Source organism: Rhinoraja longicauda, chromosome 2 (assembly GCF_053455715.1).
Source record: "Rhinoraja longicauda isolate Sanriku21f chromosome 2, sRhiLon1.1, whole genome shotgun sequence".
NCBI lineage: Eukaryota > Metazoa > Chordata > Chondrichthyes > Rajiformes > Arhynchobatidae > Rhinoraja > Rhinoraja longicauda.
In genome coordinates, this window is record NC_135954.1 from 93607620 (window position 1) to 93741608 (window position 133989).

General features: G+C 45.9%; 4 protein-coding genes across 4 annotated transcripts; 3 read left to right on the forward strand and 1 right to left on the reverse strand.

The window, feature by feature from the left end:
• Window positions 1-7425: 7425 nt before the first annotated feature.
• LOC144607474 (uncharacterized) lies at window positions 7426-24086 on the forward strand. Its single transcript, XM_078424338.1, has 2 exons — window positions 7426-7508; window positions 23385-24086. The coding sequence occupies exons 1-2, from the start codon at window positions 7427-7429 to the stop codon at window positions 23975-23977; spliced, it is 675 nt and encodes a 224-aa protein (XP_078280464.1). The 5' UTR covers window position 7426; the 3' UTR covers window positions 23978-24086.
• A 9875-nt stretch (window positions 24087-33961) lies between these two features.
• nub1 (negative regulator of ubiquitin-like proteins 1) lies at window positions 33962-72566 on the forward strand. The gene is made up of 15 exons (XM_078424364.1): window positions 33962-34000; window positions 45870-46002; window positions 47656-47814; window positions 51898-51965; window positions 53331-53401; window positions 53896-54078; window positions 56153-56232; window positions 58345-58451; window positions 61372-61558; window positions 62627-62734; window positions 64837-64989; window positions 65510-65659; window positions 67011-67100; window positions 68540-68708; window positions 70789-72566. Exons 2-15 carry the CDS (start codon window positions 45874-45876, stop codon window positions 70950-70952), a joined length of 1818 nt encoding a protein of 605 aa, XP_078280490.1. The 5' UTR covers window positions 33962-34000; window positions 45870-45873; the 3' UTR covers window positions 70953-72566.
• A 1875-nt stretch (window positions 72567-74441) lies between these two features.
• On the forward strand, window positions 74442-92263 carry LOC144607046 (uncharacterized). Its single transcript, XM_078423611.1, has 11 exons — window positions 74442-74486; window positions 77573-77668; window positions 77903-78011; window positions 78655-78734; window positions 81860-81966; window positions 84385-84503; window positions 85358-85425; window positions 88869-88982; window positions 90255-90352; window positions 91395-92032; window positions 92124-92263. The coding sequence occupies exons 1-11, from the start codon at window positions 74442-74444 to the stop codon at window positions 92261-92263; spliced, it is 1614 nt and encodes a 537-aa protein (XP_078279737.1).
• Window positions 92264-97948: 5685 nt separating this feature from the next.
• On the reverse strand, window positions 97949-111943 carry crygn2 (crystallin, gamma N2). Its single transcript, XM_078429303.1, has 4 exons — window positions 111733-111943; window positions 106069-106317; window positions 105118-105263; window positions 97949-98084 (listed from the first exon to the last, which is right to left on the reverse strand). Exons 1-4 carry the CDS (start codon window positions 111751-111753, stop codon window positions 97949-97951), a joined length of 552 nt encoding a protein of 183 aa, XP_078285429.1. The 5' UTR covers window positions 111754-111943.
• Between the last annotated feature and the right edge of the window lie 22046 nt (window positions 111944-133989).

A 133989-nucleotide genomic window follows, 5' to 3' on the forward strand; every position in this document is an offset into this window, starting at 1 on the left:
TACACTGTACAGAGTTTGTACGTTCTCCCTGTGACCATGTGGATTTTCTCCCTGTGCTCCGGTTTCCTCCCACACTCGAAAGACGTACAGATTTGTAAGTTGATTGGCTTCGGTAAAATGGACATTGTCCCTAATGTGTAGGAAATTGTTTGTGTACAGGGTGATTGCTGGATGGTGTGGATTCGGTGGGCCGAAGGGCCGGTTTCCACTCTATATCTCCTAAAATCTAAACAAAGTCTAAAGAGTGTAACTTAAACTCTGCATTCTTGTCTACCCATGGTAACCGTTCACCACTTTGCTTATTAAGTAGCTACCTCAGCCTTAAAAATATTCAGACTGCTTCCACCACACAATGAGGAAGTGAGTTCCTCAGACTCCCAACATTCTGAGAAAAGAATATTTGCCTACTCACTGTCTTAAATATGTGGCTCCTTATTTTTAAACGGTGACCCATAGATCTAGAGTCTTGCACACCCACCTGTCAAGACTCCTCAAGGTGTCCAATCCTTCAATCAAGTCACCTCTCACTCCACAAAATTGCAGCCAATATAAAGCTGTCTGTCATATGACTATGTTTCAATTACAGATACTCGTGAACCTCTGGATTACTTCCAACTGATTTGCATACATCTTTGAGAATAAATTTACACAATACTTTTTGATGTACTCACATCAATACTCTATATAGCTGAAACAAAACCTCCCTACTTTTGCCTTTGGTGATTAGTAAACAATGATATTTCCTTACCTTTCCTAAATGCTTCCTATACCTGCGTGCTCGCCTTTTTCAAGTCATGCATTAGTCTTTCCTCCAGCTTCACAATTTGCAACTTTTCGATCCTCAAATTTCACAATTCTCAATTCTTTATCCTTTTGGCTCACACTTTAGACTTGAGAGATACAGTGCGGAAACAGCCCCATTGGCCAACCGAGTCCACAACATACCAAAGCAAATTAATCTCCTAATCTGTACATCTTTGGGGTGTGGGAGGAAACCTGAGCACCAGAAAACCCACGCGGCCACAGGAAGAGCGTACAAACTCCATACAGTCAGGATCGAACCCGGGTCACTGGCACTGTAAGGCAGTAACTCTACTGCTGCGCCACTCAACTTACCTATAGCACTTTTTCAACAGTGGGAGGCACAGTGCTGAGTGGTAGAGTTGCTGCCTTACAGTGCCAGAGACACAGGTTCGATCCTGACCACAGGTACTGTCTGTACGGAGTATGCACGTTCTCCCTGTGACAGCGTGGGTTTTCTCTGGTGCTTTGGTTTCCTTCCACATTCCAAAAATATGCAGATTTGTAGGGTAATTGGCTTCTGTAAATCTAAATCTAGAGTGTTGGATAGAACTAGTGTACGGGGTGATTGGTGGTCGGCGCAGACTCAGTGGGTCGACAAGCCCGGGTTCTACGCAGTATCTAAACTAAACTCATTATGTCCATTTCACAACTTTTTTCTACCTGCGAGATGTAAGGTTCTAAGTATTCTTAAATAATGTCTTTGGTAATAATGTGTAACATTTTCCCTGCGGCTACCGTTAAACTAAGTGGTCTATGATTACCTGCTTCCTTATCCCTCCATGTCAAAAAGTGAGTTATATTTGTCATTTTCCAATCTAATGACACCTTCGCAAAATCCAGGGTCTTTTGGAAAATTCACCTTCCCATCAACTATCTTTGTATATATATATATATATATATATATATATATATATAGATATGTACATTTTTGACCTTTTTTAGTTATTTATTGTGGTGTTTACATATCTGTTGTGCTGTTGCAAGTAAGAATTTCATTGATCCAGTTTGGAACATACGACAATAAAACATTCTCGCCTCTGAAGAAAAGTCCTGACCCGAAATGGTGTCTGTCCATTTTGTCTCTGGATGATCTGCTGAGTTCCTCCAGAACTTTGTGTTTTGATCAAGATTGCAGCATCTGCAGTTTGTTGTGTCGACAATCTCACAAGCCCCATTTTAAGTCTCAAGTATGAGGTCTCTCAGGATCGGGAGATGACAGCTTCAAGCTCCCACAATTTTCTCAGCACCATGCCCAGGTGATTGCAGCTTACCTAGGTTTGCCACTCTTTAGATTTTAGAGACACAGCTTAGAGATGGGCCCTTGGGCCCATCGAGTCAGTGTCGACCAGCGATCACCCCATACACAAGCAGTATCCTACACACTAGGGACAATTTACAACTTACAGAAGCCAATTAACCTGCAAACCTGTAAGTCTTTTTGAGAAAAGAGTCATAGCTTTATCTCATACTCAGTTTTTCATTCCTTGTGAATCATGTAGTCTGTGGCATTTTCTACTCCAAAGGAGGGTGGATGCTAGATAATTGGGGGGGTGGGGGGGTATGTGAAGAGTAAATCGATAATTTTTTGAAAGATTAGGGAGCCGAGAGCTGTACGGAACTCGTGGAAGAGGACGTGAGGCCTGGTCATTTCTTTCTCTCCCCACTCCCATTGGGCTGAAGACACAGTAGCTTAAAAGCACACATCACCAGACTCAGGAACAGCTTCTTCCCCTCTATCAGGCTCCTGAACGGTCGTTCCATAAACTAGGGTACTGTCTGATTCACCTCTACCCCATTGCGGACATTAGACTTTGTCTCTGGAACTGGTGCATTACAATGCTGAGAAGTATATTCAGCACTCTGTATCTTCCTCTTTGCTCTACCTATTGTACTTGAGTTTGCCTTGATTGTATTGATGTACAGTATTATCTGATCTGATTGGATAGCTTGCAAAACAAAGCTTTTCACTGTACCTCGGTACACATGACAATAATAAACCAAATCTAAATCTTCTATAATAATATTGAATGTCAGGGCAGGCTTGAGGGGCCAAGTGGCCTATTCTTGCTCCCATTTTCTTATGTTCTTCCAGAAGGAAGCAGAGGAGGTACAAGCATCTTAAAGAGATTTGCCTTGCAACCAAATGTAAGAGGGCCTCTCTGTAAACCTAGAGTTCCCATTTTCATGCACTATGAATATGCCTCCAGCAATCCAGATCTTATCCCTGCTATGTTTGCAGCATTGATTCATTCAGAAGCATCATGCTCCATGTAGTTAGAACTCGTGTATTGTGCCATTAGGACGAGCTGTTAGTGACTGTCATTTTTTTTGTAGTCTAACCTGCTAGGCATGTCAAAGGTAGACACAAAATGCTGGAGTAACGGGTCAGGCAGCATCTATGGAGAAAAGGAATAGGTGACGTTTCTGGTTGAGTCTTCTTCAGACTCGTGCTGGGCATATCCCACAGCCTAACCAAGAGAGATGACCATAGCATATTAGAGTGCACAGATAGGTTACGAGGATTTTGCCAGGACTTGAGGGGCTGAGCCATAGGGAGAGATTCGGCAGGCTTGGACTTGATTAGTTGGAGTGCAGGAGAATGAAGGGTGATCTTATGGAGGTGTCTAAGATAATGAGGGGATTAGAAAGGAATGCGCAGTCTTTTACCCAGTCGGGCTGATGACGAGCTCGGGTTGGAGCCACAAACGGAGTCGGAGCCTCGGGGTCGTGATGAACCGAGGTCGTGGTCGAGCTGAGGTGGACGGGCCGCGCCGCTGAGAACTAAGAGGGACCCAGTTGGTGTTGAGATATTAAATGAAAATAGGGGATTTGGAGTTAGTGCAAGGAAATGGAGCTGCAGTAAAAGATCTGCCATGATCTTACTGCAGGGCAGAGCCTGCATGTGGGGTGAAAAACCTGCTCCTGCTATTTCTACAGCATGTCTTTACAATCTCAGCATAAATCAGAATCTCACTAAATTACTGATTTGCACAAAAAATGACTGGGTGAGATGGAGGGACAAGACAAATAGAAGACCCAGGAGACTGCAGATGCTGGATATTTGAGCAAAACACAAAGTGCTGGAGGAAATCAGCGGGTCAGGCAGCACTGTGGAAGAATGGACGGGGAACATTTTGGATCAAAACCCTTCTTCAGCCTGAAGTAGGGCCCTGACCCAAAACATAGTCTGTCCATTCCTCTGACAAATTAAACTTTGTTGTCATGCTCTCCTGAAAGTTTAAGCAGTGAATTATTGATGGTGATCCTTGAGGCACGATGCCAGGAAGATGAAAGCACATACAACTAAAACAAAGGAACACAACAATGCTTCCTGCACTTCCATCCGTCCAATGCCACCCCCTCATCAAACACACCTGGCTTATTCAATGTTCCAATTCAAAGATTCAGATCAATAGGACTAAAGAACTAAAAGCCACAGAAGAATGATCAATGATAATCCTTAATCCTTCAAGTGAACTCTCCCTTCAGAATGTGCGTGGAGTAAACAAGGATATTGCACACAAGGTGTTTTAGAGTCAATTAGCACAAAAACATATGCTGTGGCCCAACTTGCCCATGCCGACCAAGATGCCCCATCCACGCTACGTCTCCCTTCCCATGTTTGGCCCATAATCCTCTAAACCTTTCCTATCCATGTTCCTGTCCAAATGTCTTTTAAATGTTGTTATTGTACTTGCCTCAACGACCTCCACTGGGAGCTCATTCCGTATACCACCACCCTCTGTGCGGAAAAGCTGCCCCTCAGGTTCTTAATAAAACTTTCCCCTCTCACCTTAAACCGATGTCCTCTGATTCTTGATTCCCTCTACTTTGGGTAAAAGACAGAGCATATACCCTCTCTATTCCCCTAATGATTTTATACACCTCAATGAAAAGTCATCCTTCTGCCTCCTGCGCTCCAAGGAATAAAGCCTTAGACTGCCCAACCTCTCCCCATAGCCCAGCCCCTCGAATTCTGGTACCATCCTCGTAAATCTTTTTGCACACTTTTTCCAGCTTAATGACATCCTACCTTTTGCAGGGTGAATAAAACAGAACCCAATACTCCAAATGCAGATGTACAACATGCTTCCTTACAACCACCTGCCTTGCCCTTCACTCTAAGAGGAATATGCATGCACTGAACGCTCGTCATTACAGCATTAAAAGCATCCCACTTACCAGATATCCCTTTTCCCCACAAACATCCTACTCCAATCAACCTTAACAGTCATGACTAATACCATCAAATTTGGCCTTGCCCCAATTCAGAATATTTACTTAGAAACAGGCGCTTCAGCCCACCGTCCGTGCTGACCAGCGCGCGCGCTATCCTACACACTAGGGACAATTTACAATGGTTTTTTTACTGAAGCCAATTAACCTATAAACCTGTACATCTTTGGAGTGTGGGAGGAAACTGGAGCACCCAGAGAAAACCCTCCTGGTTACGGGGAGAGCGTACAAACTCCACAGGTAGCACCCGTGGTCAGGTTCGAACCCGGGTCTCTGGCGGTGTATGGCAGTATCCCTATGCCACTGTGCAGCCCAAAACATCTATGGACTGTCTTTGGCTGCACCAAGGAGTATGGTTTAAAAAAAAAAGATTATTGTGGTTATAAATCTATTGTTTTTTTTGTTATCTGTGTTTATTGTGTTTGCAGGCTTATTATGCCGCTGCATGCAAGTATTTCATCGTTCTGTTCTCGGTACATATGACAATTAAACACTTGAATCTTGATGTGGCTGCACAAATTTCATTGTACCTATCCCTTACCACACTCGTGCATGTGACAATAGACTCCACTTGACGTCCTCTTTCTGCAATGTACAATAGCAGTCATGGTAGAAACAAGGAACTGCAAATGCTAGTTAATACAGAAAAGGACACAAAGTGCTGAAGTAACTCAGCCGGCCAGGCAGTATCTCTGGACAACATGGAAAGTAGAGATATTTTGGGCCATGAACCTTCTTCAGATCGATTGTGGGGGGGGGGGGAAGCTGAAAGAAGGGAGAAAGCATGGCAGGTAATAGATGAGGGGGGTGGGTGATAGGCAGATGGTTGGAACAAAGCCCAGGGATAAAAACAGAAGGTGTGAAAGAGAATTGAAGAATTGCGAATCGTGAAGCCAGAAGGAGGAAACTAGTGAAGGTGAGGTGAGGGGTCTAATAGGTGTGAGTCTACGTGGGTCACAGGGGAGGGGGGTTAGTTAGAGGTAACCTGCAATTGGAGAATTCAATGTTCATACTGTTGGGTTGTAAACGTCCAACATCAGTCACTGTTTCCTTTGCCCCCCGACCTGAACTGATTACTGAAGAAGGGTCTCCACCCGAAACGTCACCTATTCCTTTTCTCCTGACCCGTTGAGTTACTCCAGCGTTTTGTCTCCATCTTCGGTGTAAACCAGCATGTGCAGTTCCTACACCAAAGATATGCTCCTGATTTTATTTAGTACGGACTTTGATTATGGGCGCCTCAATAGACAATAGGTGCAGCAGGAGGCCATTCGGCCCTTCGAGCCAGCACCGCCATACAATGTGATCATGGCTGATCATTCTCAATCAGTACCCCGTTCCTGCCTTCTCCCCATACCCCCTGACTCCGCTATCCTTAAGAGCTCTATCTAGCTCGCTCTTGAATGCATTCAGAGAATTGGCCTCCACTACCCTCTGAGGCAGAGAATTCCACAGATTCACAACTCTCTGACTGAAAAAGTTTTTCCTCATCTCAGTTCTAAATGGCCTATCCCTTATTCTTAAACTGTGGCCCCTTGTTCTGGACTCCCCCAACATTGGGAACGTGTTTCCTGCCTCTAACGTGTCCAACCCCTTAATAATCTTGTACGTTTCGATAAGATCTCCTCTCATCCTTCTCGTTCGCTGGAAACAACCCTTGCCGACATAGTCTGGTGTAAGCAAAAAAAGACACAGTAGAAACAAGAAACTACAGGTGCTGGTTGACACGAAAGTACACAAAGTGCTGGAGTAACTCAGCGGGTCTGGCATCATCTCTGGAGAACATGGACAGGCGACATTTCGTGTCGGGACCTTTCTTCAGACTACACAATGGTACACAAATAGTACACAAAGCGGGCCAGGCAGCATGTCAGCAAGTTGTTCAGCCTCGCTTTGTAACATGTTACACCACACAGACACACATTGATGGAATCGAAGGGATTAATTTCCTTCCTACCTCTCCCTCTCGCTCCCCTCCCTCCTCTTCCCTGTCCCCAGCTGATTTGGCATCGGTTCATCTTTTTTTTTTCAAATGTAAACTATGTAACGTGTTCCCTGGGTAAACAAGACACTGCTCGGCGTTCGCGAAGCCGGTTTACATTCGGGTGTGTGAGAGCTCTCTCTCCATTCAGTCAAGGGGAGGGGGAGCAGTGGCCAGCGACTGGACAATGTGTGCGGACTCTCTCGGTGTGGCATCCGCGTGTTTTTGTTAACTTCCAAACCCCCCAGGATGTTCTTGTCTCACTGCTGCCCAAACTTAAAATGCATGTGTTGGGAGCCACAGACGGACCGCTCTGAAATCTGTCTGACTCACGGATGCGACGGGCGTGGCCACGCCGCAGGTAAATATTGGAGGAGAAGCAGGTCGAGGGATAGCACTGTGCTGATGGACATTAACCAGCTTGAAGAGCAGTATCACTCCATGAGGCAGAGACAGCGGCAACAGACCCAGGTTGTCTTCAGACCAGGTGAGCAGCGGACTTATGCGGACGTGTCCAACTTTTCTTAGGGTTTGTGTTCTGCTCAAGATCCCAGCAATCTGCACATCCTTGTGTTTCAGAACAAGATCCTGCCCTGGCGATGTGGCGCGGCTTTCACTCGCTGGCGCGTTGCAACTCGTTTTTTTTAATTTGTTGGACTGATAGATCCTTTCGCCTAAGTCGACGACATTGCACAGAAAAGTTGATTTCCCCCATCGAAATGTTTTTTCCCACAACCAAACTTTTTTTTTTTTTCAAGACACAAGGTAGTTGAGGCAGGCATCATTACGCGCCTGTAACAAACATTGACAGGTACATGGATAGGATATATGTAGAAAGGAACTGCAGATGCTGGTATATACCGAAGATAGACACAAAGTGCTGGAGTAACTCAGCGAGTCAGGAGTGTCTCTGGAGAACATGGATAGTCGATGTTTTAGGTCGGGACCCTTCTTTAAGCTGATTATGATGGGGAGGGGGATGGAGAAAGCTGGCGAGTGATAGGTGGGTACAGGTGAGGGGAGGGGGCTGATGGGCACAACATGGTCAAAGAGCAGGAAAGCAGCAGGAATCACAGTGGGATGGGGGGAGCAGTGCGAGAAGATCTCACAGAACATCCCTGGAGTCTGAAGAAGGGTCCCGACCCAAAATGTCACCTGTCCATGTTCTCCAGAAATGCCTTTCTTCGTTTCAAACCGTTAGCTTTCATGGGATTGGGGAGCATTTCTTCAGAGTTAAGGCTCATCCATTCAGGGTGGAAGTTCTCCTTGATACGACTCCCTTCGAATCTTTGAAATTCTCAACACATTTAACTGTGTAGTTAAATATAACATTTAATATAACCAGCGCCTACATTTCTCCTTTGGATCAAACTTGGCTTATCCAGGAAATCTGGCCTTCTCTATCTTATCTTTCAGTCTGATGAAGGGTTCGACCCAAAACGTCACCTATCCCTTTTCTTCAGAAATGCTGCCTTTTTTGCCGAGTTACTCCAGCATTTTGTGTCCACCTCTACAGATGCTGCCTAACCCACTGAGTTACTCCAGCATTTTGTGTCCACCTCTACAGATGCTGCCTAACCCACTGAGTTACTCCAGAACTCAAGATTCCAGCATCTGCCGTTTCTTTGGCCTCACCCACAATGTTATTGACAATCGGAACTGGTTTAAGTGTCAGCATGACCTATCCTTGCTCTTATACACCGATGAGCCAAAACATTATGACCACTGACAGGTGAAGTGAATGACATTGAATATCCTGTTACAATTGAACCTGTCAAGGGGTGGGATATATTAGGCAGCAAGTGAAGTCAGTTCTTGAAGCTGATGTATTGGATGCAGGGGAAATGGGCAGGAGTAAAGACCTGAGCGACTTTGACGAGGGCCAAATTGTTATGGCCAGACGACTAGGTCAGAGCATCTCTGAAACGGCAAGGCTTGTGGGGTGCTGCTAAAGGATCTGCTGCTAATGTTTTGGTGCCAGATACCACAGGACACCTTCAGGGATCTTGGAGAGTCCATGCCTCGGCAGGTCGGCGCTGTTTTGACAGCACACGGAGGAGCAACACCATATTAGGCAGGTGGTCATAATGTTTTGTCTTACTTATTCAATTCCAGATTTTATCTTATTGAATCTGATCCCACACTCTTTCAGAAAATGCGCATCAGATTATAAATACATGAGCAAATAAAATATTCCTTTGTGGTCATTTGCCAGTTGGCATATATCTTTTGTCCTCGAGTTATGACACTGGTAATCTGACACTGGAAGAGTTTAAAGATACAGCGTGGAAACAGGGCCTTCGGCCCACTGAGTCCATGCCAGCCATGATCACCCGTATGCTAGTTCTATCCTACTAATTAAGGACAATTTACAATTTACCAAAGCCTACAAACTTACAAACCTACAAACCTATCAAAACCTACAAACCTGCACATCTTTGGGATGTGGGAGGAAACCAGAGCACCCAGAGAAAACCCACGCTGTCATAAAGAGAACGTAGAAACTCCGTGTAGACAGCACCCGTCGTCAGAATTGAACACAGTTCCCGCCTATTTACTCTTTTCAAGGTGAGGGCAAGGTTACCGAAGAGAATATAACTGAAATACAGAGCCACATCCAATCCTCAAGACAACAGGTAGAGAGGGGAGCAAAAGTTTGTGAATGGCAAAATTTAAAAAAGTATCCTGGAAACGCTGATCAGGGCAAGGAATATCTACGCCTGACCCAAAGGCTTGGGCTGGAGGAGGTTAAGGGATAAACAACCTGATGGATATGTAGAAAATTATGAGATACATAGATTAGGTGGAGAGTAAAAATCTTTTCCCAGAGCAGTGATGTCTAAAATTAGACCTTACAGGTTTAGGGTGAGAGGTTCAGAGATCATTGATTGATCGATTGATTGATTGAAAGAAACAGCATGAAAACAGGCCATTAGGCCCATCAAGTCCGCCCAACATCTACCACCAGTTCAGAACTATTTCTGTGTTATAACAAGGAACTGCAGACGCTAGTTTATATCAAAGATAAAGGCAAAGTGCTGGAGTAACTCAGCCAGTCAGGCAGCATCCCTGGAGAACATGGATAGGTGACATTTTGGGTCGGGACTCCTCTTCAGACTGTGATAGTTCTATGCTATCTCACGTTTGCGTACACTTGCTGCACATTAGGGGCAATTTACAGAGACCAATCACGCACGTCTTTGGCATGTGGGAGGAAACTGAGGAGGGCTTTGTTTTACCCAGAGGATGGTTGGAATCTGGAGTGTCTTCTAAATGCTTTTATAGTACCTGCCTCAACTGCCTCCTCTGGCTGCTTATTTCATGTACCCATCACCCTCTGAGTGAAAATCACCTCAGGTTCCAATTAAATCTTTCCCCTCTCACCTTAAACCTATTCCCTCTAGTTCTTGATTCCCCAGCCCTGGGTAAAACATTCTGTGCATTTATCCAGCCTGAGCTTGCATGGTGCAGACAGAATGGTCTGTAAATGTCTGAATGTCTTCCAATGAATATAAGCTTGAAGAAAATTCGAGGTATTCAGCGGTTTTGTTCTGCTATGACCCTGAAGATTGTGCTTCATGTTCAAGTAGAAATGCAAAAATAATAACAGTCTTGGAACAGTTCTGGATGTCAAGAGTCAAGTCACGAGTGCAAAGTTGTCATATGTACCGGCAAAGGAACAATTAAATTCTTACTTGCTGCAGCTACACAAGTACATTAGACACAAAAGCCCAACAAATAAATAAAATGATAAAAAATATTCATAAACTACTAACCGTACTGTTAGTTTTATTTTGCTATTGCAAAATAAAACAAAGTTCACAGTGCAACCAGACTTTAGACTTTAGAGATACAGTGCAGAAACAGGCCCTTCAGCCCACTGAGTTCATGCCGACCAATGAGAACCCGTACACTAATCTACACACACTAGGGACTATTTTACAACTTACCAAAGCTAAATAACCTACAAACCTGTACGTCTTTGGATGTGAGAGGAAACAGCAGCACCCAGAGAAAACCCATACGTTCACAGGGAGAACGTACAAACTCCATACAGAGAGCGCCCACAGTCAGGAGCGAACCCAGATCTCTGCCGCTGTAAGGAAACCCGGATGGCTTATTGTTGCCATTACACCACCGTGCCACCTTAAAAGTCCATAGAAATTCGTAGTTAAAGGGGTTAATGTTGTGTCATATATACAAGAACCTGATGGTAAATTCAAAATGGGTTGATCATGCTAATTAACATGGAAATCGTTAGCATCACAACCTCAGACATCTCGGTATCCACACCCACCCAACAGAGTCAATGAGCATTGATTAGGTGTAGAAATTCACAGAGGTTTCCTCCTCTCTCTAACCTGGAAGTACCAAGACCAACTGTGGTACCCTGGGAGCTGCCGTGAGCTTAGCTGTCTCTGGGTAGATCAGAGACCAGTGTAAGGAATGTCTATGTAAAAACACGGAACTGCAGATGCTGGTTTACAAAAAAAGACACAAAGTGCTAGAGTAGCTCAGCGGGTCAGGCAGCACCTCTGGAGAACATGGATAGGTGACTTCTTGGGTTGGGACCGTTCTTCAGACTGATTTCAGTAGGGGAGGAGAAAGCTGGGAGAGAGGTGGGGTAGGACAAAGTCTAGGTGGACCCCTGTTTTAGTTTGGTGCCGTGTTATACAACAATAAGCCATCCGGGTTTCCAGTTTCCTCCCAAATCCCAAAGATGTGTGACGCCTTTCACGCATCTACCAATCAAAACCCTTCTCGCCTGTATCCACCTATCACTCGCCCGGTGTTGTCCTTCCCCACCTCTCTTCAAGCTTTCTCCCCACCACAATCAGTCTGAAGAAGGATTCCGACCCAAAATGTCACTTATCCATGTTCTCCGAAGATGCTGCCTGACCCGCTGAGTAACCCCAGCATTTTGTGCCTATCTAAAGTTTCAGATTAGGTGGAATCTGTAAGGGGTGAAAATAGAGCGGAAATAGAGAGAAAATTGAGGGAAATGTTGTAAAAATAATGTAACGATCGTGAACGTGTGGATGAGTGAGAAAAGACTAGTTCCAGGGGTGGGAAGCAGTGGTCACTGTGACTGACCCAATGCAGAGTAGAAAGCCTTCTTGATCAAAACGATCTCTTAAGATTATTTCCATTTCCTACACGGTTTTAAAATATTACCTCCGGTTCCACTGACTTCCAATTTTTTGTACAAGGCCCTTTGTCTTTCATTTGGGTTTTCCAAGAAAAGCTCACTACTTATGGGGCTGGATCTTAATCCAGAACAGGTGGAAGGCAGAACTATTCGCTTTACGTCAACCAACAACGGAACTCCGTCAACCATGATGCACTGGTGAATCCATTCTCGACTATTTCGGTGTCACCAATCCTCCAACTAAAAGTGAAGTCATGGTCATCTTCGAACCCGAAGGACGAACAACAACAACATTTCGGTGTAGTCTTGGGTGGCATCCCAAACTCCATACACTTGAGGTCATTGAAAATTCTATGGTCTGTGGCAAACCTCCCCCAAAGTATTACTCAGCCATTCTCCTGCATGCATTGAGGAAAGAAGTGGATGGGTAACTCCAGCCACTGGGTAACCCTCCTACATTTGATCAACTGCTGGCTTGGGATCAGATTAATGAGTCACCACAGTGATCATTCTTGCATTAAGGTTTTAAGCACTACTTTGGGGCAAGGCTTCAATTTTTAAATTTTCACCTATTTCATTATTTCTCAAAAACCTTAAAAGTTCTGCAACATTCCCAGAATTTCCTCCTACTCTGACCACTTGCTTATCCCCAGCTTTCCTTACCTCACTATGGGTGAGTGTTGCAAGCTCTAAAACTCCCTCTCTAATTCATTTGCATGCTATCTGTATGGAACACGTGCAACATTGGCAAAGCCAGCAACTATTGCCCTTTCTAACTGCCCTTGAAAGTTAGCAGTGAACCTCCGTACTGAACTGCAGCAGTCCATCTGGTGAAGGTTCGACCAAAGAACATGGAGCATAGAACAGTACAGCACAGAGTAAGGCCCTTCGGCCCACTGCAGATGCTGCATATTACTGACGATAGGCACAAAGTGCTGGAGTAACGGAATGAATCAGGCAGCATCTCTGGAGATAAAGGATGGGTGACGTTTCGGGTCGGGACCCTTCTTCAGACTGGAGCACTTGCACTGACCTGAAACGTCTCTCATTCTTTTTATCCAGAGATGCTGCCTGACCCGCTGAGTTACTCCAGTACTTGGATCCAATTCATACACCTGTACAAAATCCATAGCCCTCCATTCCCTGCATATCTTGATCGGGAGCTTGATCGGCCCAACTTGGAGGGCTTGACCGCCAGCTGCGGGAGCCAAGATCGCCCCGACAACGGATGGTTCGAATGCCCCGACCGCGGGAGAACAAAGAAGGGAAAAGAAGATTTAACCTTTTTTACCTTCCATCACAGTGAGGAATGTAGAGGTGTGGTGGATGTTCATGTTAAACATTTATTTGAGTGTCTTGTTGCTCTTTACTGGTATGACTGCTTTTGCAAATCAAATTCCTCGCATGTTGTAAAACATGCATGGCTAATAAAGTACTATTATGATTATGATCTTTAGACTTTAGAGATACAGCAGGGAAATAGGCCTTTCGGCCCACTGTGTCTGTGCTGGCCAGCGATCACCCTCGACACTAACACTATCCTACACACTAGGGATAATTTACAATTTTATCAAAATCCAATTAACAAGCCCAAATCCAATTAACACACCTTTGGAGTGTGGGGGGAAACCGGAGCACCTGGAGAAAACTCATGCAGTCACAGGGAGAACATACAAACACCATACAGGCGGCACCTGTGGTCAGGATAGAACCCTGGTATCTGGCACTGTAAGACCGCAACTCCACCGTTGCACCACTGTGCCGTCCTGTATCCACGTGCCTATTCAAAAGCCTCCTAAATCCCACTATCGTATCTGCCTCAACCACCACCCAAGCACTCACCATCCTCTGAGTAAAAAACTTGCCTCACACATCTCCTGTAAACATTGCCCCTCTCACCTTAGTGCCCCCTAGTGTTTGACATTTCCATCCTGGGAAAAAGGTTCTGACTGTCTACCCCATCTATGCATTTCATAATTTTATGTTCTTCTATCAGGTCTCCTCTCAACCTCTGTTGTTCCAGAGAAAACAATCCAAATATGTCCAACATCTCACTGTAGATAATATCCCCTAATCTGGGCAGCATCCTTGCAAATCCCCCTCTGCACCCTCTCCAAAGCCTCCCCATCCTTCCTGTAACGGGATGACCAGAACTGCATGCAGTACTCCAAAGAACTATTGTAAAGGTTGTTACAGACTCAGACACGAGTCAGAATCCATCTTAATTCAGTGCCCAGACACTTGGCTGCCAGGAAGTTTCCGTTTTACTAGTTGGCATAGAGACAGTTGGTAGGTTACCATCATAAAATGATATATCCCGAATAACAGCTGGTCTTCTGAGCTCTCAGGCTGTACAAACACATCAAAGATTAACTTGCTTACACTTTAGCTGTCTTTACATTAGGACACTCACATGACTGGCAAAAGCCCTCTTAAACTGGTTTTCACGGTGTAATTCCCTAGCCCCAAATCTGTTTTCTATTCCAGAAGGAAGGGTGGGGAGGTCAAAAACAATACATGCAAGGAGATTTGTAAGAAGATAACATGAAAAATGTAAATGAATGTTAATAAAACTCTTACAATTAGGTTGACAGAGACGCAGAGTGCTGGAGTAACTCAGTGGGTCAGGCAGTATCTCTGGAGAACATGGAGGGTGACGTTTCGGGTGGCAACCCTTCTTTATACTGATTGTGGGGGGTGGGAGGGGGGGGGGGGGGGGGGAGGTAGAAGAGAGGACAAAGCCTGGCAGGTAATAGTCCAACACATGTTTTGTTTAGTTTAGTTTAGAGATACAGTGTGGAAACAGGCCTTTTTGCCCACCAAGCCCATGCTGACCAACAATCATCCGTGCACATCCTATCCTACACACTAGGGCCAATTTTTACAGAAGCCAATTAACCTACAAACCTGCACGTCTTTGGAATGTGAGAGGAAACCGGAGCACCTGGAGAAAACCCATGGGGTCACATGGAGAACGTCCAAACTCCATACAGAAAGCACCCCTAATCAGGATCAAACTCGGGTCACTGGCGCTGTAAGGCAGCAACTCCACCTCTGCGCCACTGTGCCGCCTAAAGATGAAGAAGGTTATTTGATAGGCAGGTGGCTGGACAAAGGCCAGAGATGAAAAGACAGAAAGTGTCAGACAACAGGATTGAAGAATTGTGAACTGTGAAGCCAGAGGAAGGAATGTAAGTGGAGGGGGAGGGGAAAAATATAGAAACAAGAGAAACAAGTCAGTAGTGCCAATTTATTTCTGTTTCTTTGCATCTTACAACACCCGTTCAAGAAAACTGCTAGGAAATGCCATTCCATGTTGTTTCCAAGTTGTGATTGCACAGTCTTTTTGAATGCATAGAGTCTTGCACCCAGGGCAGGAGAATCAAGAACCAGAGGGCATAGGTTTAAGATGAGAGGGGAGAGATATAATAGGAAGGAGCTGCAGATGCTGGTTTACACCAACGATAGACACAAAGTGCTGGAGGAACTCAGTGGGACAGGCAGCATCTCTAGAGAAAAGGAATGGGTGATGTTTCTGGTCTTCTTCGTCTGAAGAAGAGACTCGACCTGAAATACCACCCATTCCTTCTCTCCATAAATCCTGCCTGTCCCGCTGAGTTACTCCAACATATTGTGTCTAAGGTATAGGAGGAACCTGGGGGGCAATGTTTTCACTCAGAGGGTTGTGGCTGTATGGAACAAGCTGCTGGAAGATGTAGTTGAGGCCGGTACTACACAGCATTTAAAAGACACTTGGACAGGAACATGGATAGGAAAGGTTTCGAGGGGTATGGATCAAACGCAGGCAAACAGGACTAGCTTAGATGGGGCATCTTGGTTGCCATGGATGGATTGGGCCTAAGGGTCTGTTTCCATGACGTTTAACTCTATGACTTTAGGTTGTTTCTTTTTTCAGTTCACTTTGGAGTGAACATAAAACACTCGGTAGACACAAAAAGCTGGAGTAACTCAGTGGGTCAGGCAGCATCATCTGCAGTTCCTTCCTACACATAAAACAGTAAAATTACCTTATGCAAGAGAGTGATGTCGTAAAGCAGTTTAAAACTAAAACTCTCACGCCCTCTAGTCTTTTACATTTCCAACCTGGGTAAAAGGGGTTCTGACTGTCCACCCTATTTATGCCACTAATATTTCCTTCAGGCACAGTAGCGCAGCAGTAGAGTTACTGCCTTACAGCCTGAGACCCGGATTCAATCCTGACTACGGGTGCTGTCTGTACAGAGTTTGTATGTTCTCCCGGTGACCTGCGTGGGTTTTCACCGGGTGCTGTGGTTTCCTCCCACACTAGGTTAGAAACAAAAAGCTGGAGTAGGTCAGACAGCATCTCTGGAGAAAAGGAATAGGTGACATCACCTATTCTTACTCCAACTTTTTGTGTCTATCGTCGGTTTAAACCAACATCTGCAGTTCCTTCCTACAGGTTTCTAGGTTAATTGGGTTCGGTAAAAATTGTTAATTGTCACTCGTGTGTGCGATAGTGTCAGTGTATGGGATGATAGCTGGGCGGCGCGGACTCGGTGGCCGAATGGCCAGTTTCTGCGTTGTGTCTCTAAAGTCTAAAGTCGAAAGGTTTAAAGGTCACCATCAACTTCTAGCATTCAAAACAATCTCCGTTTGCCCAACTTCCTGTAGCTAATATCACCTAATCCAGGCAGCATTGTGGTAAGCATCTTCCGCACCCCCTCCAAAGCCTCCACAAACTTTCTATGGTGGGGCAAGCAGTACTGCAAATGCAGCGCAACCAAGGTCTTAATGCATTCAAGAGAGAGCTAGAAAGAGCTCTTAAGGATAGGGGGTATGGGGAGAAGGCAGGAACGGGGTACTGATTGAGAATGATCAGCCATGATCACATTGAATGGCGGTGCTGGCTCGAAGGGCCAAATGGCCTCCTCCTGCACCTATTGTCTATTGTCTATTATAGAGCTGCATATAGATATCCTGACTCTTACATTCAATGTCCTGACCAATAGAGGCAAACATATCAAATGCTTGCTAACTTTCTGGAAATTCCCAGCATTTTCAGATTGCACTGTTAAAATAAAACAGTGACGGGATTTTCTGGGTCATTAAAATGAACTACAGAACCAGGTCTACATTCCCTGCGAATGTAGTGTTTCACATTTGAAGTATCTTTGAAGCATACATGCCAAATGCTTGCTAACTTTCCGAGTATTCACAATATTTTCAGGCTTTACTTTAAAAAGAATCACATCGGCCATAAAGTGACTGGGGACATTTGTGGTCATAAAAAAGAACTATGGAACTAAATCTATATTCCCCGTACCTATAGTGTCTCACCGTTGAGATATTTTTGAAGCATAGTCACTGTTGGTAATTTCCTGGTTCTAATGTCCTTCACTTAGATGAGCACAACTGTGGTTTTGTAAAGTTAATCATTTTTTTAAAGTGCTTGACATTGAAAATAAATTACTGATGGTGTGATTATTTCTTCAGAGTAGAATCAATATTAAACACCCAGATTAAAGCCATTGTTTTGGTGTCTCCTTGTGATAGTGTAACAATGAAAGAGAAGTACTGCCTGGATTTGACCTCCAGGATTTGCAAATGGGCTCTAACTTGAAGTCACAAGTTTAATTCAGAGGGTGTGGTTATTCATCAATGTTTAATGTTACTGGGAAGTGTTTTGCATGGCACTCCAGCTGATGGTGCATGCAATTTGATTATTTTTCAAAATCTGTAATCATACACTTGTGCTCCTTGACTCTCCTCCATGTCCTGGGAATCTTGAAGGGATTGCCCAGGCACATGTAACACACATGGAATTAACATGTAACACACATGGTATTGACATAGAGTCATAGAGAGTCATTCAGTGAGGAAACGTCCTTTGGCCCAATTTGCCCCAATTTGCCCACACTTACCAACATGCACCACCTACACTAATCCCACCTGCCTGCTTTTGGTTAATATCCTCTAAACCGATCCTATCCATGTAACTGTTCAAATGTTTCTTAAACGTTGAGATAGTGAGCATACTACGTAGCGCACATGAAATTAGCAAGTAACACACATGTAATTAACGTAAGGAGCATGTAATTAACATGTACCATGCAAGGACAACACACAATGCACATGGAATTGACGTGTAATGTAAATGGAATTATTGTGTAATGCACATACAATTAACAATCCAGGACGTTAATCCAGGACGTCACCCAAACAAAACCCAAAATGTCACCCATCCACTTTCCCCAGCGATGTTGCCTGACCTGCTGAGTTATTCCGGCACTCTGTATCTTTTTTGTGAACCCAGCATCTGCAGTTCCTTCTGTCTAAATTGGTGCAGAATTCCAAGCTGGTTGGGAAATCTAGATCAGAAGCACACAGCACACATATAAAGAGCCTCTTCCATTGCCAGAGTGAGGCCACATGCAAGATGGAGGAACAGCACCTCATATTCCGCTTGGGTAGCTTATAACCCAGTGGTATGAACATTGAATTCTCCAATTTTAGGTAACCTCTAACAACCCCAACCCCCCCCCCCCCCCCCCACTCCCCCCACTCCCCCCACTCCCTCCCCATTTCTTCACCACATCTACCTTTATCCCCCACCCCCTCCTGTGCCCCACTTGGACTCTCACTTATTTCTCCCCTCCACCTCCCCTTTCATTCCTTCCTGACTTTACATTTGCAATTCTTCAATCCTTTTGCCTTATGCCTTTTTTTCTCATCTCTATCCTTTGTCCAACCATTTGCCAATCAACCCCCCTCTCCCCACCCCGCCTGTGTTCACCTATTACCTGCCACACTTTTTCCTGCCCCTCCCCTCTTCTAGCTTCCTTCCTCCTCCCCACTGCCCCCTCCCCCACTACAATCAGTCTGAAGAAGGGTCCTGATGCGAAATAGCACCTATCTCTGTTCTCTAGAGAAGCCGCCTGACCCATTGAGTTACTCCAGCACTTTGTATCTAAAAGTTAAAATTACATACTGGCTCCTTCAGTCCCGAATGGTTGAGAGGGAGGATCATATGGAGTGGTGACTTACTCCAAAGGTAAAAATGATGGTTAGTGTTGTAGTCTGTTATTGAAATGGCCCCATTTCACTGTACAAAATGTTCCTCTCTGATCAAGGGGAGTGCTCTGGTGTTATTGGAACATGGCTTGGCCAGATATGCCAAGCGAATGATGTGTGACTCGTGTGGTCATTGTGAAAAAACACATTCAATTGTTTTTTTGGGGGGGAAAGGAACACACACACTGTGGTCTTTTGGACAAGATGAATTGATTGATTAGCATTGTATTCAAGAAATAGACACGTTGTCCTTACTCTTAGAATATTGTGGTCTGTTCTAGGTTCCAAAATACAAAAGATAGTAAAGTCACTGGAGAAGATACAAAAATATATTCGCAAGAACAGTGCTGGAATTTTAATTACCAGGATGTACTCAACAGGCAGCGACTATTTTCCATGGAATAAAATCACTAGATGATTACAGCACAGAGAGGCCATTTAGTCCATCGAGTCAATGGTGGCTCCCTGAAGAACAATCATTTCAATCCCATTCTTTCCTCTTAACCTTGAAAGTTATTAATCCTCAAAAGTCAAGTCAAGGGTGTTTAATTGTCATATATGTTGATATTCACTCAAAATGTGGTAGGGAAATGGAATGAGCTGCCAAGGAAAGTAGTTGAGGCAGGTACTATTGAGGCGGGACACGAGGGTCAAGCAAAGCCAATGAAGCGGGACACGTGTCAAGCGAAGTTTTCTTTATTCCTCAAGCCCCCGACCAGTTCAACTCCTCCACTACCAACTGCCACTCCTCCCCATTCCAAGTTCCGTGACCCCACCCCCCGAGCCGAGGGTTCGCACCACGCATGGCTCACCGCCAGGGACCACCACACTAGAACAATATTCAAAAGGCATTTGGACAAGTACATGGATAGCAAAAATTTAGAAGGACATGGGCCACACCTGGGCAGGTGGGACTCGTGCAGATACGGGGCATCTTGGTCAGCATGGGCAAGTTGGACCAATGGGCCTGTTTCCGTGTTGTATGACTCTATGTACTGACAACAGAACAATAAAATTCTTACTTGCAGAGGCATAACAGACCTATAACCACAATGCACAGATTATATATAATAAACAAAAATTCAATACTCAACTCAATTACCTCAGTAAATAAATAACCTCAACATTAGTGTTAAAAAAAAAGTCCTTAGTACATGCAAAGACTATCCATAGTTAACAGTTGATATAAGTGTGTTGTGTTCAAGAGCCTGATGGTTGTTGGGCAGAAGCTTATTCTTGAACCTGGAGCTCACGGATTCCAGACTCCTATACCTTCTTCCCGAGGTCATAAGCGATAGAAACATTGAAAATAGGTGCAGGAGGAGGCCATTCGACTGCCATTCATTGCGATCATGGCTGATCATCCACAATCAGTAACCCGTGCCTGCCTCCTCCCCAAATCCCTTGATTCCACTAGCCCCTAGAGCTCTATCTAACTCTCTTTTAAATTCATCCAGTGAATTGGCCACTGCCTTCTGTGGCAGAGAATTCCACAGCACAAATTAGGCCATTCGGCCCATCAAGTCTACTCTGTCATTCAATCATGGTTGATCTATCTCTCCCTCCTAACCCCATTCTCCTGCCTTCTCCCCTTAACCCCTGACACCTATACTAATCATATGATTAAAGAATGGGTCAACTGGGCTTGTATTCACTGGAATTTAGAAGGATGAGAGGGGATCTTATAGAAACATATAAAATTCTTAAAGGATTGGACAGGCGAGATGCAGGAAAAAAATTCCCGATGTTGGAGGAGTCCAGAACCAGGGGTGACAGTTTATGAATAAGGGATAGGCCATTTAGGACTGAGATGAGGAAAAACATTTTCACCCAGAGAGTTGTGAATCTGTGGAATTATCTGCCACAGAAGGTAGTGGAGACCAATTCACTGGATGTTTTCAAGAGAGAGTTAGAATTTGCTCTTAGGGCTAAAGGAATCAAGGGATATGGGGAAAAAGCAGGAACCAGGTACTGATTTTAAATGATCAGCCATGATCATATTGAATGGCGGTGCTGGCTCAAAGGGCCGAATGGCCTACTCCTGCTCCTATGTTTCTATGTTCTATGTTTCTAATCAAAAGTAGCATGTGGCCAGGGTTGTGTGGGTCCTTGATGATGCTGGCTGACCTTTTAAGGCAGCGCCACCTATAGATCCCTGTTTTAAAAATTCATATCGCCAGTCTGCATTAAAAAAAATAGTTTCTCATACTTATTACCCTTCACCTTAAACCTGTGAACTTCCTCTATCGGGAACAACTACCCTCCACCTCCATACTGATCATGCCCTTGTGGGCTTTCCTTGATTCAAAAACAATCCCAGCTTCTTCACTGTGACTCACAGCAGAAACCCTTCTTTATGAGAAACCACCTGCATCCTATCCAGTCATCTCCCTTCCTAAAGTGTGATGACTGAAGAGCAACAAGCACAACCTTCAACCTGTTAGTAAAATTATTTTTGTTTTTGGCACACTTCAGTTGATTATCACTGTGCCCAGGGAAGAAGGGGGGGGGGCGGGGGTTGGGGGTGAAAGTGGAAGAGCGGGTTGTTAGAGGTTACCTAATATTAGAGAATGCAATGTTTCATACCATTGGGTTGCAAGCTGCCCAAGCGGAATATGAGGTACACTTAAACAGAAAAGACATACAAAGATGTGGGCCTATTGTGGGCACATGGGAGTGGTGTAGATGGGTAAAAGCCATTTATTTGCTGTACGATACTATGACTCTAGAACGATTCTCAGCCGAATTAGCAATTGTTTTAAGATGTGTTATTTTCCCCCACTGTGTTTATCACTGAACATTCTCACCCCCTCTGTTATTAGACTTCTGAATGGTTCTCCAATAAGCTGGAGCCTAGTCCCATTCTTCCAACCCTGTTATTGCAGGCATTGTACCTTTTCCTTGGAACTGCAATGCTACAGTGCCGGAAACTATATCCTCCACTCTGGTGGACCTTTGGCCCACTCTGGTGGATACTTTTATCATGTATCTGTAGACTGTGGATGGCTCGATTGTAATCATGTATTGTCTTTCCGCTGACTGGTTAGCACGCAACAAAAGCTTTTCGCTGTACCTCGGTGCAATGTGACAATAACGTAAACTAAACTGGTATTTTTCTCCTTGTGCTACCCGTTGTACTGGCGCGTGGTCTGATTGCACTCAGTGTAGTATTATCTGATTTAATTGGATAGCATGCAAACAAAGGCTTTTCACTGTACACGTGGCAATAATAAACCAAAACAAACTAAACTGATGAGACTGTGACTGCTGTGAGATAGGAAGTCTGACTGTTGGCTGTACCAGTGCCAGCATCGGCGGGACCAGCGCTGCCGTGAGCGAGGAGGGACCCGCTAGCGAGGTGGACCATCGAGTGCGTAGGGGGACTGTTGAGAGCGAGGAAGACCCTCCGCTGAGCTACTTGCCGTTTGACCACCGAGAACAGCGGGGGTGGGGGGGGGTGGGAATGGGGGACAGCGTCGAGAACGAAGGGGGAGATTAGTTTAACCTGGTATTATGATTTAGAATGGTCATTATGGGCTGAAGGGCCCATTCCTGTGCTATACTGTTTTCTGTTAACCTGGTCCCTGTGCTGATGCAGTGATGCAGGAGCGTAACTTTGGTATTTGGTGCTTTAGTCTGTAGAATGAAAGGCTTTATGCTATTCTCATACAAACATCTACCGAGCAACACAAGGAACTGGTTTATATTTTTTTAAATACACAAAGTGTTGGAATAACTCAGCAGGTCAGGCAGCATCTCTGGAGGATATGGATAGATGACGTTTCAGGTTGGGACCCTTCTTCAGACTCATCCTACTAATAAACGACACATAGTGCTGGAGTAACTCAGCAGGTCAGGCAGTATCTCTGACGAACATGGATAGATAATGTTTTGGGTCGAGACCCTTCTTCAGACTGCAGAAGGATCTTGACCCGAGAAGGTCTCGACCCAAAACATCAACTGTCCATGTTCTCCAGAGATGCTGCATGACCCGCTGAGGTACTCCAGCATTTTGTGTCCTTTAGTGTATTAACCAGCGTCTGTAGTTCTTACTCTCTCCATCCTACTGATATATGTTTCTTGTTTCTTACGCCTAATTGTTTTTTCATGAAGATAAAACCTGTGCACGAAAACGTGGCTCAAATGTTCTTTAAATTACAGGTGAGAATAAACAAGCCAGAGGAGAATGCCTCGACCTGCCGATCAAAACTGTGTCAGTCAACTGCACAGTGGGAAAAGCACTGGCGTTTGAAGAAGACCTTCCCTTCAACAGCATTGTGCTTGACTTTCCAAACAAGGAGTACATCCAGGGTGGCGAAACTCCATGGCGCACTCACCTCGATATCCACCGCGTGATGCTGGCTCAGAACCCAGGTGCCAAGAGTCTGGTGCAGAAAGGCAAGGAGTCGGATAACCAAATGCCCCAAGACGTTTCGGTGAGCATTCCGTCAAGCAAAGGTGGAACCTCTCATAGCCACAATAAACCCAACGGGGAGACTACCACCCATTTGGCCTGGAAAACCGATGACCTGGAGAAGAGGTTCCACTCATTCAACGTTCATAATCACTGCATCCCTCAGATCAACAAAAGATTTTCATTCCCAAATGAGAGATCATACATATGGGCGAGCAAAAATGGCCACCTGACCAGAGTAGGTCCAATCGCAACCAAAGGAGATTATTACCCATTCCCACACATGAAAACTCCGAGGAAATCTGCCACTGCCAAGAGTCTTGGTTTATACAAGTGTTAAGGCATCCCCAGCAGCAGCAGTCCACAATTCCAATTCTGGCTCCACAGAAACACAAATGTGTCTGGTCCACTCTGAGAATTTTATTTTTTTCTTTAAGAACCTCATGGAAGAAGCTTTTTTAAAAAAAGAAGACAGTTCTTTAAGATAGACTGGCAAGTAAACCAAATCCAAGTTGGTGTTTCAGTGGTATTAGGTTAGATGGTACATTGCCAGTTCGCTTCCCTTGATCTTAAACCGTATAAATCAGATGTGCGTGTTAGCTAGGTTGAAAGCCCACAAATGTTGACAGCAGATTTTTTTTTAAAGTCAATATAATGTAAATTATGTAATAAAGTAAACAAATCAATTGTTGTGTTGTTCAAAAATTAACTCTACCATTCGTGGTTATGTTTCCTACCGCTTTAATTGAGCCACAAGTCCTAGAATTTTAAAGGAGGAAGTTTAAAGGAGATGTGTGGGGCAAACTTTTTCTTACAGAGGGTGATGGGTGCCTGGAACATGCTGCCAGGAATGGTGGTGGAAATCGATACGACAGTGGTATTTAAGAGATTTTTTATAAAGGCACATGGATATGCAGGGAGTGGAGGGATATGGATCACGTGCAGGCAGAAGAGATTGACAGCATCATGTTCGGCACAGACATCGGGTCAAACGGCTATTGGTGTGCTGTACTGTTCTACATTCGGTGTTAATTAAGGTTTTTATCTTCCTTCCTATTGATGTGAACCACAAGGCTACTGTGAAACACTATAATGCATCCAGTCAAAGATGTTAATTAGTTCAGAGTATGTGATCGTATGTTTGTTTTGCATTTCATTTGCTGTAATGTAGGTTTTGAAATTGTTCTTTTCTCATCTGCTCATTAAGGGTTGGCCATTAATAGGCAATTAGTGTGCCACCTAGTTAACTGTTATATCCAAGTACTGAAGAGAAAGTTGATTTAGAGGAGCCTGTTGACGATGCATGTTGAATGTTGCATATGTCTGTCCTTGCTAACTAAGAAATGGCATGCATGTGACAAGAGGGAGTGCAACAGAGGCCAATTGGGCTGAGGGGAATTTGTTCTATGAAGAAAGATTAGGCAGAGGGAGTTTAAAAAGAATAAAAGATGGTTGTAATGATTTGTATAAGATTCTTGCTAGTCTTTTAAGGGTAGGTGCAAGGATGATGTCTAGCTAGGCTGGGGAGTCTAAAACTGGTCAGTGTTTAAATGAGCCATTTGGCCAGCAGCACTGTAAGGAGTTTGTACGTTCTCCCCGTGACCTGCGTGGGTTTTCTCCGAGATCTTCGGTTTCCTCCCACACTCCAAAGACGTACAGGTATGTAGGTTAATTGGCTGGGTAAATGTAAAAATTGTCCCTAGTGGGTGTAGGATAGTGTTAATGTACGGGGATCACTGGGCGGCACGGACTTGGTGGGCCGAATGGCCTGTTTCCGGCTGTATATATATGATGATATGATATGATGATGATGTTCAAATGAAATGTTCAAGTAATGCAATTTTAAGGTCAGTTTTTTTTTAGAGATACAGCGCAGAAACAGGCCCTTCGGCCCACCGGGTCCGCACCGCCCAGCGATCCCTGCACATTAACACTATCCTACACCCACTAGGGACAATTTTTACATTTGCCCAGCCAAATAACCTACAAACCTGTACGTCTTTGGTCAGAGGGGAAAGATTTAATAGGAGCCTGAGGGGTAATCTTTTCACACAGAGGGTGGTGGGTATACGGAATGAACTGCCCAAGGAGGTAGTTGAGCCAGGTACTATAACAATATTTAAAATACTTTTGGACAGGTAGGTGGATAGGAAAGGCTTAGAGGGAAATGGGCCAAATGCGGGCAGGTGGGACGAGTGTAGATGGGGTATGTTGGCTGACATTGGCAAGTTAGGCTGATGGGCCTGTTTCCATGCTGTATGACTCTATGACTAGTAATTAGAGATATAATAGTGGTGTTTAACAGCTTTTAGATAGAGATCTTTATATAAGGGAATGGAGCAACATGGATCAGAGGAAATGTGTTTAACTTGGGATCATGTTCGGCACTGACGTTGTGGGCTGAAGGGCCTGTACCTGTGCAGTACAGTTCCATGTTCTATGGAAGATTGGATTAAAACCTGCAGGCCTAATAAATTATTCCACAGGATCTCCTCATGTCAATTTAGTTTGTGTAGGAAAGAGGAAAACGTACAAACTCTGTACAGACTGCACCTGTAGTCAGGATCGAACCCAGGTCTCTGGCGCTGTAAAGGAGCAACTCAACCACTGCACCATTATGCCACCCCTTTCCAAAGGATCAAATAGTCCCTTGTCCAAAGGATCTTCAAATAGTCCCTTGTCCAAAGGATCTTCAAATAGTCCCTTGTCCAAAGGATGTTCAAATAGTCCCAAATGCCCTTCAAATAGTCCATTTTCCAAAGGATCTTCAAATTTCCTATTCACCCTCTTCCTGATGCATCTCTCTTTGTAAGCATTATTGAATCTTTGAGTAGAATTTAAACCAAACAAGTGTGAGATGTTGCACTTTGGCAGGTCATACGTAACAGGAAACTTTATAGTTAATAGCTGGGCTCTTAACAGCTTGACGTTCAGAACCATTGAACCATTCTTCCTACACAGGGATCTTGGGGTCAAAGGTTATAGCTCCCTTTTGAAACAGCAACACAAGTAGATAGAATGGTGAAGAAGGCGGATTTGGTATGCTTGCCTTTATCGATCGGGTCGTTGAGTACAAGAGTCACAAAGTCATGTTGCAACTTTATAACGTGTAGTAGGAAAGAACTGCAGATGCTGGTTTAAACTGAAGGTGGACACAAAGTGCTTGAAGTGGGTCGAGCAACATCTCTGGAGAAAAGAAATAGGTGACATTTTGGGTCAGAACCCTTCTTCAGAGCCTTCTTTAGAGTTTGAAGAAAGCTTCCAACCTGAAATGTCGAAGTGATTTTGCACATAATACGACTGTTTTTGTATAATATTGTTATTATTATTCTAGTGTTGCTTCGTTTCTTGAAATAATGTTCATTGCTTATTCTACTGGCGAATCATTAAAATGGTAGCTCAAGACAGCGAGTTGTGCAGTACACTATATTTCACAATGTAAAACCGAGTGGCTATCACTTAAAACGGGGATAGCAATGTAAATTATGTTAAATCAATACAAGTGAAGAACAACATTCCACCTGTTGGCGACAAGGCAAGGTAAGAAGGGTCACCCATTCCTTCTCTTCAGAGATGCTGCATGTCCCGCTGAGTTACTCCAGCTTTTTGTGTCTACCTTCGATTTAAACTAGCATCTGCAGTTCTTTCCTACAAAAGGTACAGTTGCTGCCTTACATGCCAGAGACTCGGGTTCAATCCTGACTATGGGTGCTGTCTGTACGGAGTTTGTACGTTCTCCTCGTGACCTGTGTGAGTTTTCTCCGAACGCTCCGGTTTTGCTCCCATAGTTCAAAGACATAAAGGTTTGTAGGTTAATTGGCTTGGTATAATTGTAAATTGTCCCTAGTGTATGTAGGATAGTGTAAGTGTGCGGGGATCGCTGGTCGGTGTGGACTCGGTGGGCTGAAGGGCCTGTTTCTGCGCTATATCTCTAAACTAAACCAAACTAAAGACTTACAATTTTCTGGCAGGTGTCTGACCTGAACTGTACCTAGACTGCAACAACCTTTGTAGCGTAGTTGACTGTGGAAGGAGTTGGTTTACCAGACAATTGCATTGCTGCAATTAAGAAATAGGCACCCACCCATTCTCTCCATGAGGAAGACTTCAATTAATGAAGCTGTAATCATGTTAGAAGGATTCCTTAAAGAGAATACATGCTCCAAACACGAACAGGACAGCGCAGGAATGGGCCCTTCGGCCCACAGTTTGTGCCGAACATGATGCCTAATTAAAATGATCTCATCTGCATGCACATAATCCATATCCTTCTATTCTCTGTACATCCATGTGCCTATATAAAAGCCTCAAACACCACTATTGTATCGGCCTCCACCACCACCCCTGGCAATGCATTCCAGGCCCCTATCATTCTGTGTAAAATAAATTGCCCTGCACATCTCCATTGGGTTTTCTGCGGGAGCTATGGTTTCCTCCCACACTCCAAAGAAGTACAGGTGTAGGTTAATTGGCTTTGTAAAATTGTAAATTGTTCCTAGTATGTGTAGGATAGAGTTAGTGTCCGGGGATCGTTCGTTGGAGTGGACTCGGAGGGCCTGTTTCCACACTGCATCTCTGAACTAAACTGAGCTAAACGCCTCAAGAGTCACGAGTGTTTAATTGTTATATATACTGAAATGGAACAATTTAGATGCATGCATTAGATTCTAAATTAAATCCCAATGGAATATTATTGAGAAACTCTAAACAAATATGGTTGCTCACATTGGATTTAACTTTGGTAAGATTGGTACATAAAAGGTAACCAACGGGAATACACAGAGCTGAGAGCATGTTTATAATGCAGAATGATAAGGGTGCTATGAACATTTGCAAGGACAGGAATAATATATATATTTAGATAGGGCACATAATCCAAGGGGAGAACAAAATACTGCAGATGCTGGAAATCTGAAGTAAAATCAGAAAAGAGTTAACCGCAGGTCAGACAGCATCTGCGGAGAGTTAAAAGGTAGAATGTTGAGTATGATATGCAATTTTGATCGCCTCTTTACAGGAATGCTTTGGAGAAGGTGCAGAAGAGTTACCGGAATGCTACCTGGATTACAGGGCATTAGTTATAAGGAGAGGTTAGAAAAACTTAGAGGTTAGAAAACAGTAGAGGGCAGCATCTACTGATACAGAAGTATATCAAGTTATGATAGACATAAATAGGATAGGCAGTCAGAATGTCCCAGGGTGAAAATGTCAAAGACTAGAGGGGATAGCTTAAGGTCAGAGGGGCAAAGTTTAAAGGAGATGTGGGGGGGGGGGGGCGGACATTTTTTTTTAACACAGACAGATTGGACAGCATTTGTGGAAAGAGAAATTGAGCTACAGCTTCAACTCAAAGACATTTTGTAAGGTGCTGACTGACGTGACGAACATTTCTGATATTTTCTATTTTTATCTCAGCTTTTAAGCATCTGCAGCCTTCTGATTTTTCCTTAACCTACCAGCACGTCTAGGGAAGTGGGAGGAAAATGGAGCATCTGGACAAAGCTTTGCCATCACATGCCAGCTCCACACAGACAGCACCCGATGTCCCTATCAAATTCATGTGGATGAGTTGTGAGTTGGCAGCACCATCTGCTGCCCTAATGTGCCTCACTCCCAACACTCCTGGTCCTTTACACCACCCGCCTCACCCGCAAAGCATTGAGCATTGTGGGTGACCCCTCCCACCCCTCCAACAGCCTCTTCACCCTCCTGCCTTCAGGGAGAAGGTTTCGCAGCCTGAGGTCAAGCACCACCCGACTAAAGAACAGTTTTTTCCACCAGGCTGTCAGGATGCTGAACTCTCTCCCCTCCCTTCCTCCTCTCTCCCCTGCCCCTATTGGACCTGGACTTTAACACCCCACACACACGCACATCCAGCACCAGACACTTTAAAAAAAAAATTTTTAACGCATTTGAAGTGACTATATTTTATATTTTATGTTGATTGTTGTTTGCTGTGCCTTTTTAATTTTAACTTAGTTTTATGCACTTTGTTCCTCGGGATTGTGGGAAACGGTATTTCGATTTTCTGTCTGTGTAAACTGGCTGAGGATTGACAATAAAATTGACTTTGACTTTGACTTTGAACTATCGTTAATTTTAATCTAAAATAATTGTCTAGGGTCTCTGCCATTTTCCCTAATTAATTTCCTGTTTCATCTTCTCAGGGACCAAACTTACATTGGCAACACATGTTTTTGTTTACTAAGATATGCAGGTTCACATTTTTGATCCACAAACCCCTTTAGTCCTCAGAATCTAACTATCAAGCGATGCAGATTTGAAAGTGCTCGTCAACTGAGTACTGGCTGATTTCCGGGAACTGACTCTCTGAGGGAGAAATTTCTCTTCATTATTCCTGCACTATCCCTTCTCACCCTCCCCCACCCAGTTTCCAACTGGTGGTAAATGTGTAGAGTCATAGTCATACAGTGTGGCCCCTTCGGCCCAACTTGCCCACACCGACCAGCATGCCCCATCTACGCTAGTCCCACCTGCCTGCGTTTGTCCCATATCCCTCCAAACTATCCCACTAAATCTGTCCTATTCAAGTACCTGTCTAAATGTGTCACAATTATTATTGTGTCAAACTTGGAATCATACATTCAGGTCACCTCTCATTCTTCTGAGTATAGGTCATTTGTTTCTAGTCGGGAGGCACAGTGGTAGAGTTGCTACCTTGCAACGCCTAAGATCCGGGTTCGATCCTGACCAAAGGGTGATGTCTGTGCAGTTTGTATGTTCTTCCTGTGACCACATGGGTTTTCTCCCGGTGCTCCGGTTTTCTCCAAAGATATACAGTTTATTAAATTAATTGGCTTCTGTAAATTGTCCCTAGAGTGTAGGATAGAACTTTTGTATGGGATCATCGTTGGACGGCGCAGACTCGCTGTATCTCTAAAGAATGAAGTCTAAAGTCATTCTTCAGAATACTAGAGTCAAGAGTCAAAGTAAGTGAATAATCGCCATATGTACCCACAACGGGGGGCCGGGACCCTCCCAGCAAGCAGTCCCATCGTGCCCGCCAGGGACCGATCTCGGAGGATCCGCCCGGTAGGCCCAGCTCGCCCACCGCAGTCTCCGCCGGGAACGGGAGCCCACCCGAAGGTTTGGAACGGCAGGATCGGGAACCCGCCCGAAGGCTCGGCAGACGGCATAACCGGGAGGGAACTGGAGAAGTCTGACTCGAGGAGCAAGGTAGGAGCAAGGTAGGAGGGTGAACCAGAGTAATGCCTTCAGCGCTTTCAGGTAGACTGCAGGAGGTTCCCCAGCAGCACAAAGACGGTCAGATGAGGAGAGGAGAGGAGAGGGACATTGGTTCACAGGAACTGCTCCAATACACTGAACGTGTGAGCTGACCGGACTTTGGATAATGGTGCCAATAATGGCGGTGCCTGCACGTGTAATATATTAAAATAATTTCACTCTGACCAATAAAGAACTATTGTGTGTTGATATTCTTACTTGGACATAAGACATAGGGACAGAATAAGGCCATTGGTCTGCTCTGCCATTCGATCATGGCTGATCTATTTTTCCCTCTGAACCCCATTCTCCTGCCTTCTGCCCGTAACCATTGACACCCACATTAATCAAGTTTCAGTTTAGTTTATTGCCACGTGTACCGAGGTATCGAGGTAACAAAAGCTTTTTGTTGCGTGCTAACCAGTCAGCAGAAAAGCAATACATGATTGCAATCAATCCATTTACAGTGTATAGATACATGATAATGGAATAACGTTTAGTGCAAGGTAAAGCCAGCAAAGTTCGGTCAAGGATAGTGCGTGAGACATCAGAGGTAGATAGTAGTTCAGCACTACTTTCTGGTTGCGGTAGGATGATTCAGTTGCATGATAACAGCTGGGAAGAAACTGTCCCAGAATCTGGTGGTGTGCATCAGCAATCTCTTGCAGCAGCATTACAGGTCTCAAACACAATACACGTAGATAGCATAGGATAAACAAAATTCAATAAATAAATTAATAACAATCTGCAATCTCTTTAACAGAAGAAGCCAATCTAAAGCAACTTTATCTTCCTTTAAATAAACAGACCAAGGCTAGATAAAGGTATAGACTCAACATATACTGTAGCCCTCCCAATTGCAGCCCTACTTCCTTGTTCTTGTACTCAGATAGCAACATAAGTTTCTCGTCCCTGTGGTTTATTGTCCCAGCATGTTAACTTTCTGTTACTTGTACAAGGACAGCCAAATCAACTTGAATATCAACCTTGCTGGAGAAAAGGAATAAATGAAGAAACACAAAATGCTGGAGTAATTCAGCGGGACAGGCAGCATCTCTGGAGAGAAGGAGTCGAGCTCGACCCGAAACGACACCCATTCCTTCTCTCCTGAGATGCTGCCCGTCCCGCTGAGTTACTCCAGCATTTTGTGTCCACCTTCGATTTGCAGTTCTTTCCTACACATAGGTGAAGAAACATCTGACTCGCTGAGTTACTTTTTGTGTCCATCTGCAATTCTTTCCTACACATGAATATCAGCCTTTATATGCTTCCTGACACTTACTTGGTATCTCAGTCATAGAATCTTACATCTCGGAAACAGGCTCTTCGGCCCAACTCATCCATACCAACCAACATGCCACATCCAAGTGTCCCACTTACCTGTATTTGGCCCATATCCCTCTAAACCTTAGAGGTGGGTACAGTATTTGTAAAGGCCTTTAGTGCTGGGCACTTGGGAATGAGGTTTGGCAAAAGGGGTCAGGACTGGGCCCCTGTAAACGAGATGGGTACAGGATTGGCAGAAATGGGGTGGTGGGACAGACACCTACAAACACCGCTGGGTACAGGGTTGGCAGAGGGGGCAGGGCTGGGTACAGGGTTGCAGAGGGGGCAGGGCTGGGTACAGGGTTGGCAGAGGGGGCAGGGCTGGGAGGTGAGGAGAGGTGTCGCAGAGGGTGGAGGCCTGGGTATAGGGTTGGCAGAGAGGGGGGAGGGCTGGGCTCCTGGGGATAAGGTGTGTACAGGGTTGGCAGAGGGGGCAGGGCTGGGTACAGGGTTAGCAGAGAGGGAAGGGCTGGGTATGGGGTTGGCAGAGGGGGGAGGGCTGGGTATGGGGGTGGCAGAGGGGGAGGGCTGGGTACAGGGTTGACAGAGGGCAGGGCTGGGCACGGGGGTTGGCAGAGGGGGTAGGGCTGGGTATGGGGTTGGCAGAGGGGGCAGGGCTGGGTATGGGGTTGGCAGAGGGGGCAGGGCTGGGTATGGGGTTGGCAAAGGGGGCAGGGCTGGGTACAGGGTTGGGAGAGGGGGGAGGGCTGGGTACAGGGTTGGCAGAGGGGGCAGGGCTGGGTACAGGGTTGGCAGAGGGGGCAGGGCTGGGTACAGGGTTGGCAGAGGGGGCAGGCTGGGGGGTGAGGTGAGGTGTCGCAGAGGGTGCGAAACCTGGGTATAGGGTTGGCAGAGAGGGGGGAGGGCTGGGCTCCTAGGGATAAGGTGTGTACAGGTTGGCAGAGGGGGCAGGCCTGGCTATGGGGTTGCAGAGGGGGGAGGGCTGGGTATGGGGTTGGCAGAGGGGGCAGGGCTGGGTATGGGGTTGGCAGAGGGGACAGGGCTGGGTATGGGGTTGACAGAGGGGGCAGGGCCGGGTATGGGGTTGGCAGAGGGGGCAGGGCTCGGTATGGGGTTGGCAGAGGGGGCAGGGCATGGGGTTGGCAGAGTGGGAGGGCTGGGTACGGGGTTGGCAGAGGGAGAGGGCTGGGTACGGGGTTGGCAGAGGGGGCAGGGCTGGGGGGTGAGGTGTCGCAGAGGGGAGAGGGCTGGGTATAGGGTTGGTAGAGGGGGCAGGGCTGGGTATGGGGTTGACAGAGGGGGCAGAACTTGGTATGGGGTTGGCAGAGGGGGCAGGGCATGGGGTTGGCAGAAGGGCAGGGCTGGTTATGGGGTTGGCAGAGGGGGGTATGGCGTTGGCAGAGGGGCAGGGCTGGGTATGGGTTGGCAGAGGGGGGTATGGCGTTGGTAGAGAGGATATGGGGTTGTCAGAGGGGGTGGGCCGGGTATGGGGTTGGCAGAGGGGGGTATGGGGTTGGCAGAGGGGGGTATGGGGTTGGCAGAGGGGGGGCTGGGTATGGGGTTGGCAGAGGGGGGGCTGGGTATCGGGTTGGCAGAGGGGGGGTATGGGGCTGGCAGAGGGGGGGTATGGGGCTGGCAGAGGGGGGTTGCTGGGTACAGGCGGCGCCGTCACCGGGCCCGCGTCACGTGACGCGGCGTCGCGCGGGTTTGCGGCGTCCGCAGCTTCAGACCACGCAGGGGACGTCGTGACGTCACGGCGCGTCTATCGGCCTCCGCACTCGGGTCACGTGGGCAGGGCAGTCAGACCAACGGCGCGGACGGACGGGAGTGGGTGAGTGGTGATGATGGGGGAGGGGTGGTGAGGGGATGGGGGGGTGAGGGGTGGTGAGGTGAGGGGAGGGGAGGGGAGGGGGGGTGGTGAGGGGAGGGGGAGGGGAGGGGAGGGGGGAGGGGGGAGGGGAGGGGAGGGGGGAGGGGAGGGGGGGGGGTGAGGGGAGGGGAGGGGGGGTGGTGAGGGGAGGGGAGGGGAGGGGAGGGGGGGGGGTGAGGGGAGGGGAGGGGGGGGTGGTGAGGGGAGGGGAGGGGAGGGGAGGGGGGGTGGTGAGGGGAGGGGAGGGGGGTGAGGGGAGGGGAGGGGGGTGAGGGGGAGGTGGTGGTGAGGGGTGGTGGTGAGGAGGAGGGGGGGGTGAGGAGGGGGGGTGAGGGGGGTGAGTGGTGGTGAGGAGGAGGGGGGGTGAGGAGGGTGAGTGGTGGTGATGAGGGTGAGTGGTGGTGAGGGGTGAGTGCTGAGGGGGGTAAATGGTGAGGGGCTGAGGGGGGTGAATGGTGAGGGGCGGAGGGGGCAGAGGGGTGAGAGAGGGGAGGGGGCAGAGGGGTGAGAGGGGAGGGAGAGGAGGAGTGAGGGGAGGGGGCAATGGTGTGAGGGAGTGAGGCAAGGGTAGAGGGGGAGTGAGGGAGTGAGGGGAGGGGGCAGTGGGGTGAGGGAGAGAGGCAGGCAGGTGCTGAGGGAGGGGAACCAGGGGCTGAGAGAGACAGACAGGGATGGGTACTGGGGCAGAGAGGTAAGGGCTGAGGGAGGGAGGTAGGCAGCAGGGGTGAGGAAGGGGGACTGTGGCTGAGGGAGGGGGACAGGGGCAGAAGGAGGGGGACAGGGGCAGAAGGAGGGGGACGGGGGCTGAGGGAGGGAATGGGTGCAGAGGCTTAGGGAGTGAGGGGCTGAGGGAACACCCCAACCGATTCTTCACAATCTTATACCAGGAACTTTTAAGTTTTGAACTTCACTTTCAGTTTACCAGTATGTGTCATTTGTGTGTATTGTAAGTTTTTTGAAAATTGATTTTTCAAACCTTTTATTGCATTTAGATGTCAACCTCTGTCAATTGAATCTGCACCATCAAATATCCATCTGCACTAATCCCATTTTACCCTCCCATAAACTACTTCACACCACTCCCCACCCCTTTCTACAGGCAGAGGGTGGTAGAAGTTCAGATCTTGATACTTAAATGATAATCAATGCTGTTTTGGTTATGAATGTTAAAATCCTGAGATTGGATTTTTGTTAACCCATGATATTAATCGGCGGCACGGTGGCGCAGCAGTAGAGCTGCTGCCTTACAGTGCCTGAGACTCGGGTTCGATCCTGAGTACGGATGCTGACTGTACGGAGTTTGCACGTTCTCCCTGTGACTGTGTGGATTTTCTCCAGATTCCACAGCACTCCAAAGATGTACAGGTTTGTAGGTTGATTGGCTTTGGTAAAATTGTAAATTTTCTCCAGAGTGTAGGATAGTTTTAGTGTACAGGGTGACCATGGTCTGTGTGGACTTGGTGGGCTAAGGGCCTGTTTCCATGCTGAATATCTAAAGTTTAATGGATGGAAACACTTGGAACTGCAAATGCTGGATTCTTGCGTAAAACACATAGCGCTGAAGTAACTCATTGGGGTCAGGTAGTATCTGTGGAGGTAATGCATAGGCGGCGCTTCGGATCAGGTCCTTTGGATGAAGGGAGAGGAGGCCACTTACAGTATAACAATAATCCACTGCCCAGCTATTCATAAATCAATGATTTGCCATAGGGATACCAGGTGACTGTCTTTTGCTGTTGTCCATTCTGATTCATTGACATAGTAAAGTTTAGTTTAATTTCATTTATTATCACGTGTAATGATACAGTGAAAGTTTTTTTGCATACTATCCAGTCAGCGATTACAATCAAGCTGTCAACAATGTACATTTACAGAATAAAAGGAATAACATGTAAGAAGAAACATAGAAACATAGAAAATAGGTGCAGTAGTAGGCCATTCGAGCCTACATCGCCATTCAATATGATCATGGCTGATCATCCAACTCAGTATCCTGTACCTGCCTTCTCTCCATACCCCCTGATCCCTTTAGCCACAAGGGACACATCTAACTCCCTCTTAAATATAGCCAATGAACTGGCAGAGAATTCCACAGATTCACCACTTTAAGGACTTCCCCCTTATCCTTAAACTGTGACCCCTTGTTCTGGACTTCCCCAACATTGGGAACAATCTTCCTGCATCTAGCCTGTCCAACCCCTTAAGAATTTTGTAAGTTTCTATAAGATCCCCCCTCAATCTTCTAAATTCCAGCGAGTACAAGCCGAGTCTATCCAGTCTTTCTTCATATGAAAGTCCTGCCATCCCAGGAATCAATCTGGTGAACCTTCTCTGTACTCCCTCTATGGCAAGAATGTCTTTCCTCAGATTAGGAGACCAAAACTGTACGCAATACTCCAGGTGTGGTCTCACCAATGCCCTGTACAACTGCAGCAGAACCTCCCTGCTCTTATACTCAAATCCCCTCGCTATGAATGCCAACATACCATTCGCTTTCTTCACTGCCTGCTGTACCTGCATGCCTACTTTCAATGACTGGTGTCTCCCAGGTCTCGTTGCATCTCCCCTTTTCCTAATCGGCCACCATTCAGATAATAGTCTGCTTTCCTGTTCTTGCCACCAAAGTGGATAACATCACATTTATCCACATTATACTGCATCTGCCATGCATTTGCCCACTCACCTAACCTATCCAAGTCGCCTTGCACCCACCTAGCATCCTCCTCACAGCTAACACTGCCCCCCAGCTTCGTGTCATCTGCAAACTTGGAGATGTTCCATTCAATTCCCTCGTCCAAATCATTAATATATATTGTAAATAGTTGGGGTCCCAGCACTGAGCCTTGCGGTACCCCACTAGTCACTGCCATTCTGAAAAGGACCCGTTTATTCCTACTCTTTGCTTCCTGTCTGCCAGCCAGTTCTCTATCCACATCAATACTGAACCCACAATACCGTGTGCTTTAAGTTTGCATACTAATCTCTTATGTGGGACCTTGTCGAAAGCCTTCTGGAAGTCCAGATATAACACATCCACTGGTTCTCCCTTATCCACTCTACTAGTTACATCCTCGAAAAATTCTATAAGATTCGTCAGACATGATTTACCTTTCATAAATCCATGCTGACTTTGTCCAATGATTTCACCACTTTCCAAATGTGCTGCTATCCCATCTTTAATAACTGATTCTAGCATTTTCCCCACTACCGATGTTAGACTAACTGGTCTGTAATTCCCTGTTTTCTCTCTCCCTCCCTTTTTGAAAAGTGGGGTTACATTAGCTACCCTCCAATCCTCAGGAACTACTCCAGAATCTAAAGAATTTTGAAAAATTATCACTAATGCATCCACTATTTCTGGGGCTACCTCCTTCAGCAATCTGGGATGCAGCCTATCTGGCCCTGGGCATTTATCGGCCTTTAATCCATTCAATTTACTTAACACCACTTCCAGACTAACCTGGATTTCACTCAGTTCCTCCATCTCATTTGACCCCCGGTCCCCTGCTATTTCCGGCAGATTATTTATGTCTTCCTTAGTGAAGACAGAACCAAAGTAGTTATTCAATTGGTCTGCCATTGTAGATGTTGGTTTAAATCAAAGATAGACACAAAAATGCTGGAGTAACTCAGCGGGACAGGTAGCATCTCTAGAGAGATGGAATGGGTGATGTTTGACATCGATACCCTTCTTCAGACTAAAAGGAATAATGTTTAGTGCAAGATAAAGTCCGATTAAAGATAGTCTGAGGGTCTCCATTGAGGTAGATGGTAGATTGGGATTGCTCTCTAGTTGGTGATTGGATGGTTCAATTGCCTGATATCAGCTGGGAAGAAACTATCCCTGAATCAGTCTGAAGAAGGGTCTCGACCCGAAACATCACCCATTCCTTTTCTCCAGAGATGCTGCCTGACCCGCTGAGTTACTCCAGCTTTTTGTGATACCTGAATCTAGAGTGTGCTTTTTCACATTTCTGTACCACGTGCCTGATGGGAGAGGGGAGTAGAGGGAGTGACCAGGGTAAAATTCATCCTTGATGATGCTAGTGGCCTTGCCGAGGCAGCATGAAGTGTAGATGGAGTCAATGGAAGGGAGGTTGGTTTGCATGATGGTCTGGGATGCATCCACAACCCAGGTATGAATTTGTTTTAAAACGCACAATTGAAAGTTAGCCATAAACCACTTTCAATCATGTGATATGTGTAGCCCTGAATGAAAATCAGTTCATACAAGCTTATTTTAAAATATAGATTTATTTTTATTGGATTTTGCCAATTATTTAGTTTGGTCATCATTCTTTACTGATTCGAGTTGTCTTTACAACAATATTAACAATAGTGCTAAAATGGAAACTAGCTTGAATGTGAAAATGTTTTGCAATTCGTGGCCAGAGGATTAGATAATGCTTTGAACCTTTAGAAAACCTCACGGTTCTGTATTAAATATACAGCTTGCTCTAAACTTGATCTCATCCAAAACTCTGGGCCCTGCCCCCTTTGTTACAGGCTTTGCTGATCCACACTGCAATAGTTTGTAGTTAAGCAATACCCAAGTTTATTTTAAACTCTCATTCAATTTTTCCAGATACCACTGCTGTTTTGCCACACCCTCTGCAAACCCTCTACATTCCTCCAGTTCTGGACTCTTGTCATTCCAATTTAATCTCTGTGCCATTGGCAGTTATACCTGTATCTAACAGCCAAGGCACTAAGCTGTGGAGTCTTTATTTTTCACCAAAAATAATTTTTTATTGAGAATAAAAAATATATACAAAAACAAGAACACAGCCAAAACTCTTCTGACATTCTCACGGTCTCTACATTCATTAGTGTTATATTCGGTAGTGTTAGCTAACTATCCTTATACCAAGCATCCTTGCCACTCATGTGGTCTCCTGGGGTGATATCCTTTCACTTGTTTGAGGGGTGTCTCCGCCAGCCCCTGCCCAGCCCCCTCAATGTCCAACAGTGGAAGGACCCTAGACTGTGGTCCTCCCCCACTGAGCTTTGGTGTTGGATGCCCTCAGCATGTACTCCTGCAGTCTGGAACGGGCCAGTCGGCAACATTCTCTGACGGTGAAGGATCCTGTGAAGCACACATTGCCTCTGTGTCTGTTTTACCCTCCTGTTAAAGTATATCTTAAAGCAGAGGTGTCAAACTCGTATTAGGTCACGGGCCGGTATGGGCAAAATGTGACTTGATGCGGGCCGGATCAGTTGTGCACTCGCGAACACACGCGCACCTGCTCCCACAGCTTTCATTGCCTTCGTTTTTTCAACCTGCTCTCATGTGTCTCAGTCTCTGCTATAACTACAAAGTGTTTCACTTTACGAATTTCGTTTCTTATGAAGAAGATGGCCTAGCAAGCATTACTTTTATGATTGGTATCTCGGCCCTAGATAGAATGGATGTGGAAATAATGTTTCCAGTAATAGGAGAGTCTAGGACCAGAGGTCACAGCATCAGAATAAAAGGTCATATATTCAAAATGGAGATGAGAAGGAATGGTTGGTGAATCTATGGAATTCATTGCTGCAGACAGCGGTGAATTTTTCAGACATTGGGTATTTTTGAGGCAGAGATTGATAGGTCTTGGTTAGGTTACGAGGAAAAAGAAGAAAATAGAATGTGGTTAAGAGAGAAAATAGATCATCCATGGTAGAATGGCAAAGTAGCCTTGATGGGCTAAATGGCCTAATTCTGTTCCCCTGTCTTAGTCTTCCTACAGTGTTTATGTTTTGCCCACAATGGGCTGGTTGGGTGGTGAACAGCCAAACAGCAGCAACTGGCATGGTGAAAGATGGTCTGTCCATCATCTCACCTGAAGGCCCTGCTCCCCATCCTTCTCCTTATGTCCTTCCCCTCACATCCTCTCCCTTCACCTCTCATGTCCTTCTTTACCCTCACCTTCTCCCTCACCTGCCCTCTTCCTTTCCTCAGCCTATCCCATCTCCCATCCCCACTACCTTCCTTCCAACTACTCCCCCACTCCCCTCCCTTACTTCATCCTCTCTCTTTCCTTAACTCGCCCCTCCCTCCCCTCATCCCTAAACACCATTCCTTCTCTCATCTGCTCCCTTCTTCACCCCCTCCCTCCCTACTTCCTTTCTTTACCACCTACTCCCCCACTCCCCTCCCTCGACACCCTCTCTTCCCTTCCTCATCCCTAAAAACCTTCCCTTCCCTCATCTACTCCCCTCCCCTTTACCACCACCTTCTCCCTTCTCTTCCCTATTCCCGCATAACTACCAGCACGTCTTCACATCCCACTTAACCTTAACCCAAACCCAGAGGCCCCACCCTGGAGAGCAGCTGAGATTTTGGATAACTGGCTGCGGCCCCATTCACAGTGTGGCGACTTCCCACCAGCCTCTATCCACGCACTCACTGGGTCTCAGGTACATGGTGGCGGTCTCTGTGGCAGCAGCCCAGGCACTTCTCGGTGTCCACAACAACGCTGAGACTCCCCACCTTTCCCAACGCCGGCCCCTTCCCGCCCACGTCACCCTCGGGAGCCGGGGAGTGGGGAGGTGACAGCTGTAGATCGGACTTGCATTTTCCTTCTGCGCAAAATGCATATTTCCTGCGAGTTTAAGCGGTGATGTAGCTCACTTTCTGTGTATAATCTAGCAGCGCTGGCTTTTCCCCAATCATCCCGCCGGCCGGATTGGACCTCTTCGCTGGCCGCATCCGGCCCGCTGGCCGGTAGTTTGACACCCCTGTCTTAAAGCTTGTGACTTCGATCCAAGCATTTGTCCACCTGCCTTATTGTTTCCATATGTGTCTCAAAGAACATGAGAGACAGTATATGCACAGAAATGATTGTAATTGAGGTGTTTTATTTATATGTTCTTGGGTGTATTAATCAAAATGACAGTGCATGATTTTGAAGAGCCGCTTAGAAATACCTCCATGTTTCAGTACAGTTTAGTTTATGTGTACTGAAGTTGAGATGTACCGAGGTACAGTGAAAAGCTTTTGTTGCGTGCTCACCAGTCAGCAGAAAGACAAAACATGATTACAATTGAGCCATCCACGGTGTACAGATACATGATAAAGGAAATAATGTTTTGTGCAAGATAAACAATAGACAATAGACAATAGACAATAGGTGCAGGAGTAGGCCATTCAGCCCTTCGAGCCAGCACCGCCATTCAATGCGATCATGGCTGATCACTCTCAATCAGTACCCCGTTCCTGCCTTCTCCCCATACCCCCTCACTCCGCTATCCTTAAGAGCTCTATCCAGCTCTCTCTTGAAAGCATCCAACGAACTGGCCTCCACTGCCTTCTGAGGCAGAGAATTCCACACCTTCACCACCCTCTGACTGAAAAAGTTCTTCCTCATCTCCGTTCTAAATGGCCTACCCCTTATTCTCAAACTGTGGCCCCTTGTTCTGGACTCCCCCAACATTGGGAACATGTTATCTGCCTCTAATGTGTCCAATCCCCTAATTATCTTATATGTTTCAATAAGATCCCCCCTCATCCTTCTAAATTCCAGTGTATACAAGCCCAATCGCTCCAGCCTTTCAACATACGACAGTCCCGCCATTCCGGGAATTAACCTAGTGAACCTACGCTGCACGCCCTCCATAGCAAGAATATCCTTCCTCAAATTTGGAGACCAAAACTGCACACAGTACTCCAGGTGCGGTCTCACCAGGGCCCGGTACAACTGTAGAAGGACCTCTTTGCTCCTATACTCAACTCCTCTTGTTACGAAGGCCAACATTCCATTGGCTTTCTTCACTGCCTGCTGAACCTGCATGCTTCCTTTCATTGACTGATGCACTAGGACACCCAGATCTCGTTGAACTCCCCCTCCTCCTAACTTGACACCATTCAGATAATAATCTGCCTTTCTATTCTTACTTCCAAAGTGAATAACCTCACACTTACCTACATTAAACTGCATCTGCCATGTATCCGCCCACTCACACAACCTGTCCAAGTCACCCTGCAGCGTTATTGCATCTTCCTCACAATTCACACTACCCCCCAACTTAGTATCATCTGCAAATTTGCTAATGGTACTTTTAATCCCTTCGTCTAAGTCATTAATGTATATCGTAAATAGCTGGGGTCCCAGCACCGAACCTTGCGGTACCCCACTGGTCACTGCCTGCCATTCCGAAAGGGACCCATTTATCCCCACTCTTTGCTTTCTGTCTGTCAACCAATTTTCTATCCATGTCAGTACCCTACCCCCAATACCATGTGCCCTAATTTTGCCCACTAATCTCCTATGTGGGACCTTGTCGAAGGCTTTCTGAAAGTCGAGGTACACCACATCCACTGACTCTCCCTTGTCAATTTTCCTAGTTACATCCTCAAAAAATTCCAGTAGATTTGTCAAGCATGATTTCCCCTTCGTAAATCCATGCTGACTCGGAATGATCCCGTTACTGCTATCCAAATGCTCAGCAATTTTGTCTTTTATAATTGACTCCAGCATCTTCCCCACCACTGATGTCAGACTAACTGGTCTATAATTACCCGTTTTCTCTCTCCCTCCTTTCTTAAAAAGTGGGATAACATTTGCTATCCTCCAATCCACAGGAACTGATCCTGAATCTATAGAACATTGAAAAATGATCTCCAATGCTTCCACTATTTCTAGAGCCACCTCCTTAAGTACTCTGGGATGCAGACCATCAGGCCCTGGGGATTTATCAGCCTTCAGTCCCATCAGTCTACCCAAAACCATTTCCTGCCTAATGTGGATTTCCTTCAGTTCCTCCATCACCCTAGGTTCTCCGGCCCCTAAAACATTTGGGAGATTGTGTGTATCTTCCTCAGTGAAGACAGATCCAAAGTAACGGTTTAACTCGTCTGCCATTTCTTTGTTCCCCATAATAAATTCCCCTGCTTCTGTCTTCAAGGGACCCACATTTGCCTTGACTATTTTTTTCCTCTTCACGTACCTAAAAAAACTTTTGCTATCCTCCTTTATATTATTGGCTAGTTTACCCTCGTACCTCATCTTTTCTCCCCGTATTGCCTTTTTAGTTAACTTTTGTTGCTCTTTAAAAGAGTCCCAATCCTCTGTCTTCCCACTCTTCTTTGCTATGTTATACTTCCTCTCCTTAATTTTTATGCTGTCCCTGACTTCCCTCGTCAGCCACAGGTGTCTCTTACTCCCCTTAGAGTCTTTCCACCTCTTTGGAATAAATTGATCCTGCAACCTCTGCATTATTCCCAGGAATACCTGCCATTGCTGTTCTACCGTCTTCCCTGCTAGGGCCTCCTTCCAATCAATTTTGGCCAGCTCCCGCCTCATGCCTCTGTAATCCCCTTTGCTATACTGTAATACCGACACTTCCGATTTTCCCTTCTGCCTTTCCATTTGCAGAGTAAAACTTATCATGTTGTGATCACTGCCTCCTAATGGCTCTTTTACCTCTAGTCCCCTTATCAGATCAGGATCATTACACAACACTAAATCCAGAATTGCCTTCTCCCTGGTAGGCTCCAGTACAAGCTGTTCTAAGAATCCATCTCGAAGGCACTCTACAAACTCTCTTTCCTGGGGTCCATTTCCAACCTGATTTTCCCAGTCTACCTGCATGTTGAAATCTCCCATAACCACCGTAGCATTACATTTTTGACACGCCAATTTTATCTCCTGATTCAACTTGCACCCTATGTCGAGGCTACTGTTTGGGGGCCTATAGATAACTCCCATTAGGGTCTTTTTACCCTTACAATTTCTCATTTCTATCCATACTGATTCAACATCTCCTGATTCTATGTCACCCCTTGCAAGGGAATGAATATCATTCCTTACCATCAGAGCAACCCCACCCCCTCTGCCCACCTGTCTGTCTTTTCTATACGTTGTGTACCCCTGAATATTCAGTTCCCAGCCCTGGTCCTCTTGTAACCATGTCTCAGTGATCCCTACAACATCATACTTGCCCATGACTAACTGAGCCTCAAGCTCATCCACTTTATTTTTTATACTACGCGCATTTAAGTACAACACTTTAACTTCTGTATTTACCTCCTCTCTCAGTCCAGTAAAGTCCGATAAAGTCCAGTAAAGTCCGATTAAAGATAGGCCGAGTGTCTCCAATGTGATAGATAGTAGCTCAGGGCTGCTCTCTAGTTGGTGGTACGATGGTTCAATTGCCTGATAGCAGCTGGGAAGCTGTTGACATGTTGAAATGACAGTACTGAGTTGACATACTGTGGTATGTTAATTGATAAGATGTAACATAGAACCTATCAATCTATTTTTCATCTAATTCTGACCATTCGTAACAAATGGTTTTCAAAGCATTTGATTAGTAATTGGAAGGGGAAAGAAAGTGTATTCAGAATAGCCAGCAATTAATTGATTGATTGAAAGATACAGCATGGACGCAGGCCCTTCGGCCCACGGAGACCACACCGACATCGATCACCCGTTCACACTAGTTCTATGTTATACCAGTTTCGCATCCCTACACACTAGAGGCAATTAACATACAATGTTAATACTTGCACGTCTTCGAGATGTGGCATGAAACTGGGTCATACAGAGGAAACCCACAAAGTAACGGAGAGATCGTGCAGACTCCACCCAGAGCACACCAGGTCGGGTTTGAACCCGGGTCTCTGGCACTGTGAGACATCAGCTCTACCATCTGTGCACTGAACAACTTTGAGTAAAGTGAACAAATATCATAAATTGTAAACCTTTAGTAATCGTAAATGGTGAGCCCCAACATATCATCTCTTTTAAAAGTGCACAGTGTTTTACATTGATGAGGCTAATTGAATGTTGTCACTTTAGCCACCTAAATTGCTACGTTTTGCAGTTCTAATATTTGTGGTTAAGTCTTCGGAATGGAAACAGCTTATCCTTGCATAGATTACTTTGCCCAACAATAATAGATCTTTAGCTAAATAAGCATTCCATCACATTATACTCAAACAAATTTATTCGCTTAACCTTTTTTTTCATATGTTTAGATCCACCATACACAGAATGTTAGAGACAAGGAACGGCAGGTGCTGGCTTTCACAAACAGTCACAGAAAGCTGGTGTAATTCAGTGGGTCAGGCAGCACCTCTGAAGAAGGGTCCCGACCCGAAACGCCACCTAGCAAATTTTTCCAGAGATGTTGCCTGACCCGCTGAGGTACTCCAGCACTTTGTGTCCTACACTGAACATTACTAAGTTCCCTTCCTAAAGACAATAGTTGCAGGAGGAGGCCATTTGGCCCTTCGAGCCAGCACCGCCATTCAATGTGATCATGGCTGATAAAGTTTGCATCTTAACGGTGGACTGCATAGCTGTTTCAATAAAATCAACAAAAATCTCAATGTATGGCTAGTGCAGATTATAAAATGATGCTAGACACAAAGTGCTTCAGTGGGTTAGGCAGCATTTCTGGAGAAAAAGGGTAGTTGCTTTTTTGGGTCGGGACCTTTCTTCAAACTTCTGACCTGAAACATCACCATCCTTTTTCTTCAGAGATGCTGCCTGACCCGCTGAGTTACTCCAGCACTTTGTGTATATCTTCAGTATAAACCAGCATCTGCAGTTCCTTTCTACACGTAAAATTATTCATGGCTAACATTAAATAAAACGTACAAACAATTAAGCCATAACGTTAAACAACATATCCTTACAACAATTGTGAATAGAACAGATTTCATTGTTGGCCCTGTAAAAAATATTTTTTTGCAACGTAATCTAGGATTCAATAATCTTCCCCTTGCCCTCTTTATCTCCGACCTTTATTTTGGGGTTTACTGCTACTAGCAAGTATTGGTTATCAAATTCTCCTTATGTTTGGGTTTTTATTTTGAAACCTCCTCCGCCTCCTCCTCCTCCAGAAGCATGACGTCCGACGGCCCACCGGAGAACGTAGTCCAGGACCAGGTCAGGTCTCTGCTGGAAAACGAAATGATCAGACTCTGGGAGCCCCCTTACACCACTGAAAATAAAGATGCCACGCCAGAACTAAAAGTACGGTACAAGATCAATTCATGCCATTTGAGAGGACTGTTCTCTTTTTCAATGTTTCCAGGTTTATTTAGTTTAGAGATAGAGGGTGAAAATAGGCCCTACAGCCCACTGTGTTCGCGCCGACCAGTGATCCCCGTCCACTAGCACTTACCCTACACACTAGGGACAATTTACAATTTTTGCCAAAGCCAATTAACTTGCAAATCTGTACATCTTTAGAGTGTGGGAGGAAACCGGAGCACCCAAAGAAAACCCACGCACAGGGATAACATACAATCTCCATACAGATGGCACCCGTAGTCAGGATTGAAACCGGGTCAGTGGCACCATATGGCAGCAACTCTACGGCTGTGCCACTGTGCTGCCCTTTGTGGTCTGGGCATCAACATTTATTTTGCAACCATCAATTGCCCTTGATAGTCACCTTCATGAAACTGATTGAATTCTTAGGGTAAAGGCACTCCTGTAGTGCAGGTGGGTGAGGAGATACACAGTTTAAGATTGAACAATGATGTAGGAGCCAAGATGGAAGGTGCGCCCGGCGGGGGGGCACCTGCTGCCACGTACAGCGGCAGGGCCTGGCTCACTCTATGCCAACAAAGATAAGTCTGTTCGATGAACTTTGTGTAACTTTGTCGGTGCCAGAAATGTGGTGACTCTTGTGTACTACCTAGGTGAGATCTTCTGTATGATTTTACCAGATTGTAAGTAGATCAAATCATTTCACTGTACCGAGGTCGGTGTGACATTAAAGTATAATTGAATTATTAAGGAACATTGATAGATTTCCATATCAGGGCGACACGGTGGCGCAGTGGTAGAGTTGCTGGCTTACAGCGCAGAGACCCAGGTTCGATCCTGTCTATGGGTGCTGCCCTGACTGTATGGGTTTTCCCCGGGTGCTCCGGTTTCCTCCCACACTCCAAAGACATAGGTTTGTAGGTTATTTGGCTTCAGTAAAAATTGTAAATTGCCCCCTGTGTGTGGTGTGTACTAGTGTAATGCGGACTTGGTTGGCCGAAGGGCATGTTTCCACACTGTTTCTCTAAACTAAACTAAAAACTAAACGCACCTCTAAGGAAAATCTATAGGGGCGGCGTTCTCATAACCCTACTGCCTTCTTTGACAGTGAGGGTTTGAAAGGTACTATTGGAGTAACCTAGGTGAATAACTGGTATATTTTGGGTGGTCACAGGTTGGGGAAGTATTGGAGTAGACAGGGTGAGTAACGGCAGTATATTTTGTGGTCACTGCAGTAAATGTACAGCCACTGGGGCAGCATGGTGGCGCAGTGGTAGAGTTGCTGCCTCACAGCGCCAGAGACCTGGGTTTAAGCTTGACTATGGGCTAAACACAGACTGGTGGGACTAGTGTAGATGGGACATGTTGGTCGGCAGGGGCAAGTTGGGCCAAAGGGCTTGTTTCCACGTTGTAGGGCTCACTCCTATTTGTTATACAACTTGGGTTAATGATCTCTTCATTTGGCCCAATTTTGTTAAAGCTCTTTAATCCATGCTGTTTGGCTTGTTTAGTTGATATTGACCCAACATTACTTAGTTGTATATTTATTTTTAAGTATTGATTTGAACAATCAAATTGTTACAGAATAAAAAGTTGTTTAAAAATGATCTACGTTTTCTTTTCCCAAATAAGATTTTGGCTGAGAAATATGCATTACAATTGTGCATCGACTTAAGGAATGTGGAAAGTGTTCTTGAAAGTTTGAGATGTACTTCACTGCAAGGCCTGTGTGCAAAAAAGACATTTGAAGATACGGGACTTGCAACAATACGAATTAATTACACAAACAATGTAAGTAGCTATAATATTTTCACTAAGTCAGCAACTTATTAATGTAGATGCAAGGAATTGTTGATGCTGGAATCTTAGGAAAACATAACGTTCTGGAGTAACTCAGCGGGTGTGAGGGAATGGCTAGATGACATTTCGGGTTTGCACCCTTCAATCAGTCTGAGGAAAGGCCTCGATCCAAACTTATTAATTTAACTTGACCTGAAAAATATTATCTACTTTGATTGCTAATTGATCAAAGTGCTAAAATCCAAGCCAAGAATGTTTGCTAAGTTAGAATCCTTTTATAAAAGAACATTTTGGGGGTCTTTTGTTAAAATAGTTACACTGGAATAGCTGTGATGTTAAATGGACTCCATTGATATGAACATAACATCTAAATGCGTCAGGGATACACTAAGAACCTGTGTCAATCACACAATTTGACTACTGTTTGCAGAAGGCTGAGAAATGTTACAAAACAATGGATGTCTAAATTAAGGTTGTACTGTTTTATCGGAATTGTTTTCTCTTTGAAAGGAGTTGAAAGAATGCACATTAGGCTTCTAAGTTCATTAGTCAAAGGAGCAGAAATAGGCATTTGGCCCATCAAGTTTATTCTGCCGTTCAATCGTGGTCGACCTATTTTTCCTTCTCAACCCCATTCTCCTGCCTTCTCCCTGTAAATGTTGACATCCTTACTAATCAAGAACCTGTCAATCTCAGCTTTAAAAATACCCAATTAATTACCCAATGAAAGGCAAATACCCTTGCCCTCCACAGCTGTCTGTGGCAATGAATTTCACAGCTTCACCACCCTCTGACTAAAGACATTTCTCCTCATCACCTTTCTAAAGGTATGTCCTTTTATCCTGAGACTGTGTCCCCTGGTCCTAGGCTTTCCCACTAGTGGAAACATCTTCACCACATTCACGCTATCCAGGCCTTTCACTATTCGATAGGTTTCAATGTCCTCCCTCATCCTTTTGAACTCCAGCGAGTACGGGCCCAGCGCCATCCCTTGCTGGAGTTTAGAAGGATGAAAGGGGACTTCATTAGAAGAAAGGTTGAGTGTCCCACTCTTGGTCTATGGGAGATGATTTGTAGTTTCCTCAGAAATATTATAATTTTATTTAAGGCAAGACTGAGGCCGGCATTTATTAGCTATTGCAATAACGGCCCTCAAACAGGGAAGGGATATCATCCCAGGGGCCAGCATAAGTGGCAAGGATGGTTTGTTTAAAGATATGTGCGAATACTACTGACAATTACATTATTGAATGTATGGACATTGAGAATGTATGATGACTGTGGCACAATTTTTGTTTTGTACATGTTTTTATTACAAATAAAGTATATTTTTGGAAAGTTGATAGTGAATTGGTTTTAAATTACTGCAGTCTTTCCAACACGGGTATTTGCATGATGCTGCTGGTTGGAAGATATGAGGGGAATAGATAGGGCAGATGCACAGTCTTTTCACAGAGCAGGGGAATCAAGAACCAGAGGACATGGGTTTAAGGTGAGAGGGAAAGGATTTAATAGGAACCCTTTTCACACAGCGGATGGTGGGTATATGGAACGAGCTGCCTGAGAGGGTAGATGAGGCAGGTACTATAAGAACATTTAAAAGACATTTGGACAGGTACATGGAAAGGAAAGGTTTAGAGTGATATGAGCCAAATGGGAATAGCTTAGATGGAACATCTTGGTCGGCATGGACGAGTTGGGCCGAAGGTTTCCATGCTGTGTGGCCATTCTGCATTCCTCTCTGTATTGCAGTTGATCCCCCTGCTTGATTTAAACATAAAGCGAGAGAGATGCCTTGCCGCACGCACGTTCAGTTTGCTGTTGATAATCCTCTACGCCCCATGAATGTCCATTTGTTAGCTGCCAGTTCCATCCTACCTTAGTCAGCACCATTGTCGTGCCATACAACACGACCAAGGGTGGCCTCGGTGTAAAACTGTATCTTTGGCTCCATGAGGACGCGCAAATGCCACACCTAATGCATCCGTCAACAGCTTTTGATAGATTGAAGGCAGGTCACATGGGGTTATCCCTCCTGTCGGCTCACTTACTCCTGCAAGATATTTGAGTAGGACAAGCATTTTGGCTTAAGTTGCACAATGAGTTTAAAACTTCCTTTTGCTGTTTTGTTTAAAGTGATTCAGAGATGTGCCATGCAATCTTCTGCACCCCCCCCCCCCCCCCCCCAATACATCCCTTGTGTAGACACAAGGAACTGCAAATGCCGGTTTGCAAAACAGACACAGATTGTTGGAGTAACTCATCAAGTCAGGCAGCATCTTTGGAGAACATGGATAGGTGATGATTAGGGTCAGGATCCTTCTTCAGGCTGTAATAGAAAGCTGGTAGAGGGGGCAGGGGCGGGACAAAGCCTGGCAAGTGATGCGGTTACTGGTGATGGGCGGGGGTTGATTGGCAAATGGTTAATTAAAGGCAGGAGATTTTTTTTAAATGTGTGAGATAGAGATAAAGATAGAAGAGCTGAAAAATGTGAAGCCAGAAGAAGGAATATAGGTGAAAGGGGGAATGGAGAAAGGGATGCGCATCCAGGTGGGGCACAGGGAATTAAGGGGAGGGAGAGAGAGGAAAGGAAAAGATGAAGTCTGAAGAAGGGTCTCAACCCGAAACATCACCTATTCCTTTTCTCCCGAGATGCTGACTGACCTGCTGAGTTACTCCAGCATTTTGTGTCGATCCTTTATAAGTTAGTTCAGTTTAGTTCATTGTCACGTGCACCGAGATACAGTGAAAAGCTTTTGTGGCGTGTTATCCAGTCAGTGGAAAGACAATACATGATTACAATCGAGCCATTTACAGTGTATTTACAGTTGTTGGATCGTAATGGTAGTTGGTGATAGTGTTCAGAGAATTCCAGTAAATCTGGAGGAAAAGACCTTCAAATTGTAATTCTATGCAAGGCATACCAAATGAGCCTGGTCCCAGGTGTCTAAATTGATAACACTTCAAATATAATCGACTAAACCACTGTGCTGAGGTACAGTGAAATCCAGCCTTGGAGCAAATCAGCTGATCCTGGGAGATTATCAAATGTAATCAGATAGTTTTGTGCCAGTGCAGCTTTTATAATTGGGTTCAACTACCCATCCTGGAGTCAGAAGCTTGTCTACAGATTTGAGAACATAAATATTGCCAATTCCTGTTGATGCACATCGAGTGCTTTGAGTAAGACTAGACTGAGTCCTCATCAATTCTCGCAGTGAACCTAATTATCTGTTCTGGCTAGTTACTGTTACAAAAATCAACCTGTCATTTATCAATTGCTGTTTAAGGACACCACTGTATACAAACTGCTTGTCCACTTTCTTACATTCCTCCAGTGCATTTTGTAAATGTATTTCATTAACATAGAACAGCATAGGGACAGACTCTTCGGCCCACAATGTCCTTGCTGAACATGATAACCAGCGGACACACTTGGTCAGACCGACCTTGCAACGCCGCTAAGACAACAAGCCTTCATGGGCAGGTTAAGAACTCTACACCTATAACAACTGGGACTTGAAAATAGCGCCAAACCTGGCGACTCTGTTTACTGTCTCAGTGTACTACTATTATACACTTGTACTGTATCTGAGATGCTTATATAAGATGTATCTGAGTGCTTATGTAAAGAGATACTTGCACTGAAGTGCATACAAAAATGAATTTCACTGTATCTCAGTACATGTAACAAATAAACTAAGTTGACTAAGTTAAACTGATATACAATACCTGTACATGATGCATATCCCTCCATTCCCTGCATATCCATGTACTTGGTTGCAAATGTGTTGGCGTGATGTGAGACTGTGATCTCACAGTCACACCTCGCATGTAATCCAATGCAATTAGAGGATACAATTTTCTTCCCGTCAGTCTCAATGGATACAGAGATGTTTGGGAGGGGGTGATGGTGAAGAGGAGGGGAGGAGATGATCGGCTAGTCTTGTAAACCTCTTTCAGAAAAGTGTGGATGGTTTCTTTCAAAAGTAATTGTGGTGAGCTCCTTGGTGAATAATCAGTGATTGCAATGTACCTTTCAACTAAAAAGCTGGGTTATCTTTAATATTGCAGGGAAAGAGAAAAGAAAAGACACGGCTGACAACAAAACTGAACATTTCAGCCGGTGCTTTAAGAGCTGAGTAAGTTTCGCATTTATGTGGAGTTATATTCAGAATATTCAGAATTTCAACACTTTATCATAATAGAAATAAGAAAAATCATTCTGGTGGCCAATGCCAAAAAGGCTAACATTTACTAGTTGTTACTTCTGCTCGTATTACACATCACATTTGGGGTGGCACGGTGGCGCAGCGGTAGAGTTGCTGGTATTCTGCTCGTATTAAACAACACGGTGGCGCAGCGGTAGAGTTGCTGTCTTGCAGCGGCAGAGACCGGGTTCGAACTGTCTGTACAGAGTTTCTACACTCTCCCCGTGTCCGTATGGGATTTATCCTGGTGTTCCGATTTCCTCCCACACTCCAAGGACGTGCAGATTTGTAGATTAATTGGCTTCAGTAAAGATTGTAAATTGTCCCTAGTGTGTAGCGCTAGAGTACAGGGATCGCTGGTCGACACAGACTCGGTGGGCCAAAGGGCCAGTTTCCATGCTGTATCTCTATCTCTAAAAACGAAAACAATTCACTAATTAGGCCGGCACAGTGACGCAGTTGATAAAGCCGCTGCCTCAATGTGCCAGAGACAAAGGTTCAATCCTAACCTCTGATGCTGTCTGTAGGGTGTTTGCACGTTCTCGCCGTGACTGCATGGGTCCCCACTGGCTGCTCCGGTTTGCCCCCACAACCCAAAGACATGCATAGGTTAATTGGCATCTATAAATTCCCCCTTAGTGTGTAGGTGAGTGGTGGAATTCGGGGTGGATAACAATACAGAAAGTCGGATTAGAAATGTGTAGAAAGGAACTACAGATGCTGGTATTTACCGAAGATAGACACAAAGGTGTCTCACAGACGCTGGAGTAACTCAGCGGGTCTGGCAGCATCTGTGGAAAAAAAGGATGAATGGCGTTTCGGGTTAGGGCCCTTCTTCAGACAGTCCCAAGTTATTCCAGCATTCTGTCTATTTTTGGATTAGCCTGGTGTCGGATTAGTGTAAATTGTTGGTTAATGGACAGCATAGACTCAGTGGGCCAAAGGACCTGCTTCCAGGCTCTATCTACCTAAATCTATAAGTGGATTTAAACTGGGCAATGGAGGAAACAACTTTTTACTACTAGTGCTTGGGAAGAGATGCGTACCAGAATAGCATCTGATTGGAGTTTTGGGAATTTCGAGATTGATAGTGCAACGCATCATCCTCAGGATACCAAAGTAATTTGGATGCTTTAGTATGCCCATTTTTCACGCATCTGGTGTTGGCCTGTAATTCCTCACGTCGGGATTTATATGGGAGGACACTCTTACATTTGAAAAAATGATTGTTTTATTTTGTGGTACTTGTATCTAATGTTCGTGAGGAAAATCACAATTGCATGTTCTTTTGCACAGAATTGCACAATTAACAGGAATGAATGAAGAACATGTAAAGCTTATCATGAACTCCAAAGTTCTTAAAATGGGTAAGTTAATTTCCATAATAATGTTATTGGACACAAGGATCCGTAGATGCACAAAAATACAGAATACGGTGCTGGAGTAACTCAGCAGTTCAGGCAGCATTGCTGGGGAACATGGATAAGCATGTAATAATATTATTGTTTTGTTATAGGAAATCTGGCGAATGTTGCTACCCAGGTTCGATCCTGACCTCGGGTGCTGTCTGTGTGGAGTGTGCACGTTTTCCCTGTGACCATGTGGGTTTTCTCCCGGTGCTCTGGTTTCCTCCCAATTCCCAAAGACGTCTGTGTTTGTAGTATTGGCCTCTGTAAAATGCCCCTAGTGTGTAGGGAGTGGTTGTAAATGTGCGATGACATAGAACCAGCGTGAACAGGAGGTCGGTGTGGACTAGGTGGACAGAAGGGCCTGTTTCCACACTGTATCTTTCAATGCGATAAAACAGGATGGGAAAAGTGATTTACTAATCCTCGTTTAGCAAATAACCGTCATTTTTCAGATCGATCTCTTGCTGAACAGAGTGTGAAAAATAATTCGTTAATTATGGTTATGCAAATAACCGTCACTGAGGAAGAAGCTAAAGAGCAGGAGATGGTTTTCCAAGAGGAGATGAAAGAACAAGATGAGTGCAAAGCCAAAATATCCAGGACCAGGAAGGGTGCTGAAATTTTAGCACAACATGGTAAGGTTACCTGAAGAATATTGGAATAGCTTTTTTTTTTTTGTCCATTAAAAAGTCATATAATGTGGAAGCAGGCTTTTTGACCCAACTTGACCACACCGACCAACATGCCCCATCTACACTAGTCCCACCTGCCTGCATTTGGCCCATTTCCCTCCAAACCTATTCTATGCATGTACCTGTCGAAATCTTTTGTTAAACGTTGTGATAGTACCTGCCTCAAATAGGTCCTCCGGCAGTTAATTCCATATACCTACCACCCTTCATGTGTAAAAACAAAAGTTGCCCCCCAGGTTCCTATTAAATCTTTTCCACTTCACCTTCAGCCTATATCCTCTGGTTTTTGATTCCCACACTCGGGGTTAAAGCACATTCCCTATCCCTCTCATGATCTTATACACCACTAAAATCACTCCTCATCCTACGGTACTCCAAGGACTAGAGTCCTAGCCTGTTCAACCTCTCCCTATAGCTCAGGGTCTCAAGTCCTGGCAACATCCTCGTAAATCTTATCTGCACCCTTTCCAGCTTAGCAGCATCTTGTTCTCATGGGATCTCCAAGAATCTTAGCCAGAAACAGGAGTCCATTTCACCATGTGTAGGAAAAAACTGCAGATGCTGGTGTAAATCGAAGGTAGACACAAAATTCTGGAGTAACTCAGCGGGTCAGGCAGCATCTCGGGAGAGAAGGAATGGGTGACGTTTCGGGTCGAGACCCTTCTACATTTCACCATGTTCTGCATTCACTTACCTTGCTTTAAATTCTTCGTTTTTTTTCTCTCCAGAGTAGATTAGATAAATCTCAAATTCCCAGACAGACTGCAGTTTGGAGGTTGCAACCCAATTGCTCTGCTCATCTTTGCGTGCATCATTTTGAATGTTAAGAAACAAAATCTGCCATGCTGACCTTGGGTGGGAAAGTGGATAACATTTCATTCTTTTCTATGCCCCCAGTATTCCCAGCCATGCGTTAAATACGTTTGGTATATGATCCTGATATCTGGCTAGTAAACACAAGTGTTTTATTGTCATATGTCCCAAAATGGAACAATGAAATTCTTACTTGCAGCAGCACAAAAGATATGTAAATAGACAAAAACAATGCCTCCAAGTCTATGTAGTTCGACACTATTTGGAGGTGGTTGTGTTTAATAGCCTGATGGTTGTAGGGAAGAAGCTGCTCCTGAACCTGGACGATACAGCTGGATATATCGGCACCTTGAGTTTTAAGCGGGATTTACATGCTTGAAATGCAGCGCGTAAATCAAAAAGCAAATAAATCAAATATATACCAGACGTCACACGTGACTACGCTGCCAATTGAAATAAATGTGGGCAAAGCACATCATACAACATTATAAAGCTTTTCCTTCCATCTGTACAATGCTTTACCTGAAATGCATGATGCTAAGTCCGTCAGAGCATAAAACAGAGAAAATTACCTGTTTATGCTCCGTAATTGCAAAAATATATCCCAAGGAAGATACATTCAAACATAACCTAATCGCTGCAGGCAATCATTTAAGTTTTCTTTGTAAAGATAGACACATAGTGTTTGAGTAACTCAGTGGGTCGAGAAGCGTCTCTGGAAAAAAATGAACGGGTGACATTTCGGGTCGAGTCTGAAGAAGGTTCCCGACCCGAGACGTCACCTATCCTTTTTCTCCAGAGATGCTGCTCGACCCACTGAGTTACTCCAGAACTTTGTGTCTATCTTTGTTATAAACCAGCATCTGCAGTTCTTTGTTTTAACATTCTAAGTTTTTCTTTCTTTTTAGCAAAACTGAACTTACATGCTAACTTTGAAAGCTGATGTGCAGGTTTGCCAAGCATAAAATTGAGCGCATTATTACAAAAATAGGAGCCCAAAAATTAAACTTTTGGTAATAATTATTTATATGTGTGTTATTCTAAAAAACACATGCATCACACACATGCAAAATATGAGGTGCCTGTATTAGGAATGAATTTGAAATGGTCACTGAGGATTCCCCAGTATTTGGTGCTCCTACAGCATCTTATTTCCACAATTCTTTTGGACTAAATGGATTTTAACATCATTTTTCTCTCCTAGGTGAGAACAGTAATGTTCCATATCTCGAAATTGCGGATCAAAAAGGACGACCCATCCCTATTCCAGCTGTGGAGAAAAAGGTACAATGCTTACACTGATGAGTTTCTAACAATCATTCAAGAGGGCCCTAATCTTATAGGGAAAAAAATCTGCAGATGCTGGTTTAAATTGAAGGTAGACACAAAATGCTGGAGTAACTCAGCGGGTCAGGCAGCATCTCGGGAGAGAAGGAATGGGTAACGTTTCGGGTCATTTTGAAGAAGGGTCTCGACCCGAAATGTCACCCATTCCTTCTATCCCGAGATGCTGTCCGGACCTAATCTTATGCCTTGTTGGTTAAAATTAACATTTGAGTCCACAGTAGAGAATTTAATTTAGAAGGGTGATCTAAAGATGCTGTTGGATACTTTCTGCTGTATCCATAGCACCCCCATGAAATTGCCACTTACCTTCCCAAATTGATAACTGTGTTTAATAATGCGTGAGGGGAAATTGTGAATTCAACATTGATCCCAGTTAGTTCTATATAACAAATTATAATAGCTTGGAATATAATAAAATACTTTCCTATGGAAGGAAAGGTTTAAAGCAAACCATTCCAGTCCATAGGTATGATTTAACCCCATGCACCGCTCCACCCACCTCTCCCAGTGGCCAAACAGTTGTAAAGATGATTCACAAGGAACTGCAAATACTGGAATCTTTAGCAAAACCCAGTGCTGGAGGAACTCGGCGGGTCAGGCAGCATCTGTGGAGGAAATGGACAGATGATGCTTCAGGTTCTAAAGAGCACAGTGGCGCAGCTGGTATAGCATGCTGCCACACAGTGCCAGAGACCCGGGTTCAAACCTGACTTTAGACTTCAGAGATACAGCATGGAAACAGGCCCTTCAGCCCACCGAGTCCGCGCCGACCAGCAATCACCCCATACACTAGCACTATTCTACACATTAGGGACAATTTACAATTTATAGAAGCCAACTAACGTACAAACCTGTACGTCTTTGGAGTGTGGGAGGAAACGAGAGCACCTGGACAAAACTCACGGAGAACGTACAAACTCCATACAGACAGCACCCGTTGTGAGGATTGAACCACGGTCTCAGGTGCTGTAAGGCAGCATCTCTGCCACTGCTCCGCACCACACCGCGCCAATGTGTGCTGTCTGCGGGGGTGCTGTCTGTGGAGTTTGCACGTTCTCCGTATAATCGCACTGTTTTCCTCCGGGTGTTCTGCTTTTCTCTCACACATCAAAGACAGATAGATTTCTAGGTTAATTGGCCTCTTTAAACAAAAAAGAATCCCTCAATATTTAGGGTACAAATGAGAAAGTGCGATAACAGAACTAGAAGCTCAATGGAACAGGATAAGGTTCATCTCTCCTCTTGTTGGAAAGCAAAAACACAGAGGATTAGTTGTTAGTTATCTAATTTCATTATTGCTCATAAGCACTTGATTAGATATTACAAGGTTCATTGGTCTACTGTTAACTGATTGCCTGTAACTTTAACCATTAGATAAATAAAATGCTTGCATTTTGAAGCATTTTTCACATTCTTAGGAGTTAAAACTAGTAATGTCCTTTTGAAGTCGTTACTAAAGTAACGTGGGATGCAAGATATCTGGATTATGCACAGCAAACTCTTCCACGGGACACTGTGATGATAGATGTAAGGAACTGCAGATGCTGGAGTGTTGAGCAAAAGACAGAAAAGTACTGGAGTAACTCAATGGTATCTCTGGAGAACGTGGATAGGGTGACATTTTGAGTCGGGATCGGGATCCTTTTTTAGACTGATTGTAACAAGAAAGAGAAAGCTGAAATGATTATGGAGGTAATCCCCCGTAGCAATGTTGATATGAGTGATAGACAGTCTGAAGAAGGGTTCCGACCCGGAACATCACCTATTCCTTTTCCCCAGAGATGCTGCCTGACCCGCTGAGTTACTCCAGCATTGATGTCCATCTTTGGTGTAAACCAACATCTGAGGTTCCTTCCTACACATTTTGATATGAGTGATTACTGGCGAGGGCTGCTCATCAAATAATGCAATGGGTACTTTTATTGGGTTCAAAATTAGATCAGGGAGGTGAGAAAGAGATTCAGTGGAAATTGCCAGTCACAAAATGTCCCATATTGCCCAATCTTACATTAATCATTTTCAATAAAACAATGTTTCATTTCTTGCCAGGCACTTTTGTTAGCCATGACGTTACATGAAAAAGGCAGAGCATTTATGAAGAAGAGAGATTATGCATCGGCGCTGTTATATCTGTTGGATGCTGATGAAGAATTTGGGTGATTTAAAAAAATTAAATTTCTTTATCGTTTTTGACATTAAAAAACATTGTGGATGTTCAGTGACCATGTGTTCCAGAGCTTTTTGCCTGCACAGATGATTAGAACTATCTTTCTTTCCACATAATTCTTGATCTGCCAGAATTTTTAAACTTACTTTCTTCAACTGCAGAAAATGGTGTTGCAGTATTTTATCTAATCTTTTGCAGTTAACAGTGAGAGATTTTTAATCCGGTGAGTGAAACCTATGAGTAAACCCAGAGTCAGCAAGTTGACATTTTTGAGCAAGTTAATATTTTGGAACCATATAAAATTATTTGACTGGGTTTCTTTTTCCTTGATCTCATAGTCCTTCCCACCCATAGTTAACTAAGTCCAACCCATCATATAAACAGAACTCTCTTCCCATGGCTAAAACATTGAAACACCTGTCTTTAATTGTTATCCAATAAATTGGATTATCCAATACATCCAATGCTAATTGGTTTTAATTTCAACCTTTAATTTGTTTCTAAAGTAGAGTCACCATATGTTCCATTGATGGGATACAAAAATAATAATATTATTCTACCCAATGCGGCAAGTATGTTTATTAAAGACCATCCAAGTCAAAAGTTGTCTTTATTCCCCCAATTTCTAATTCCACCCACCAAGTTTTAGTTTGGTTTAGATATATGCAGCATGGAAACAGACCTTCAGCCCACCGAGTCCGTGTCTACCAACGATGACCCATACACTAGTTTTATGTTATCCCAGTTTTGCACCCCATACACCAGGCACAATATGCAGAAGCCAATTAACCTTCAAATCTGCACATCTTTGGAATGTGGGAGGAAACCAAAGCACCCGGAGAAGCCTCGCGGGATCACAGGGAGAAAGAACAAACTCCGTACAGACAGCACAGAGTAGTCACGATTGAATCCAGGTCTCTGGCGCTGTAAGGCAGCAACTCTACGCTTGCCACTATGCAGCTCCTCTTAATACAAAACATATTTTTTGCATATTGGTCTTCATCTTCTTAAACAATGGCTATATGTTTAATTCGAAGGTATCACAAAAAGCTGGAGTAACTCAGCGGATCAAGCAGCAACTCAGGAGAGAAGGAATGGATGATATTTTGGGTCGAGACCCTTCTTCAGACTGATGTCAGGGGGGGCGGGACAAAGAAAGGATATAGTTGGAGACAGGAAGACAGTGGGAGAACTGGGAAGGGGGAGGGGAAGAGAGGGACAGAGGAGCTATCTAAAGTTAGAGAAGTCAATGTTCATACCGCTGGGGTGTAAGCTGCCCAAGCGAAATATGAGGTGCTGTTCCTCCAAGTTGCGGTAGGCCTCACTATGACACTGGAGGAGGCCCATGACAGAAATGTCAGACTGGGAGTGGGACGGGGAGTTGAAGTGCTGAGCCACTATATGTTTAATTATTAGATGTAGAGTCATTCATCTGGAAACAGGCCAAAGGGCCTAACTCATCCATCACGGCCAAGATGCCCCATCTAAGCTAGTTTGACCCATATGCCTCTAAAGCTTTCCTATCCATTTACCTGTCCAAGTGTTCTGGCTAAAACCTGGCTCAAGGGCGGCACGGTAGCGCAGCGGTAGAGTTGCTGCTTTACAGCGAATGCAGCGCCGTCGACTCAGGTTCGATCCTGACTACGGGTGCTGCACTGTAAGGAGTTTATACGTTCTCCCCGTGACCTGCGTGGGTTTTCTCCGAGATCTTCGGTTTCCTCCCACACTCCAAAGACGTACAGGTATGTAGGTTAATTGGCTGGGTAAAATGTAAAAATTGTCCCTAGTGGGTGTAGGATAGTGTTAATGTGCGGGGATCATTGGGCGGCACGGACTTGGTGGGCCGAAAAGGCCTGTTTCCGGCTGTATATATATGATATGATATGATGAATAACCTCCTCTGGCAGCTTGTTCCATATACCCACCAGAGTGAAAATAATTTGACCCTCAGATTCATATTAAGTCTTGCTTAAGTACCTTAGACCTATGTCCTCTGGTTCTTGATTCCGCTACCCATTCACCAGTTGTTTTCATTTGATAGTTTTGTCACTAAATGAATGAATGAATAAATGAATACGTTTATTGGCCAAGTATGTACACATACAAGATATGTGCCTAGTCACCTGCACCTTTTGTGATTTTTCCCTTTTTTAATTGACTGATTTGCAACACAGTGTTTAAACTCGCTTTCCCAGCTGTAACATTCCTGATCTTGGTGGGAATAAAGTTGGTAATGTCATGGACAAAAAATAAAAGGATAAAATGAGAATGCAATTTGTGCTGTGCATCTGATCTAGATCTGAAATGGTACTGGATCCCTAATACAGGAAGTGTTTCATTTTTACTGAAAAAAATGGAATAGTGCTGGTTGTCACTTCAGGACATGCTAAAATGCACCCCTTTTGAAATATAGTTACTACTGAAATGTTAAATATCCCTCTCATGGTGAGCATGTAATTCAGAAAACAACGTAAGCATTTACTGTTATCCATTGATGCTGTGGCACGGTGATGCAGCAAGTAGAGCTGCTTCCTCACAATGCCAGAGACCTGGGTTCGATGCTGACCTCGGGTGCTGTCTGCATGGAATTTGCATGTTCTCCCTGTTACTGCATGGGTTTCCTCTGGGTGCTCCGTTTTATTCTCACTTTCCCAAAGACTTGTAGGTTAATTGGCTTCTGTACAATTGCCCCCAGTGTGTATGGGATGCATGAGAAAGTGGGATAACATAAAACGAGTGTGAACGAGTGAATGATGGTGGATGTGGACTCGCTGAGCCGAAAGGCCTGTTTTCATGTCGCACCTTTCCTTCAATTCAATCAATCAATAGAACAATGCTGTGGCGTTCAATCAATCAAAACTTTTATTTTTTTCTTAATTTGAAGTATTGATATTGAATTGGCATCTTAGAAAGTGTGGGTCTGAGCTCCTGAACACCGTGGATAACCATGCAGTTCTACAACTAGAAGTCGTGTGGTGTTTTCTTCAACTGGAACAGCTTGATTGTCTTCGCGATGCGGAAGAGAGACTAAGACGAGCCCAAACCCGGCTGAATAACTGCTATGGAGAGAACCTGGAGCGACTCTATAACCTGAAGGTTCATTTTGTTCATTCATTCTTAAAACTTAGTGGATAATCTTGCTTTACTGTGAGAGAATTCATCTAGTTGCCTCATATGCCCGGCCCTAATTTACAGCTGAAGGAATAAGCCAGCAGAGTAAAATCACAATTATTAACTCGTTGCCTGAGGGAGACTTTCTCCCAGCTTGCTTAAACTTGCCCAAAACACACCGTGCTGGAGGAACTCAGCAGGTCAAGCAACATCTGTGGTGGGAATGGATGGATGACGTTTCTGGCCGGGATCTTTTCTTCAAGGCAGCACTTGTGGAGGGAATGGACAGATGACATTTTGGGTCTGAAGATGGGTCTTGAGCCGAAATGTGTTTGTCCATTTCCCTCCTCAGGTTGGCTAACCCACTAGGTTTCTCCAGCACTTTGTGCTTTGGGCATGATTCCAGCACTTGCAGTCTCTTGTACTCCCTCTTTCTTTGAGTCATACAGCGTGGAAACGGACCCTTTGGCCTAACTTGCACACACGGACCACATGTCCCATCTACACTAGTCCCACCTGCCTGCGTTTGGCCCATATCCCTCTAAACCTGTCCTATCCATGTACCTGTCTAATTGTTTCTTAAATGTTGCATTAGTCCCTGCCTCAGCTACCTCCCCTGGCAGCTCATTACATACACCCACTACCCTTTGTGTGAAAAAGTTACCCTTCAGATTACTATTAAATCTTTTCACCTTAAACCTGTCCTCTGGTTCTCGATTCCCCTACTCTGGGCAAAAGATTCTGTGCACCTACCCGATCTATTCCTCTCATGATTTTTTATATAAGATGGATGGCCTCTCGTCTTCCTGCGCTCCGAATAGAGCCCCAGCCTGCTCAACCTCTCCCGAGAGCACAGACCCTCGAGTCCTGGCACCATCTTAGTAAAAATCTTCTCTGCACCTTTTTCCAACTTGACATCTTTCCTAATAACATGGTGCCCAGAACAGAACACAATACTCTAAATGCAGCCTTACCAATGTCTTGTACAATTGCGACATGACCTCTCAACTTGTATACTCAGGCAAACTTACTTTCCCGTTCTGCTTTCCACAGGGCAGCACTGCCAATGAGCAGGTGCTGTACTTACGGCTCAAGCTACTTCAGGGAGTGGTGCTGTATCACAAAGGAAAACTGCAGCAGGCAAGGAAACATCTGAATGAGGTGTGGAGTTGATCTGTTTACACTTGTTTGTAATCGGTAACTTTCCGCTTAATACCATGATGATGTTTGCTTTCTTTAGCAGTAAAGTACAATGGATTAGAAAACCCCGTAAATGTGCATGTGTGATGGTATTTGTGTATTGTACTATTGAGTTCCGTTGTAATGGTCCAATGGTACTTTATTGTCACACGTGCCCAAGAGCAGTGAAATTCCCAGGCGAGTCCAGCAGCATCTGTGGAACAAAATCGACATGTTACTTCTTCAGACATCACCAAACCAAACGCCATCTGACATTTCCTTCCACAGATGCAGCCTGACCCACTGAGTGCCTCCAGCTGTTTGTTTTTTTTGGCTCAACATTCCCTCATCTTTTTCGGTTTCTGCCTGAGTCAAGAGTTAATGATAAGGAAAATGTTTTGTGAAAGAATTATTAAAGTTAGCAGAAATATTACAATCGGACACTATTGTTTTGTATTTAGAATAGGGTCATTGTCTTTCGTTCTTCCTGACAAAACACGTCCTGATGCTGCATTAACTGGAAACTTCAATACCGTTTATCAACTAGGATTTAATACCGTCTATCACAACTGTTACGGGTTTTTCAACGCTCCTGAATGAAGCATTCAAGATCTATTAAAAATGTAGGCGGATAATAAAGAGGCGGGGGAGTGGGAGAAATGGGTGCGCGTCCCAGTGGGGCATAGGGAAGGGGGTAGTTGGTTGAAGATTTGAATGTTCGTACAGTTGGATGGTAAATTTTATTTTAGCCTTCCTTCTCAGTTGTAAAACCTTTATTGAACTGATAAAGGTTCAGTGGACCTGGTGCAGACGTCGAGACCAGATGCCCCAGCCTTATTGTTGAGGAATTACAGCAATTGTCTAGTCCACATAAGATCTCCTAAAGTCCAGCAACAGGTGTCGAGCGCAGCCAGAAAATTCACTGAGTTCCAGGCAGCCATATTTGTGTGGCATTCCAAATTTGTTGTTAACCGCACAAACTCCATCAAAACAGAGCTTTTCCGTGGGTTTCAAACACAGAACAAAAGACAAGATAAAATTAGTGAGAAGGTTTGACAGGCAAAAGATGCAGCTCTGCGGGACTTTAGTTAGGTCGCATTTGGAATATTGCATGTGGTTCTGGTCGTCCCATGACAGGAAGGATGTAGAGGCTTCGAACAGGGTGCAGAGGAGGTTTACTAGAATACTGCCTGGATTAGAGGGTTTCAACTACAGGGAGAGGCGGGATAGACTTGCATTATTTTCCCTGGAACATTAGAGGTTGTGGGGAGACTTGATAGAAGTAAATAAAATTATGAGTGGTATAGATAGAGTGGACAGTTAGAACCTTGTTCCCAGGGTAGAAATGTCTATAACACTAGAGGGTATAGTTTTAAGGTGAGAGGAGGAAATGTTGAATGGGGATGTGCGGGGCTAATTTTTTTACACAATGAGTGGTGGGGTCCTGAAATGCACTGCCTGGGGTGGTGGTGGATGCAGATACAATAGTGGTGTTTAAGAGTCTTTAAGAAGGTATGTGGAAGTGCAGAGGGATGTCAATAATGTACAGGGAGATGAAATCAGTTTAACAGGCATCATGTAAAGCACAAACATTGTGTGCTGAAGAGTCCTGTGCTGTTCTGTGCTATGGCCTATGTTAAAATACAAGCTGTTGCATTTTTCTTTTGATATCCGTAATAACTCTGATAATCCACCATGCTCGGGACTTTCGATAGCGGCAGAATTTACAGCTGAACTTCATGATTTTCTGAGAAGGATGGCAGATTATTGGAGTTTTACTGCACTTGACTGTACTACATTAATCCTCTTAATATGCAATCTCTGTGAAGTGGTTTGGCTAGGCTTCAAATCCTCCCTCGTAGGTAGTAAAATGAAAAAAATAGACCACTTTAAAAGAAAAATATAAATCACTGTGTGGGTAATTGTTAAGGATTTCAATTAAATGCCAATGTTTTCACGATTAATGCGTTACCTCGTAACTGATACTATTTGAACTGTCAGTGAGATTGGTTTCTAAGGTATCAATCTCATCCTAATTTTAAAAATGCTCATTGGTAATTGTGCTGGTGGTTTTGTTTCTTCAGGCAGAAATATTATTGGGGAAACTTTCCGTGGATGATAAAAAGGTGGTGCAACTCATGAGCCTTGGATTCACAGCGCAGGAGGCACGGTTAGGATTGCGAGCATGTGACGATGACATTAACTTTGCCGCATCGCATATCTACCAGAGGAGAGAGGTAATTATATTGAGACTTACTGTGGGGCACAGTGGCGCAGCGGTAGACCTGCTGCCTTACAGCGCCAGAGACCCGGGTTCAATCCTGACTACAGGTGCTGTCTGAACAGAGTTTGTATGTTCTCTCTTTGGCAGGTTTGTACAGGTTTGTAGGTTAATCGGCTTCAGAAAAATTGTAAATTGTTCCTAGTGTGTAGGGTAATGTTAGCGTACGGGGTGATCATTGGTCGACGCTGACTCGGTGGACCGAAATGCCTGTTTCCGTGCTGTATCTCTAAAGTCTAAAGAATGGGAAAGTAAAGACATAGTGATGTCTGTGGGTGTTATGAGACCAAATTGAATTCATTGATTTTGTTTATAAGGACAGCAATTGGAGATACAGGGCAACAGTCGCAATTCAGACTGGCTCTCAGCTACTTACGCTGCCAACCCCTCGACTGGCAATAACAAACTTAGTTAGAAGCCTTAAGGAAGCCTTATGGAAGGTGGGCAAAGACACTGATTCAAAAACACTCTTGCAGGAGAAAGCTGAAATAAGGAGAAAAGAGAGAGCAGAAAGGAAGAGGAAAAAGCAAGAAGCGATAAATTCCTTAGTGGCGATGGGATATTTGGAGAAGGCTGCTGCCAAAGCATTCCGATCTGCCAACAACAACTTGGAACGTGCAATAGAGGTCAGTAATTCCACCGCTTAGTGGCACAGCACTTGCATCCTTAGTGGGAAAGAGAAATCCCTAACTAGAGCCGAAGGCTTAAACTAATACCCCTAGGACAAAACTGTTATAGGCGCATGGATATGCTGGAAATGGAGGAGTATGGATCATGTGTAGGCAGATGGGATCAATTGATCTTGGTATAATGGTCAGTACATATTTTGTGGACTAAAGAGTCTGTAGCTGTACTTTTCTATGTTCTATGACTCCTAGCAAGGTGATAATCACCTTGCACTCCCTTTGCGGATGACACAAAGCTGGGTGGCAGTGTGAGCTGCGAGGGGGATGCTATGAGGCTGCAGGGTGACTTGGATAGGTTGGGTGAGTGTGCAGATGCATGGCAAATGCAGTATAATGGGGATAAATGTGAGGTTATCCACTTTGGTGGCAAGGACAAGAAGGCAGATTATTATCTGAATGATGTTTGTTTAGGAAAAGGGGAGAAGCAATGAAACCTGGGTGTGCTTGTACATCAGTCACTGAAAGTAAGCATGCAGGTACAGCAGTGAAGAAAGCAAATGGCATGTTGGCCTTCATAGCGAGAGGATTTGAGTATAGGAACAAGGAGGTCCAACTGCAGTTGTACAGTGCCCTGGTGAGACCACACCTGGAGTATTGTGTGCAGTTTTGGTCTCCTAATTTGAGGAAGGACATTTTTGCTATTGAGGGAGTGCAGCGTAGGTTCACCAGCTTAATTCCCAGGATGGCAAGACTGACATGATGAAAGAATGGATCAATTGGGCTTGTATTCACTGGAATTTAGAAAGATGAGAGTGGATGTTCTAGAAACGTATACAATTCTTAAGGTATTGGACAGGCTAGATGCAGGAAAAATATTCCCGATGTTGGTGGAGTCCAGAACCAGGGGTGACAGTTTAAGAATAAGGGGTATGGCATTTAGGACTGAGACGAGAAAAAACTTTTTCACCCAAAGAGTTGTGAATCTGTGGAATTCTCTGCCACAGAAGGCAGTGGAGGCCAATTCACTGGATGTTTTCATGAGAGAGTAAGATATAGCTCATAGGGCTAACGGAATCAAGGGATAGGGAGAAAAAGCATGACCATGGTACTGATTTTGGATGATCAGCCATGATCATATTGAATGGCGGTGCTGACTCGAAAGGCCGATGGCCTACTCCTGCACCTATTTTCTATGTTTCTCCTAGTGCTTCGCCAAAGATGAAGCAGCACTCTTGTGGGCAGATTTATAAATAATAGGTTGCATGCAGTTTGAAAGCTTTGCTAGCGGCTGAGGTGTGCTGTGCTGTAATTTTAGACAAGGCCCTGACAAATGACCCTTGTATTTGATTAGATACTGCAGTACAGCTCTGAGCTCTTCTACCAAGATAATGAAGCTGGCCCAAGTACTCGTATCGAAATCTCTGAAGAAACTATTAATCAGGTATGTGCTTCTGTTTTCAAGTCTAGCACAATTTGCACAAACAAGTGGAATTTCTGTTTTATAGAGTTATAGAGTCATACAGCGTGGAAACAGGTCCTTAAACCAACTTGCCCACACTGACCGACAGATCAGAACTAGGCTGATCTGCCTCCGTTTGGCCCATATCCCCCTAAACGTGTCCTTTCCATGTACCTGTCCAAATGGTTCTTCAAAGTTGTGATAGTACCTGCCTCAACTACCTCCTCCGGACTTTAAACCCGCCGTTTTCTTGCAAATTTAAAGACGACATCAACCAGCATGCAGACTGCAAAGGTTTCCGTGCAATGTGCTGCGATCTTGAGATGGATCTGCCGTTTACCACATCTGTGCCAATACTGGCACAGGCAGTCAGATTGGTCAGGGGCCATTGGGATAAGGACCAAAAGCAGGCAAATGCCACACGCATAGATGGGGCACCTTGGTCGGCACGGATGAGTTGGGCCAAAGGGCCTGTTTCTGTGTTGTATGACTATGACTTTAACTCTTTATTGGTGTAAGCTGGAGCTCCAGGGGGAAACCCTCACGGTGTGAGAGAGAAAGTGCACACTTAAGCGGCACGGTGGCGCAGCGGTAGAGTTGCGGCCTTACAGCGGGCGCCGTCTGTACAGAGTTTGTACGTTCTCCCCGTGACCTGTGTGGGTTTTCTCCGAGATCTTCGGTTTCCACCCACACTCCAAAGACGTACAGGTGTGTAGGTTAATTGGCTGGGCAAATGTAAAAATTGTCCCTAGTGGGTGGAGGATAGTGTTAGTGTACGGGGATCGCTGGGCGGCGCGGACCCAGTGGGCCGAAGGGCCTGTTTCTGCGCTGTATCTCTAAATCTAAAAAAAAAATCTTAACACCAAGGGTCAGGGTCATTTGTCTTTGAAAACCTTGTAGATTGGGCAGCACAGTGGCACAGTGGTGGAGTTGCTGACTTACAGTGCCAGAGACCCGAGTTCGATCCTGACTAGGTGCTGTGTGTACGTTCTCCCTGTGACTGCGTGGGTTTTCTCCGGGCGCTCCGGTTTCCGCCCATACTCCCAGACATCCAGGTTTGTAGGTTAATTGGCTTGGTAAAATTTTAGATTGCCCCTAGTGTATGTAGGATAGTGTTAATTTAGGGGGATTGCTAGTTGGCACAGACTCGGTGGGCTGAAGGGCTAGTTTCCACACTGTATCTCTAAATTAAACTAAACTAAACAGAAATTGGGCTAAAGTGTCCCTTTTAGTGCCCTACTGTTCTGATTCTAATGCCGTTTCATGAAGATGCTAACCAAATATGGAAATACAAATGGGGGAAATAAAAACAAATTCTAAGTTATTTTCATTCGGGATACAGCCAAAATTAATCAATATGTATAATTGCAACTAATCCATTTGATAACGTCTTCTGTTTTTGTTTTCAAAAATATGTGCAGGTGTCATTCTTGGGCTTCGACCCTTCTGCTGCTGAGGTTGCCCTGAGGAGATTTAACGGCAACATTGAGCGTGCTGTCCAGGCATTGATGGATCACGGTGGCTTCCTTCCTTCAAGTCTGCTTAACTCACCCCCTTCCTCATCTTCGCCCGAGGACATGGACGTGGAAGGTGATTAGAATACATTGGCTGACAAAGCAGAGCCGCCTGTGGCAGAGGGTGAATGTGTGAAAAGTATTGAAGGGGAGATCAATATGCGTAATGATTTTTCTGACCTCCAAAGCCCTTCACTAAACACTGAATCATTTTTCATTGAACTACACTTGTAATATGGGAAACAAACAACAAAAATGTCTTTCGGTCAGATGCAGAGAAGATTTCCATGCCATAGCTATGACTGCCTATTCCCAGTTCTAATATAGGTCCACTTTGTCCTACCTGTTGTTGAAATCCCTGTCCAACGCCTCCACAAACTCACTACAAGCTCTGCTGTCTATGTTCCAATGCACACCCGTTCCCTCACATCAGCCTCATGCTTGTTAGTGTACGGAGTCTCTCAAGTTAGGCAATGCCAAGTTTTTATTGTTTCTGATCAGTTTTTAAATCCGTGTTTTCAACTCACCATGACCTCGTACTGCCCCTTTCCATTCTCTGCAGTCTTCCAATTCTGTCCTTGTAATTGCCCTCAAATTAAATCTCTCTACATCAGCACTGTGTTAAAATACTGATTTCATCATGGATTCTAACGAATGGGAACGGTCATTGACCGGAATCATTAACTGTTTCTCACTGCCTCAGATTCTGTATGACCTCATAAGGATTTTCAGCAATTTTCTATTTAAATTGATTTTTTCCAGCATCTGCAGTTTATAGTTTAGTTTAGAGATGCCGCAGGAGAACAGGCCCTTCTGTCCACCGAGTCCACATCGACCATCGATCACCCGTACACACTAGTTCTATGTTATCCCAAAGATAGACACAATGGACCATTGTGGGCGCCACCTTTCCTTGGCCATCGGTGCCGGCTCTGATCTGTTCTATACCTTTTCATAACTCTAGTTTCCCTCTCCCCGACTCTCAGTCTGCAGAAGGGTCTCGACCTCAAACGTCACCTACTCCTTTTCACCAGGGTTGCTGCCTGACCCACTGAGTTACTTCAACATTTTGTGTCTATCTTCGCTGGATTAATTAAGCGGGTCAGGCAGCATCTCTGGAGAAAAAAGATAGATGGTGTTTCGGGTCGAGACTGAAAGTAGGGAATGGGGGGGGGGGGGGGGGGGGGTTGCGACGAGCTGGATGCGAAAAAAGACCAGGGCCAAGTAGGGCTGGCAACAAATGACCTCGGGCAGGGAGGTGCCCTGGTAGCCCCATTAATGACTAGGAAAGGTGTGATCTCAAGAGGGATACAATGTAATGAACTGTGGAAGTGGCTAAATGAATAGGGTGGAGGAAGGGGGGAGGGGTGAGTGTTAGTAGAAGTTACTTAAAATTAGAGAATTCAACGTTCATACTGCTGGGTTGTAAGCTACACAAGCAAAATATGAGGCGCTGTTTTTCCAATAGGGAAAGGATTCTAACTGTCTGTGAGCAAATAGTTTTAATCCATATCTCAGAGTTTTAAGTGGTGATTGGTAAATTCCACTGTAATGCAGGGATTGTTGGTATCCTGCAGTGTGGCAGCCTCTCCCCCAAGAGTGCAGATGGCATCATTGCACCAAAGACCATTGTTGGTCCTTTAACACAATCTTTTAAATCCATTGTGCATGTATGTGGGAAATGTAGAAACAAAGACCCGTACATGCTGGTTTATACCAAAGATAGACACAAAGTGCTGTTATAACTCAGCGGGTCAGGCAGCATCTCCGGAGAGAAAGTTGTTTGAGTGACATTTCATGTCGGGATTGTTCTTCACACTGAAGTGGGGGGTGGGGGGAAGAGAGGTGAAGAACTGGAGGCGAGAAGAGACCAGCACCAATCGGAGCCGGCCACAAATGACTCCAGACAGGTTGGTCCATTGATGGCTCGGGAATGTCTGGTCTCAAGAGAAACAATGTGGAGAGCAGAGGAACTGGTAAAAAGGACTAGGGAGGAGGAGGAGGACAAGGAGGGGAGTATAAGAAAAAGTTATTTAAAATGAGAGAATTCAGTGTTCATACTGCTGGGTTGTAAGCTACCCAAGACTTTGTGTCCTTTTGCTGTTGTAATACTCTGCTTTCAAGTATCTTTCGCTCTTCACTTGCATCTTTGACAGAGCCATCAGAAGAGAAACGAAAAGAGCGTGAAATTGTGGAAGAGGTTTTGGCCGACATCCCTGAACATGAAGAGGACTACCTCGACATGACCCTGGAGGAGGAAAGGGAGGTCGTTATCAAGTACAAGACCTGGCTACAAGGTTCACAGCAATCTACCTCATAATTGTCAAGCATCGAAGCAACCAGTGCTGGAACCTGGTCCCTGAATCGTGCCTCATGCCTTTTTCAGAATGTCTGCCTTTTTGGGGTGATTCATCAACTTTAGTTTTTAACGGTCAATGATTTGACTGCCAAAATCACTTTTATAAAATGCACCAAAACCCTCTGCTATTCCTTCAATCTTTTCGAGTTACTATCAGTAAAATTTAACTCTTTATTCTTGTACCTTAGCAGTAAATGCAGACATTTGCTTTGGCAGCAATGTTTGTACTCAAACTTGGTGCTGATGTGTAAAGCAAACATTGGTCTGGCTGTTCATGTGTACTGGGCGATCGTCTTTGGCAATTGAGTTACCGTTTATTTGGTTTCTCTTGGCTTTTGGTTTCATGTATACTGAACTGTGGACCTGTTAAGAACAGTGGCTTGCGAAACCAGTGCATTGTCTATCCCATGAATTAGAGAATACTACCATTAAAGGTACTAAATTGCTGCAGATAGATTTGGATCAGTGCTAAAGGTTGTTTACCCATTCCTCTAGTCACATAATTTTTATGACGTGCAATCTTGCTCTGGTTTCGTGAGTCAGCCAGTGTTTTAAGTTTGACTCTACAGAGCATCTTACTAATGAAGGGTGGTGTTTTACAAATTAAGTATTTACAATGAATGCTACCCAAGTTAGATATAAATGCAGAAGTCAGCCCATATATACATGCCAAGGATTATCCATACCTCGACCTGAAGCTTTACCTGAGTTTATCTGAGGGATTTCGCTCCCAGACCTGTATTTGTTCAAGTAGCGTTTTGCCATGCACAAGAAGCGCTGAGACCTCCATGTCTCTTCTGCTTTCTTCAGTAGCCAGAGTGTGACTGCCGTCCCAAAATGACTTTGAAATTTTGTGCTGCGTTTCCTGTCGTTGCCTTCAGGCCTAAGCTCCACAGCGATTTTGCTCCAGAAACAGGACAAACACTGACAACTGGGGGCGTTTGGTGTGGTTTTTGCCACCTGAATGCGCTTGATCAAACATAATTTTTACGGATCTTCAAAGGCACTGCTGCAAATCGTTTGACGTTTCAAAATGTAAAAGTAGGAATTTTTCTTTCAATTCAGCAGGAGAATTTAAATAGAAATTGTTGCAATGTTATTTTTGAACAAAATGTATTTTGTATTACTGGAATGCAACTTTGTGTACAATGCCAAATTTTCAGCAATAACTCTGATGATTTTATAGAGAAATGCTTTGTTAGCACTTAACTGGATTGAACTGCAAAACTCAGCTGATTTATCCTTCTCTTTCACCGCCCATGTTCTCAAGTGCTGCTTGTGAAACTAAGGCAGTCCTTTTGAGAGGTCTTGGACATGGATCCCATCCATTTATTTGTAAAATCAATTATTGTTTTGGAAATTATTTCTTCAAAAGACCAGGTTTTGAATTTATCAGCCTGGCTGCATTGGTCACTTTTTTGGTTATTTCCAAGTCCATTTCTGATTTATATATTTTTATTTTAAAGTTTTCATCTGTCTCCCTTTTGCTTGTGTTGTTTTTATTAACTTTTGTTTTAGTGACAACAATCTTGTCATTTTACTAAATTAAATAGTATCCTATTCTTAAATCCAATTTCCTGGGCATAATTCTTTGAGTTTAAAATTATCAAATAAAATATATTGAGTAATAAATGCTTTGATTCTGAGTTAATGGCTGTCTGGATAAAATATCATTTGACAATGCTTTTGAGGATGCGAGTCCCAAGAGAAAACTTCTTAAAATTTACTGTCTCTCCACGTTTTCCAGCAACCCGTGTAATCTCACCAGACATTTTGTACTTGCAACAAAAACACAAAGAACTGGAGTAACTCAGCGGGTTAGACAGTATCTCTGGAGATTATAGATAGGTGATATTTTGGTTGAGGCTGTGATTTTATACTTTAACTCATAATGGAACTTGCCCAGAACCATGTCCCTCTCACTTTAAATATCCGTGTCCTTGAAATGCTACTATTGCATTATTTATCTTGGGTAGGTGTAAGTTTATTATTGTCATATGTACTGAGTGAGGTACATTGAAAAGCATGCTATCCAACAGATTAGATGCACCATACATAAATGAAATCAAGTCAAACTCGGGTATAATAGATAGAGAAAAGGGGAAGATACAGAGTGCAGAATATAATTCTCTGCATTATAGTGCATCAGTTCCATAGACAAAGTCTATTGTATGCAATGGGGTACCCTATTTGTCGGGTAACTTTGTGCCTACGTCCTACATGATGTTTTGTACCAGGTGAGTGCCATGTATTAATGACCCTCACATTACAGTTCCCAGAAAACCACCGATATTGTGATTTTCCAAATTGCAAAACACTTCATCTGCGAATGTGTTCAGAAATATGAACTGAAAAGAATTGAATAATTATAGAACTTAGAGCAGTACAGTACAAGAACAAGCCCTTTGGCCCACTATGTCTGTGCCGACGCATGATGCCAAGACGAACTTGTACCTGCCTGCACATAATCCATATCTCTCCATTCCCTGCATACCCCTGTGCCTATCAGAACGTGTCTTAAATGGAACTATCATGTCTGCCTCAACTACTGCCCCCAGTAACGCATTCCACGCACTCGCCACCCTCTGTGTAAAAAGAAAACTTGCCCCGCACATCTCCTTTAAATGTTGCTCCCTCACCTTTAAACACCTCTAGTGTTGAATTTTTCTGTTCTGGGAAAAAGGATCTAACTGTCTCAGCAAATTATTTTTATTTCCAATCACAGGTTTCTTTTAGCAATGTGTCATGGAGTTATACAGCGTGGAAACAGGCCCGTCGACCCAACTTGCCCACGCCGACCATCAAGCCCTATCTACACTAGTCCCACGTGCCTGTTTGGCCCATATCCCTGCAAACCTAAGACAGATACAAAAGGCTGGAGTAACTCAGCGGGTCAGGCAGCATCTATGGAGAAAAGGAATAGGTGACGATTCGGGTCGAGACCCTTCTTCAGACTGAGAAGGGAAAGGCGAAGGAGAGAGATAGGCAGTACTTAGGAGAAATGAATAGAAGACATGCAAAAGCAATATTCATACCACTGGGTTGTAAGCTACCCATGGTAGTGCACCACACATTTACTTGATTATTGTTATGTTTTGCATATCTTGCGTTAATTTCTCTGTAGTACTGTCTATATTTCTTGTTCCCCTGACTCTCAATCGGAAGAAGGGTCTCGACCCGAAACGTCACCTAGATGCTGGGGAGTGGCAACTGCAAAACGTTCGTAAAGGAAAAGAAGAACAACTTCTTAAGCAAAAGAAGGGCACAAAGTGTTGAAGTAACTCAAATGATCAGGCAGCATCTCTGGAGATAAAGGATAGGTGATGTTTCGGGTTGGGGCCCTTCTTTAGACTGGGGAGCTGAGAAGCAGTCGATGGACTGTCGGTACCTGAAATCTGGGTTGGGTGGGAACTGGGAGGACAGGAACCGGAGTTGGAAGCCCCGAGGCACATGATGGAGGCACAGGCAAACACCGAGAAAACACACATGGCTATGGTAGCTAGTACGGTTTAAAACATGTTTGGAGAGCAGGAGGAATCACAGGAGAGAGAAAATCTTGTAGAGCTCCCATCTGAGAGAGGAAGAGAACTTCTTCAAAGTTGGCATTCCTTGAGGAGGTTCTTAAGCTGATCCCTCTGTAACGTGTTTTTGCACATTATTCAAATAGTGGTTCATTCCAAAACTAAAAGCAAGTGGATTAAAAACCTTGCAAGTTAGTTTTACTTTCACTTGGGAACGAGTGTGTTTAGAGAGAGCAAGGCCAGCCGAGAAGCTGAAATGTGTTATGAAATGCTGCGGATTCTTCGACTGCTGACTAAAATAGAGGCTAGAGGATATGAGTGTTCTTATCCAGTGCCCTTTCAAGATCAAAAGACGGAATCCTTAAACTAATGTTGAATTTTATTTAATCACTGTTTTTTAAAATATCTATTTTAAACACTTCTCTTCCATCCATTTTCTCTTTGAACTACTTTGAATTAGGGCGGTGCAGTGGTAGAGTTGCTGCCTTATAGGCCAGAGACCCGGGTCTGATCTTGACTAAGGGTGCTGTCTGTGCGGAGTTTGTACCTTCTCCCTGTGACGGCGTGGGGTTTTCTCCGGGTGCTCCAGTTTACTCCCACACCCAAGATGTGCTGGTTTGTAGGTTCATTGGCCTGAGTAAAATTGTAAATTGCCTCTAGTGTGTAGGGTAGTGCTAGTGTACTTGGTGATCGCCGGTCGGCGCGGACACGTTGGGCCGATGTGCCTGTTTCCACACTAACTCTAAAGTAAACTAAACAAACAGCCATCAGGTGTAGGGATTGATTTGTCTAGAACTGAATGGGAGATGCAGAGAAAAACGATAAAGGGGAAAATAAACTTCCCTTAGAAAAACATAACTGTTGCCATCAAAGTTTAAAGCTTCTCGGTATAATCTACACATTATAGTTTTGAAGCTGTAACAAAAGATAGTATAAGAAAATAACTGCAGATGCTGGTACAAATCGAAGGTATTTATTCACAAAATGCTGGAGTAACTCAGCAGGTCAGGCAGCATCTCGGGAGAGAAGGAATGGGCAACGTTTCGGGTCGAGACCCTTCTTCAGACTGATGTCAGGGGGGCGGGACAAAGGAAGGATATAGGTGGAGACAGGAAGATAGAGGGAGATCTGGGAAGGGGAGGGGAAGAGAGGGACAGAAGTTGTAACAAGGTCAGGTTAAACTTCTCCAGAGGGAAGAATTGAATTAGAGGGATTTTAATGTCTGGGTTTGTTTAGTGTTTGTATCACTGCCCCATCCCCCTCCACCCTTCCTGGAGAAGTGTTATCTGACTGATGGCTGGGACTTTCTGCTTGTGATTCCCCTTGCAGCACCAGTGAAAACGAAAGTTGCTGTCGATCTGATGTTTCGGTGAACAATTGCACTCTGTTGTGAGTGGCGCAGTGGTAGAGCCGCTTCCTCATAGCGTCAGACCCAGGTTCGCCCCTGACCTCGGGTGCTGTCTGTGGTGGTCTGCATATTCTCCCTGCGACCGCGTGGGGTTTCTTTCGGTTTCCTCCCACGTCCCAGAGACGTGCGGGTTTGTAGGTTAATTGGCCTCGACAAAATTCCTTCCTGTGTGTAGGGAGTGGATGAGAAAGTGGAATAATTTAGTGTGAACAGGCGATCAATGGTCGGTGTGGACTTGGTGGGCGGAAGGGTCTATTTCCATACTGCATCTCTAAACTAAACTAAATTCTGGTGGAATTTGTTCATCCTCCCCGTAACCACAGGGACTTTCCCCGGATGCTCTGATTCAGTGCAGGATTAGTTTAAATGAGTACTTGATGGTTGGTGCAGACTCGATAGATCAAAGAGCCCAACACTATGAGCAAAAAACAAGGTGCTGGAGGAACACAGCAGGTCAAGCAACATTTTGGATCGAGTTCCTGCCATGAAAATACTGAAGGAATTAATGTTCTTAACAAAATCAACACTTTGCTAATAATATAGAACAAGGAACTGTAAATGCTGATTTACACAAAACGACACACGGTGCTGAAGTAACTCAGTGGGTCAGGCAGCATATCTAGAGAACATGAATAGGCAACGTTTTGGGTCGGAAAAAGACTGTACATTCACCCTATCCACCTCATATTTATAGATACAACTCTATAAGATCACCCCTCAGCCTCCTGCGTTCCAAGGACTAAAACCCTAGCCTGACCAATCTCTCCCTATAGCTCAGGTCCTCAATGTTTAAAATGGCCCATTACACAATGTTAGACTCCTCTTGAATCTGAAATGTCCTGACCTGCAATGTCACTTATCCATGTCCTCCAGAGATGCTGCCTGACCAGCTGAGTTACTACAGCACGTTGTGTCCTCCGCATGGCAGGTGGCTCCGTCAGCGATGGCAGCCTCACCTACAGTCTGTATCTTTTCGTCTTTTTTGTTATTTTTAGTGTGTTTTAAAAAGTATGTGTTAATGTTCTCTGGTTTTTTTTATGTGGGGGGTGGGGTCGGGGGAAACTTATTTCAATCTCTTACCTTGCCGGAGATGCGATTGTTTTCCGGACCGTATCTCCGGTCGCTCTGCGGCCTAGCATCATGGAGCTGGCGGCCTTGCTCAAGACCGACTTTGAGCCCCACTGCGGGGCCATGGACTTACCATCGGAGCCTGCGATCCCTTGCCTGGGATCGGCGCTCCAAACACGGCCTGCGGATTTCAACATCGAGGAGCTTGCAGTCTCGGGTAGAGACTGATGTCGGGAAACTCCAAGCTGCAGGAGGTTTGACCAGCCCCAACTCGGGAGTCCAATCGCCCGGCGCGGGAAGCTGAGGTCCCCCCAATGCGGGAGCTTGATCGCCCCGACGTGGAGGTTCGAGTGCCCTGACCGCGGGAGAACAAAGAAGGGAAGAAGATTGAACTTTTTTGCCTTCGATCACAGTGGGGAATGTGGGGGAGTCGCTGTGGTGGATGTTCGTGTTAAAAAGTTATTTGGGTGTCTTGTTGCTCTTTATTGGTATGACTATGGCAATCTGAATTTCACTGTTCAAAAATGTGACAAAAAACTGACCTGGAAACCTTGATGATTGTTTATGCTCTTCCATCACTGCAGCAGGTAGAAGCTGTTGAGATGATGGTTTGTCCAGAGAGTGTCGATGTCAGCTCTGAAGATCTCCTGCTTCGCATTAAGTTACCACAGCAACCTCAGGTATGATTAGTTCTGAAGCTCTTGGCCTCTGTCCCAGGATTACTCCATCTGAAGCACCATTATAAGATCACCCTTATCCACCTGCGCTCCATGGAATAAAGTCCTAGTCCGCCATTCATTTGCATGGTGCCAGAGTGTGGCGACTGCATGCTGGTCGCAGAGGAAGATCTACTATCTGCTACCTTCACTGTGGGCCGAAGGGCCTGTTCCTGCACTTCAGTCAAGAGAGATTAATTGTCATTGCAAAGGGTCGTTCGGTTCACTCAGATCAATGAGGGTGAAAGAAGGCAGATGGATCTGACCTCCAGGATCATGAAAGGGGCAGAAATACTGGCCAAGCGAGGTTAGTACAACTGATTCCTCCATTCACAACATCCGTTCACCAGTTGTACCCATAACACCATAAACATATTAATAATTAAACATTACTTACAAGGATGTTGTCAGGGGACAAGGGCCTGAGCTACAGGGAGAGGTTGAGCAGGCTAGGACTCTATTCCTTGGAGGGGTGGTCTTATAGAGGTGTACAAAATCATGAAAGTCACTAGCACAGAGGAAAGACTTCCATCAGCATTCCGCACATTGGGTTAAGGTATCACAGATACTTTACAAGCCAGACGGACGCAGAAAAAGAAAGAAAATCTATAGAGAGGAGTGGTTAAGTAAAAGAAGAAGAATTTCTCCTGGAAGTGAAGGCTCCTGAATTTCTGAAGGAGCAGATATTGGGATTGAGAGCTGAGATTGAGGAGCAGATTGGTGTCCTCATTGCTGAAAAAGCAAGCTGGATACATTGGGAACATAAGTTTCACATTTGCCATGGAATTATTCACTAACTCATTTTTGAAGACACAAGGAACTCAGATGCTGGTCCACAAAAAAGGACACAAAGTGCTGGAGGTACTCAGTGGGTCAGGCAGCATCTCCGGAGGACAAACTGGGACAAAGTTCCAGATTGGCACCCTTCTCATTTCTGATCTTTCTTTCAGGTGAACATTTTGAAGAGAAATACTTCAACACTACAAACCACAGAGTTGAAAATATTGATCTACCTGAAGGTGAAAAAGTGGTGGGTATTTCAAGCTTGAAAAGGTGCACCAGAGGATTTACAAAGATGGCGCCAGGCCTCGAGGGCCTGAGCTATAGGGAGAGGTTGAGCAGGCTGAGACTCTTCCTTGCAGCGCAGGAGGATGAGGGGTGATTAAAAGATGTGTACAAAATCATGAGGGGATTAGATTAGGTAAATGCACAGAGTCTCTTGCCCAGAGTATGGGAATCGAGAGCCAGAGGACATGGGTTTAAAGCAAGGGGGGAAAATATTTAATAGGAATCTGAGGGGTAACTTTTTGTGCACATAGAGTGATGTGTGTATGGAACGAGCTGCCGGAGGGGGTAGTTGAGAAATAGAAAGCAGGCACTATTGCAGCATTTAAGAAACATTTAGATGGGTACATGGATAGAATAGGTTTTGAGGGATATGGGCCAAACGCAGGCAGGTGGGACTGGTGTAGATGGGACATGTTGGGCGGTTTGGGCAAGTTGGGTCAAAGGGCCTGTTTCCATGCTGTATGACTATTTTTTCTATGACTCTATTTCCGTAAGCAGATATTAAATCATCTCAGAACTCCTAACCTGTTGGTTATTACTAGGAATTTAAGAAGGTGCTTAAATGCTACCACTGAGTTTTCTTTGGGGCGTTCTCATGATATTTCTTAGTGGGAAGCAGAAACTTGAGCTTGAAGGACAGATTGTCTATTCAGCGCACAACGGAAGGTGTCTTGTACTGAAGGTGCTACCTTTGAATAAGAATGTTAGAATAAAGTACAAGTTGAGAAGCGGCACGGTGGCACAGCGGCAGAGGTGCAGCCTTACAGCGCCAGAGACTCGGGTTCGATCCTGACCACGGGTCTGTATGGAGTTTACACGTTCTTCCTGTGACTGAGTGGGTTATCCCCAGGTGCTCTGGTTTCCTCCTACATTCTAAAGATGTACAGGTTTGTAGGTTAATTGGCTTCTGTAAATTCTAAATTGTCCCTCGTGTGGTATCGTGTTAGTGTACGAGGTGATCACTGATCGGCACGGGCTCGGTAGGACGAAGGGCCTGTTCCACTCTGTATCTCTAAAGTCTTGACCCACTGGTGAAATGTTCTTGTCTTGGCTCCACTGACTGTAAAACCTTTTCTCTGAACTGGGGGGAGACCTGATAGAAGTATATAAAATTATGAGAGGCAGAGATGCAGTCAGAATCTTTCTCTCAGGGTAGAAATGTCAAAGAGTACAGAGAAGATGTGATCAGTGTGAGGGGTGGTCGCTGGTCGGTGCGGACCCGGGGGGCCGAAGGGTCCATTTTGACGCGGTATCTTTAAAGTCTACAGTTTAAAGTCTGATCACAGAGGGGAAGAGGCTGTTATTACCTCTTCCACAGGAAACAATGGACCAATGCGGGTTCCACCAGGTGGCGCCAGCAATGGCTGCCTCGCCCACAGTCTGTTTGTCCCTTCTTTGTGTTTTAGTAGTATGTGTTAAATGTATGTTTTTAGTGTTCTTTAGCTTGTTTTATGTGGGGGGTGGGGGTGGGGGCGGCGGAAACTTTTTCTAATCTCTTACAATCACAGTTAATACTTTATTAGCCAAGTATGTTTTGCAACATACGAGGAATTTCATTTGCCATACAGTCATAACAATAAAAAGCAACAGGACACACACAATACATTTTAACATGAAGATCCACCACATTGACTCCTCCACATTCCTCACTGTGATGGAAGGCGCCGGAGATGCGATTTTATCCGTATCGTATCTCCTTCCGCACTGCGGCCTAACATCAAGGAGTTGGTGGCCTTTGTTGGAGACCGATTTTGAGAGCTCCATTCTTTCATCATATGTCAGTCCCGCCACCCCGGGAATTAACCTGGTGAACCTATGCTGGACTCCCTCAATAGCAAGAATATCCTTCCCCAAATTTGGAGACCAAAACTGCACATAATACTCCAGGTGCAGTCTCACCAGGGCCCTGTACAACTGCAGTCAGACCTCCTTGCTCCTAAACTCAAATCCTCTCGCTGTGAAGGCCAACATGCCATTTGCTTTCTTCACTGCCTGTTGTACCTGCATGCTTACTTTCAGTGACTGATGTACAAGCACACCCAGGTCTCGTTGCACCTTACTTTTCCAAATCTGACACCATTCAGATAATAATCTGCCTTCTTGTTCTTGCCACCAAAGTGGATAACCTCACATTTATTCACATTATACTGCATCTGTCATGCATCTGCCCCCTCTCCCAACCTATCCAAGTCCCCTGCAGCCTCATCACATCCTTATCGCAGCTCACACTGCCACCCAGCTTTGTGTCATCTGCAAACTTGGAGATGTTACATTTAATTCCCTTGTTTAAAGCATTAATATATATTGTAAATAACTGGGGTCCCAGCACCGAGCCTTGCAGCACCCCACTAGTCACTGCCTGCCATTCTGAAAAGGACCCGTTAATTCCTACTCTTTGCTTCCTCTCTGCCAACCAGTTCTCTATCCATGTCAATACCCTACCCCCAATACCATGTGCTCTAATTTTGCACACTAATCTCTTGTGTGGGACTTTGTCAAAGGCTTTTTGAAAGTCCAGATACACCACATCCACTGGCTCTCCCTTATCCATTCTACTTGTTACATCCTCAAAAAATTCCAGAAGATTAGTCAAGCAAGATTTCCTCTTCATTAATCCAATCCTTCATAATTGATCTTGTGCTCCATTCTCTGGAGAAAGACTTTGACCCCACAACCTGGCACAGCAGTGCAGCAGGTAGAGCCGCTGCCTCACAGTGCCAGAGATCCAGGTTCAATCCTGACCTCCGATGGTGTCTGGGTGTGGAGTTTGCATGTTCTCTCTGTGACCACGTAGGTTTCCTCCGGGTGCTCTGGTTTTCTCTCATATCCCAAAGACGTGCGGGTTTGTAGGTTAAGTGACCTCTGTAAATTACCTCTTGTGGGTCGGGAGTGGAGGAGAAAGTGGGATAACATAGAACTAGTGTGAACGGTTGATTGATAGTCAGCGTGGACTCGGTGTGCCGAAGGGCCTGTTTTCGTGCTGTGTTTCTAAAAGCCCCCTGACTTTAACGTGTTATATTGCCTGATGATTTTGCAGACAGATTTCCCATTTTTGCTCATTTGCCCTCTAGGTTTATTTGGTAGTAGGTTTTTCTAACGGCCTTGATCCTGCACGAGGTTGCTCGATGGAATATGAAGAGAAAGGATTATAGTCAAGCATTGATGTTCCTGGAGCATGCCGAGAATGATTTCAGGTGAGCAATTTTGCATTTTTATGTCTTTTATCATGCTTATGCCCCAAAGTAGTTAATTACAGTTCTTATTTAAGTTCATCACATTGTGTCTTTTCAGCATCTAATATATGTGCATTGGGGCTAAGAGTCAGCTTTCAACCAAATTAAAGAAAAATGGGTAAAATGTAATTTATGTGGCACAGCTGGTAGACCCTCTACCTCACAACGACAGAGACCCGGGTCTCGATCTTGCCCTCGGATGCTCTCTGCGTGGAGTGTGCACATTCACCCTGTTATGTCGGTTCCCTCCGGTGCTCCCATATCCAAAGACATATGGGTTTGTAGGTTAATTGGCCTCTGTAAGTTTGCCCCTAATGTGTAGGGAGTGGATGAGAAAGTAAGCTAACATAGAACAATGGTCGACGTGCACATGGTAGGCTGAAGAACCTGTTTCTCTGCGGTGTCTCTAAACTAAATTTACTAAACTAAAGGTTTTGTATTTGAACACTTAAAGCACCAGCCGCAAGGTAGATCAACAAATTATGCAAATGTTGATAAATGGGTATGATAGGGAAATATATAAACAGGCCTTGATAAAGTAGAAACACAGAACTACAGGTGCTGGTTAATACACAAAAGGACACTAAGTGCTGGAGTAACTCAGCAGGTCAGGCAGCATCTCTGGAAAACATAGATAGGTGGCGTTTCGAGTTGGGATGAAGAAGTTTGAAGAAGGCTCTCAAACTGAAACGTCCCCTGTCCATGTTCTCCAGAGATGCTACGTGACCTGGCGTTATTCCAGCACTTTGAGTCCTCCTGATAAAGTAGTTTTCTTTTGAGATACAGCACGTAAACAGGCTCTTTGGCCCATCAAGTTCACGCCAACCAGCGATCCCCGCATACTAACACACTTTATTATAGACACACTCGGAACAATTTACAATTTTACCAAGCCATTAACCTCCAAATCTGTACGTCTTTGGAATGTGGGAGGAAACTGGAGCACCTGGGGAAATCCCACATGGTCACAGGGAGAATGTAAAACTCTGTACAGACAGCACCCGTAGGCAGGATCGAATCCGGATCTCTGGCACTATAAGGCAGCAACTCTACCGCTGCGCCACCGTGCTGTCCCCATTGAATATATGATAATTAAACACTCTTAACTTGACACTTGACTTCAGATTAAATGCACAACTGCATTGTTGTGTATTTAACCATTATTACAGCAACTCTACTGCTGCGCCACTGTGCCATGTTTGATGTGGAGTTAAGGTTGAGCACAAGAATGTCACCAATGCAGAGATCGGTGCTAATTAAAGATAATTGATCGTGATGTGCAGAAAGCATAATGTTCAATGAGTACCCCATGTCCAGCTGCACTAAGGAAGGGACACAGCCTCGTCCCAGTAGAAAGTGGATTAGTGGAGATGATTGATGGGATGAAAAGAGTTAAGGAGCAGATCGTGGAAATGTGTTGACACAAAGCATTGTGCGTAAAACAATTCTCCACTATTCCAGCAATTTGTGTTTTGTTATAATGCTTCACAGTTGTACTTCCCACCTCAACAGCTTATACTGCCACAAAGTATAGAGTCATAGAGTGATACAGTGTGGAAACAGGCCCTTCAGCCCAACTTGCCCACACAGGCCAACATGTCCCAGCTACACTAGTCCCATCTGCACGCGTTTGGTCCATATCCCTCCAAACCTGTCCTATCCATGTACCTTTCTAACTGTTTCTTAAATGTTGGGATAGTCCCTGCCTCAACTACCTCCTCTGGCAGCTTGTTCCATACACCCACCACCCTTTGTGTGAATCTTTAGTATCTTTACTTAATTCGAGTCAACTGTATGTTTACTTTAGTTTAGAGGTACTGCATGGAAACAGGCCCTTCGGCCCATCAAATCCATACTGACCATCCAATGCACAGTGGCACAGCAGTAGAGTTGCTGCCTTACAGCGCCAGAGACCTAGGATCGATGCTGACCTTGGGTGCTGTCTGTGCAGAGTTTATATGTTCTCTCTGTGACCGTGTGGGGTTTTTCCAGGTGCTCCAGTTTCCTCCCACACTTTGGGTTAATCGGCTTGGGTAAAAACTTGTCCTTAGTGTGTAGGATAGAACTAGTGTTTGGGTGGCGCTGGTCGGCGTGGACTCGATGGGCCGACGGGTCTGTTTCCACACTGATTCTCTAAAGTGTAACGTAAACAGATAACTCAGAACAAAGGCCGAGGGGGCTGAAGGCACAACTATTAACATTGGAGTGACAGCAGTCAGCCAAATTCAATTGGAAATTTCAGCCGTCCTTTAAATATATAGTGGGGTTGAATTCAACTTAAACCAACCTTCCGTACAAAGCAGGGCCTGGTTCTGAAGTGCTGGAGTGGTCGTGATGACCCTTCCTGCATTGGTTTAATGCGTTTGCCCATTTTTATAGGCAATGTAGCCAGGAGCTGTTCAACAGTGTTGACAACTACGGAGTGCTGAATCTCGACATAACCTGGTGCTACCTGCAGCTGCAAGACATCCAGCGCCTCGTAGAGGCCAGAGATCACTACAGAGCGGAGGTGCAGAACCTGGCGGACTGGTGCTCAGATAACAACCTGTCCCTAAACACCTCTAAGACCAAGGAGCTGATCATCAACTTCAGGAGGTCACATAATGGGGAACACGCTCCGATCTTTATCAACGGGGACAGTGTGGAGAGAGTGTCCAGCTTCAGGTTTCTGGGCACACACATTTCTGGGGGACCTAACATGGTCCACTAACACTGCTGCGCTGGTCAAGAAGGTGCAGCAACGACTGTTTTTCCTAAGAACACTGAAAAAGTCTGGTCTGCCCCAACAGCTGCTGACGACCTTCTACCGCTGCACTGCAGAGAGCATCCTAACGTATGGCATCTCTGTGTGGTATCTCAGCTGCACGGAGGCAGAGGGGAGAGCTCTTCAGCGGGTAGTCCACAGAGCTCAGAAGATTATCGGGACGCAGCTTCCAGCCTTGGAGGGCATCTACAACACACGATGCCTCAGGAAAGCCACCAGCATTCATAAAGACTCCTCACACCCCTGCAATAGTCTGTTCGAACTTCTACCATCCAGCAGACGTTACAAGGCCTTCTACGCCCACACCTCCAGACTTAGGAACAGCTTCATCCCCAGAGCTATAGCTGCTCTGAACCGGTCCTGCTGAGTGCCCCTCCCCCATGAACTGTCTCCTTCGGATGGTCACGTCGCACATCGACCTGGCGCAGACCTATTTACACTTTATACTGTTTTAACTGTTTCTAATTTTGTTTCTCTGGGTTGTCTAAATTTCTGTTGATTAGCTAATTAATTTATTGCATCGAATGGAAGTCGCATTCCCAATCTCGTTGTACCCTTGTACAATGATAATAAAGATATATTGTATTGTAGAAAATGCTGAGAAGTACTTCAATCGATGCTTTGGAAAAAATCAGCAACGTCTTAACGAACTGGAGGTTGGTTTTTTTTATTCCTTTGAGCACATTCACAGGGTTTATTTTTATGTCTTCATGCATTTGGGCAATGGCCTCTGGTGAGGCAAGCATTTATTACCCATCCCCACTTGCCCTTGATTGGGTGGTGCTGACCTGACATCGTGGACGAAGGTAGTCAACATGGGTGGTCGGAAAGTAGTCAACAAAGATAGACACAAGGTGCTGGAGCAACACAGTAGGTCAGGCCGCATCTCAGGAGAAAATGTATGGGCAACGTTTCGGGTTGGGACCCTTCTACGGACTGCACCATCCACCGATCACCCCGTACACTAGCACTATCCTACACACCAGGGACAATTTACAATTTTACCGAAGTCTAATTAACTTACAAACCTGCACGTCTTTGGAGTGTGGGTGGAAGCTGGAGCACCCGGAGGAAACCTACGCGGTCACAGAGAGAACGTACAAACTCCGTACAGAGAGCACTCATAGTCAGGATTGAACATGGGTCTCTGGCGCTGTAAGGCAGCAACTCTATCGCTCTACACTTCTCGAAAGTGTGCTGGCTGTGCAGAGTTTGCACGTTTCCCCTCTAACATCGTGGGTGGTTTTCTCCAGTTGTTTGCGTTTCCTGCCACATCCCGGAGACGTGCGGGTTTGCAGTTTAATTGGCCTCTGCAAAATTGCTCCTAAAGCCAATAGACAATAGACAATAGGTGCAGGAGGAGGCCATTTGGCCCTTCGAGCCAGCACTGCCATTCAATGCGATCATGGCTGATCATTCTCAATCAGTACCCCATTCCTGCCTTCTCCCCATACCCCCTGACTCCGCTATCCTTAAGAGCTCTATCTAGCTCTCTCTTGAATGCATTCAGAGACTTGGCCTCCACTGCCTTCTGAGGCAGAGAATTCCAAAGATTCACAACTCTCTGACTGAAAAGGTTTTTCCTCATCTCTGTTCTAAATGGCCTACCCCTTATTCTTAAACTGCGGCCCCTTGTTCTGGACTCCCCCAACATTGGGAACATGTTTCCTGCCTCTAACGTGTCCAACCACTTAATAATCTTATACGTTTATAATCTTATACGGTAGCGCAGCGGTAGAGTTGCTGCTTTACAGCGAATGCAGCGCCGGAGACTCAGGTTCGATCCTGACTACGGGTGCTGCACTGTAAGGAGTTTGTACGTTCTCCCCGTGACCTGCGTGGGTTTTCTCCGAGATCTTCGGTTTCCTCCCACACTCCAAAGACGTACAGGTATGTAGGTTAATTGGCTGGGTAAATGTAAAAATTGTCCCTAGTGGGTGTAGGATAGTGTTAATGTACGGGGATCACTGGGCGGCACGGACTTGGTGGGCCGAAAAGGCCTGTTTCCGGCTGTATATATATGATATGATATGATGATCCCCTCTCATCCTTCTAAATTCCAGTGTATACAAGCCTAGTCGCTCCAGTCTTTCAACGTATGACAATCCCACCATTCTGGGAATTAATCTAGTAAATCTACGCTGCACGCCCTCAATAGGTGTGGTCTCACTAGGGCCCTCCTAGTGTGCAGAGAGTGAATGTGAAAGATAACTTAGAACTCATAGAGTCATATAGCATGGAAACAGGCCCTTCGGCCCAATTTGCCCACGCCAATCCCAATGTGCCCAATCTACACTAGTCCCACCTGCCTGCATTTGGCCCATATCCCTCTTAACCTATCATATCACTGTACCTGTCCAAATGTTTTTAAAACTAGTGTGAATGGGTAATCAATAGTCAGCGTGGACTCGCTGTGTCGAGGGTCCTGTTTCCATGCTGTACTTTTCAATTAAATTCAATCAATTTTTAACAGTAGATTTCTGAAGTCTATCCTTCGTGAAATTAACTACTAATCCTCACTGGTGTTAATGGGAGGCTACCATCAAATTTTCCACATCATCGGCCCTTTATTACAAGTCACCAATGAGCTGAAACAATAATCCATTCACTCTTCTGCCTTATTCTATTCCTCCTTTCACATATTCAATTGCATCTTTTTCCAAAATTTAGCTTCTCTCTTGAAATAAGTTCCAGATTCCAATTCCTTTTTGTGCTTAGTATTCCATATATTGGTTTATTATTATTGTCCTGTTTCTCTCCCCCCACTTCTCCCATTACCCTGCCCCTGTTCCATACCCCCTCTCCCCTGTTCCCTTCCACCCATTTCTCTACCTCCAATTTTTTCCATACAACCCTCTTCTTAGTTTAGTTTAGTTTAGTTCAGTTTTGAGATACAGCTCGGAAACAGGCCCATGGGGCCATCAAGTCCGCGCTGACCAGCGATCCCCACGCGTTAACACTATCCTACACACCCTAGCAACAATTTATAATTTTACCGAGCCAATTAGCCTACAAACCTGTGCATCTTTGGAGTGTGGGAGGAAACTGGAGAAAACGCATGCAGGTCACAGGGAGAATGTACAAACCCCATACAGACAGCACCCACAGTCAGGATCAAACCCATGTTTCTGGCACTGTAGGCAGCACATCTACGGCCGCGCCACAATACCACCCACTCTCTCTCTTTATTTGACCCCCTTTTGTCTCCTTTTGATTTCTAGACTTGGTCACTTACTCCACCCACCTGCCAATCAAACCCCTCTCATCCGTACCCACCTATCACTTGCCAGGCTTTGTCCTGCACCCACCTCTCTTTTCCAGCTTTCTGCTCCCTCTACCACAATCAGTCAGAAGAAGGGTCCCGACCTGAATCGTCACCTGTCTGCCCTCCAAGTTTGCTGCCTGATCTGCTGAGATACTACAGCACTTTGTGTTTCGCTCAAAATTCCAGCATCTACAGTTCCGTGTGTCTCCAGTGTAAAACAGACCATACATAAGTTGAATCACACATGAGTACATTAAGTAATGCAAATGAAAAAATAAACAGATTGCAGAATACAGCGTTACAGCTAAAGAGAAAGTGCAGATAAAAAGACAATGTACAAGGGCTGCCATGAGGTAGATTGGAAGATCGGGAATGTATCCTTGGTTATGACCGGTTCATTCATTGATCTAGTAACAGTGGGGAAGAAGTGGTTCTTGAATCTGGTGGTGGTCACATGTCTCAACAACCTGTCCATAAAATTAACCTAATCCTCTTAAAGAACATGCTGCAAACACACAACAGGTCAGGCAGCATCTGTGGAAAAAGAAACAAGGATAATTCTTCAAGCCAGAATTAAAGAATGGTGTCAGTTACAGACCCACCAAAAGACTTTATCAAAACCTTTCGTCTTCATTTCAAACCCTTTTAACCTTACCTGTGCTCATTAAAGTTTTCTCTCAGCTCACCTTCATTTATGCCTTTGGAATAAATCTGTTTTGTGCGTTCTAGTTCTTCTATATACTCTCCAGAGTCTTAATATACTTAGTTTAGTTTAGTTAAATGTCACAATTCCTTGTGTCTACTTTTTTGTAATTCTCATTTCCTAATTTTAAGCAGCAAAAGGCAGCGGAGCAGAGAAGAAGGGAGACACTCCACTGGGCGATAGGTGAAGACCACTCAGATGACACCTGCTCTGAGATGAACGGGGTATCTGATCAGATAAACCAAGTGAAGTAAAAGCACTGGAGGGGACACAGTAAAAGCTCACGCATCACGTGCCAGAGCTGACAGGTGCCAGCCAATCTGTTGTGCATTTAATCTGAAGCCAAGTGTCAGGTTAAGAGTGTTTGATCGTCATATGTTCAATGGTCAGTGGTCGAGTATTGAGGGCGGCACGGTGGCGCAGCGGTAGAGTTGCTGCCTTACTGCGCCAGAGACCCTGGTTCGATCCTTACTATGGGTGCTGTCTATACTGAGTTTGTACATTCTCCCTGTGACCATGTGGGTTTTCTCCGGGTGTTCCGGTTCCCTCCCTCACTCCAAAGATGTACAGGTTTGTAGGTTAATTGGCTTTGGTAGAAATTATAAGTTGTCCCTAGAGTGTAGGATAGTGCTAGTGTACAGGATGATCGCTGGTCAGCGTGTTCTTGGTGGGCCGAAGGGCCTGTTTCCACGCGGTATCTCTAAACTAAACTAAACTAACCCAATGGTCAATAGTACATTATTGTCACATCTGCAAACGTACAGTGAAATTCTTTCCCTACACACAGTTCAGTAAAGTATTGCCATATCTAAGCACGATCCCCGATTAGCAAAGTATACAGAAATAGTCAAGTGAGACTGCACACAAGAGGCACAGGGTTTGAGCGACATTTTCAAAGTCCAGTCCACGCTCTAGATCTTGTGAGCGGCGCACGATCCAGGCGAGCCCCAGGCTGCTGCAGGCCAACAGCTGTTGCCTTCCATGGACATTGCATTCTGACTAGCGAACACATGTCCAGGACAAGTGGCTGGTCCAGCTGGTGTATGTAATATATTATTTAGTTTATTTTATTTTGAATAGAAATTGAAATAGGCCCCTCGGCCTACTGAGTCCACACTGACCAGCGATCACCCGTACACTAGTTCCATCCTACACACTATGGGCTACTTATGGAGGCCAATTAACCTACAAACCTGCACGTCTTTGGGATGTGGGGGGAAACCGGAGCGCCCGGAGGAAACCCACGCGGTCACAGGGAGAACGTGCAAACTCTACACAGACAGCACGCGAGGTTAGGATCTAACCCAGGTATCTGGCACCGTGAGGCAGCAGCTCTACCGCTGCACCGCTACATGTGGTCAACAGTGATGGACAAGGCACAAACAAGTGCAAGCTTCAGTCTCCCATCTAATGGGCAGCATCTCATGACAAGACAAGATGAACACATGAAAACAAGAAAGTAACCTTGGCTCACATGGAGCAAATGCTCTAAGCCTCTGTCATCTGTTGATGGTCAGGGGGCACAGATCAATGTCAATTCTTCACCAGTTGCTGGATTACAACTACAGCCTCCAAATTGTGAAACCTCGTCTCTCAGCTGCCTCTGCACCAACAGGTGAGGAAACCAAGTGAACATTCAAAGAGATTGAGAACCATAGAGTCAAGTGGTCATACAATGCAGAAATGTGGCCTTTATACATTGCCAATCTTTTTACCCATCTACACTAATCCCATTTGTCTACATTGGCACCATTTCTTTCATTACCTTGCCTAATTAAATGTCCATCTAAATTCCTCGTAAATATAGTGATTGTATCCAATGCCACCACCTCCTCTGGCAGCACGTTCCCGATATCAATCACTCTGTGTAAAAAAAAACGTTCTCCTCAGATCCCCTTCGAAATTCCTCCTCTTCTCCATTTCTTTGAGTGTCCCTGTCTTCTGAAACTATGCCCTGAGTTCCTGTTACTCCCACTAGGAGGAGCATGCTCTCATCATCCACCCTGACAATCACCATCACTTTCTAACACCTTTCAATAACATCAACTCTCATTCTTCTAAACTCCAATTAGTATTGTTCCAACCTGTTCAGCTTCCCTTTGTATGTCAACCCCTTCTATAGGAGAGATGTGTCATAGAGTGATACATTGTGGAAACAGGCTCTTCAGCCAAACTTGCCCACACCGACCAAAATGCCCCATCCACACCAGTCCCACTTACCTCTGTTTGGCCCATATGCCTCTAAACCTGTCCTATCCATGGACCTGTCTAAGTGTTTCTTAAACATTTCTTAAACCTGCCTTAACTACCTCTTCCGGCAGCTCGTTCCATACACACACCACCCTTTGTGTGAAAATGTTACCCCTCAAGTTCCTATTAAATCTTTCCCCCTTCACCTTAAGCCTATGTCCTCAGGTTCTCGATTCCCCTACTCTGGGCAGGAAACTCTGTGCGTTTACCCGATCTATTCCTATCATGATTTTGTACATCTCTACAAGATCACCCCTCATCCTCCTGCGCTCCAAGGAGTCCCAGCCTGCCCAACTTCTCCCTGTAGCTCAGTCCCTCGAGTTCTGCCAACATCCTCGTAAATCTACTCTGCACCCTATCCAGCTTGTAATTGTACTTGTACTCGGTGCTCACACTTCCTCTGGTAGCTCGTTCCATGTGCAATGGGTGATCTCGGCACATTCTTCCTTGGAGGCAGCACTGCCCTTTGCAGTCTCACGTGGCACTACACCCATGGCACCACACCCGTGGCACCTCACCCGTGGCACCTCACCCGTGGCACCACACCCGTGGCACCACACCCGTGGCACCTCACCCGTGGCACCACACCCGTGGCACCACACCCGTGGCACCACACCCGTGGCACCTCACCCGTGGCACCTCACCCGTGGCACCACACCCGTGGCACCACACCCGTGGCACCACACCCGTGGCACCTCACCCGTGGCACCACACCCGTGGCACCACACCCGTGGCACCTCACCCGTGGCACCTCACCCGTGGCACCTCACCCGTGGCACCTCACCCGTGGCACCACACCCGTGGCACCTCACCCGTGGCACCACACCCGTGGCACCACACCCGTGGCACCACACCCGTGGCACCACACCCGTGGCACCACACCCGTGGCACCTCACCCGTGGCACCACACCCGTGGCACCTCACCCGTGGCACCTCACCCGTGGCACCACACCCGTGGCACCACACTCGTGGCACCACACCCGTGGCACCACACCCGTGGCTAATGGAGATGCAATAATCTCCGTTGGGGCCCCAACAATCGGCAGTCTTGCTTCCTTCAGCACCGTGGGATCGATCCCATCAGGCCCTGGAGATTTCTCCACCTGGCTTTGATGTGTTGATTTCCCAACTATCAGGTGCCCATAGCAATCGTGAGGACGGTGATGTACTGAGAGAAATCCTGACTTACCTGCCTAACGATATTGATGACTACATCGAAATGTCCCTGCAGGAAGAGGAAGTCATTGTCCGTCAGTACAAGTCCAAGTTCCATTAGAAGACTGAGTCTGAGGCACAGCCTGACCCAGGGAATGGTGGGTGCACCAGCTGCAGGTTTACCAGATGGCAATCAAAGCCCTGCTCGCTGCACGATTTAATGCAACGGCAAATGAAGGTCTGCAAACTTACACAGCAGAGTGACATTTACTTTATTCAACAAAGCTTTATTTGCATCATGTGCCTCTGCACAGTGAAATTCTTTTTGCATATTTACACATGTGGGCCATGTTTTGGTGCCATTTCCAAAGTCCAAATTCCGGTCCGCCCGCGCGCTCCAGATCCAGGTAAGGCCCAGGCTCCTGCAAGCCCTCCCTCCATCGCCCGCGAACAGCTCGGCCCGCAAATCCACGTCCCTCTCCTTGCCCGGCCATCTTTGTGTCCAGAGGGCGCCCCCCTGCAGCCGACCTTGAAGGCGTTGGAGACATTACCCTGGTTCACCCTCCTACCAGCTCCTCGCGTCCATCGTCCCCAGCGACTCCCTTCCTGTTCCACGGTCCGCCAAGCCTTCGAGTCGGGTCCTCCGTAGCTTCCCAGTTGCGCGGTCTTTGTGCATTCAAGTGCAATCCCAGCAGGGACATGATGTGGGTGTCTCACCAGCTGTGTGATCCAACAGATGTGAGTGGGAGATGGTATCAAGGAATAAAGACTTAGCCTCTCGTTATAGCTCAGGCCCTCAAGTCCTGGCAACATCCTTGTGAAAAGGTCAGTGAAAGAGAAACAGACTTTACATTTAACTCTTCATCTTAAACCCTTACCCTGTTTCTCTACCCGCAGATGCTGCCTGACCTGCTGAGTGTTTCCAGCATTTTCTCTTTTCGTGTTAGATTTCCATCATTAGCTACAAATCTTGAAGAATATAAATACATTGCGTACAGCAGTAGTATAGGTGTTTATGTTGCCCGGCCAGTAATTAAAAAGTTTGGACTAGTGATCCAGGAATAGGGATTTAATATAAGTGATAGGAAACTTAATTCGGTTAATTATGAGTGGCATTGATAAGGTCGGCAGCCAAAACCAGAGTGAATGTCAAAGACTAGTGGCCACAGCTTTAAGTTCAGAGGGGGAATGTTTAAAGGAGATGTGTGGGGCAGGTTTTTACACGGAACATGGTGGGTGCCTGTAACGTGCTGCCAGGGGTGATGGTGGAGGCAGATATGATAGTGGTGTTTTAAGAGGCTTGTAGATAGGCACATGGATATACAGAGAATGGAAGGCATGCAGGCAGTGGAGATTAGTTCAACTTGGCACTGACATCATGGACCTATTCCTGTGTCGTGCTGTACTATGTCCTTTGTCTAACATCCCAAGAATGATTAAATAAACAAAATCCCTTTCTTAAAGTCTTTGAATGTTTCTCGACGTAAATGACAATCTCACCTTTTGGACTCTTACACACGTTGTGAGGCGCTGGATATTTTCCTGAGAATGAATGGATGGTCACAGAGCTCGCCCCAGTTCAAATCTGACACGTGTTTACCATAAGACATCGGAGCAGAATTAGGCCATTCAGCCCATCGAGTCTGCCCAGCCATTCGAACATGACTGATCTATTCTCACCTCTCAACCCCATTCTCCTGCCCTCTCCCTGTAACATTTGACACCCACACTAATCAAAAACTTGTCAATCTCTGCTTTAAAAATACCCAATGACGGCCTCCACAGCTGTTTGTGGCAATGAATTCCACAGATTCACCTCCTTCTGACTAAAGAAATGCTCGGTTATCTTGTTTAGTTTAGACATACAGCATGGAAAGGGGCTCTTCGGCCCATCGAGTCCCCGCCGACCAGTGCACTAATTCTATCCTACTCACTAAGGGACAATTTACTCAAGCCAATTAACCTACAAACATGCACGTCGCTGGGATATGAGAGGAAACCGGAGCACCAGGAGAAAACCCACGTATTCCCAGGAAGAACGTACAAACTCCGTACAGGCCACCCATAGTCAGGGTCGATCCCGGGTCTCTCACGCTGTAAGGCAGCAACTCTACCGCTGTGCCACCCCTTGTTATTCACCCCAACAATGGAGTAACTCAACTGGGTCAGGCAGCATCTCTGGAGAAAAGCAGTAGGTGACTTTTTGGGTCGAGCCCTTCTTCAGACCTAGAGAAGAGTCTGAAGAAGGGTCTCCTTGTTATTCACCCCAACAATATCGTCTGAGAATCTAAAGATGGTTTTGGAGGAGTCACTCAATGAACCGTCCCACCACTCATTGCCCAGGGACTGAGGAACTTGGGGAGGATGAAGGGGCAGCTTCAGTGAGTGCAGGGGCCACATCAGGGCTTCGGACTCACGCTGGAGCAATGGGGCCGAGGTGGATCAGGGGGGGTGGTCTGGGTGTTGGACTCGGCCCCAGGGTTGGATGGGAATTGTTGGGGTTGGATGTCTGAGATGTGATTGAGAACTTGAAGCAAATACCCAGCAAGAGTTGTGAGACCACTGCAGTCGGGGACAGTCAGTCAATGAGCACAACCCTTGGTCACAACAGAACTGAAATTGATGCAAAGTGGGGAAGGTTAGGATTACAAGGTCTAGAATAACTGAAAGGAGGCAAAGGAATTGCGGATGGAATTTAACTCAGATAAGTGCAAAATGGTACATTGTAGTATGTTAAACCCGGACTGGACTTGCACGGTAAATGGCAGGACTTTAGTGTTGTAGAACAGAGACCTAGGGGTACAGAAACATATTTCCCTGAAAGTGGTGACACAGGTAGACTGAGTGGTGAAGAAGGCGTTTGGCATGCTTGCCTTCCTTGGTCGGGGCATTGAGTACAAGAATTGGGGCTTCGTGTGGTGAGAGATCGAAGACAGACACAAAGTGCTGGAGTAACTCAGCGGGTCAGGCAGCATCTCTGGAGAGAAGGAATAGGTGACATTTTGGGCCGAGAGACCCTTCTTCAGACTCTTCCCTAGGTCTGAAGAAGGGGCTCGACCCGAAAAGTCACCTACTGCTTTTCTCCAGAGATGCTGCCTGACCCAGTTGCGTTACTCCAGCATTTTGTGTCTGTCTTCGGTGTAAATCAGCATCTGCAGCTCCTTCCTTCACACGTTGGTCAGATCACTTGCAGTATTGTGTGCAGTTATAGAGTCATGGAGCTTTACAGCACAGAAACCGGCCCTCGGCCCAACTCGTCCATACCGACAAAGTTGCCTAACCAAGCTTGATCCCACTTGCCTGCACTTGGCTCAAACCTGTCCTATCTATGTATTAGTTTCATTTAGTTTAGTCTAGAAATACAGCGCATAAACAGGCCCTCGGCCCAGTGAGTCCACACCGACCAGCGATCCCCACACACTAACACTATCCTACACACACCAGGGACAATTTACACTTATACCAAGCCAATTAACCAACAAACCTCTACATCTTTGGAGTGTGGGAGGAAACCAAAGTTCTCGGAGAAAACCCACGCGGTCACGGGGAGAACGTACAGATTCTGTACAGACAGCACATGTAGTCAGGATGGAACCCGGGTCTCCGGTGCTGTAAGGCAGCAACTCTACCGCTGCACCACCATGACATCCTATTATCCAAGGGCCTATTATTCATTATCCAAGTGTTTTTAAATGTAAGTGCGCCCACCTCTACCAACCTGTGGGACCTTGTCAAAAGCTTAACTGGAATCCACAGACCATATCCAATGCACTGACCGCCAATGTACTACCCTCATCAAACCTCCTCAAAGGGTCAGATTGTGGGTCAGGCACGTACTTCCTTTAACAAGCCTATGTCCAATGTCCTTGAATAATCTATGAACATAGAACATAGAATGCTTCTCAAATTGAAAGTTTATACTGTCCCTTGGGATAGATCCAAATATCCCGAGTCTCAGTATCCCAAGTTTTAATATTCATCAGTCTGAAGAAGGGTCTTGACCCGAAACATCACCAATCTATGTTCTCCAGAGATGCTGCCTGACCAGCTGTGTTACTCCAGCACATTGTGCCTTTTAAAAAAAAAAGATTTTAATAACATACTGCATCTGAAGTTGAACTATGGCCCTATAATTGCGTGCACTCTTTTTAAAGAATGGTAAAATATCATTATCAGGGGCAATATGGTGCACAGCGTAGAGTTGCTCCTTTACAGCGACAGAGACTGGGTTTGATCCTGACTACTGGTGCTGTCTGTACGAAGTTTGTATGTTCTCCCCGTGACCTGCAAGGGTTTTCTCTGAATGTTCCGGTTTCCTCCCACACTCCAAAGTCGTGCGGGTTCATTGGCTTCAGTAAAATTGTAAATTGTCCCTAGCATGATATTGCTAGTAAACGGGATGATCGTTGGTTGGTGCAGACACGGTGGGCCGAAGGGCCTGTTTCCGTGCTGTATAACTAAACTAACCTTAGTAGCAGCCAGATCCTTGAATAACTTAAAATAAAACGGAAATAACAATGAGGATCCTTACATATGAAACACCTTCATTTGAGAAGGCAGTGCTCTTTGGTGACGTTCAACAGCAGAGATGTGCTCTTTCCTTGACTGGCCTCATACCTGGAACTACATCCCTTCTGCTCCAAGCACCTGGACACATACATAAAAGCCCAGGAATCTGAGTGCAGAGGTTAACCACACAGCCCCTCAACCACCCCACTCCACCATTCACTAAAATCATGGCCATGCCTAGACTTGACTCAGAGAATCCAACTTTTCATGTAAACCTGCGTTTCCTCCAGGCGTCTCAGTTTCCTCCCATAATCCCAAAGACGTTTGTGTTTGCAGGTTTATTGGCTGTAGTGGAAGGAAAGAAAGACGAAAGAGATAGAGAGGAGGAGAGAAAAAGAGAGAAGGAAAGAGAAGATGAAAGTAAGTAAATAAATGAATGGAAACAGGCCCTTCGGCCCACCGAGTCCACGCCGACCATTGATCACCCGTTCACACTAGTTCTATGTTATCCCACGTTTTCATCCACTCTCCATGCATTAGAGGCAATTTACCACCAGCCAATTAACCTACAAACCCACATGTCTTTGGGATGTGCTATTCTTCAGAGTTTAGAAGAGGAGTGATCATGACAAGGTAGATGTTGAGGTGTTTCTTCTCCCGGGAGAATCACGAAAGAGGAGACCTAGATACAAGATCAGAGGTAGGAGGGGATGTCCAGGAACTCCACCTCACACCACCCCAGATCGTCAAAGAAAGGAAAACACCCATGAAGCCAAAGTGTGGACCAGTCATTAGTTTAGTTTAGTTTAGTTTAGAGATACAGCGCGGAGAAAACCCCATCGGCCCACCGAGTCCACGCCGACCAGTGATCTATCCGACACACGAGGAACAATTTACAATTTGCAGAAGCCAATTAACCTACAAACCTGTATGTCTGAAGTGTGGGGGGAAACCAGAGCACCCGGGGAAAACCCACGCAATCAGGGGGTGAACGTACAAACTCCGTGCAGACAGCACCCTTAGTCAGGATCGAACCCGGGTCTCTGGTGCTGCAAAGTAGCAACTCTACCGCTGCACCAGCATGACAGAGATAAAATGTTCTCCTTTGTGATGGGAAGTTCACAAGAAGTGGTGGGTGAACAGGAGAGGGAAAGATAAGTGATGTTCTTCTGCACCGAAAGAAATGGAAAAGAATACACACCCGTCACAAAGGATTATTTTCAAGAAGTATTTTATTTTTCAGCCTTCCACGCAGATGGTCCAGGCTTGTTGTTGATGGAAGAAAGAAGGTGCCTCGCTAAAAGTAATTCACCACTCTCCGCATGGACTGGATGTTGCCATTCTGTGCTTGCCACACAGTGTGCGAATGGTAGTACCCTCGTTCCACGATGTACATCCTCCCCCGGTAGTTGGGCTCTTCATATAAGACCCAGCTGAGTGTTGGAGAAGGGAGAGGGCAAACAGTTAAACCGCAGCATAAGGCAGGTGGGACTAGTGCAGATTGGGCATGTTAGTCGGCGTGGGCAGGTTTCCACGCTGTCGACTCTATGACTCCATGGCTCAGGTCGTGAGGGTGGGTTGCACTGACCACTCCTGCACCAATTCCCTTTAGACCATCAGCCGAGCCCCTTTTCCAACAGACACAGATTTTCTTAAACAACCCTCGTGGGTGGTGAATCTGTGGAATTCATCGCCACAGACGGCGGTGGAGTCTGAGTCATTTGGGTGTTTTTAAAGTGGAGATTGACATGTTCTTGGTTAGTAAGTGCGTCAAAGGTTACGGGGAGAAGGCAGGCGACTGGGGTTGAGAGGGAAAAATAAATCAGTCATGAATGGCAGAGTAGACTTGATGGATCTAAAGAAATTAGATCCGTAGTGATTGATTGATTAATTTTCTGAAAACCTACTATAGTAACTATAAGGTTTACTAGGTTAATTCCCGGAATGGCGGGACTGTCACATGTTGAAAGACAGGAGCGATTAGGCTTGTATACACTGGAATTTAGAAGGATGAGAGGGGATCTTATCGAAACGTATAAGATTATTAAGGGGTTGGACACGTTAGAGGCAGGAAACATGTTCCCAATGTTGGGGGAGTCCAGAACAAGGGGCCATAGTTTAAGAATAAGGGGGAGGCCATTTAGAACGGAGATGAGGAAATACGTTTTCAGTCAGAGAGTTGTGAATCTGTGGAATTCTCTGCCTCAGAAGGCAGTGGAGGCCAATTCTCTAAATGCATTCAAGAGAGAGCTAAAAGGGGGAGATATAAGAGAGGCCTCGGGGCAAGTTATTTACTCAGAGGATAGTCCGTAAGTCGTCGATGTTGTCCAAGATGTCTATCTGAGCCATTTGCCTGTGTTTGGCACATATTGCTCTAAATTTTTCGTATTCATTTCTTTAAATGTATTTTAAACATAACAATTGTATCCACCTCTTTCATTTCCTCCGGAAGTTTGTTTCACACAGATGATGGAGCGAGCTGCCAGAGGAAGTGGTTGAGGCAAGTACAATAACAACATTTAATAAGACATTTTGGGCAGTTACATGGATAGGAAAGGTTTACAGGCATATGGGTCAAACACAGGCAAATACGACTAGCGTAGATGGGGAATCTTGGCCGGCACGGACGTTGGGCCAAAGGACCTGTTTCTATACCAGTCTGAAGAAGGGGTGCCAACCTGAAACGTCACCTATCCATGTTCTCCAGAGATGGTGCCTGACCTGCTGAGTAACTCCAGCACTTTGTGTCTGTTTATAGCTTGCTAGAGAGCTTTTTTTTTTACAAGAATCAAAGTGTCGTGATTATAATCGCAGTGACAGCCAAAGGGTGGGTAAGATTCAGAAAGGCCTTAGTTCTTATAAAAAAAAGCACATGTCCCACATTAATATTTTTAAAAACCTCTGTCACTAGACAGGTACATCACCATTTATCATTGGTAATAAATGGGTAAAATGTATTAATGTAAAATGGGTTAAATGTAGAAAATCATGAGAGGAATAAGTTGGGTAGAAGCACAGAGTCTCTTGCCCAGAGTAGGGGGATCAAGAACTGGAGGACATGTTTAAGGTGAAGGGGGAAGATTTAGTAGGAACCCGAGGGGTAATTTTTTTACACAAAGGGTGGTGGTTGTATGGAATGAGCTGCTTAGAGGAGGTAGTTGAGGAAGGGACTATTGCAATGTTTAAGAAACAATTAGACAGGTACATGGATAGGACAGGTTTAGAGGGATAAGGGCCAAATGCAGGCAGGTGGGACCAGTGTAGATCTTACATATTGGGTGGTGTGGGCAAGTTAGGCCCAAGGACCTCATTCCACACTGTATGACACTATAACTCTAATACTTTTAAGGAGTTTACATAAAACATAGAAGCACATAAAGCACAGAAACAGTGTAGGGAGGAACTGCAGATACTGGTTTAAACCAAAGACAGACATAGAAAGCTGACTCAGCAGGTCAGGCAGTATCTGGAGAAAAGGAATAGGTGATGTTTCGGGTCGAGACCCTTCTTCAGACTGAGAGTCGGGGGGAAAGGGGAATGAGAGGTATTGATGGTACGTAGGACAAATGAATGGAAGATATGCAAAAAGCAACAAGAATCAAGGAAATGTGGTGCCCACAATGATCCATTGTTGGCAGTGGAATAGGTGATAATGAGTTAATACAGATAGTGGAATTCAACAGGACGACAGTGAAACTAGTACCATGACTAAGGTGGGGGAGGGATGGAGAGAGAGGGAATGCAAGGGCTACTTGAAGTAAGGGAAATCAATGTTCATACCGCTGAGGTGTAAGCTGTCCAAGCGAAATATGAGGCGCTGTTCCTCCAATTTGCGTTGGGCCTCACTCTGACAATGGAGGAGGCCCAGGACAGAAAGGTCAGTGTGGGAATGGGAAGGGAGTTAAAGTGTTTGGCAACCAGGAGATTACGTAAGCCGAGAGCGAAGGTGTTCAGCGAAATGATCACCGAGCCTGTGCTTGGTCTCGCCGATATATAGGTCCACACCAGGAACAGCGGATACAGTAGATGAGGTTGGTGGAGGTGCAAGTGGACCTCTGCCTCTCCTTATAGTTAATACACTCCAATTCACACGATATCCTAGTGAGCCACTTCTTGCTATTATTGCTATTGAGGAGTGCAGCGTAGGTAGGTTCACCAGGTTAATTCCTGGGATAGCGGGACTGATGTATGATGAAAGAATGAGTTGACTGGGCTTGTATTCGCTGAAATTTAGAAGATGAGAGGGGATCTTATAGAAACATATAAAATTCTTAGAGGATTGGACAGGGTAGATGCAGGAAAAATGTTCCTGATGTTGAGGGAGTCCAGAACCAGGGGTCACAGTTTAAGAATAAGGGGGAGGCCATTTAGGACTGAGATGAGGAAAATCTGTTTCACCCAGAGAGTTGTGAATCTGTGGAATTCTCTGCCACAGAAGGCAGTGGAGGCCAATTCACTGGATGTTTTCAAGAGACAGTTAGATTTAGCTTTTAGGGCTAGGGGAATCAAGGGATTTGGTGAAAAAGCCGGAACGGGGTACTGATTTTGGATGATCACCCATGATCATATTGAATGGTGGTGCTGGCTCGTGATGGCCTACTCCTGCACCTATTTTCTATCTTTCCATGTTTCTGCATCCTCTATATCCTTCATGCAATGAAGTGACCAGAACTTCACCCAATATTCCAGATGTAGCCTAACCAAAGTTTTATGTAGCTGCATCAAGTCTTCACAACTTTTATACTCAATGCCCAAGAGAAGAAGGCAAATATGCCATATACCTTCATTACCACACTATCCATATTCCTGTCCAAATGTCTTTTAAATGGTTCTCGTACTTACCTCCTCTGGCAGCGTTCCATGTACCCACCATCCTTTGTGTGAACAAGTTGCCCCGCAGGTTCCTAATAATTTTTTCCCATCTTATCTTAAGCCTGTGTCCTCTGGTTCTTGATTCCCCTAGCCTGGGTAAAAGGCTCTGTGCATTAACCCTATCTATCCCCTCATGATCTTATACACCTCTCTAAGATCATTCCTCATCCTCCTGCGTTCCAAGGAATAAAGTCTAACCCTGCCCCACCTCTCCCTATAGCTCAGGCCCTCAAGTCCTGGCAACGTCCTCACATTGCTTTCCAGGCAACTTATAAAGACCTTAGGTTTAGCTAAGATACTCTAATAATCTAAACTGAACTGAACTAGGATCTACACTCTGCACTCTTTCCCACTTAACAACATCCTTCCGATAGCAGGGTGACCAAAACTGAACGTAATACTCCAAATGCAGCCTCACCAACGTCTTGCACATCTGTAACATAACATTCCAATTTCTATACTCAATATCCTAACTGATGAATGTGTAAGAAAATAACTGCAGATGCTGGTACAAATCGAAGGTATTTATTCTCAAAATGCTGGAGTAACTCAGCAGGTCAGGCAGCATCTCAGGAGAGAAGGAATGGGCGACGTTTTGGGTCAAGACCCTTCTTCAGACTGATGTCAAGGGGGCGGGTCAAAGGAAGGATATAGGTGGAGACAGGAAGATAGAGGGAGATCTGGGAAGGGGAGGGGTAGAGAGGGAGAGAGGAACTATCTAAAGTTGTAGAAGTCAATGTTCATACCACTAGGCTGCAAGCTGCCCAGGCGAAATATGAGGTCCTGTTCCTCCAATTTCCGGTGGGACACTCTATGGCACTGGAGGAGGCCCATGACAGAAAGGTCAGACTGGGAATGGGAGGGGGAGTTGAAGTGCTCGGCCACCGGGAGAGGTTGGTTAATGCGGACTGAGCGCAGGTGTTGAGCGAAGCGATCGCCGAGCCTGCGCTTGGTTTCGCCGATGTAAATAAGTTGAAATCTGGAGCAGCGGATGCAATAGATCAGGTTGGAGGAGGTGCAGGTGAACCTTTGTCTCACCTGGAAAGACTGTTTGGGTCCTTGGATGGAGTTGAAGGGGGAGATAAAGGGACAGGTCACTATGCTGAGAACTATGTACTTGCACACCTGGATCCTTCTGCTCCACAACATTCCCCAGGGCCCTGCCATTCACTGTGAAGGTCCTGTCCATTCCCCAGGGCCCTGCCATTCACTGTGAAGGTCCTGTCCATTCCCCAGGGCCCTGCCATTCACTGTGAAGGTCCTGTCCATTCCCCAGGGCCCTGCCATTCACTGTGAAGGTCCTGTCCATTCCCCAGGGCCCTGCCATTCACTGTGAAGGTCCTGTCCATTCCCCAGGGCCCTGCCATTCACTGTGAAGGTCCTGTCCATTCCCCAGGGCCCTGCCATTCACTGTGAAGGTCCTGTCCATTCCCCAGGGCCCTGCCATTCACTGTGAAGGTCCTGTCCATTCCCCAGGGCCCTGCCATTCACTGTGAAGGTCCTGTCCATTCCCCAGGGCCCTGCCATTCACTGTGAAGGTCCTGTCCATTCCCCAGGGCCCTGCCATTCACTGTGAAGGTTCTGTCCATTCCCCAGGGCCCTGCCATTCACTGTGAAGGTCCTGTCCATTCCCCAGGGCCCTGCCATTCACTGTGAAGGTCCTGTCCTGGTTTGACTTCCTAAAATGCAACACTTTGCACTTATCTGCATGAAACTCCATTTCAGCTGCTTAAACTTTACATATACTTCTGGTTTCATTTCAAATAAACTTACAAGATCTCCGGTCATGCAAGATTCCTGATCCTTGCCATTCCTATATTTCATCCTCTTATTCATGTGCTTTTGCAGATTTTTAGATTTTAGACTTTAGAGATATGGTGCAGAAACAGGCCTATCGGTCCACCGAGTCGGCACCGACCAGCAACCACCCTCTGCACTAGCACTATCCTACACACAAGGGACAATTGGCAATTTTACTGAAGCCAATTAACCCTCCAAACCTGTACGTCTTTGGCGTGTGGTGGGAAACCAGAGCACCTGGAGAAACCCACGCGGTCTCAGGAAGTGTGACATTCTCCCTGCAACTCCACCACCTCTTTTACAATAGACAATAGACAATAGACAACAGACAATAGACAATAGGTGCAGGAGGAGGCCATTCGGCCCTTCGAGCCAGCACCGCCATTCAATGTGATCATGGCTGATCATTCTCAATCAGTACCCCGTTCCTGCCTTCTCCCCATACCCCCTGACTCCGCTATTTTTAAGAGCTCTATCTAGCTCTCTCTTGAATGCATTCAGAGAATTGGCCTCCACTGCCTTCTGAGGCAGAGAATTCCACAGATTCACAACTCTCTGACTGAAAAAGTTTTTCCTCATCTCCGTTGTAAATGGCCTACCCATTCTTATTCTTACATCTTTTACATTCTTTTACATCTCTATCACATCAGAAACATCAAAACCCTGGAACATTGAGATTTAACCCCTCTGTCCTCCTAGGTTCTGTAATGGCTACAGCATCAGAAGAAGTTAAATGTGGAACGGGAATTAATTAGAACAGGGAGCATCTTTGGAGGATTTGGACAGATGACATTTCAAGTCGCGACAGCTCTTCAGACTGATTATAGTGGGGGCGGGTGGGGGTGGGGGGGAAGCTGGAAGAGAGATGGGAAGCATGACAAAATCTGGCAAGTGATAGATGGATAGATTGGTTCGGGGATGGGTGGACAAAGGGTAGAGATGAAGAGGAGACAGAAGGGTGTCAGGTAAGGATGAGAAGAGGAGTGCAATGGAAAACCAGAGGGAGAAATATAGGTAGAAGGGGACAGTGGGGGAAAAAGGAGGGAGCAGGATGGTGGGGGAAATGGGTGTGCATGGGGTGGGGGGAATTAATTATGTTGCTCTGTCAGTCCAATTGCTTAATGAGTGGAAGGCCTCCTTGGCCTCATTATTCGGTGAAGTGGCAGGATTGCCTCAGAGTCCTTTCCCTCTTTGGTTGGACTCTTTCTTTGGCCACTATCTTAGGTGGAAGATTTACCTTGTATTCACTGGAGTTTAGAAGGATGAGAGGGGATCTTATAGAGATGTATAAAATCATAAAAGGGCTAGACAAGCTAGATGCAGGAAAAATGTTCCCAATGTTGGGCGAGTCCAGAACCAGGGGACATAGTCTAACAATAAAGGGGAGGCCATTTAAAACTGAGGTGAGAAGAAACTTTTTCACCCAGAGAGTTGTGGAATTTGTGGAATTCTCTGCCACAGAGGGCAGTGGAGGCCAAATCACTGGATGAATTTAAAAGAGAGTTAGATAGAGCTCTAGGGACTAGTGAGATCAAGGGATATGGGGAGAAGGCAGGCACAGGTTACTGATTGGAGATGATCAGCCACGATCACAATGAATGGTGGTGCTGGCTCGAAGGGCCGAATGGCCTCCTCCTGCACCTATTGTCGATGTTTTCTATGTTATCTATGTTTACCCCACGGACATTAACCAAATTATGCTGTCTTTTCCAGGCAACTTATAAAGACCTTAGGTTTAGTTAAGGTACTCTAATAAACTAAACTGAACTGAACTAGGAGATGTTGACTACTTACGCTCCGTCACCGTAAACCTTGATGGAGTTGATACAAGTCTTGTTCCAGCCTTGTCCTTGGAGGAATGGACAGTCTTTGCAGAACTCCAGGCACTGCCCATTAAAGTCGCAGTTTTCAAACAGCTCTATCCTATAATGTTCTCCGTGCTGAAGGGAGAGACAGAAGGGAGAGGTGAGTTGGAGTCAGATCCCTGTCAGATCCTCCTGGGAAACTCCAATCCCCGAGTGTTTTTACCGGGATGTGGCACGACCAAGAGGCAAAATTGGGCCGAATAATTCTGACCCTGTGATTTATCAACTTGTAAGCATCAATCGGAGAAACAAGGAACTGCAGGTGATGGTTTACCAAAAAAGAGTAACTCAGCGGGTCAGGCAGCATCTCTGTGGGGCATGGAGAGGTGACGTTTCAGGCCAGGGGGTGGGAGAGGAGGGGGTTAGGCGAGTGTAGAATAGATAGTGGGGGGGGTGGAGGGGAGAGAGGGAATGGGGTGGGGAGGCGGAGGGAGGGGAAAGAGGAGTAGAGGATGTGGAAGGCTGGGAGAGGGCGTGGGAAGTAAGGAGTGGGGTGTAGAGGGCCGGGGTTGGGGTTCGGGAGATGGAGGGGTGGGTGGTAGGGGTTTGGCAGATGAGGATAGAAAGGTAGGAGTGGGGGTAGGGTAACGACCTGGGGAGGGGGGTGAGAGGGAGGCGGAGTGGAGGGGTAGGGGGCTAGAGGAGGTGGGATAGACGATGAAGGGGTGGGGTAGAGGGTGGGGGATGGTTGAGGGGTGGGGGAAGAGGTGGGTGGAGGGGGTGGGGAGGGGGTGTAGGAGGGGGAAAAGAGGGTGGGGGAGGGGTTGGTTGGGGTGGGATGTATTGGGTGGGGGATGGGTAGAGGAAGTGTGGGGTGTAGAGGGGTGGGGGATGGGTAGAGGAGGTGTGGGGTGTAGAGGGGGGGCAAGTAGTAACGTACCATTCTGACGGGCCGACACGAGCCCATGTGGTCATTGTGGGCGTTCCACCGGTGAAAGTCGGGGTATTCCCCGCGCTCCAGGATGTACTGATGACCTTTGAAGTCGGGGTGGTCGTAGCAGATCCATGCGCTGGTCTCCACACGGATGGAGTTCACCCTGTTCATGAAGCCCAGTTCCTGGAAGTTATCGCAGTCTCCGAACACCTCCAGCTTCCTGCCGGTGAAGCATTTGCCCTCGTAGAAAATGATCTGATGAGAGAAAGATCACAGAGGTAGCAAACACGAGCTGGTTCAGGCCATTCAACCCCTCGAGTAGCTCCAGTCTTTCAACAAGACCATGGCTGACTTCTTACCTCAACGCCACTTCCTTTTGAGTTCTTTAATGTAAAGTCATAGTCATACAACACAAAACCAGGCCCTTCAGCCCACCCTGCCCATGCCAACCAAGATGTCCCACATGCGCTGGTCCCACCTGCTTGCATTTGGTCCATATCCCTCCAAATCTTTCTTATCCATACACCCTTCCAAATATCTTTTAAATGGTGTTATACAACATGCCTCAACTACTTTCTCTGGCAGCTCGTTCCATACACCCACCCCCCTCTATGTGAAATAGTTGCCCCCTCAGGATCCTATTAAATCTTGCCCCTCCCACTTTAAACCTCAGTGCACCTGAGGCACCTGAAAGCCAGTACCACTGACAGTGCAGCACTCCTGCAGTCCTGCAATGAACATGGACACAAAATGCTGGAGTAGGGTCTTGACCGAAAACGTCACCCATTCCTTCTCTCCAGAGATGCTACCTGTCCCGCTGAGTTACTCCAGCATTTTGTGTCTATCTTCGGTGTAAACCAGCATCTGCAGTTCCTTCCTACACATTTCATTGTGTATTGAATGCTCAGCTTTTCTCTTGAGTTCCAGTCCCTGGAGTGGATTTACATTTAAGTTTAGGTATATTAGTGTAACGTGCACCGAGCGAGGTACAGTGAAAAGCTTTATCCAAACAGATAATTTCAACCACACATAGATGTGATCAGTTCAAACTCAAGTACAATAGGTAGAGCAAAGGGGAAGATACAGAGTGCAGAATATAGTTCTGTTAGCGCGCCAGTTCCTTAGACAAAGTCCAATGTCCGCAATGGGGTAGAGGTGAATTGGACGGTGCCCTAGTTAAGGGAAGGACCCACAGCATTCTGAGTCAGAGGCAAGGGCCGCCCCCTGGTCCACAGGTGACACCAGGATGTGTTGAGCCAATGTGAGAGGAAGTGGGTATTCGGCTAGGGGAACTGATGATGTGGACTAGCCTGGCCGCATCATTACTGGGTGCTATGGAGACTAAGGATACCAAGGATACAAACCCAAGCCAATTAACCTACAAATCTGTAGGTCTTTAGGGTGTGTGAGGAAACTGAAGATCTCAGAGAAAACCCACGTGGTCACAGGGGGGAACGTACAAACTCCGTACAGACAGCACCCGTAGTCGGGATTGAACCTTGGTGCTGCAAGCACTGTAAGGCAGCAACTCTACCACTGCACCCTAGTCTGTAGTCAGAGTGGCAAACTGCATGGGTATAGGCCCTTCCGCCCAACGTCTTTCAATCATATGCTTGATCTCATGTAACTAACACAACATGTCTGGTGGTCCAAGCCCTTGTAACCTTACTCCACCCATTTTCATTGCTCCTACCCTAAACCACTTTAATTCTCCCAACACTCCCATCAGCTCCCCACCAATTTCATCTACACATGTGGGAAAACTTACCACGGCCAATTATCCCATCTTTACTTTAGACTTTAGACATACAGGTTGGAAACAAGCTCCACTGCCCACCAAGTTGAGCTGGACTTCAAATATTATTCACATAGATTTCAAATAACGTTAAGCTCCAGAAACATCAGAATTCTTGCCTCCAAAAGGATTTTACAGCCACAATTGATTCCTACACCCAATAAGTTTATTCTCTAAACACCTCAAGGAGCCGTGGTGTCACAGAGTCGTAGATATGGACCAACTGGTCCATGCCAGCCAACATGCCTGCCCAAGCTAGCTCTATTTGCCTGCATTTCTCTCATAATATCCCTTTAAACCATTCCTACCCATGTACCTGTCCAAGCGTCATTTAAACATTGTAATTGTACCACCTCACCCACTTCCTCTGGCAGCTCGTTCTATATGCCCCCCCAGCCTCTGTGTGAGAAACTTACACCTCGAGTCTCCTTAAAATCTTTACCCTCTCACCTTAACCCTATGCTCTCTAGTTTTAGAATCCCCTACCCCCTGCAAAAAGACCTCTGCATTACTCATGATTTTATATAAGGTCACCCCTCCGCTTCCTTTGCTCCAGGAGAAGCAATCCCAACCTATCCTACTTCGCCTTATAACTCAAGCCCGCAAGGTCCCGGCAATATCCTTGTGAATCCTCTCTGTATCTTCCACGTGCTCCCCGTAGCCTGGGGACCAGAGCAGCACACAATGCTATAAGTGTGGTCTCACTAATGTTTGTAACATGACTCTTGTACTCAATGCCCCATCCGATGAAGGCAAACATGCCATTTGGCTTTTTCACTAATGTGTCTATAATATTTCTAGAGAACTATATACTTGTACCCCCAGGTCTCTCTGTTTTACAACATTTAGGTGACACAACAGTGCAGCTGGTAGAGCCTCTGCCTCACAGCGCCAGAGACCCAGGTTCGATCCTGACCTCGGGTGCTGTCTGTGCAGAGTTTGCACATTCTCCTTGTGATCGTGTGGGTTTCTTCCGGGTGCTCCGGTTTCCTCCAAAATCCGCAAAACGTACGGGTTTGTAGGTTAATCGGCCTCTGTAAATTGCCCCCTAGTGTGTAGGGAGCGGATGGGCAAATGGGCTAATGTTGAACTAATGTGAACGGGTGATTGCCAACGAAAGCTGTGGAGGCCAAGTCAGTGGATGTATTTAAGGCAGACAGACAGATTCTTGATTAGTCAGAGGTTATGGGGAGAAAGCAGGAGAATGGGGTTAGGAGAGATAGATCAGCCATAATTGAATGGTGGAGTAGACTTGATAGAAACATAGAAACATAGAAACATAGAAAATAGGTGCAGGAGTAGGCCATTCGGCCCTTCGAGCCTGCACCGCCATTCAATATGATCATGGCTGATCATCCAGCTCAGTAGCCTGTACCTGCCTTCTCTCCATACCCCCTGATCCCTTTAGCAAAAAGGGCCACATCTAACTCCCTCTTAAATATAGCCAATGAACTGGCCTCAACTACCTTCTGTGGCAGAGAATTCCACAGACTCACCACTCTGTGTGAAGAAATGTTTTCTCATCTCGGTCCTAAAAGACTTCCCCCTTATCCTTAAGCTGTGACCCCTGGTTCTGGACTCCCCCAACATCGGGAACAATCTTCCCGCATCTAGCCTCTCCAACCCCTTAAGAATTTTATATGTTTCTATAAGATCCCCCCTCAGTCTTCTAAATTCCAGCGAGTACAAGCCCAGTCTATCCAGTCTTTCCTCATATGCAAGTCCCGCCATCCCAGGGATTAATCTGGTGAACCTTCTCTGTACTCCCTCTAAGGCAAGAACGTGTTTCCTCAGGTTAGGAGACCAAAACTGCACACAATACTCCAGGTGCGGTCTCACCAAGGCCCCGTACAACTGCAGCAGAACCTCCCTGCTCCTAAACTCAAATCCTCTTGCTATGAATGCCAACATACCATTCGCTTTCTTCACTGCCTGCTGCACCTGCATGCTTGCTTTCAATGACTGGTGCACCATGACACCCAGGTCACGTTGCATCTCCCCTTCTCCCAATCGGCCACCATTCAGGTAATACTCTGCTTTCCTGTTCTTGCCGCCAAAGTGGATAACCTCACATTTATCCACATTATATTGCATCTGCCATGCATTTGCCCACTCGCCTAATCTATCCAAGTCACTCTGCAGCCTCCTAGCATCCTCCTCGCAGCTAACACTGCCACCCAGCTTCGTGTCATCCGCAAACTTAGAGACGTTGCATTCAATTCCCTCGTCCAAATCATTAATATACACTGTAAATAACTGGGGTCCCAGCACTGAGCCTTGCGGTACCCCACTAGTCACTGCCTGCCATTCCGAAAAGGACCCGTTTATTCCTACTCTTTGCTTCCTGTCCGCCAACCAATTTTCTATCCACCTCAAAACTGAACCCACAATACCGTGTGCTTTAAGTTTGTACACCAATCTCCTATGTGGGACCTTGTCGAAGGCCTTATGATCTTGATGGCCGGCGTGGACTTGGTGGGCCGAAGGGCCTGTTTTTATGCTGTATCACCAAAACTAAAACTGTTTGTTGAAACCCTGTCATTCATTTTATATGCCGTGCCCTAATTCAACTTCAGAAAATGCATCACTTTGCATTTGCCCAAGTTCAAGTCCAAACCATAAACCACATCGTAACCTGTCCTTCCATTCCTCAGCCAGCGACAAACCCGAACCAATGGTTCAATGGTTTCTTTGTTTTCTTGTGTACCAAGGTACAGTGAGATTTTTGCCATACATAAGTACAATCCCCAGTTAGCACATAATGCAATAAAACAGCCCATTGAGTCTGTATACAATAGTCACCAGGTTTTGGCACCATTTTCAAGTCCAAGCTGCAGGTGGCCATTAAGGCCCTTCACAGCTGTCCCCTCCATTTGATCGTCCCATAAACTGACGTCCTTCTTCTTGCCCGACCCATCTTCCACCTTCGTGCCCGGGGGGTGGGGGGGGTGGGGGGGGTGGGCAACTCCACAACCCTCCTTGAAGTAAGACCCCCCAGTTCTTGCTACCATCCCTAACCAAGGGAACCCCACCCTACTACAACAAGAATGTTTTTCATTGTCCCTCAGTACACGTGACAATAAACTAAACTAAACTAAACTAAAGTAAGTCCCCCGTCAACCTCCACTAACCCTCCAGATTCGTCTACTCACTATAGGCAACTCAGAGCGACCAATTAACCTAAACCGCCTCAGATACATGGATAGGAATGGTTCAGAGAAACACGGGACCAAACGCAGGCAAATGGGACCAGCTTGGCAAATGGCATCCCTAATTGCCCCCAATCTGTGCAGGCAATTGATGGAAACACCACCAAGAAGGCACCACCACTCCCTCCTGGAGTGCCAGTCCAGATACCGTGCTTGGCCACTGGATTGTACCGAGATTCATACAGTTTATAGGGACACAGGCCCTTAGGCCCAACTCATCCATGCCAACCAAGATGCCCCATCTAGGCTCATCCCTTTTGCCTACCATTGGGCCCATATCCCTCTAAACCTTTCCTATCCGTATCTGTCCAAGTATCTTTTAATTGCTGTTATAGTAACTGCCTCAACCATCTCCTCTGGCAGCTCGTTGCATTCACCCACCACCCTCTGAGTGAAAATGTTACCCTTTAAGTTCCTATTAAAACTTGCCCTCTCACCTTAATCCTAAGACCTCTGTTTCCTTTTTCCTCTTCCCTGGGTAAAAGACTGTGCATTCACCCTATCTATTCCGCTCATGATTTTATACACCTCTATAAGATCACCCCTCAGCCTCCTGCGCTCCAAAGGTATAGAGTGCATTCACCCTCATTGATTCCCCTCATGATTTTATAATTGAACATTAATTCCTCACAGCAGGAGAAAGCGAGTATGTGTCCATTCACTCACCTTGCCAGAGTACTGAGACATGTTGCCGCTGGATCCTCTCCAATCAAACTAAATGCCAGAACCCTTCGCACAGTGGGGAAAAGTTGGACACCCCAATATATATAACTCGGTGGGGGAGAGGTGTGGATCTCTCGCGAGGGTTCCTCATCAATGGAACTGCAAAGCAGGGCTGAAAGGAATCTGCTTTTCTTACAAAACCATTGGGGGACGCGTCTGATGACTCAGGGGCTTTGTGGCTGCGATAGGCTTCCCAACAAAAGGTTTGCTCGGGGGTCAGGATTTTCCCGGATTAGTGGCCAGCATTCAACCTGCCGGTGAGGGGTGGTGTCAGGCGGAGTCACGAGGGAGATGGGACATGCCAGAATTTAACCGTTTAGTGTCGTTTAGTTTAGCTTAGCTTAGCTTAGTTTAATTTAGTTTAGTTTCGAGATACAGCGCGGAAGCAGGCCCTTAGGCCCACCGAGTCCACGCCGACCAGCGATCCTCGTACACTAGCTTTCTCCTGAGTTACTCCAGCATTTTGTGCCTACCTTCTGTGTAAGCTAATGTCTGCAGTTCCTTCCTACACACAATTTATTCCCCTCATGATTTAATATACTCCTGTAAGATCATCCCTCAGGCTCCAAGGAATAAAGTCTCAGCCTGCTCAACCTCTCCCTGTAGCTCAGGCCTTCAGGTTTTAGTTCTAAAGCCTAAAGTCTAATTCAGGGAAGAATAATTAGAAACAGAGTACATCGTCCGGTTCCTCTAGCTGTTGCCTATGTACAACCACATTCCACATCACTGCAAGAGCATTGGGAGGGACCCTTTCCCCAAACCAGAGTCAGCCAAGTGTATCCTGGCTCTGTTGCTGCATTCATGGTTTAGGACAGAACACAACAGAACATAGAACTGTACAACACAGGAACAGGCCCTTCAGCCCACAATATCTGTGCCACACATGATGCCAGGACCAAATCTTACCTGCTCGCACGTAATCCATATCCCTCAATTCCTGCATATTCATATACGCCTCTCCAACAGTCTCTCATATGCCAACCTCATGTCAACCTCCACCACCACCACAGCCAGCAGCGTGTTCCAGGCACTCACCACCCTCTGTGCAAAAAGTTGGCCCACACATCTCCTTTAAACTTTGCCCGTCGAACCTTAACGCTTTCCCTTCAAGTCCTTGACATTTCCACCGTAGCAAAAAGGTTCTGGCTGTCTACCCAATCTAGCCCCTCATCATTTTATATACTAGACAGCCAGGACCTTTTTCCCAAGGAGGCAAATCTTTAAGGTTAGTTTAGTTTAGTTTAGTATATTTTAGTTTGTCTTAAAGCTCTGCCCTCTAGTATTTGATTTTTCCATCCTGATTTTTCCATCCTGGGAACAAGGTTCTGACTGTCCACCCTTATCAGTGCCATCCTGGGAACAAGGTTCTGACTATCAGTGCCTCTCATAATTTTATATACTTCCATCAGGTCTCCCCTCAATTCCAGAGAAAACAATTCATGTCTGTCCGACCTCTAGTCGTAGCTAATACCTCCTAATCCAGACATCATTCTGGCAAACCTTCTCTGAACCCATTCCAGAGCCTGCACACCCTTCCTGCAATGGGGTGACCAGAACTGCACGCAATACTCCAAATGCGGCCTGACCTGTTCCGTCATGAGTTCCTGACAATTATACTCAATGTCCAGACCAATGAAGGCCACCATACCATACGCCTTATTTACCACTCTATGTTCTTGTGTTGCCACTTCCGGCGAGTGATGGACTAGGATCCCAAGATCCCTCTGTACATCAATTCTGTTAAGGGTCATGCCAATAATTGTATATTTCCCCTTTACATTCAATCTCCCAATATGCAATACCTCACATTTGCTCGGATTAAACTCTATCTGCCATTTCTCCGCCCACATCTGTAAATGATCTGTGCCCCGTTGCATGTTTTGACAGCCTTCCTCACGATCCACGACTCCGGCAATCTTGGTGTCATCTGCATTCTTACTAACCAACCCTTACGTCCAAGTCATTTGTCTATGTCACAAATAGCAGAGGTCCCATCGCGTGGATAAGCTCATCCAACTGTACGGTGGAGGAGCTCAAACAGATCAGGGGAGGGGGAATAATGTTAAGAGGATTTTGTAATTGTATTTCAACTAGAAATCAGGTCATCGTATCGTGGACAAATGATAACATTTCAAGATGATTCTAAAGTTGAAATTGCATTAGTATTAGTACTGAGAATGGAAAATAGAACAGTATAGCACAGGAACAAGCCCTTCGGCCCACAATGTCTGTGCTGAACATGATGCCAAGTTAATGAATGAATGAATGATACTTTATACTTTATTGTCATGAGAACCTGGGTACATTGTTTGCATACAATACACAAATATTTAAAGGGCCGCCACATATAGGGAGCGGACAAAGGTACAAAAGTACTGTGTGCAGTTTTGGTCTCCAAATTTGAGGAAGGATATTCTTGCTATGGAGGGCGTGCAGCGTAGGTTCACTAGGTTAATTCCCGGAATGGCGGGACTGTCGTATGTTGAAAGGCTGGAGCGATTGGGCTTGTATACACTGGAATTTAGAAGGATGAGGGGGGATCTTATTGAAACATATAAGATAATTAGGGGATTGGACACATTAGAGGCAGATAACATGTTCCCAATGTTAGGGGAGTCCAGAACAAGGGGCCACAGTTTGAGAATAAGGGGTAGGCCATTTAGAACGGAGATGAGGAAGAACTTTTTCAGTCAGAGGGTGGTGAAGGTGTGGAATTCTCTGCCTCAGAAGGCAGTGGAGGCCAGTTCGTTGGATGCTTTCAAGAGAGAGCTGGATAGAGCTCTTAAGGATAGCGGAGTGAGGGGGTATGGGGAGAAGGCAGGAACGGGGTACTGATTGAGTGATCAGCCATGATCGCATTGAATGGCGGTGCTGGCTCGAAGGGCTGAATGGCCTACTCCTGCACCTATTGTCTATTGTCTATTGTCTATTGTCTATTATAGTGGCGATGGTCCCTCTTTGTTCTTGGCACCACCCCCCCTACACACCCTCCCCCCACTCCCCCCAAACACCCCCCCCACGCACTCCCCCACACCCTCCCTCCACCAACCCCCCCACACCCTCCCCCCACCACACCCCCCCCCACCACCCGCCCACACCCTCCCCCCAACCCCAAATCGGGTCCATCTTTGTTCTCGGTGATGCATACTCGACTGACCTTTAGGACTCCTCTCCTCTGCCTGCATTCTTTGCCACAGATGACTGTGGAGGCAAAGTCAGTGGATTTATTTAAGGCAGAGATAGATAGATTCCTGATTAGTACAGGTGTCAGGGGATAATGGGTGAAGGCAGAAGAATGGGGTTAGGAGGGAGAGATAGATCAGCCATGATTGAATGGCGGAGTAGATTTGATGGGCCGAATGGCCTAATTCTACTCCTATCACTTATGACTTTATGATCCATCTCCCTCCATTCCCTGCACATCCATGTGCCTATCCAACAGCCTCTTAAACACCACTATCGTATCTGCCTCCACCACCATTCCTGGCAGTGCATCCCAGGCACCCAGCATTCGTTATGTAAAAGAACATGCCCCACGCATCTCCTTTAAACTTTGACCCTCTCACCATAAAACTAGGCCATCCAGTCTTTTTCCACCCAGGGGAAAAAGGTTCTGACTGTCTACCCTATCTCTGCCTCCCTTAACTTTAAAGTCTTCTATCAGGTCTCCTCTCAGGAAAAAACAATCCAAGTTTGCAACTGAATTCTCTTAAATCTTTCCGTAAAATATCTCTGCCATTTGACAGGACTTAACAGCTTTAAATTAGTGCTGGTTATATCAATATGACTCAAAGCTAAGTCACAATGACAACATAATGAAAGGACATTTCACCCATCAATTCTGGCATTGAGCATTCTATCCCGTGTAACTTTAGTTTAGTTTAAGAAAGAGCTGCAGATGCTGGTTTAAATCGAAGGGTCTCGACCCGAAACGTCACCCATTCCTTCTCTCCAGCGATGCTGCCTGTCCCACTGAGTTACTCCAGCATTTTGTGTCTGCCTTTAGTTTAGTTTAGTTTAGTTTAGAGATACACCGTGGAACAGGAAGAATGTACAAACTCCATACAGACCCGTGTCTTGGCACTGTAAGACAGCAGCTCTACCACTGTGCCACTGTGCTGCACTAACTTTCCTGACCTTCCTGAATTCTTTGTTCATGTTTTAGAATCTGGTCATCGGTGGAATATATATGGTATAGGTTTATTATTGTCACCAGTGCTGAGATGCAGTGAAACACTCATACCATACATAAGCACAATAGTATCGTACATGAGCAAAACAGATGGAGCACATTAGTTTATTGTCACCTGTACCGAGGTACAGTGAAAAGCTTTTGTTGTGTGCCAAGACAATGCATGATGACAATCTAGCCCTCCACAGTGTACAGGTACCTGATAAAGTGAATAACGTTTAGTGCAAGATAAAGTCCAATCAAAGATAGTCCGAGGTGCTTGAATGAGGTTGTTAGTAGCTTCGGATTGCGCTCTAGTTGGTAGAATGGTTCAGTTGCTGAGAACAGCTGGGAAAGGAAACAGAGTGCAGAATACAATCTTACAGCTACATAGAAAGTGCAGGTAATAAAGAGTGCAAAGGCCCCAACAACGTAGATTGGAAGATTGGGAATTCATCCTTAGCATCTGATGTTCGTTCAGCAGTCTGATGACAGCGGTGAATCTGGTGGTATGTGCGTTCAAGCTTTTGTATCTTCTGTTTGACGGGAGATGAGAGAAGAGAGAATGACCGGGGTCTGAGTGGTGGTGTTTGATTATGTCCCGAGTCTTTACGCATCCGTAACTACCCCGAGCAAGGTTCAACATACTATGTGATGGGTGAGCTACGTGAATGAACTGGTCAGGCACAACTCCTAAACTTTCACAACAGGTGACACAAAGTAGGCCACGCCACACCAGGGAGATGGCTGTTCCAGCTTCCCATTCCATGTTTCTTAACAACACTGTAAGCCTCAAATCTAGTTATTTTATGACTATGGTTCTGAGATGCAATATGTGATTTGTACACAGAATATAGTGCGTGACTTGGAACATTGATTAAAAACAGTAAAGGTGTTTATAACAAATAGATCCCTGTTCATTTGTGTAGTAACGTGACAGTGTTTAACGTGGGGTTTTCATACGGCTGCTTATCTCTGAAGATGTGTCCTACGACTGGCACATTGATGCAATCACAAAGCAAGCTCACCAACTCATTTACTTCCTTTGAAGACTTGACTTTAGGCTTTAGAGATACATGGCGTGGAAACAGGCCCTTCGGCCCACCGAGTCCGTGCAGACCAGCAATCCCAGTACTCTATCCTACACACTAGGAACAATTTACAATCTTTACTGAAGCCAATTAACCTACAAACCTGTACGTCTTTCGAGTGTGGGAGAAAACCAGAGCATCCCCTGGGAAAACCCACTTGGCCACAGGGAGAACATGCAAACTCCGCACAGACGGCACCCGTCGTCAGGATCGAACCCGGGTCTCTGGTGCTGTAAGGCAGCAGCTGTACCACTGCGCCACCGGGCTGCCCCTTGAAGATTGAGGAGATGTCGCTGAATACTCTGTCAAACGTCTACAGGTGTGGAATAGAGCAACTGGTTACATCACGGCCTGATTCAGCAACATGAACACCCGGGATCAAAGGAGGCTGCAGAAAGTGGTGAACACTGCCCCGTCCATCACGGATATTGACCTCCCCACCATCGAAGGAATCTACAAGAGGAGCTGCCTCAAAGAAGCAGCTAATGATATCAAAGCCCTGCACCAGCCTGGCCATGTTTTCATCTTGTTACCACCATCAGGAAGAAGGTACAAAAACCTAAGAACCATGACCTCCAGGTTCAAGATAGTTTCTGCCCAGCACCCATCAGCCTCTAGAACACTGCTCAATGCGAACCACAACTACCTCAACAACTGTGATCTAGCATGGACTTAGCTTTGGTCGCACTGCATACTTTGTTCTTGCACTTTTATAACTAGTTTAGTTTAGTTTAGTTTAGATTCATTTCATTTAGAGATACAGTGTGGAAATAGGCCCTTCGGCCCACCGAGTCTGCATCGACCAGCAGTTCCCATACACTCGCACTATCCTACACACCAGGGACAATTTACAATCTTTACCGAAGCCAATTAACCTACAAACCTTTACGTCTTTGGAGTGTGGGAGGAAACTGGAGCACCCAGAGAAAACCCACGCGGTCACGGCGAGAATGTACAAACTCCGTACAGACGGCACCCGTAGCCAGGATCGAGCCCGTGACTCCGGCGCTGTAAGACAGCAACTCTACCGCTGCGCCACCATGCTGTCCTGGTTACGTGGTATTACTGGTTATTAATTTATTGTATTACTGATTGTTGTACATTTATTTGTATATTATTGCGTTAATGGGCCTGTAAAGCTGCACCACTGGTTCCAATGGTGCTTTTATTGTCACATGTGCAAAATGCTAACACGGTGAAATTCCTTTTCATACCAGCAGTCCAGTAGAGTATTGCCGTTGCCCCGATCCCCGATTAGCAAGTGTACAAACATAGCTGCATACAAGAGGCTTGTCGCCATGTCTTGTCGCCATGTTGAAAGTCCATGCTCTCGTTCTTACGAGCAGTGGCCAATCCAGGCAAGTCCCAGGCTGTTTGTTGCATGTCCTCAGCCATCTCCTTCCTTGGGCGCCACGCCCCTCTCCTCGCCCGTCCATCTTTGTTCCCCGGGAGGGCTTCCCACAGCCAGTAGGTACAAATGTCATTGTTCCATTGTGGTGCAGATGACAATTAAACACTCATGACTGTTGACCACCAGCACAGTGTTAATCAAGTTAACTGATTTGATTCTGGTCTCTCTGAGTCATCGCACTCAGCCTAAACTGACCATGCTTACAGAACAAAGCAGCAGGCAGAGAGTGGCCGACACTGCCCGGTCGGTCCATCGCGGGTACTGACCTCCCCACCATCAAAGTGATCTCAAAAAAGCATCACTAAAGACCCACACGAGCCTGGCCACTCGCTCATTTTATTCCTACCATCGGAAAGAAGGTACAGGAGTCTGAAAACTATGACCACCAGGTTCAAGAACAGCTTCTTCCCAACAGCCATCAGGCTCTTGAATATTACACAACACTAACCTCAACAATGAACCTCTGTAGACTGTCTTTAGTTGCACTGAGGACTTTAAGAGGGTTTTTTTAACTAGTAGTGCGCTTACTAAGTTTTGAATGTTTTTTTTACTGTATAGATATATATATGTGTGTATCATATTTTATAATATGTAGTTTACAGTTTAGTTTATTGTCAAGTACAGAGGTACAGTGAAAAGCTTTTTGTTGCTTGCTACCCAGTCAGCAGAAAGACTATACATGATTACAATCAAGCCGTCCACAGTGTACAGATACAGATAAAGGGAACAACGTTTAGTGCACGATAAAGTCCAGTAAAGCCTGTAATGCTGCTGCCTGTAAGAATTTCATTGTTCCATGGTTGATACATATGACAATTTCACACTCTTGATTCTAGATTTTTTAGATTTAGAGATACAGTGCAGAACCAGGCCCTTCGGCCCACCGGGTCCGCGCCGCCCAGCGATCCCCGCACACTAACACTATCCTACACCCACTAGGGACAATCTTTTTAAACATTTGCCCAGCCAATTAACCTACACACCTGTACGTCTTTGGAGTGTGGGAGGAAATCGAAGATCTTGGAGAAAACCCACGCAGGTCACGGGGAGAACGTACAAACTCCGTACAGACGGCGCCCGTAGTCAGGATCGAACCTGAGTCTCCGGCGCTGCATTCGCTGTAAGGCAGCAACTCTACCGCAGCGCCACCGTGCCGTCACTTGATCGCCCGTGCGATTCTTGAGAGGATAATTTTTCCCTGTGCTCAAAAGAGTTTCAAAGCACAACTTAATAAGATCCTTTGGTCCTTTCACCTTCACTCTAACAGCTCAGTAGACTTATCCTTGGATTTTCAAACACATTTCCCAACAACATGTGCTGGCATTGGAGAGGGTCCAGAGGAGGCTTACGAGAATGATCCCAGGAATGATTGGGTTAACATATGATGAGCGTTTTATGGCACTGGGCCTGTACTCGCTGGAGTTTAGAAGGCTGAGGGGAGGAGGGGAGGAGGGGAACCAAATTGAAACTTACCAATTAGTGAAAGGCCTGGGTAGAGTGGATGTGGAGAGGATATTTCCACTAGTGGAAAGGACTAGGCCAAGTGGCTACTGCCTCAGAATAAAAGGATGTACCTTTAGAAAGGAGATGAGGAGGATTTATGTAGTCAGAAGGTGGTGAATCTGTGGAATTCATTGTGCGCACGGCTCTGGATGTCAAGTCATTGGATAGTTTTAAGGTGGAGATTGACAAATTCTTCATTAGTAAGGGTGTCAGGGGTTATGGGGAGAAGGCAGGAGAATGGGGTTGTGAGGGAAAGATAGATCAGCCGTGATCGAATGGCAGGGTAGACTCGATGGGCGAATGGCCTAATTCTGCTCCCATGGCATGAACTTATGAACATTCTCCATTTCGAGGAAAGGAAATTCAGAATGAGTGAGCATTTCATTGATTCTGCCCCCCCCCCCCCCCCCCCCCCCCGCGTGTGACAATTAAACACTGTTGATCACTCCGGACCTTCAGTCTGAGTCAGCTGCATATTCCTTCCCTTGGCAGGAGGTAGTTATTGGACAAGATAGTTACAAGACCTGGTCCCTATCTCTGTAACCACGTCCCAATGGGGTGTGGCCCCATATCCCTCTCAACCTTTCCATTCCATATATCTGTCCAAATGCCTTTTGAATGTCATAATTTTGTTTTGGATAAGGGGAAAGGGGGTTAGAGGGGATCGTAGAGGCCTTGCAAGACCTTGTAATGTTCTGATTTTCCTGGAACGCACTGGGGATGAGAATGGTGGAAGCAGACTTGCTAACGATATTGAAAAGTCCAGTCAAGCAGCACAGTGGCGCAGTGGTAGAGCTGCTGCCTCACAGCACTAGCAACCCAGGTTCGATTCTGACTACGGGTGCTGTCTGTATGGAGTTTGTACATTCTCCCTGTGACCACGTGGGTTTTCTCCGGGTGCTCCATTTTGCTCCCACATTCCAAAGACGTGCTTTGTAGGTTAATTAGCTTCGACAAATTGCCCGTAGGATAGAACTAGTGTACGGGGCGATCGCTGGTCGGCATGGACTCAGTGGGCAGAAGGGCCTGTTTCCATCCTGTATCTCTAACCTAAACCAAACTAATTGAGCACTTGAAATGCCAAGGCAGAGAACTAGACGGGTCAAGAGGTGGAAGTTGGGAGTAATGCGGATGGGTGCCGTCAGGTCAGAATGGAAACGATGGGCCGAATGGCCTGTTGCCGTGCTGTGTGACTCTGACACAATATAGTTTCAAGCTCACTGTTATTCTGGGGAAAACGAAGGGAGAGTTGCTGGAACCTGAATCTCCACGTTTGGTACTTTGGTCTGGTATCCCTGTGTAAGAATGAGGCATAGTATTGCAGATGCAGGAAAACTGGACCAAAAGCAGAAGACTTTGGATAAGTTTCAACAGTTTATTATTCCAGATTGAGGTAATTGTGTCATTCTGCATGGAAACAGGCCCATCAGCCTAACTTGCCTGTGACAGCCAAGATGCCCCATCTGAATTAGTCCCTTTTACCTGCGTTTAGCCGATATCCCTCTATTTTTTCCCTATCCTTGCACCTGTCCAAGTGTCTTTTAAAAGCTGCTATAGTATCTGCCTCAACTGCCTCTGCCAACTCATTGCACATCTCCACTACACTCTGAGTGAAAAAGCTGCCCCATAGGTTGCTACTCAGCCTGACGCTCTGACCTTCGACCCCTGACCTCTGGTTCTGGATTCCCCTGCCCTGGGGAAAAGACTGTGCGTCCCCCTATCTGTTCCCCTCATCATTCCCCTTACTGCGCTCCAAGGGATAAAATTCAATGGTTCTCCGGTGCTTTATTTGCCACATGTGCAACTGCACAGTGAAATTCTTTCTGCATATTTAAAAATGCGGGCTCCGCCATGTTTTGGTGCCATTTCCAAAGTCCAAAGTCCGGTCCGCCCACACGCTCGGTCTACTGGAGTGGCTCCCGACCCAGATAAGCCCCAGGCTCCTGCAGGCCCTCCCTCCATCGCCTTCAATAGGATCGGCCTGTGAACCCACGTCCTTCTCCTTGCCCGGCCATCTTTGTGTCCCGGGGGCAGCTCCTGCAGCCGACTCTGAAGGCACTGGAGGCATTACCCCGGTTCACCCTCCCACCGGCCCTCGCTCCTCACGTCCAACGTCTCCAGCTCCCTCCCGGTTCCTCGGATGCCGAGTCTAGCCTGCTCCATCCTTCCCTGGAACTCAGCCCTTGAGTCCTGGCAACATCCTCAAATCTTCCCTGCGCCCTCTCCAGCTTAACGTCACGTAAAGATGTAATGAAAGGCATTGAAAACCTCCAGCTGACTTCCCAGACACAATTCCCTTATTCTTTCTTCCTAGACCCTGCTCTCCACCAAAGCATCCTTTCCTCCCACTCTTGCGTCATCTCTTCACTCCCATGTAGACAATGAGAAGGACGGTTGTTCCAATCTTAAATTACATCTCAAGCTTACAGAAGACAGGCACGAAATGCTGGGGTAACTCTACGAGTCAGGCAGCATCTCTGGAGAAAAGGAACAGGTGACGTTTCGGGTCGAGACCCTTCTTCAGACTGAGAGTCAGGTGTGAAGGAAACTAGAGGTTACACAGGGGAGCAGTGAGAGAGGGTGTAGCAGACCTCCCTCGTCAGAGAGAGAGGAGAACTTCAGAGTAGGCAGACCTTGAGGAGATTTCATAGTGGAGCGGACAAAATGAGTACAGCTTTGCCGAGTTGGTCGAGTAAAGTATTGAGTGTGCTCAGTACAGCATCCTACACAAATGCATAGTACTGTGGGTGTTGGAAACTGAATCAATAACAGAATGCATTGGGAGAGGGGCAAGGTTTAATAGCGACCTGAGGGGCAACCGTTTCACACAGAGGGTGGAGGGCGTATGGAACGATCTGCCAGAGGAGGTAGTTGAGGCAGGGACAATCACAACATTTAAAAAACATTTGGATAGGTTCTTCGATCGGAAAGGTTTAGAGGGATGTAGGCTAAATGTGGGCAGGTGAGACTCATGTAGATGGGGCATCTTGATCGGCATTGGCAAGTTGGTCTGAAGGGAGAGAAATGGGGGAAAGCAGGCAGAGGGGACCAGGTTCGATGGCATGGATGAATTGTCCCTAATGGCCTGTTTCAATGCTGCTTGAGTCCACGTGTGGGAAAATTCACAGGAGGTCAGGCAGCAAGCAAGGAGGGAGAAACAGATTGAATTGGCTGAATTGATGAAAAAAATACAGCGTGGAAACAAGTCATTCAGCCCATCGAGTCCATGACGACAATCAACCACCCATTCACAAGTTCCACGTTACCTACTTTCTCATCAACTCCCTGCACATTCGGGACAATTTAGAGGCCAATTAACCTACGAACCGGCACGCCTTTGGGATGTGGGAGGAAACCGGAGCATCCGGTGGAAACCTACATGGTCACAGGGAGAAGGTGTAAACTTCACACAGACAGCACCTGAGGTCAGGATTGAACCCGGGTCTCTGGCGCCGTGAGGCAGCGGCTCTAACAGGTGTGCTACTGTTTTAGATCCTTCATTTGAACTGAACACCAGTTAATTTTTACGTTAATGCAGCATTGGTCAGGCATTGAACAAACTACATGAGAGATTAATATATTTAAAAATTCATTTGTGGATCTGGGTCGGAAAAACATGTAAAAATCACTCTGGGAAAGGACCATGGACAAGCACCTTTCACTGGCCATTCTGTGGTTCTCGAAGCATAAATCCAGTCAGTAACTATTCATGTATCTCTGAATTGCCATGAAATGAGATCAGTTGTGTTCACTGTGGTCAGCATCAAATGTTGATCCATAAGAACACTGTCAGCTTTTCACCCTGATGAGAACAAATGCCAACTCAGACATTCTGTTGTTGTGACAGGCTTCACGCTGTTTGTTCCCTACACTGAAATAAGGCAGTAACTTGATTGCTCTGCACATTATCACTGGTGTCTAAAAACACACAATCACTCATGTCTGGCCCCATGAACAGGGCAGCCTGAAAGGTCAGTGAGGTTAACCCAGGAACTATTAAGTGTGTCGGAAAGAACTGCAGGTGCTGTTTTACACCGAAGATAGATACAAAGTGCTGGAGTATCTCAGCGGGCCAGGCGACATCTCTGGAGAAAAAGAACTGGTGACGTTTCTGGTCGAGACCTTTCTTCAGACTGAGAGTCAGGGGAGAGGGAAACTACAGGCGTTAAAAGATACGGAACAAATCAGAGCCGGCACCGATAGCACAGGAAAGATGGAGCCCACAATAGTCTATTGTTGGTTGTAGACAGGGTGATAACGAAGGAATACGAACAGTGAAACTAGCAGGACAACTAGGGTGGGGGAAAGATGGAGAGAGGTGGAATGCACGGGTTACATGAAATTAGAGAAATCAATATTCACACCGCTGGGTTGTAAGCTGCCCAAGTGTACTGTAGAAGTCAGTGATTTAATGATACTTTATTGTCACATGTACGTATGTACAGTAACGATCTTCGTTTTGCGTGTAATCCGGTAAAATTATACCATGGATAAGCAGAATCGTAGTTAAGTACAAAAGTGCAACGACTGTAGTATAAGGAATAGTAGACCACCGAGACTGAACGCAGCCTCACCAAGTCTGGTGCAAACTTGTGCCCTTCAACTTTCAAAGTTCTTAAGAGTACAGAGTCTTATCTTGGCCTTAAACGGCCGTTGTCTTCGCGGTTACACTGGGTTGGAGTTGCAGGGGACGGCCAGGCCCGGCCATGCTGTTGGTCAGTGTCTTCCACTGCCGTTCCGTGCCGCTGCAGGGGCCTCTGTGGGGTCTCCAGCGGCGGGCGATCCACGCGATCCCCGCGGCAGCTGCGGGGCCTCCAGCGGCCCACTCCACCGACACCTCGATACCCACAGGCACTGATCACCCTTTGGTTTTGGTCTCCAAATTTGAGGAAGGATATTCTTGCTATTGAGGGCGTGCAGCGTAGGTTTACTAGGTTACTTCCCGGAATGGCGGGACTGTCATATGTTGAAAGACTGGAGCGACTAGGCTTGTATACGCTGGACTTTAGAAGGATGAGAGGAGATCTTATCGAAACATATAAGATTATTAAGGGGTTGGACACGTTAGAGGCAGGAAACATGTTCCCAATGTTGGGGGAGTCCAGAACAAGGGGCCACAGTTTAAGAATAAGGGGTAGGCCATTTAGAACTGAGATGAGGAAAAACGTTTTCAGTCAGAGAGTTGTGAATCTGTGGAATTCTCTGCCTCAGAAGGCAGTGGAGGCCGATTCTCTGATTGCATTCAAGAGAGAGCTGGATAGAGCTCTTAAGGATAGTGGAGTCAGGGGGTATGGGGAAAAGGCAGGAACGGGGTACTGATTGAGAATGATCAGCCATGATCACATTGAATGGTGGTGCTGGCTCGAAGGGCCGAATGGCCTCCTCCTGCACCTATTGTCTATTGTCTATTGTCAATGCCCTGAGGTGCCTTCTGAAGCCCCCGCCCCTAACACAATGCCAGCCCTCTCGCCACGGCATGGAGAATAAGAGGAGGGAGGTGGTGGCACATGGGACTACAGAGGCGGGAGTTGTGAGCCAAAAGTTTAAAGTGCTGGAGGAGCCCAGCAGGTCAGGCAGAAACGCTGGAGAACATGGATAGGTGATGTTTCAGATCCCTTCCTTATGCTGCGCTCTGAAGAAGAGTCCTGGCCCGAAACCTCGCCTATCTATGTCCTCCAGAGATGCTGCCTGACCCGCTCAGTTCCTCCAGCGCTCTGGGTTTTTTTTGCTTAAACTATTGGAAGAGCGTCACGGAAGGTAGGTTACGGCACAGCTTTATATCGTTGGGAAGGTCAGGGCTGGAGTGCTCCACTCTGTAGGAGGCAGGAGGGTGCAGAGGAGATCCACCGGCACGTTGCCAGGGGTGGAGCATTCCAGTTATGAGGAGAGAGCGGAAAAAACGAACTTGTTTTCCTTGGAGTGGAGGAGGCTCGAAGGTGGGAGGGGAGGGAACCTTATTGGGCTTTGCTAGATTATGAGGGGCATTGATAAGGTCATTGGTAGGAAACCTCCCTATATCAGATATATCCAAAGCTGGCTGACATATCTTTCGGACAGCACAGAGGTGCAGCAGTAGAGCCAGTGCCTCACAGCACCAGGGACCCAAGTTCCATCCTGACCTCGGGTGCTGTCTGCATGGAGTTTCCACATTTTTTTCCCTGTGACCGTGTGGGTTTTCTCAGTGCACTCCGGTTTCCTCCCACATCCCAAAGACGTGCAGTTTTGTAAGTTAATTGGCCTCTGTAAATTATCCCCTGCTGCATTGGGAGAGGATGGGTAGTGTGATAACAGAACTCGGTGAGATTGTGAGTTCACAAGTTTTCGGAGCAGAATTTGGACATTCGGCCCAGCAAATGGCCTATGTCTGCCATTCTATCATGGCTGATCTATCTTTCCCCCTCAACTCCATTCTCCCGACTTCTCCACACCCCTGAGTGTGTGATCGAAGGCCGTTGTGGACTCGGTGGGCCGAAGGGCAGGCTTCCATGTGTGCCAATAAACAAAGGTAAGCACTTTAGAGGGGATCGGAGGAAGATTCTTTTCATCCAGGGGGTGGTTGGAATCTGGAACGCACTCTGGGTGTGTGTTGGAGGTAGAGACCCACAACATTACATTCATGAGGTATCTGGATGAGTACCAGGCACTGAGTTACTCCAGCACTTTGTACCCATCTCTAATTAAAACACACACCACTAATTATTTAAAAGGAAGAGTTTCCTTTGCTCCTTTTCCCTATTGTTTCTGAAATAAATATCCAACTAAAATTAGACTATCAACCTTTTTTCCAACCAAAGCAGATTTATTGTTTAGATAAATAGCAGACATATTATTTAGTTAGGTACAAAAACCTGCATTTCCATTATGATAGAATAAAGCGATCATAAAGACTGGTTTTGACATCCAACCAAATTGAATTTCTGATCCATGTAAAAAAGGCACATAAATTTAGTTGGGCCATTACTTGGACAAGCCGATGTTGCAGCCCAAGATATAGTTTACCTAAGTTCATAAGTTGTAGGAGCAGAATTAGGCCATTCGACCCAGCGAGTCTACTCCGCTATTCAGTCATGCCTGATCTATCTTTCCCTCTCAACCCCATCCTGCCTTCTCCCCATAACCTTTCACACCCTTACTAATCAAGAACCAGCCAATCTCCGTTTTAAAAATAGCCATTGACGGCCTCCACAGCCGTCTGTCAAATGAATTCCACAAACTCACTACCCTCTGACTAAAGAAATTCCTCCTATTTTTTCTAAATGTGCGTCCTTTTATCCTGCGGCTGTTCCCTCTGGTCCTAGACTCTCCCACTACTGGAAACATCCTCTCCGCATCCACAGCGTCGCAGTTGCGTAGCAGTGGAGCTACTGCCTTACAGCACCAGAGACCTGGGTTCGATTCTGACAATGGGTGCTTGTCTGAACGGAGTTTGTACGCTCTACCTGTAACCTCTTCGAGGTCTACGGTTTCCTCCCACACTCTAAAAGACGTACAGGTTTGTAGGTTAATTGGCTTGGTACAAATGTCAAAAAAATGTTAAATTATCCCCAGTGTGTGTAGAGTGGTGTTAATGAGCGGGGATCGCTGGTCGGTGCGGACTTGGTGGGCTGAAGGTCTTTCCATCCTTTATCTCTAAACTAAACTAAACTAAACTAAACACTCGATCCAGACCTTACACTATTCGGTAAGTTTCAATGAGGACCCCTCTCATCCTTCTAAACTCCAGTGAGTACAGGCCCACAGCTGTCAAACGCTCAACATATGTTACCCCAATCTTCCTCGGGATCATTGTCATAAACCTCCTCTGGACCCTCTCCAAGGCCAGCACATCCCTCCTCAGATGTCAGGCCCAAACCTACTTACAATACTCCAAATGCGGTCTGAACAGTGCCTTATAAAGCCTCAGCATCACCACCCTGCTTGTCACTTACTAACAGCGAGTTAGCACATTATACTGTAATGCTCTTTTGCTCACCATGTTATACCAATTATTAAATATGCTGACATGCTCCCTTTAATTTTGGCTGAGTCACACCTGCTGATGCACACGTCAACCACCAGGTGGCAGCTAGTTGCCTGCTGCTACCACTTGATCATAATACATCATGGTAGACTCGGACTTGTTTCATCTCTGGCCGTCTAGTTTGTTCCACAGCTCCTGCATCCAACTCCTGCAAGTTCCCGTGGAAGAGAGAACCTTCAGAAACTCTGCAGCAGACCGACCAATAGCTCAGAACCACCATCGAAAAATGAGAATTCTGGGAAATGATGAGTTATATTAACAAAATAAAATAACACTGTGCTCTACAAAAGACACAAAGTGCTGGAGTAATTCAGTGGGTCAGGCAACATCTCTGGAGAACATGGATGGGAGACGTGGACAAATTTCGGGGCGGGACCACTCTTCAGACCAACCCAAAAGGTCACATATCCATATTCTCCAGAGATAACCACATAAGTGCTGGAGTAACTCGGTGGGTCAGGCAACATCTCTGGAGAACATGGATTGGGTGATGTTTCGCGTCAGGACCCTTCTTCAGACTTCAGCATCACCAGAGACGCTGCCTGACCCGCTGAGTTACTGCAGCACTTTATCGTTTTTATCGTAATCCTGCATCATTAGTTCCTTGCGTCTCCACACCGTGCACTATATTTTTTTAGATTTTAAGACGGTGGAGGTCAAAGAAAAGTCTATTTGCAAAACCTTCAGTGTCAGCATAGGATGGCGCATTTGAAGGGAACATTTTGTTTTCAAGATCTAGGCCCTCTGCAGCTGCGGCTCACCGGCAGTCTCTCTGTCTTTTTTTGTCTTTGTCTATTGTTGTCGTTTAAATGTATGTTTTGATTTATTTTTAGCTCTGTGTATGTGGGGGGTGGTGGGGGGGGGGGGGGGGGTGTGGGGGAAACCTTTTTTTCTAATCTCCTCCTTAACGGAGATGCGACCTTTACCGTGTCGTATCTCCGTTCGCGCTACGGCCTAACACTGTGGAGTTGGCGGCCTCCAGCTGGGATCGACCTTGAAGACTCCGGTCGCAGGGCCTGGACTTACCATCTCGGAGGCTTCGCCCGTGGGCCCTGCAGACCGCAACATCGGGAGCTCGCAGGTCCCTGGCTGGCGACCGGCTTTCAGGAGCTCCAGCCGTAGCAGCTTCGACCGCCCCGAAGCGCGAGGTTCGATCGACCCGCTTGCAGGACCTCCGTGGCTCGGCCGCGGCACTTTCCATCGCCCGGTGGGGGCTCAGGACCTTCATCGGCCTGCTCGGCTTGGCCTGGGACTTTCCATCGCCCGGCGGGGGCTTCAAAAGGCGGGAGCCTCGATCGCCTCGAGGCAGCAGTTTGACTGCCTGACCACGGGAGAAGATTGAGGAGGAGATAAGACTTGTCTTTGCCTTCCATCACAGTGAGGGTGTGCCTGGAGCAATCACTGTGATGGTTGTTTGTGTTAAATTGTAATTGTGTGTCTTGTGTTCTTTATTGTTTGCTGCTGGACCCTGACGTGAGAGGACGCTGGCGCTGTTTGCTCGCCGCTTCTCCGTCAGGACAAATCTGTAAGTCAGCATCTGCAGTTCTTTGTTTCTCTCTAACAAGCAAGAGATGGTCAGTGATGGTCTTACTGAACTATAGTTGTCCTTCCAAAGTGCCAGATTCCAATATTCAGACCCAGTGATGACAAAAGAAACACAATACAGACCCACCACCAATTTTCTGGCAACTAAAGGCCACCCCCCTTTAATCCGGACAAAATCCCTCCCCGGAAGACACCCCGAAAATTTGTCGCCGAGGCCGGGTGAGGCAGTTGATCTCAACCTCATCGAGCTTACCATGCCGATCAGCGGGTCGAATTGGCCCCTGCGGCCAGGGCTCTAGAACTCCGGCCTGCCCAGAGCCGGCAGATCCGTTCCCATTGCTGACTTTCATGGCCAACTTTGCAGGCCGGTAACTTCTCCCCTCAAGGCCGTGACCTCTGTTTACTTTAGAGATTCAGAGTGGAAACAGGCCCTTCGACACACTAGGTCACGCTGACCAGCAATCACCCTGTACACTAACTACACACTCGGGACAATTTACAGAAGTCAATTAACCTACAACCCTGCACGTCTTTGGATTGTGGGAGGAAACTGGAGCACCCAGAGAAAACCTACGTGGTCATAAGGGATAACGTGCAAACTCCGTATTGACAGCACCTATAGTCAGAATCCAACCTGGGTCTCTAACACTGTAAGGCAGCAACTCAACCTCTGCACCACCATGCCGCCCCAATGTTGGTCTGGCAAAATGGATAATCCAGAAAGGCTCTGAAACCAAGTGTGCCGTGAAATCGGTGGTGGACCTGTGTATTTCCAAAAAAACATGGTGGTATCCAATTAGTAAGGGAAACACTGTGGTGTTTGTGTTCCTGTGCACTTGGAAGCCTTCATCTACATTGGTGGTAAGGATTGCAGTGTTGGGAGTTGCTCTGGGAGTTGTGTAGGTGAATAACTGCAGAGCATTTTGTGGAAGAATCAAGGGGAAGAGTTCCTGGTGAGCGGGGCCAAGCCTCCCACCGCAGTCATCGACGGGAGGAGGGACGCCGAGAGTGAGATGGGTCCCCGGAGAGATAGGAGGGCCACGGGACAGAGTGCCACGGGAGAGCGAGGAGTGCCACGGGAGACGAGGAGGGCCAGGGGAGAGCATGGTGGGCCACCGGAACCTCCCGGCAACACCGCTGAGCCGTCCAAGGACCTGGTAGCGTGCGGCAGAGGACGGGCCCGTGGTGGGTGTCAGGGGTCGGTCGAGGACAACGAGGCACCCTGCGAGGGGGAGGGGCGCCGAGAACAAAGAGGGACCCGTCGTGGGGGAGGGGCGGTCGAGAACAGGGGACCATTGGGACTACATTGAACACTTTGTAACTTTGTCACTGCCGTACACAAAGAATTTCACCGTGACATGCCACATGTGATAAAGTATCAATCAATCTTCAGCCACGATGCATCAGCACTGGAGGGAATGTATGAATGGCATCAACTCCCCTGGTCCTTCTGTTCTTGAACATTAAAACGAACACCTTGTGAAATGCGTATGAAGATAGACAAATCTCCCGGGCCTGATCAGGTACATCCAAGGACACGTTGGGAAGCTAGAGAGGAAATTGCAGGAGCCCTCATGGAGATTTATGAGTCATCGTTAAATACAGGCGAGGTCCCAGAAGACTGGAGGGTGGCAAATGCTGTGCCTCCATTCAAGAAGGAATGCAGAGAAAGGCTGGGAACTACAGGCCAGTGAGCTTAACATCTGTGCTTGGTAAATTGGTAGAGAGCATTCTGAGGGGTAGGATATCCATGCACTTGGATGGACAAGGGCTGATTCGGGATAGATAACAGTTTTGTACGTGGGAGATCCTGTCCCCCGAATCTGATTTGAGTTTTTTGAAGATGGTTTGAAAAAGGTCGATGAAGGCAGAGCTGTAGACGTCGTGTACATGGATTTTGACAAGTTGGGCTGCTCTGGAAGGTTAGATCCCATGGGATTCAAGTATAGCTGAATGGATAGCAAATTGGCTTAATGGAAGGAAGTAGAGGGTGATGGTGGAAGATTGCTTCTCTCACTGGAGGCCTGTGGAGGTGCTTGGCCCATTGCTGTTTGTCATCTATATCAATGATTTGGATGGTTAACAAGTTTGCAGATGACACAAAAGTGGGTGGTATTGTAGATAGTGAAGATGGTTGTCAAAAATTACAGCAGGATCTTGATTGGTTGGGCAGGTGGACTGAGGAATGATTGATGACATTTATTACCGAGAAATGTGACGTGCTGCATTTTGGGAGCACTAACATGGGGCAGAGCCTACACAGTAAACAGCAAGGCTCTGGGGAGTGTTGTAGAGCAGAAGAATCTAGGAGTACAAAGACATAGTTTGTTGACTATGAATCTAGGAGTACAATGACATAGTTTGTTGACATCACGGGTAGATAGAGTGGTCAAAAAAGCTTTTGGCACATTGGCCATCATCAGTCAGAGCATTGAGTATAGAAGTTGGGAGGTCATGTTGCAGTTGTATAAGACGATGGTGAGGCCACATTTAGAGCATTATGTTGTTTTGGGCACTATGTTATAGGAAAGTTCTTGTCAAGCCTAAAAGGAGTTTGTGTGAAGATGGTGCCAAGACTCAAGGGCCTGAGCTTCAAATTTCTGGGCGTGCATATATCTGAAAATCTTTCCCGGACCAGTGCACTGGTGCAATTATAAAGAAAGCACATCAACACCTCTACTTCCTGAGATTGCAGATTTTTTTTGTGTCAGAGGTTTTTCTTGAACTTCTACAGGTGTACAGTAGCATATTGACTAGTTGCAGCACAGCCTTGTTCGGCAACTTGAATGCCCAGGTGCGAAGAAGACGGCAAAAGGTTGTGAACACTGCCCAGTCCATCACGGGTTCTGACTTCAAAGGGTTTACTGGAATCGCTGCCTCAAAAAGGCAGTCAGCATCATCAGATACCTACCCACCCCCCCCCCCTTCCCGCCCCCCGCCATCAGGAAGGTACATAGAAACATAGGTGCAGGAGGAAGCCATTCGGCTCATCGAGCCAGCATCGCCATTCAATATGACCATGGCTGATCGTTTAAAATCAGTACCCCGTTCCTGCTTTTTCCCCATATCCATAGCCCTAAGAGCTAGATCGAACTCTCTCTTGAAAACATCCAGTGAATTGACCACCACTGCCTTCTTAGGGAAAGAGAATTCCACAGGAGCCTGAAAACTATAACGTCCAGGTTCAGGAACAGCTTCTTCCCTATAGCCATTAGGCTATTAAACACCAAATAAGCTCCGAATTATATGGACTGTTATTGTTATTATTGTTCGTTTGTTTTTTCATGTGTACATATGTGTGTGTATTTGCGAGTATGTGTGTATATATACACTTCACTTTTTTTTCTTGTTTATTATACTGTTTAGTGTACTGTTTATCTACAGTATTCTGTTATGCTGCTGCAAGTAAGAATTTCATTGTTCTATCTGGAACATATGACAATGAAACACTCTGGACTATAGGGAAAGGTTGAGCAGGCTAGGACTCTATTTGTTGGAGTGCAGGAGCATGAGGGGTAATCTTATAGAGGTGTACAAAATCACGAGGGGAATATATATATATATTCCTTTATTCGTCCCACACCGGGGAAATTTAGTGTTACAGCAGCAAAGTGGATAGCAAGTGAGCAAGAGATCATTCATTATAAATAAAAGATACATAAATTGTCATCAGTTTCCTGTGCTCTTAGCTGTTATAGTTGACTCGTCTGCTGGGAGCAGTGCTGGTTGTGCAGTCTCACAGCAGCGGGAAGGAAGGACCTCCTATATCTCTCCTTCACTCACTTGGGGTGAAGGAGTCTGTCACCGAAGGAGCTACTCAGTGCAGTGACAGTGTCCTGCATGGGGTGGGAGTCATTGTCCAGCAACGATGTTAGTTTTACCATCATCCTCCTCTGTCCCACCACCTGCACTGAGTCGAGGGGGCAACCCAGGACAGAGCTGGCCTTCCTGACCAGCTTGTCAAGTCTCTTCCCCTCCGCCGCTGAGATGCTGCTGCTCCATCAGACCACTCCATAGAAAATGCCCGATGCCACCATCGTATTGTAGAAAGTCCTTAGGAGTGCCTCCCTGCACTCCTAAGGACCTGAGTCACCTTAGCAGATAAAGTCTGCTCTGGCCCTTTCTGTATAGCGCATCGGTGTTTTCAGTTGTTGAGTTTATTGGTGAGGTAGACACCCAGGTACATAAGAATACACCCTCTCAATGTCCATTCCCTGGATGTTCACCGGTGTCGGGGGGACCTGGCTGCGCCTGCAGAAATCTACCACCATCTCCCTGGCTTTCCCCGCGTTGATCTGAATAGATCGGGTAGGTGCAGTCTCTTGCCCAGCGTATGGGAATCGAGAGCCAGAGGACATAGATTTAAAGTGAGGGGGAGAAGATTGAATAGAAACCCGCAGGGTAACTTTTTCACACAAAAGGTTGGTAGGTATATGAAACGAGCTGCCAGAGGTTTAAG

What these genes read in the sequence shown, in the direction of transcription:
- crygn2 (XM_078429303.1), bottom strand. Translation starts at nt 111,753, where the DNA reads ATGTCTCAGTACTCTGGCAAG. An exon ending in TGTCTCAGTACTCTGGCAAG is followed by an intron (nt 106,318 to 111,732) that starts GTGAGTGAATGG and finishes TTCTCTCATCAG; the next exon opens with ATCATTTTCTACGAGGGCAA. An exon ending in AAGGTTTACGGTGACGGAGC is followed by an intron (nt 98,085 to 105,117) that starts GTAAGTAGTCAA and finishes TCCAACACTCAG; the next exon opens with CTGGGTCTTATATGAAGAGC.
- LOC144607474 (XM_078424338.1), top strand. Translation starts at nt 7,427, where the DNA reads ATGGACATTAACCAGCTTGAAGAGCAGTATCACTCCATGAGGCAGAGA. An exon ending in CCAGGTTGTCTTCAGACCAG is followed by an intron (nt 7,509 to 23,384) that starts GTGAGCAGCGGA and finishes TTTAAATTACAG; the next exon opens with GTGAGAATAAACAAGCCAGA.
- nub1 (XM_078424364.1), top strand. Translation starts at nt 45,874, where the DNA reads ATGACGTCCGACGGCCCACCGGAGAACGTAGTCCAGGACCAGGTCAGG. An exon ending in AGCGACTCTATAACCTGAAG is followed by an intron (nt 61,559 to 62,626) that starts GTTCATTTTGTT and finishes TGCTTTCCACAG; the next exon opens with GGCAGCACTGCCAATGAGCA. An exon ending in ATATCTACCAGAGGAGAGAG is followed by an intron (nt 64,990 to 65,509) that starts GTAATTATATTG and finishes ACACTCTTGCAG; the next exon opens with GAGAAAGCTGAAATAAGGAG.
- LOC144607046 (XM_078423611.1), top strand. Translation starts at nt 74,442, where the DNA reads ATGATGGAGGCACAGGCAAACACCGAGAAAACACACATGGCTATG. An exon ending in AGAAATACTGGCCAAGCGAG is followed by an intron (nt 78,012 to 78,654) that starts GTTAGTACAACT and finishes TCTTTCTTTCAG; the next exon opens with GTGAACATTTTGAAGAGAAA. An exon ending in TACCTGAAGGTGAAAAAGTG is followed by an intron (nt 78,735 to 81,859) that starts GTGGGTATTTCA and finishes ATTTGGTAGTAG; the next exon opens with GTTTTTCTAACGGCCTTGAT.